General features: G+C 40.3%; 2 protein-coding genes across 2 annotated transcripts; one reads left to right on the top strand and one right to left on the bottom strand.

Moving 5' to 3' along the window:
- Nucleotides 1–44134: 44134 nt before the first annotated feature.
- On the bottom strand, nt 44135–120565 carry TRRAP (transformation/transcription domain associated protein). The gene is made up of 72 exons (XM_066560671.1): nt 120520–120565; nt 120255–120329; nt 119581–119731; nt 119168–119217; nt 118116–118226; nt 117457–117561; nt 116764–116847; nt 115959–116015; nt 114993–115118; nt 114589–114666; nt 114271–114359; nt 113298–113394; nt 112793–112931; nt 112218–112296; nt 111050–111284; nt 109949–110276; nt 109740–109837; nt 108875–109069; nt 108151–108342; nt 106586–106751; nt 105104–105360; nt 104264–104464; nt 102294–102445; nt 101034–101233; nt 99219–99436; nt 98901–99098; nt 98213–98473; nt 97101–97262; nt 96698–96794; nt 96127–96248; nt 94547–94717; nt 93739–93807; nt 89883–90002; nt 89445–89564; nt 88938–89102; nt 88353–88534; nt 87884–88082; nt 87339–87467; nt 86460–86726; nt 85701–85907; nt 84682–84840; nt 84459–84593; nt 84174–84284; nt 83186–83332; nt 82662–82875; nt 81851–81976; nt 80065–80211; nt 78713–78915; nt 77911–78032; nt 76849–77062; nt 75906–76085; nt 75423–75569; nt 74700–74819; nt 74122–74409; nt 73430–73567; nt 72933–73045; nt 72289–72424; nt 69780–69971; nt 67683–67878; nt 66762–67027; nt 65964–66064; nt 63609–63810; nt 62344–62508; nt 60313–60403; nt 58666–58865; nt 57638–57899; nt 50904–51129; nt 50322–50539; nt 49403–49587; nt 47351–47554; nt 46246–46440; nt 44135–45422 (listed from the first exon to the last, which is right to left on the bottom strand). The coding sequence occupies exons 3-72, from the start codon at nt 119678–119680 to the stop codon at nt 45138–45140; spliced, it is 11514 nt and encodes a 3837-aa protein (XP_066416768.1). The 5' UTR covers nt 119681–119731; nt 120255–120329; nt 120520–120565; the 3' UTR covers nt 44135–45137.
- A 995-nt stretch (nt 120566–121560) lies between these two features.
- TMEM130 (transmembrane protein 130) lies at nt 121561–131892 on the top strand. The gene is made up of 8 exons (XM_066560895.1): nt 121561–121661; nt 124157–124447; nt 126157–126325; nt 126734–126903; nt 127519–127603; nt 129225–129427; nt 130382–130494; nt 131233–131892. Exons 1-8 carry the CDS (start codon nt 121589–121591, stop codon nt 131407–131409), a joined length of 1281 nt encoding a protein of 426 aa, XP_066416992.1. The 5' UTR covers nt 121561–121588; the 3' UTR covers nt 131410–131892.
- The last annotated feature ends 12287 nt before the right edge of the window (nt 131893–144179 follow it).

Below are 144179 nucleotides of genomic sequence, written 5' to 3'. Positions count from 1 at the left end.
TGGAAACAACAAACTATTTCAGTTGGACAAAACTGTGTTTTCATCAAAGGGAATGCAAGCACAAAGCAAACACCTGAGAAAAGCAAATTCAACCCAAGAAAACGCTGAAGGAACAAGGACTGAAGCTTAAATCAGTGTTCCTCACCCAGTCACTGCAATACACTCTGTCATCCTTCACTCTACCATGATGATGCTGCCAAGATGAAGCTCCATCCCACCAGCTATCACCTCTTACAGGGTCAAACCACTTGGAACTTCCTACTGCTCCCAACTTTAAGGTACCACATTTTAAGACCAGGGTTTTGACATGAATAATAGACCTGCCCAGGCACTGAGAGGCTGAATTTCCTCCTTCACATCCTCTCCACGGGTCAGCAGCTGAGGAGGAGAGGTTGACAGGGGCAGAGGAAATGCAGACCCTGGATTATATATATATATAAATATCCTTTCACTGGATGTGAAGGAGCACATCCACACCTGGGGCTGTGACAGGACATTCATCATCCTACTCCTTCTCCTGGAGAGAAAGGAGAGCAAATAATTGCCAGTAAAAGGGACACCTTAGAGCCCAAGGAACTACTCCTCAAGGAGCAGATGATGTTTCCCCTTGCTCAAGGTATGATTTAACTCACACATTCACTCCAGCACTATTTACCTTCTGAATAACACAGATGATTCTTGCTCAGATCTGCAGAGAAGCACCCCCAGAGCTTCACAGCACCAGTGTCAGCAACAGCACCAGATGTGGGGTGCTTGTAAATGCAGTGCTGGTTATCAAATCAGAGTAAGCAAAAACAAATTCATCACATATCTAATACTCCCTCACAGAGCCCGGTGATAACAATGACATGTGCATTGGACAGATGTGTTTGTTTCCCCAAAGGACACAGTAACCCAGGACAGTTATTGAAAACACAGAAGAACCAATTACTTTTTTATTATTTTCTGTACCAAGGCCTTTCCCATTGTTCTACCAGGTCTGTTCCATCTGAATGCACATGGAAACAGAAAATACTCACCTGCTTCTTAATACCAAGGTGAATTTAATCAGAAAACTAATCGCTTTCATTTTTTCTGCCATAAACTCTTCAATTTGCTGTTGAAATTACCTAGGTGAAAATTTTCTGTGAGCAATGAAGTCCAAAAGGAAATGGTCTGTGCTGTTTCTTGGGAGAAAATTGCCTTTAGAAAAATCCTATTTCTTTACTAGAGTATCAAGGAGAGGTGTGGTGGAAGAAAGAGATGTATAGCTTTTCAGATTGATCATTAGGATGAATGAGAGAAAAACTAAAGGCTATAAAATACCTCCATAATCTATCACTGCTTCTTACCCAATAATTGCACCAGTAACTGCCATCTTCACTATTTTTATGCAGATTCTTTCCCTGCCAAACTTGGCCCCAAAAGAACTGATGTATAATATCTAGTTCTCTATACACAGATCTAAAACTGCTGGCAGCTGCAAGAAACATGAATTACAACCAAAATACAACATTAAATTATTTTCAAACACATTAGCAGCACATAGAACAGTCCTCATTTAACAAATGAGCAAGAATTGCTGAAAACAAGAATGTGGAGTGAAATACTTATCTTTTTCAACCCTAGAGTCAAGCACTTGATAGTCTGTGCTGTTTATGACTGGGTTCTATAAAGTCAAACATATGATTTTCACAGTTTATCATTTCCTTGAAGTATTTTTTCCCCTAGAACATTTTGTTAGACACCACGTGGAAGATGGTGATCGTTAAGCTGTGTGTTAAGGAAAACCAGGAAGCTCATGGAGCCTTGAAGATGCATCAGATACACGGCTCTGACAGAGTTAGGAGCCCCAGATTTTACACCATCCCTTCCACTGGACACAGAATAACACATCCCACAGTGCATCAAAGAGTCAGGATGGTCTTACAGTGATGATTCATGGAACAACCAACACTGGATTTCACCCAGAGAAGGCACTGTTAAACCCCCAGATTCTCTGGATTTCACCCAGAGAAGGCACTGTTAAACCCCCAGATCCACATTCACTCTCCAGGATGAGGATTCCCATCAGCAGCATGCTCTAATGATTAATCACTGGCTGCTAAATAAAACCTGCATCTTGTTTGTAATAAATCCAGACTCAACACCAGCTCAAAGAAAGGGACATGGGAGACAGTGCCAAGATACTTGTGAGGAAAGCAAACAAGCCAGAGGCAATCTGGCTGCTCTGGCAGAATCTCCTTTCCTTATAGAAAAGCAGGGAATTTGAGATAATCCAGCTGCTGAATTATCAAATTGCAACAGCAAGGTGAGGACAGTTTTCCAACTTATGTTATAGCAGATCTAAGTGGTCATGCTGTTCAAGGAGGAAGAAAAATGTGAATTGAGTAGGAATTCAAGAGCAGGAGTAAGAAGAACAGAGTGATAATTTAATGCAAGCCCCAGCCTAATGAAAAGACAGATAATTGGAGGTAATGAAAAGCCTAGCAATAAGAACAGAAGGTTACACAGGCACGTAAAAGCACTTCCTGTGTACTTAAATGTGGGCTTGAGAGCGCTCAAAAACACTCAAAGCAATGAGGTAAATCAGAATCCTGGTGCCCAAGGAGCTCCTGGATCTGTGAGTCAAACTCACTGACTGTCACACAAAGGTCTCCAGTGGCTCCAGCTTGCAGAAAAAGCAATGAAAGCAGCAACAGCAATTGCTAATAGACTGAAGGAGGACCATTTTTGATATCAGCAATCCCTGCTGACCACCTGCCTTCACTCTGGCAGCTGACAATGCTCCCTCACCTCTGCAGAAGCAGAGTATCCTGTAGGGAGAAGAGGAAAAACAATGGGAATGAATAAATTAATAGAAGGGAAAGCTGATAAAGCACAGGGGGAAAAATGTATGTAACAAACATGAAAGAGAAAACATGAATGGGGGAAGAACTAATGCAAAGGCATTCTGCAGCACAGAGAAAGCAAAATCTGCCAGAAAGATGCAAAGGTGCAAAAGAAAACCAGGAGTTACGAAGGATACTAACGTGGAGGAGCTGTTAAAGCCAAAGCAGAGCTGTTAAATGAACAATCTCCACCTACATCCTTGCACAGAGGATGCAGGATCCTTCCTGACCAGGCTGTGGGCAGCAAAGGGTTTTAGGACCCTTGAAATAGTTTCACAGGGATAAAACCTGCAATAGTCCTTAAAGAAGTGGAATTCCCCATGCAGGCTGTTGCCAGGAGGAATGGAGCTCTCTAACAGTGAGAAGGGCTTAGAAAGAACCATGGAACCACCAGGAAAATCAGAGAGCTGGTTTTGCTACCAAAATAGAGACCTGATTGCCATCTCATCTGAATAAATTACTGTGAATGCCAGGCTGGAAGCTCACATATAAAGATTTATTTTACAGTTACAAAGGGCTTACGCATATCCCAGATTCGAGCATCTCTCAGAAAGCTACTCCCAGAAATGGTCTCATTATGCCACTGGCAAACAGGAGCACAGCAGGAGAGAGACTACTCAGAACCTAAAACTGAAGTAGGTGCAAAAGATAGCAGGGATTCAGAGAATACATGGGGGGAAATGACAGGACTAGGAGCACAATTTACTGCTCGAGTCCCTGTGAAGCCAGCAGAAAGACTGTTCATTTATTTCAATGGACTTTGGATCAGACCCCTCACTTCTGAAGAGCTTTGAAGTTGAAAAATGTTAGATGAGCACTCAAAATTCTTATCAACAGAAAAATGTGGCTAAAGAGATGCCTATGTGTGCCTTTTTAACTTGCTTGAAAAGGTCAGAAAATTGAGAAGAATGTTGGCACATAGACTGTGATTTAATGGGATTTGAGGGGAACACTTCAGACACAAAGCATGGATAACACATGAAATAGGAGTTGAGCATCTCTTACAAGAGTTTGTGCACTATAGACTCATCAGAGCTGTCTAAGAACTGCTCAAAAAGCAGATGAATCTAAATCAGGGTGTTTTTCTAATTGATGAATGCCCAGAGCATTTTGCTACCTTATCATAAATCAGAGCCAAATATTTTGCACAATTTCTTTGGCAGCAGTGCTGGTTTAGCAAACTTTTGCTCCCAGCAGCTCCTTGTCACCCCAACATCAGCCCGATGCCATACAAGCAACTTTTCCCCATGTGGGGTGGAAGCTGCTGCCTGAGGTTCACAGAAATAAAGACAAGCAGGGCCCTCAAACACAGAACAATTCACCAGACCCATCTTCCAGACTTTATCATTCCTCTGAGGTGTGTTGGAGCTTGCAAGAAATCTGGGGTGTTTGCAAGAACTGGCGACAGGGGCGTGCCTCAGCCAAATCACAGCTCACGCTGCGAGCAGACAAAGTCAAAATTTAACCTGGGAGATGTGACATTAGAACAGACTCCAGTGGGGAAAGGCAGCTCAGCACAGAGATCACTTCATCCCCCCACTCCACAAAACTAAAACACTCAGCAAAGCGAATCGTGGAGGGCAGGAGGCTGAGTGGGCAAGGAGGGGTTTCAGGCTGAAGTTCAGCTCTGCAGGCAAATCCAAGCAGGGCTGCCTGTCAGACCTTGCTCCATGGCTGAGCTGCTGCAGAAAGATGATGTTTACCTCCCCACAAACCTCTGCTGAGTGCTCCCATATGGCACACACTGAGTGAGAAGTGACAAAAGCCATGGGTAACTTGCACAGCACCTTCTTCAAGGGTGTCCCTGCAGCCTGCAGCTAACTGCATACACTGAAAATGTGTTTCATGGGTTCAGAATTTTCTGTTTTCCCCTTTTTTAATAAAAATAAATCCATTAGGGCCACAGTCACGCTATGTTCTGATTTCAGCTCATTTATCTAAGTTAAATTAGCTGGTATGCAGTTGAGTAGGAAACAACACTGACACCATAAACCATGCAAAATAACTGCAGAATGTGGGATGCTAATGGTAGAAAGTTACTGTGGGTCTGGAATTTATAGTCACTGAAACAGCAACCACCAAACAAAATTCTGTCAGCAAATCACTACCTAGGTAATTTACTATTGTTTTATTTGCCATGTCTGAGTGAAATTTACTGTGGTGGCACTATACATTTATAATCAGCATGTCATATTTATTATACATAAAGCTTTGCAAAAGCAGAATGGTTGCTCTCTTTAGTCTGAAAAAGAAAAGATGAGGAAACCCAAACCCTTCCTAGAGATGAGATGTGGTTAGCTGTGAGCCTGATGTTACAGGAAGAAATTTTTGATACACAGGCACAATTTTAATTCATGTATTTTAATACACACTGACATAGAATCCAGAAGGAAAAAGAGTTTAAAAAAAAAAAACCTACTAAAAAACCCCATGAGCATCATCCTCTCTCATTAGGCCACAGAAATGGACTTCCACTCTTTACTTGACAGAGCTTGGATGAGTCTCAGTGGGCTCAGTGTTTACAGGGAAAATGGCAAAGTTCAGAAGGTTCTCATCCCCCACACACCTATAATTATCCTGTTTTCTGCAGCTTGGTCAGAAGAGGGATGAACATTCTTTCTTTCCAGCAGTTCTATTTTCATCCTTGCATCACTTTTTTGACAGTAAAATATGTCAGAATTGGAAGCCATCCTGTGTCAAATGACATCTAATTTGCCCTAAACTGAGGAGAGAACTCAATCACCTTTCCCACTTGCTTCTGCACATCTTGTCCTTACCAAGGGTCAAGAGCAGACAGTTGTGCTCACTTGTGTTAGCTGGGACTCAGCCCAAAATATGGATCTCATTACCTCTTTTCACCTGAGCACTGAGGCAAACCTGAGCTGTCATCCATATCCAAAAAAGAAACAAGTGATGGAGATAAGATGGAGATAAGACCTGGTTTTTTTTCCATGCAATCTTATTTTGCTTTTTATTCTTTTTTTTTTTTTTTTAATAAGGAAGCAATAACACCCTATTTCCTTGCAAGAAGAATATCTATCATCTTATTCCTCAATCGGATGCTCCCAGTGGTAGAAATGCTTATTCTCATCATCTCCTCAGTTTTTCTGGTCCTGCTTTCTTCCTTAAAAATATTCTCCTCATTTCCAGTACTTCAATCTCTCAGCATGCTCTACTAATCTGAGGAAGTGCTTGAATCTACTTCTCTGTGGTTCACCATTCTATGCTTCTGGAGGCAGCCTCTATTCTTTCACCCCTCACTAAATAAAGATGTTTCTCACTGCACCCTCATTTAGCTTGAATGAAATTTCAGTTTTTATGCCCACAGTTTGAAAGAGACTCACAGCAATATTCACATTTATTAGCTGGAACCAATAACAAACCAAACACTTGTCATTTTGCATTGCAGCTCTGACCCTATTTTCTTCCTTCTTCAAAGCTATTTAAAAATAAATAAATCAGATAGGAGAACAAAAAGTCCAGCAATGGCTCATGAATAATGATGTTTTTTATTTTAGAAGCAGTCTGAGGTTTGGTTGTTTTTTCCCCCCACACCTTTTCTGATTGTCACTGAAATGCTTGACTGGTTTTGTAATTGTATTAATTTAATTTTTAGTTAGTTCTCTGATGTCTATCAGAATATATCTGGGATGCTGCCAAACTGCCAAAGATAATTGGTCAAGAAAGAACAAGAAAAGAGGGGGGAGAAAAAGAAATTTAAAAAGGAATATCTTCAGAAAAGGCCACCAAATATTGGAACTCACAAGATCCAAAGCAATTCCCTGCTCTGCCACAAATGCCTTCAAAGACATTGGGAAAATCACATCAGTTTACCAACTTTGGCATTCTAGGGATGTCATTCATTCTTTTTGCCACACCACCTGTCTTCCACCAGAAAGAAACCAAAATTCTTGGGGCAGGAGGAGTAGAGAGGTTACCCATATCCAGGATTCAGTAGGAAATACCATCTGTCTTCCTGTGAGTCTACTCCAGAGATCACTCTATCAGAATGGGAAATTTTAGCATTTTTATCCTAATTCTGGTAAGCAATTTCCCCTTTCTATAAAAGCTGTGCTGCTGGAAAGCAGGGCCAGAGTTGGATGGAGGATTTATCTTCCTGAAACTGAAAAGTGGAACTGGAACTCAAGGCAAAGTAAAAAACTCATATAACTAATGTAAAAGTGGATTTTAAAAATTATTCATTGACCTCACAGATTTTAGCCACAATAATTTTTCTTTAATTGACAGAATTTCCTTTCTTTCTTTTTCTTTTCACTTATGAAGTTGGCAGAAGTGGGAATACTACTGACTGTCCAAATGCCTCCCAGAAGTATTCAGAGCAAGAAATACTATAAATTAATCTGTTCTGTTTACTTGGGCATGAGAAGAATATTAGTAGTTTGACAAATTATATTTGTTCTCAGTGGAAAAGAGGCTGCTCCAGGAAAAGATAAACAAAATGTTTATTTTCTAAGGAATTAAAGGCACATATACCCCTATTGATCTGTTGGGAGTACATATTGTGCCCCAGATGTTATCCCATGGCTCTTGAGGAAACCAGCAGCACACTAGGAAATTAAACAGTAGCCAAAATAAAAAATAAACCTTCTTCCTGACGTGTACATTGTATTTAGGTAACATGCAATTACATAAATGTGAAGATGAGGAAAGCCCAGGGATAAGAATAGGCTGAGCAGCGTGGGATAATTCATAGCCAGTGGCCTGAGGGATGTGTGGGACACGGACAAAGAGTTCAGGTTAAAAATGTGATTTACAGGGTTCATCTGTCCAATGCTAACACTCCCTTTTGGCCAGGAAAAGCTCTGCCCCACACAAAGAGCCTGTGCTTGCATGGTTCAGCATCTGTGCATCAACTGGAGCAAAACAGGATTAGACTTTGTAAATTCCATCAGAATTTGCAGGTGCCAACATGTTCCTTTGGTGCAAAACAGACTCACACACAACAGTCCTGGTTCCAGCAAAAAACAACAAAAACACCTGCTCCTCTCTGTGTGATCCTCTGTGCACTCTTACATAGAGCTTGAGAAGAGAGCTGGGTAACAGTTTACCAGCAGACACACAAATTTATAACTCCTTTAAACAGAAATAATTTCAGTCCAGGCTAAAAAATGCCAGTGGAAGTGCCAGTACCACCTTGTCTAAAGCCAAGTCTCACTGTCTTAGGTTTTTCTAAGGGACCTGTTACACTGGGATCTAAGTACAAGCAAGGAAAACACCACTCTCAAATAATTTGAACAATTTTAAAGCCAATTTTCCTGTCAGTTCTGTACAGAATGAACATTCTTCTACAGAAGCCACAGGTTTTTGAAATATATGAAGCTTTTACTGTGCCAAAGGGCTGTTGCCTCCTGCACACAAAAGGAGGCCAGCTCATATATCAATGGCCATTAAGCAAGTCAAAATCTTAAAAATTAAATAAAATTTAAAAGAACTGACTCAATTCATACAGGCTGCATTTCTGCAGAAGTTGAGGGATTTATAGCTGTGTAAATATACCAAGCTATAGATGATTCTCTCCACTGTCCTTGCCTGACTGACAAGAATAAACTCCCAAATAGAAACCAATATTAAGAGCACTTATCCCAGTCTAACTCCTCACTCCACTGCACATCAACAGAATACACTGCCACCAAAAAGCCAAACTAAACACATTTACTGCAGCCTCCCAAGGAAAACAAAGTTCTTCAAGCATGACTGTGGTCTCACCTTCAGATTACAGTACATAAACTGCTGCATTTATGAGATTGTGGTCATTCCAAATTTCAGCGCTGGACTGCCTTGCAAAGGACTGACCTCTGGCTGAAGAGGTTCTCACAGAAACATAGGGGCTCATGAAAAGTGATCAGAGTCACACTGAGATAGCTCTCATCTTAAAATTGGCAATTCTGCGACTTTCAAGCTGTATTTTGGGTCTCAAATGAAAATTGAACTGGACAGCTCATTCGGGAGGCAGGATTCACTGGGTGCCACCAGGATTTTTCAGTGGTCACTCCAGCTGTCACTCTCTCCTACCTGTCCTGGTTTTTAACTCAAAGGAACATGTTTTGAACTGATTGTGCCTGGAAACATCTGGCACAGATTAAGCCACAACACATCTGGCTGGAAATATCAAACCATGCTGCTGCCTCAGCCACTTCTCCCATGGGAGGCATCACCTGAGCTCTGTTACCTGGGGCTCCACCACACAAAAGGGATGAGGGAAATCCCTCAACTTCACACCCCTGAACCTGCACTAAGCACACCCTGGGAAGGGGATGTGTCCCCCTGCAGAGCCACAGGAGCCAGTGGGACACACAGAGCCCCCAGGTTGTGCCTTTGCAGGGGGACAGGCTCCATCTCCATCCTGCTGAGCCCAGTGACACCAGGGAGCTCCCAAGGAGCTGTGACAGCAGCAGGCTCTGGAACCATCAGCTCACCCCTTATTATGGCCTTTAGGCTGGAGACACCTGGCTGAGAGGCTGCAGGGGAAAGGAGAAAAACACAAGAAAAGCAGAAAAACACAAAAAGAGGGGGGAAACTGCATGGAGATTATCATTAGTGCATGGAGGAACCAATATTGGGAGGTGTTTTTTCGTGTGTCTGAGGTACAGAACAGCTGCTTGGCTAATAGCATTATACAGGATCATGACAGAAAAGAGCATTAGCTGTATTATAGAGCAGGAAAGAAAAGAATTATGTGCAGCATATTTTGTTCCCAAAGACTAATAAAATGAAAAGGGTTCTGCTGAAGCCACTAAGGCACCCTTCAAATCACACACATTATAAATCAGCAAAGCCCTGAGGCATCATGTTTATATAGACACTTAAATTTAAAACAAAAATACTCAATCTTCATTTCTGAATAGAGATTCAATTACTTTGAGCTTTAGAGTCTGAATAATATGAAGTAGAAAACTAAGTTTTTTCCCCAAGGTATCTCTCACTTGTGGACCATTTAAATCACCTAGTTGCATGAAGCAGACAAAACAAATTATGCCAAAAAAGCAACAAGATTAGTCTTTTATCTGTGAAATCCAATACAAACTGTGAAATAGAAAAACATGCAAAAAGCACTTGGGCTATGAAGCATCATGAAGCCCTTGTCAGCTGTACTTCTTCCTCTCCCCTAATTCTATAAAGCTCTTCACAGAAAGGCAGGAAATATTTTATTACTGCAACTATTTGATAAGCTGGTCTTAATACTCTCTCACTGTCTAGGTGAATCAGTGCCAGAGTAGAACCTAACAAAATTCCAAATATAATGCAATAGAAGTTATTATGATGACAGCTAGAAAGTTCATTGAGACTGTTCTGCGACAGCAAGTTCTTTTGTTTTCCTTTTCCCTTCTTTATTTTTTTTTCTTCTTTTCTGTTTTTTTTTATTAAATCAGAAATTGGCCTCTAAAGCTTTGGTTCTCTAGATGAGAATAGGAGCACACAGTGCTGCCTCAGATTAGCTCAGCTGAGTTCAGCAGAGTCCAGCAGAGAGAAGTGCACCTACAGCAAGTTAAAGGAAAGAAGTCAAAAGTTCTGAGCTTCTCTGAAAGTCCAGGTTTGCAAAGCTGGGGGCTCCTGCAGTCCCTGTCACATGCTGCAGTATCAGCATGGTGTAAATCCAATTGCTTCCTCACAGAACCCTGTTACAGCCAGTGTTCAGCTGCTGCAATGGCACCTAAGGTAGTTCTGCTCCTGCTCTGTAACTCTTGCAGGGGTTATTATGGGACAGGAAAATGTAGAATTTTTTTCATGATTAACAGCAAGGCTGGTAAAATCCAATTCCCAGGCTCCCATGAACATTACAGTAAAGCCAGATCCCCAGGGAAGCAGCCAAAGGTGTGGGTTTGAAAGGGTTCTCAGATCAACACAGGTCTGCCTGCAACCACGTGCAGATTCACTAACCGGAGTACAGCAGCAGCCAATGTCACTTTATGCATCTCTGCCAACTACATCTAGATCTCCCTTAGATTCCTGAAGGTTTGTTTTTCTTGCCAGCCAATTCTCTTTCATTCTGCAACCACTTCTTAAAGCTTTTCTACTCCTTCGTTACCAAAATAACTTCCTTATTGGAACTTACAGAAATGAAAATCCTGAAAGTCACTGCCTTTTCATCAAACCACAGGAGACTGTTAAAGTAATTGCAAAAGTTCAAAAAATAGACAGCAGCAGACAGACCCTGTGGGGCTGAGCAATGCAGCTCTTCTCACAAGCACTCTAGTTTTACAAGCATTTGGGCAAAGTTGGGTACAACACTCCTGCTGTAAAGTTCCACCAGAACCATGTTCTCCTCCCATAGACACTACAAAACCCATCTCTGTTTGGCATGTGCTGATGTGCAGAACCCTCAGCACCACCAGAGAATGCTGAACTGGGCCCAAGATGTATAAATAAATGTATTACCCTCTAAAAATGAGTTAGAGTAGGGCAAAGTAATAAAAGCCAAGGACAGTTCTGCCAGGGTGGACTTGCAGCCCTTGCCCAAGGCTGCAGGTGTGGTCACCCCTGGGGCTGAAAGGCAGCAGTGTAAGTTTGTGCCTAAGTTTGCTCTCAGAGCAAAGTGCAGCCTGGCCCTGTGACATGGCCAGACCCACCAGGCTCAGATAAATCCAAATTGATTGTCTGGGACCTGCAGCAGGAAATCAGCACAAGATGCTGCTCTTGAGCATAAGAGTTTTCCAGCCATCTTTCTGCACTGTAGGAGTACAATGCAGTGATTGGGAAGGAACTTTGCTGAGAGTCTCTGTGAAGGGCTCTCCAGCTATAAAGGATTCTGCTGACAGTCCTCTGAGGCTGCTGAATGTCACTTTATGGTGCTTCAGAGGTGCAAAGCAGCCTTATCTGGACCAAAAGCATGGCCTTCAGGTCTCCAGAGATAAAAGGCCAGAGCACTAAACCATTCTGTCTTGCCAGCCACAATAAAGAGCCATTTAATTTAGCCAAACTCATTTAAAATAGAGATTGATAAAGAACAGGACCAGATTATTTAATAACAAAAATGAAACTATTCCTCTGGGTTGGATGACACTCCAACATTCTTGCAAGAGAGAGAAATGGTAAAATGTTTAATAGAATTTATAGCATTTCATTCAGATAAAAGAGGATGCTCAATTTATGGGTGGTGTTTGGCTCAGAGCAGCAATAAAAGTCAGGTCAATAAGTGATTCTTTTTCCTGACTTGGAAAAAATATTCTGACTAAACAAAGAATCACCATAAACCACAAACAGGCAGAGAAAGGAGCCCTCTGATATCAAGGCCCCCACTGAAAAAATAGCAAAAGGTGGCTTTCTTTTAGCTAGCTGGGAAATGTCAAAGCAAGGCAAATCATTTATGTGGTGTCTGTAAATAAAATATTGTCTAGGAAAATAAGAACGCTCAGTTGGGAATAAGTCACAAAGTCCTTTCCCAGGGGGGAAAAAAAAAGAAAAGCTATTCTTTTTAATTAAAAATACTTAACAAGGTCATCTGTGAACACACAAGTTTTATTTGATTAAATGAAGGCTCCAAACTTAAGAAAACCCTAAAGAAGAAAATAACAGCAAAAAAAAGTACTGGCATTTTAGAGCAGTGTTGAGAGCTTGTTGCAGAGTAGCCATGGAAATTTCTCTGTCTAATGGGGGAAATGGAGGTGCAGAGGATTTTAAAAACCCAGCACTGGAGCATGCTCATCTTTTCTGCTTCTCAAACACATTCCAATAAGGCACTGAAAAAGCCTGAGCAAACTGCAGTGAATACTTCTGGAAATATGGAAGAAAACTTCTGCAAACTGAAACAGCAGCAAAGTGAGCCCCAAGTCCTTGAGATTCTGTGGAATGGTTTGCTCTTTATCCTGCTAGGAGCAGAATTTTATTGATGTCCCACACTCTTGGAGTGAACGTACCCAGAGTGAGAAATGCTGCTCTGGCTTGGAGAGGTCTGATGATCCCAACCAGAGCTAGAAGGGAAAGAGCTGTGTGAAATTAGGATTTTCCCTGCCTTACAACTGAAAGCCATGGCACAGACAGGTTAAATGAGCTGCCCAGGGTCACATGTACTCTGTGATAGAGTCAGAAGTGAAATCCAGGTCTCCTCAGTTTCATGTCAGTGCTTTTACCTCAGCCTATCATTTCATTGTTAAAAAACACAAACAAATCAAGCCCTGCCCTATCCCAGCAGTGAGCTAAATCATCCCATTCTTGTGACAGGCAAACTGAAAGGAGAATTATAGGCAATGAAATCTGTCAGAAGCTCATTTGTTTTGAAAGGCAGGTCACTAATTTAGGTGCTTAACTCAGGAACCCACTCAGAAACCCTTAATCCCAGAGCTCACTCTCAGCATTGTAGAGTTTTGCACTGCTGCTGTGCAACCCCACTGTATATCTTTTAATTACACCATCACTCTCGGCAGACATTCCCCTGGTTCCTAGGCTGGAACCTATTCCATTGGAGCTGGAAACAGCCAAATAAGAACATGACTCAAAGCTGCTCAGACTAAAGAGAAAGAGAACAAGGAGATGGAGGAAAACCACAAAGGGAAACTTTCTGTACCAAACTGTACCAAACTGTACCAAACAGCAACTTATTTATGAAACTGGTTGTTTGCAAAGATTTCATGCCAAGGGCTGGCAGGCAGCTACCATGGATTAGAGTCAGGCTGCAAGTGCAGCTGTAATGAAGATGGGGAATGGGCCAAACAAGCATTTAGCTGGCTGGGAAGTCACTGCTTCTCCTTCTGCCTGGAACACATATTTAGTTCTCCTGAAATGCACATGTGTGGAGGCACAAGTCCAAATTCATGTGTTCTTCCTCCTTGAGGTCATAACCACACCAGGCACCACATCCTTGAAATTACTGCATTTTTCAAAAACATTCTTACAGACAAAAAAATGTCAGTTAAGTTTTTGGGCTTGGAATTTTTTTAAGCACCACAATGAGAACAACAAGACTGAACACAGTGATGTGGCCAGACTATTGCCTGGCAGTAATCTCAGTGTCAGAGAAGCCTCCCTGGTTCTCTGGGAACCACCCTGAGGTTTGTTTGCAGCAGGCTTGTAATTTTGTACACATGCCCCAAACCCTGCACTTCTCAAGAAATTGCCACTGATAATTGCTGATTTATGCTCATGGGCTTGGAGGAGCAGATTCAGTAGGCAAAGATTCACTGTATGCTTCCTGTTTGCGGTATTATTATCTTTAAGAAACAAAAATAAAAGGAGGACATGATTGGATTACAATCAGCCACCATGCATATAATTTTCTCTTTTGCCTCATGCTGTTTTCTAGGACTTTGCAGGGTATGAACAGTCCCTCAAGGTCATTAGGGTAAGCTGTGGTAGAAAGGGGATGCATAAAGTGTTAGATTTCAACCTGAATTGCAGTTTGGCAGGTGGAATATGGAGATTCCTAAAGAAAATACACAGCAGAATTTGGGCTCTAAACACCATCCACAGTAAAAAAATGTAAAAATTTACAAGTGAGAGATAAGGTGTTTTATGAAGAGCCTGAATTCACTTTGTCTTAGGATGATGGTTTGGGAGGAAGAGAGATTTTACTAATGCCAATAAATGCAATCCCTAAAGCAATACATCAGCAGAGTAGCAATCTGTACACAGGTACCACCTCTTGATGTCCTAACACGACTGAGGTCAAAAAAGAAAATGAAATTTTGTTAAGTCAGGATCCTCGACATTACACAGTGAAGCTGTGGCTTGCAGGTATGTTTTCTGAAGAGAAACAGCAGAAAAACTTTAAATGTAATTACTCCGTTTACTCTTAATCCCCTTGGATTCACAAAACGAGTCTAAGTCTGCCAAAACCAGGAAGATGCTCCATGTAGGCTAAATTTGGACCTGAAGCAAGCAGGATGCTCCTGCTCATTACAGCCACCACCCCTGAAAACTTTCCAACTCACTGATTATATTTGTAGCTCTGGGAACAAGAAAGGGACAAATAACAATAGGCAGCTTGGCTGGAGAAAAATTACCAGTGATAAAAGGCCACAGGTGATCACTCTAATGGTCCAAGCTGTCTTGGCTACCCCTTCTATCCCATTGTTCAAAACCACAGGAAGATTTTTTAAGGAGGAAAGGAAGCTGCAGTACCAAGTCCTTGAAAGGTCAGGATGAGTCAGTGGAAGGTATTTGGTGAAACAATCAGAAAGAAAGAGAAATAAAAATATCAAGGTGTGGGAAAGTGAGAGCCATTTTCACTTTTCCACTCAACACCACTAGAATTTAACAATGTAAAATCACTGATTTCTTAAAAGCTGTCCACAGCTGGAGTGAGACATTAAATACAACAGTGGCTTCTTGCATTGCCAGTGATATCACAGCCACCAGAGCTGAGATGCCAGAGAGCTCAGGTGCTGCTTTTTTCCACTTACAGGCACAGGCACTGCCCACACTGGATCCAAAAGGGTCAGACCCGAGGCAGGAAAGAGACACTTCCCAAAAGCTGAAAAGAAAGAACCACTTCTACACACTTGACACCTAAATAACCTCAGGGTCGAGCAATCCATCTCATCTGGATTCAAGGACACTGCTTTAGAATGAAGCTTTCTGTGGTCCTCATATTTTATTTCTAAAGAAAGGAGCTTGTGAAGTTAGCTTTGTCTGAGATACAGGTTAAGAGTTGAATAAAAAAATCAAAACTATTCATTTTCTTACTTTCCTTTTGTTGTGCAAGGCTATCAGAACATCTCCAATGCTGAAAATGTGATTCATTTCAGTGTATGTCACTATAGACTCAGAAATTAACAATTAAGCATAAAAATTAAACACCACAACCTAAATCACAAGTTCAAAGTGAGTTTAAATTGGCATTTCAATTAAAACTATTCATTTGAATAATCATTCTGATATTGTCCTAATGAGAAGCAGTAGAACTGACCTGACACTTTTTTCATTTTCAGACTGCAGGAAGCATTGATATTTCTGCTTTTTATTTCAGATTGGAATTTTGTTCTGAAACAGAGGTTCCAGTAAAAGAGAAGCTCTTACTCCTGAATAGGCTGGCTTCATTTTTCCTTGGGTAAGGAAAATGATACAATTACTGTGTTTGTTCTCCTTTTCCAAAGAACATTCCTGACATCAGGGGTGCAGCATTTCACAGCCACCCTCAGGACTTCACCCTGACACAGGAGAACCCTGAGCTCACTCCGTTGGCACAGCCCTGTGAAAAAGCACTCATTAAACTTCACAAGACAAATATGGGCAGCAGAATTTTGCAGACCTCTCACTCATCCGCAGGTATGGAACAGACTAGAAATACCAATAATGTAAGGACAGACACTGAGAATAAGGCTTCACTTGTATATAAATATGCCAATCTTGCCTTTAAGATGCCCACTGTAAATATAAACTCAAAGCTATGCAGGTCTTTGGTGTTTTTCTGGGAAATTGAGTCACTCTGGTGTCAACATTTCCAGAAAAGACCCTGACTCTACCTCAATATATTACCACTGTGTGTGATACCTCCCATCAGTTCCACAAAAAGGAAATTTCATTAAAGAAAGAACGCACTGAAAGACCAATTTAAATGATTAAAAATTTCCTATTAGTTATAACCCATTGGAAACGTGTCTAAGGTTGGGTTTTTTCTGGAGATTATTTATTTAGTTAATCATTTGATGGCTGAATTTTCACTACCACCCATTATGTGGTATATTCCTTTGTGATAAGCCTGCAAAATAGGATATTTACAGTCAGAAAAGAACTCTCAGCCCTGAAATTTCAGAAAGCTATCTTGATCCTTTAATCCAGCTGACTTCTCAATGGTGTAAAGTTCTCCTTTGCAGATGGACTCTGATAAAACTCTCATAGATTTTATTTATCCTTTCCTGTAGGGGAAAAGGTCACCCAAGAAAGACCCTCCACCACTTCCTCCTGAAGACACACAGGGGAGAAAAGGAGGCTCTGTTATCCCAGGGAATGCAATGCCAAATCCCAGAGTGGGAGCTTTCCCTACATGACCAATCACTGTTCTTACCCTTCCACTGTCACACAAAACAAATAGTGAATTTTTGAGTAGTGCTATCTATTTCACATGTAAAATAAATCACTGTTCAGGACATAGAGCACAGAGCAACCTGACACATGAGGAGCCAGTTTCTAAAGAGAAACCAGAAATTCAGGCTCCAGAAGGAAGCATGCTTGTAAGACTGAAAACAAACCTTGGTCATCATTTGTGCCCATACTCCATCAACTATAAGAGCTGTGCCTGTGCAGAGAACTGCCTGCAAATGCTGCACTTTAATCATCTGATAAAAACCACAGGTCAAAACAGGCCTGGTTAAGTAAAGTGGGGCACAAGAGCCAATATCCTTCACCCATTTCCTTTGGTCAGTGCCAGCCACAAAGCAGCAGCAGGAGCTGTAACATCCACATGCCTCTTCCTTCCTCCCTCCCAGGTTTCACTGTCATCCCCCTGACCACACAAAAAGCCACCACATTATGCACATACATCATTTCAGACCTATCTTTGGAAACAAACTAGGACTCAGTTGATCAGTTTGTTCCTCACAAACACCATAATTAGGCCAGGACATATTTCCTGGCTCTGACAGATGAAGTGCATGGCATGTCTGAAAGCAAGAGCTGCGAAACAGTCATGGCCACGGTTTGCAAAAAGTACCTCAAAGGAAAATGACATTGACAGCTACCAAATAAAAATGATACAGGCCTGATTTGTCTCCCAGCTGGAAACATCTTGTGAGGAGTGGATTTTTAACTAGAATCTCCATTTTCGATGGACAGAAAGGGAGAAATGGGAATATAACACTAGTTCATGAGAACAACATACCAAAAGCTACTGGTGCAAAGGTGTCATGCAGGAAAAGAAACAAACAAACAAAATCAAGAGAAAGAAACAATCCCTTCCCCTAGGTGATGTACTAAGAGTATGATAGGTTTGAAGTTCCCTTATAGGATTTACAAAATAAAATATTTTCAATATAATTTGCCCACTGCATGCCATATCTCCATAAAGGAATAGTTTTTGCTCATATGGGTCTGGAATGCAGACAGAATTTCTTCAATACCTTGAGATTATGAAAACAAAAGGGTCAATGTGTAAGTGTTGTGGAATAATTAATAGATACTTCCTAAGTATGTTTGTCATATTGGAAATATGCACTGCCCAGCTGTCCCTACCTTTCAAGGCAGGGACATTTCTCTGGGTAAATGCTGATTACTCCACAGGAAAATGTACATACTAATGTGTGTTGAGACAAGAGCTTAAATGGATTATGGACTTCAGGACAACAGTCTCGTATTGACTTCCCTGTAACACAAATCCCTGCTCCTCTCCTGACAGATTTATCCTCTGGTGTTCACAGCACTGGTCCTGCTTTCTCCTGACTACAGCCTAGTCAGTCAATACACTGATCTGTTTGAAAAAAATTAAGTAGCATTAGCAGGAATAATTTGGAAAGGAAAAAATTCTTCATCTTCAAAAACAATGACAGTGCTCCAGTAACCATGTGAGTGACAAAGGGCAAAACCTTCCAAAGAAAAGCTGTGCCTGCATAAGATGTCACTCTGCAGAACACCCACTCACCCTTTTTATTTAAGAAGCTCAGGGAAGTTATTGGTTATTGATATACCAAGACCATTTCCATTATATTCAGAAATCAAACAAAAATCAGGCCTAAAACACCAATCCTTCCAGGCTGCAGGCTGCCATTCTCACCCTCTTGCTTCCAAAGACATTTACTCTCAGCTAAACATTAAATTATTGGTATTTCAGTACAAAGCCAAGCCACAACACATGATGCTAAAGCAGTGAGCTGAAAGCCTTTTCTCTGCTCTGGAAAGATTAGAAAATGCTGTTGCATGCCATTTCAAGCCATTTCCCAGAAAAAGGGTCGTGATGTTGTCCATCAGATCCATTCTCTTCCACACTTTTTTCCTTTCATACAACTGCTAAATCTCCTAGTGTGCTTTTTGGCAGTATTTTTGTTTTGTTTTGTTTTGAAAGACACATTCCATTTGTCATCTGTAGGTTACACTTAGTTGAGAGGGTGGACTTGTACAACTTCCACAGGCATCAGAGCATTGGCCTTAGCTCCCTTGAGAGCCTCAGCAAATGAGCTGAACCCCAGGGTCTTCCAAGGAGACATGGTCCTAAACAATTAAAACCTACATTAACAGAAGAATTTAATTATGTGCTAGAATTATTAATAGCACCTTGCCCCCTATTTGAAGTTCAGTGGCCACTTGGCCATTTCTTATTATTCAAACCAAGTCTGTAAATTAGCCAGGAACATCATTCTTGTCCTCTTGAGGCAGGGCCACAGAAGGACACCTTGACCCCAGCACACACTCATGGCTGCAGAGCTTCCAGCAGGGGCCAGCCTGACCAGGTGATCCTGCCAAGGGGGCCTGATCCTCCTGCCATGCCCATGTGCACCTCAAATCACATTGAACTGGCTTCGGGAGCAATGATTTGCACTTTCAGAGCCTGGAAAATTATACATACATTCTGAATTCCTAGAAATTCCCCCTTACAATCTGAAGGGACAATAGCCCATGCTTGTTCACATAAGAAAAGCCTCACTTGCACAGCTTCCCCAGGGGAATGAAGGGAGCTCTATGACAGAAGAAGGCAGGCACAAGACTCAGATCATGCACAGCCCCAGCTGAGACAGCTTTTAATTTCTCAATTGTCACAAGAGTGAAAAGAAACATCCCTTTCATACAGACAAGCAGCAGAAGGTTACAAACTGCTCTGTTCTCCAGCTACAATCAACACACATCACAAGTGTGAACAGAGTGGCACTGCTCATAACAATCAGCCCAATGATGATTGCAAATACTGAGATTGCCAGCAACAGCAACAGGAGTGAGTCAGAGCTGTGCATTGGCAGCTGGTGCTCCCAGTGCAAATCCAAAGACACAAAGACACTCTCTGAACTCTCAGCTGTGTGTGACAGTCACTCCTTCCTCCTTCATGGCTTTTACCTGCCCAGGGCTGTGCACTGCTGGCTTGGCACCTCCATGGAGCACCAGGCTCTGCTGGAACACTGGAAGGATACCCAGGTGCATGATGCTCCTGGATCCATCACCGTGCAAGCCTGAATCCCACCAGGGTGGATATAATACTGCAAGAACTGTTCATAAGTGGGATGGGACTGCCAGGGGACAAAGGAAACACACCATGAATTAAATCCTGCCCCTCTTCCCAGTGCCAGCACCAAACACATGATTCACTGGGGATAAGAATCACCTTCAGGCCTTTTTTAATCTCTCTACCAAGCTTCTGCCTGCTAAAGAGGGAAATTCTCCCTTGCTGGGAGGTTATATCAGGGGGAAGATCCCCTCTGCTCTCTTCCCTTGCCCCCTGAACACCAGCAGGACAGAAAGGGAGGCTGAGGCACAAATCAAGAAACTTTTGATCTGGTATTTCACTCCAATTTGTGTATTTCTTATTTTACAGTTACATCTGAGTTCTCTAAAGTGATGAATAGCCCCATACTAAAGCCTGGATTTGCAGAAACAGAGTGACCACAGCTTGGGTCAGTTACTTGAAAACAATAGTTTTGACAGCTTTGTCAAAACATTGCAGCCCACTTCCAAATTTCATTAATGAGCTAGGTCTGCAGCTTCTTTTGCCTTGCACTCTGCTTCAAACAAAATTCCTCTTTTTCTTCCTGCCCTCTCCACAGGAAGGTTCCTTACTGAAAAGAGGTTTGAAAATCAAGACTTCACACCAAGTCCTGAACTTGAATCTGTGAGTGAACCTGGAGACATCCAACCCCTGACACTTTGCAGAATGCCATAGAAGAGGTTACCTGGAAATGGGTGGTGCTGCCAGGAGTGCTGACCATTGCTACTTTTCATTCCTTCTATCCTCAGACTCAACATCCAATTTTTCATTTCTTTCCTGCCCTTCCACTTTGCCACATTGGCAGAGCCCTGGGGGCCCACTGAGGCCACCAGTGTGTGCAGTGTCACACCAAGGTCAGCGCTTCAAAACCAGACAGGCACTTAGTGCAAGCACAGCCTTCAGAGCAGCCAGGATGCCTTGCTAGCTGCCACAACATGTTTGACACCCTTTCTTTAAGCATCCAGACACCAGAGAGTGCTCAGTGCTGGGAATCTGATTCACTGCTGCTGATTTGAGAGAAAGGAACAATGACAACCTTGTGAGAAGATTTTGTTTCTTTGTCTTCTGTTTATGTGCTTTCCAGAGAGGGAAGAGCCTTGCATTCTCAGGCAGTACAAGGCTAATGACTGCTACTGCCTTGCATTATTCAACAGGAAGTACACAATTAGATTCTTATGTTCAATTTGGTGTTCACATTAGCATCAGGTTATCATAAAATATAATTATGTGAAGTTGTAAATATGTGCTCATCTTTTCTTCGCTGAAAACCAAGGGCAACGCTTGCATTTCCAAAGAAAGGTCACAACTCCCTAAGCAAGCACAGCAAAACTCCTGCTTGAACAAGTTCCCAGGGCATGTTCCCATGTGGGGGGAGCTGAAAAATTACCTGTAGCACCTGGAACAGGACTGCAACAGGCTTCCTTTGGGCATTGAGGAACAGAGAGCAGCACACAATGCAACAATGCTGTAACAATGCAGGTATTGTCCAGCAAGGGACAAGACGAGGAAGGAATCTTTGCTCCTTACAGACCATGCTGGGCCAGAAACAGGCACCCAGTGAGTGCCTCGTCCCCCCAGCTCCTCAGAGAGCCTTGCCAGCTCACAGTGCAGCTGTGGAGGGCAGGCTGTCCACCTGTGACACGGTGACACTATTGTGTAGTGGAAAACACCCACTGTGAGCGAGCCTGGCTTGCAGAGGAGAGCTCAGCACAGGGCTGGGTGTCACAGTCAGCCCAGCAGCCTCCCCACGCTCAGCTGTGCCTCGGGTGCATCCCTGCGTGCATCCTCGGGATGATGCAGCAGCATCTGCCTCCCCCTCGTGGCACACGCAAAGAGCATCCCGGGGCACAGCTCCTCCCTGGGCAGCCTGGTCCCCTGCCAAAGGCCACCTGAGCACACCAGCACGGCCAGAAACTCAGCAGACTGCAAAAACCTGTGCTGGCAAGGGGGCAATGCCACAGCCTGGGTGGTGTGGTGCCCTGGAGAAGTGCTGTGGAGTTGGCACACTTGGAATGACAATGCTTTAACACAGCACAGCCTCTGTCAATGGCTTCCCATGGGTCTAATTCATTACAATAATTTGACATGCAGGACCTTTATTATAAGGCTCCTATCCCAGAATAAATAAAAGATAACTTCAGGTCAAAAGAGTAGAGTTTCAGGGAGCAAGGCCCTGCACAGGGAAATCCCACCAGAAGTCCAACAAGAGACCTTGGGCAGTGACCTGGACCCAGCCATTGGTGCAGAGGGAATTTCTCATCATTCCAGGTATCACACAGAACACCCTGCAAAGCCTGCAGGAAGCTGCTGATTGCTATGAAACCATTGGGACTTCTGACAATTTGTTGGAAAGCTTTCTGCTCATCCAGCACAGAAACAAGACAGGGAAAGAGAAGACTGGAGATGTGTAAAGTCCTCCAATGCCATTGCTAGGAAATAACTCTACACAGGAATTGTTAGAAGGATCACTGCTGGATGGAGATGGCTGATTAACCAAAGGTCTGTGGGTTGGAGTCTCCTTTTTCTTCAGATCTACTTTCCAAGTAATTCTAGCTGCCCACTTGCTGAAAAGCAGCACAGTTGTCTCTGTCCCTTGCTAATGGTGGTGTCTGTGTTCTTCTTAGAGACTGCAGCCACTCAAAAGAGAAGGAACAGGAAAGAGCTTCTGGAATGTATTTGTATTCTAGTGCTGGCCTTACAGGATTTAAAGTGAAGGGGGCTTTTTAACCTGTAACTACCCTGTACTACCTGTAACTACCACTCTGCTCCTCCACATCCACAGAGCTGCTTTCATGGCAGCTTAGACAACATCTTCACTCCTGTAGCAGTGTTATCATAAGAAAGCATTTTTAAATTACCTCCACACTTTCTGACACCTAAGCAGTGATCTATAAGGAGATCCAGAAATTAAATCAGTCTAAGGACCTCCCAGTTAAGGGCTTCAGAAAAGAAAGTTTCAGAAACACATTTTCTCTTTCAGTGAGGAAATGACCATTGCTTCAGAGAAACCTGGGAGAATCCATTACCCCTGTCCTTGCATTCTTTCATTTACAGATTTCCTTGCAACATGAAGGCACACACATTCCCAAGGGTTTGGGATTTTCATGTAGGTCATGTCCCTCAAAGACACAAAGACACCATCTCCAAAAGACACCCAAAATAAAATCTGAAATATATATTTTATTGTAAATACACTTCCTTTTAGGCACACAATAACTAAAGGCCTCCCAGAAGTGATCTGCATTTCATCTAGTCTGTCAGACAGCTTTTCTAATGCAAGAACATGATTCCATATCTGGGAACAAACCACTTCCATTTTTTATTTGATAACTTCCTTCTGCCTTTAACCAGGATGAAAATTAAGCACAGGAGTAATTACAGTCACACACAATTACTCTCATAATTACTAACACATAGGCAGAGGAACCAATCCATTGTTTATTAAAACCAAGGCAAAGAAGCCTGTGCTCATTTCAGTGGAATCAGAACAGTAGAGGTGTCATATTTGGACAGCAAGCCTCAAAATTACAAAAAAAAAAAAAACCTTATTTTTGGTACTTATTTTTTATCAGTTTTGTTTTTTGGTACTTATTTTTGTCAGTTCCAAATGATCTCCAAAATTGATATATGGACAACAAATCAGAATGGATATTACACAAGGTTCTGCTTTAGCTGCTTTTACAGAAAAGGTTGAACTCTCCTCTCTTATACTTTCACCACAGACAGAAGATTCACTGGTGTTTGGGGTTGCATGGACCTCTGAGACCCAGAAAATCTTAGCCCAGGGATCCAATAGATCCTAGGGAGGGTCTTGAGCTTTATAAGAAGTTTGTCCAACTTGCTATCACGTGCCAGGAATAGAAAGGAAAAAAGTCTGGAATAGAAACTCTGTTCCTTGGGATTCAGAAAACCTCTGTCCACCTCCATGCCTGGGAGATGAGGGTGAGTGAGCACAGGCACAAAGAAAAGGTAAGCCAGGCACCTCCCTCTCCAAATCCACCATTTCCACAGCCTGGCCCCACCAAGGTGTCACCCTGCAGGCTCCACACAGTCACAGCCCCTGCTCACCAGAGGCTCCCCTCCCAAAAAAGGGCAATAAAGCCCCTGAAGAGCATCTCCCATCGCCAGCCAGGCTGATAAAGCCACACCCAGCCATGGCATGCGACTGCTTTCCACCTGCACAGCAACAGCAGGGACCCAAGGAGATGGCATCTCCTGCTTTCCTTCATTCTGAGGATGAAAGTTTGGTGGGAATGAAGCCTTAGCAAAACCTAGCACAAAATCCTGCCCCTAACGAGGCAATGGGAGTTTTGCCATCAGCCTGCACTGGAGAACTGCCAGGATCTCATTTTCACGGCCTCAACCCAAGCTCAGTGAAATCAGTGGGAGCCTCCTGCTTATTCCAATGTGTCCAACCCCGAGTCCCTAACAATTTGCTTTGTATTAAATGCCTGGTGGTGGCATGTTTGAGTTCACCTCTGAACAGCACACCACAAATTGCACAACTCCTGTTCCAAGGCTGTTTAAAGAATGTTCTCTGATTTTCTTTATTGTTGCAATTTTCAGAAGAGAGCCTAATAAACACTATATTTAAAATTCACATTTGCTTTTTGCAGTAGGAAAAACTGACAAACAATAACACTTCTTCAGCACCTTTGCTTAAGACAAATGAGACCAATTTTTGCTGTTTTCATCCAGGTTCACTACAATACATTAAACTTATTTTATTGGTTGAGTCATATTCTACAAAGTGTTTATAATTTTGAGTGTTTTCAAAATTTGTCACGATTTGAATATTTAATATAGTCCAAATATTCTTTTTTGTGACCTGTACTACTCTCTTGCTGCCTTCAGTGTAAATTTACTAACTATGTTATTATTCAGACATTGGGCATTTATAGATTCTGCAAGTCCTGATTCAGAACATCTCCAAGTAAACAGCTTCAATAATAAAACTCTTGTGTTTTAACTGTAGATTTGAAGAGTTCTTATAGATAACATTATTTTCTTACTTAGCCCTTTATGAGACAAAATCTTACTCCAGATATCAAAGAATATTCTGAGATAACCACAGAAAGTGTCTGTATTTCACCTCACAGTGTTGGTTTCTGAGTGAAAACTGAAAAAAATTGAGATAATAGTTAGGCAAAAGCCTGTTGACACCTGTGGTGATGCCTAGAGAAGCACTAACAGGAAAAAACCCCAGTCATATTTTAAGCAGTTCTATGATTAAATATGCAAAGCAGACATTCCCATCAATTCAGTAATGAGCAGCAAAATGGATGATAAGAGAGCATAGACACCAGCCTATTTTTCTATTACCCCAGCTTTTCTTTTTAAAACAGATAGAACAGACCAACTGATTAAAATCCCTTTAATTTCCTCTTCTTTTAATGTCAATTAAACTTCTCTAACATGAAGGGAACATAGGGAAAGGCACAAAGCAACAATGCAATACTAATTACCCAGCAAGGGAACAAGATGATAATGATTAACCATGAAATTTTTTATCTAGAATAAAAGGATTTTGAAGGCAGGAGAATTTTGATTGGCCTCTGTGTGTGTAGCTTATTGATACAGACTGAAGGAGCCCTGCCCCAGCCACCCTGGGTGCAGAGATGCTGTTGTGGCACTGCTGCACAATTCCAGCTTTTTACAAAACAGAATTCCTATTTTCTGGTTGGTTGTGCATTTGATCTGCATAATCACACCACAGCTATGCAAAGCTCCATGCTCTGAGCAGCTGACAGCAACATTTAATCCTAGGTCAGTGATTTCCTTTAATTATTTTAATTTTTTTTCCAATCAGCCATACACTCTGCATGGTTCTCTGCTCTCCCTGCTGGAACTGATACCTTTACCCAGCTCAATTCAAACAAAATCTAAATACCCCAATACAACCCTGGGTGAATTCTCCTCAGGAAACAACCCAAACTGTCCAAAAGGTCCCCAGAAGCAGATGTGCACAGAAAGGAAGATGATTCCACCCAAACTGTCTGCCCATGGTTATCCTTCCTGCCTTGGCTACCAGCACTCCCCATTTACAGCCTTTACAGCTGGTTCAGAGGAAGGAGGGCCAGGCTGCTTGAGGCTGTGGAGCTTAGAAAACGGGAGAGGAACCCTCCAAGTTTCCCTCTAAAATGCTTGAGGCTGTGGAGCTTAGAAAACGGGAGAGGAACCCTCCAAGTTTCCCTCTAAAATGCTTGAGGCTGTGGAGCTTAGAAAACGGGAGAGGAACCCTCCAAGTTTCCCTCTAAAATGCTCCTGATTGCAGAAAAGCATTGGAGTGGCTGCTGTTATGGAATTTCTGCTTCTCAAACTCACAGAGTTCTCCCTGGAGAGGGATTCCCTCCCACCCCAAAGAGCCATGCAGAGTCTATGGCTGATTGGGGGAAAAAAAAGCAAACTGAGAACATCTCCTTGCACCTAGAGATGTTCCCTGGCAGGGCTCCATCATAGGAGGTGACAGCAGATGGCACCTAGAGGGAGGTAAACGTATTTCCCAGCCCTGTTTTCTCCCCTTTGGGTTCCCATTTGGGTTCCCAAACACAGCCAGAGATGGGTGCTGGGGGAAGCAGCTTCTCCCTTGTGCTCCACATGGAAATCACCAGGCCCCTGTGGAGGGGCACCGTGCTGGGACAGGCAGAAGGACAGAGCTCTCTCTCTTGGAGTTCATTCAAACCAGGGTACACTTATTATTTCCTCAACAGGAAGCCCTTTCCAGTTATCATTACAATAATGAATGTCTCCAGGGATACATAGCTTCCTTTATAATAATTCACCCATGAAAAGGCAAGAAAAACACAGTAGAGAAGGCACTGAGCTCTTTTTTATTTTTGTTTCGGCCTCAGTGACTAGGAATTCATTTCATGTTTTAGGAGTCATTAGGAGCCTAAAGACTGTGGCAGCTTTTAAAAAATTGGCCAATTAAAACTGAGTTGCAGTGACGTTACTGGTGAGGCTGAGAAAAGGTGGCCCTGCATGAGAATGAGAGAGTTCCCTCCCAGCCTGAGCCGTGCAGGAAGCAGGAGGAGACAAACCAAGGTGCCCCTTGCAGTCCCAGCTCGTGGGGCAGCGTCCCCAGGCTGTCCCAGTGTCCCCACACCAGGATCCCAGCCCTGGGTGCTGTTTCAGCAGCCACAAGGCAGCAAAAGCACGTTCAGCTCAGACAGGGAGCTGAGGGGGCCTGACACCAGCTTCCCTCTTTCTCCCAAATCCGAGGCAGGGACAGAACAGCCATGGATATCACAAAACAACTCAAAATCTACCTAAGTTTCCAGTGCTGCTGCAGAGGCAGAGTGTTGACCAGCCAATAAACCTCCTGGGAGGAGCAGGCCAAGAGTCCAGGGAAACCCAGGGAAACCACGCTTCAGATGATGCATTTCTGAAATGCCTTCAGAGCTGTTTCCCCACTCTATCCCTGCAATAAACTCCAGAGTTCTCAACTTGTCAGAGAAGATCCAATTTTTCAAACTCTGATTAACTGAGCCCATCTTCAACACAAACCAAAACTAACCAAAAAAAAAACACAAAAAAAATCAACAGACTGCTTTTGTAGACACAAACCTGTCCTGGGGAAACAACAATTCTCATCCTTCTGAAGTTTGCACAGCTACAGATATTTTCACTGGTTTTCTCTATCTTATGGTTTATTTATGTTTTACATTTAAACATACTGGTCTTCCAACCCAAGAAACACAAGAATGGACACAGCTCTTGTTTCCAAAGAAAGGAGGTTTCCAAAATCAGCACCCCGGTTGTTATTTTGGGCGCTGTCTTTTTTATTTCATAATTACACTGTAAAGATACTTCTCTTGGACTTAAATTACCTGTTTTCAGGTTCTCCAGTATGTAGAGCTAAAGAACATAATCCCTTATTAGTATGCAGACATGTCCAATGCTTTTAAGAGAAAGATCCCTCTCATAAATTGAATTACAGCAAAATGTTTACCCAAAACAAACACACGGTGTGTTTTAGCTATCAACATCCTTGTACTTACCTAAGGAAAACAATCCTTTAAAACATCAGTAATAAGCTCAATGCCTCACTGTGCAGTGACCTTATTTCCTTCCAATCAATACAGTCAACATGGGAGTCTGTGTGCAAGAATAATGCAAGGTGGGGAAGCATTTGAGCTCCAAATTTGTATGTTGGGACAGCAATTCTCTGATTTGCTGGAGATAATTCTGTGTACAACTGTGTTTTGCTTCTCTGTATGGCAAAAATTTGTTATGGCACTTTCTTACACAATCAATCCATAGTCCTGGACATAAGACATGGATAGAGTCATTGCCTTCTCCACAGTGCAGATAAAGCTACAGGGAAGAAAAAATGCTGTGAAAAAAAGAAATTCTTTCCACAGCCTCAGTGCCAAAGCTGGCTAGTAACTATCATCTCCAGACTCTTCCAGAGGAGTGTGGTTTAAACTTTCCCTCATAAGTTGCCTTACAAAAGAAATATTTCTTACCTTCTGTCAGTGATAAGGAAATCCCAGCCTGATGGCACCCACTGGGTGAGAAGAGCCCCAGCCTTTGTGGACTGACACAACTTTGCTGAATGATTTTGGGCTACTTTTAAGAGGAGCCAGCTGGGGCTGAATTAAATGTGTGCAGAAAACAAAACAAAACTTAGCAGTTGAGGACTGGTGGCCTCTGTAGACCACTAAGGACTTCTAGATCTCTTTGGTTTATATACATCAACATTTTGTAAAATAATCTTTCATTTTCAGCAGCAAATGAGCCATTTACAACAGCCTGAAAAGCCTTTTTGCATTCTGGAGTCTGAATGCACAGTCAAGAGCAAGGAGCTAGATGGAAACAGCAAGGAGGTGGAGAAATTAAGGGTAAAATTAGGAGAAAGGGAGAAATAAAGGGAAAATTAAGAAAAATTAATTACTTTTTGCACTTTAGAAACAAGCTCTATCACACAAAACTCTTCCTAATCCCCTGCTGCTCTGTGTTTTGTCCTCCTCCAAGCTTGGGCAGACACATGGCTGGTCCAGAGATGTTTCCATCTCCACTCACAAGAATTCCCCCAGCACAAAGGGTCGTGTTGAACATTCATCCACATCAGTGAAACTCCACTGATTTCAGGTGATTGGAGGAATTTGCTCATGCAACAATTTCACACCCAAGATCTATAAAATGACTGCCTGGGTATCGTGATTAATGGCAGGCACCATCTGATCTTAATTAAGAGTGAATCTGTAGGTCTCTGTAAGGTTTATCTCCTTCCCTGGGTTTGACATATGCACCATATGGTTCATTTTCCAAATGGGAACCTGCTCTATAAACCCATAGCAGCTCTCCCAGGTGAAATCCTGTGCTCACAATTCTGTGATGTAACACAACTAAATTACTTACATGATCAAACACTGAATATGGAGGAAAGCTTTGCATTTATTTTCAGGTATGCATGACCTATTTTATCAATTTCACATTACCTTTTTCAGCAAGCATTTGAACCTGTTAACTTGCTCACCAATGTCCATAAACAGAAGAAATTTACCTACTCTCCTCTTTTTTAAATACTAAAACACAGGTAAACAAGCTCAGGATTGAATTTAGTCTTTATAGACTTTTGTACTGCAAAATTCTCATTGCTGATCAGATGGAAACAGGTTTAATAATCATCCCTGGCATTTTTCTTTCTGCATACAGGGACTAATCTCTATCCACTGACTTTACAGTATTAAAATCAAATTGCTAAAGTTGGATTTCTAGATTTCTAAAGCACTCCTCCTCTCACCTACCAAATAAATCACATCTTTGTGGTGTGAACACACTGTATGTTTCTTTAGTAACTGAAGAACTGTTACTTAAAAGAACAAATTAGTTTTAAAGGGATCCAAGTTGCTGAAGAAGCTGTCCAGCGATATAAAATGACACTACCATCCCAAACATGTGGCCAGCTTGACACTTGGTTAGTGCTGCTCAGTGTTTGAAATTTGAAATGTTAACACAATTTCTGAACTTGAAAAAGTTTACAAAATACCAAAACTCTCTTACCATCCCCCTGTTAAAATTGTGCATTTCTCTGTAGATACATATATGAAAGGATAAACCCTTCAACATATTTCAACATTGTGGATTCTACACATTGGAAGGAGAAATGGGAACATTGCTCCCATCCCATCTCATACAGTGAAATGCTGAACCTTGAGGTGAATTTGTCAAACAAGCTGGAAGGGGTTAGAACTTGACTAGAACCTTCTTGACTATTATATAGATATTTAGAACACTTAAGGACCTCCTATCTCAGATGACAGAGACAAATTATCAGCTCACCCTGTCTAGCATGGGAGCAGAATAACTGCAGCCAGCATTTGCCAGCTGAACCGTGTTATTTTGCATCACTGAGGGGTTTTGTGTTCAGATGATAAACTGTGCTCAGTGGCATTTTCTGTCACGGTCCTCTGCACTAAACTGAGCTCTGAAGGAATCAGCTCAGCAGCACCATTTGGAAGAGGAAAGTTGTACAGAGAACAAAGACACAAATTGCAGCTGAAAAGCCTTTATCTCTGAGTACCTGTCTGTGTCTGCAAAGCTGCAGAAAAGTTGACCAAGGGCTGCTGGAACTCTCTCAGCAGCTGCCTCAAAAGAGGAGGAGCCGGGGTGCCTCCCCTATAAACCACAGGGTGGGGTGGTGGTATAAACCACAGGGTTATGGGGTGTGGAAATGAGGGAGAGCTGAGAGAGAAGGAAAAATATTTATTTCTCCCTCTTGCACCAGCTCACTCACTACCTGTACCTTCGCCACGTGTGCTTTTCTAACCATCTTTCAGTGATATTCCTTAATTACACAGTAATGAAATACACTCAAAGTCAGTCAGAAATCTGCAAAGCAAATGGACTGTGTGCAGCACACGGGGTGAAGGGAACAGGCTCAGCTCACACTACTCAAACACAAAAACAGACCTTTCCAACAGCTCTGCCACTGCCAGGCTGCAGCACAGCAAGGGTTTTGAGTTAAATCATTGCATAATATGATGGTAATGAGTTTCTCAGCAATCATTATGTCTCTGTCAGATGGTAATAAAATGGAGTATTTGTCTCTGCTCTTGGTGCACTCAGAGAATATGCAGATATGCCAGTCCTCATTATATCTTGATAGAAACAAAATCCATTAGCCCAGGTGCTATACATTTTAATGAGGGAAACATGTAGAAACAAACCCAGGTCAATTATAGTTAAATGGTTACACATAGCTGAAACTGATAAAAATCTAAATAGGTCCATATCAATGCACTGCTTCAGAGATGCATGGTGTTGATCTACTCCTGGTAGGAGTGTACAGGAGCTTTCAACTCTCTGACTCCATGGAATTGGTAGGTAAGGAATGATGTTTTCATGATAGGTGCTGCTTTTAAATGTGTATGAATATATCATGAAAAATTATTCCTTTGGGAAAAATACTTTTAAACTCTTTTTTTTTTTCTCACAGGCAAAAAGGAGAAAGAATATGTGAATCATGTACTACAGAGAATTTCTTATGAGAAAAAGACAAATATTATTCTGTTGATAAGTCATAATGGAAACAGCTTGCAGTTTTATACACACCATTCACTGATCCTTAAAGGTAAGAGTTGTAGCTGAAATCACAGTAAACATTTTCAGGACTAGAGCAGTGATACCCAGACATTGATATCTTTGCTCTTTTCAGCTGTACTACAAATAATTTAGCAAGTGGCCATATTTGGCCCATTCTTTCAAACTACCTCACCACGCCAAGCTCACCCAGGGCTTGTCCTTCCCAAGCCAGATTTGGGAAAGAGTAGAGAGTGGTCAGTTTAAACACAGGAGTGCTCACCCCAGGCAGGGAGGGTACAGGACAAGAAGTTTCTAAACTGACATCAGCCCATTCATGGCACTCACCATGTGGTCAACAAGCCCAAATTTCAGCTCTGAAGAAGAGATTCAGCAGCTAGCAGTGTCTTTGGCATGAGGCTTGCCTGGCCATTCTCTCACAGCTCTGGCTCAACCCTGCAATCCAGAGAGCTGGGAGGGTAAATCCCTCCAGGGTAGGCCATGGTGTGCCCGAGGTCTCCCTCCTGAGCAGCAATCAGAATGTGTTTTTTCCCCAAAAAGACCACATGAAAGGCTGAAGTGATGCCTGATTTTTCTTTTTGTGTGAGTTACATCCTGAAAGGAAACACAAGCTCTGTTGTGAGACTGCTCCAAATGAGCTCCAGATGAAACCTCCAACTGGCCCAAATTCCCACTGACTTCACTGGGTGCTTTGAACAGGCACAAAGGAGAGTCTGATAGCTCTAAGCTGGAAAACACATTCACATGTGGCTGCCCCATTTGTTCCTGACCCACTGAGAGCAATGGAATTGCTTCCATGTCATACGTCTGTGAGCAATTTTCCAGACTGCAGCCATAAAGCACTGGATAAAAATGGTTGTAGAGCCTCATATCTTTGAAAGTTGTCTGTAGTACATGATTCACATATTCTTTCCTCCAGTTATCCATTTATGTACTTCCTTTACCTGCTTTAATCCTTCTTTGCTCCTTTTTGCCTGAAGAAAAGTTGCTTTAAATTTGTATTTTCAGCTCTTTTACCTATTATGCTTCAGAGTCACAGTGTTAAAAGAAATATTTGCTCTTTCCATTACACTACAAATCTGTGCCTGATACCAAATGGCACCAGAATTAATTCTGCCATTTTTAAAGCATCTGAATATACTCCCTTTCCTTGTAGACATGGTGAGGTTTACTAAGAGGGCCTCCAGGTTTCTCCAGGCACACTATGTACTATTCCCCTAAGGGATAATGATGGGAGAGAGAATTGCAGTCAGGTGTAGATATTCCTTTGGAAATGGATTATTTCAAATTCATATTAAGTAATAAAAATTGTTTAAATAAGAAAAATTCTCTTTTGCATAAGGGAATTTGCTGAACAGGGATTAAAAAGTTGTTTTTCAAAGTGCCTACAAACAACAGTTTCAAGGAAGTATGTTTGTTTCCTGACATACAGGGATTCTTGTTTTCTACAGAGGGACAACACAGCTATTAAATCTCAGTTGTGTCAAACATGGATATGTTGCCATTTGGGTGCCCATCAACCAACCCTCATATGCCAACAGAAAATTCTGAGAATCACAACATACACTGAACAAATTCCTGCTTGTCCTCTGAAATATTAACCTTCATTTGCTCAGCTGCAATTACAGCAGTGACAACACTCTGTGTCTCTGTCTTCAAACTTCCTAAAATTGCCAGGAAAAGACAAAAGGTGGCTTTGTGCACCTGTTGAACAGGTACCCACATTATTGTCCTAATATAACATGAAAAAGATTATTGTGAAAGACTTCATGCTCTCTGCAGCAGAGAGCTGTAGCTGAGAAAAAAGCAAAACCACGTTTGCTGCTTATTTATTCTGTCAAATTAACAAGAGATAAACTGTGGATGGGCTATTGCCTATTAATACTGGTTTGTATTATATTCAATTTAAAATGAAATCTGAGGCTTTGAACATCCCTGACATTAGATCATGTCATTAGATAACACCTGACAGCCTTGGTGGAGCTGGTCTATAGGGGCAACCTTAGTGCAGAACTGAAAAAATAATTTCTAGACTTCAACAATCACTAAACAGCCTTACAGATTTACTCAATGCTTTATTTTCTCCAGTCAACCTGTACATAAATTACAAGGGCCTCTTGTCTTTTTCACTATTATTATTTATTTTAAAAGAACTTATTTTGAAGTTATCAAGAATCCATACACACTTATTCACCAGTGTAATTGCCTGGAAACTTTTCAGCCTTTCTGGTGTGACATTTTTCACCTTGAAAGGGACATTTGCATTGAGAGTTGAAAACAATTTTAAAACTCAAGGCTGAGAACACCTAGGATTGCTATTACTCATCTTTACCAAGCACTGACAGTTTTAAACCTCCTGAGCACTGAGATAGCTCTGCAATTTCCTGGGGGAGTCAACTATTGTGCAACACCATTGTTTTCCTGTGATAGCACTTTCAAATCATTAGTCCACAGAATTCCAAACATATCTGTAAACAGGTATGATTTATAGCTCCTAGGATGGAAAATCAGACTTAAAATATATTACATTTTTAAAAAATGGTACTAAAAAGCCCCTCTGGATTTCTGAGGAAAGTGCCTCATCACTTCACTATTTACTTTGGGACAACTCAGATGAATAAAAACCCCATTGTAGTGGGCAGCATGTAGATAAAGAAAATGACAGTTCTTTCACAAAAAGTTTAAGCTCTACACTTAAAAATATCTATGTGAGACATCAAAAGGGATTGATAAATCAAAAATCAAAATACAATTAATTGTTATCTTAAAAATAAAATTGGATCCACAACATTTCCTTTTTTCTCTTTAAAGAAAAATAAATAGGAATAATATTCTCCATAGCACTTCAAGTAAAAGGATTTTACAAACAAATTATAATTTAAATAAACTTCCAAGAGCCACCAAGCTTGGATCCACATGTGATTTGGGATGATATTTTCTGAATTTTGGAAAAGGGCAACAGGTTTGGGATGCAAAACTGAGAAAGAGAGAAATCAGACATAGGCACTGGACAGTAAAGTTTGTTTTAATGGCCCCAGTGGCCCTTTAATGAAATGGACTAGAGCAAATCAAGAATAAACTTGAGATTTCTGAAGTGCACCACTGTCATTAATTAGAGGTAGCTAAAACCCAGAAGCTCTCAAGAGCCACACTGCAAACACAGAACAGAGATGCCAAGAGGTGTCTGTGAAGGACAAACTAAACTCAGCTCTCCCTAAATCCTGCCAATATTTACTCAGGAGATGTTCAAAGGCCTGCCCCATTCAGATCTCAATTCATTTCACAAGATTATTCTAATCCATCCTACTCAGGCTCTCCTTCACTTCCAGCCCCTCCCTCTGTCCCTGGGGCTCCATCCCTGCACGGAGGCAGCTCTGGCAGGGACCCTGGCAGGGCTCCACGGGAATCCACAGCCAGGGCTGGGGGGCTTGGGATGGAACATCTCAACCCCCCTCATTTCTTTCATTTTTATACATACCCCACAAATGTTCCATACAGCCTGGGAACAGAGAATGCTGCTTTATTTACTTAGTGCTGCACTCAGGATGTGCAAAGATTCATCATTTTCTGAATGAATTTTTCAAATTCTTTGTTAAATGCATCTCTGTCCAAAAATCTTTTGGTTTTTTTTTTTTTTTTACCTCATGTAAATTCATATCCTCAAAATAATTCACCACCTTTAATTACAGTGATCTGCTCCCCCATCACTGTGGAAGGGTCTCTGCTGTACCCAATTATTTTAATTGGGTGGCCCCAAAGCATAAGGCTCCTTTAAATACCAGCTGTAGGTCAGCTGAAAATATAAGTCAATATTAGTACACTGAGAAAGCCCAACTGTTGTATTTTTTTACCATTTAAAAATAAGCATAAGGTTTGCTATTAATTTGACATGAAAATGGAGTGCTTGGAAAATTGAGAGCACCCCAACAGCATCCCATTGAAAAAGTTGGGATTGACTGTGTGTCTGGTCAAACTGAAAAAAAATTAAAAATCGATTTTTACTATTTTCAGACTTTGAAAGTAAAATTTTCCATATAAAATTTGTTGGATTTTTTAAAAATCAAAATTATTTTCATTTTAAGATAGTTTTAAAAAGAACAATAATAATATTGTTTTCTGAAAGCAACATTTCTGAAAACAAAAGTCTTCAGGGGGGAATACTTATCATACTTGAGAGATGGGTGACAAGAATCTGAGCCTTGGTCTGTTCTGCTAATAACAATGCCCTTGCCCATAGATTAATTTATCTAAGTACCAGGAAGTGAGTGCATTTATAGGGCCTACCCTGTCAAATCTCCCCCATCAGGCTTTTTCCTATTTAGTCCACATAACACAGCAGAATAAAAAATATGCAGAATAAAAAATATGCCCCTCTGCTGCTGTAATCAAAGTGATTGTGTTTTAGATCAAAAACATTTATTTACTGCATGGATTAAAGGATTAAATTGCATAGGAATGCTCTGCCCAACATTTTGTGCTCGTGCTGGGATCCAGCTGCCCTTAATCTCCATATCATTGACACAGGATATTGATAAAATGGTTTTCCCATTATGGCTTGTTTGTTTGTGATGTACACAGAATTAAAGTAACCAAAATAAGGTTCCAGGGTCATTTTCTGGGGTGCAGTTGAGTCCTGAGCCAGCTGTGCTGGCATCCCCTGCCCCTCCTGCAGCCCTGGCTGTGCAGGGCACCCACGGGGCCACATCCCCCTGACAGCTCTGGGCACAAACTCCCCTCTTGTCCCACCACCCCGGTGAGTTCTGCCCTTCAGCAGGCTGAGTCAGGGTGGCAGCTCATGCAGTGACAGTGTGACATTGCCCTGCGTCTGGAGGTGGCTCAGGGACAAACTGCAGGCTCTGGTTCACAGACACCAGGATGGCTCAGCCCATGAAAATGAGCAAACAGCCAAAACCACTGCTGAAGGAGCAAAAAGCCAGTGGCAAGCACACTGTGCCATGATTAAATACCCAAAACATCTAAATCTAAAATATCCTCTTCCCTAGGCCAGTGTCTCTAGTCCAAGGTGCACTGCGTGTAACCTACTGCAAGACACATCTGGGGCCACACTCAAGCACTAAATGTTTGTTCTGCTTCTTGCACTTCCAAGACAAGCTAAGTATTTGAAATGTACCCAAAAAAGGGAAAAGACTGGAGATATAGATAGAAGAGATAAAGATTTGAGATATAGATAGAATCCAATCTTTTTTCATACCCATCCATGGGCAAGAAGAAATAATTTTATTTTAATTATTGACTGACTAAAAAAGAAATTGTGTTGCTTGGTGATGAGAATCCACTGCATGACTCTTGCTCTCCTTTCATAAACAGGAACAAGTTCACAACTAAAAAATCCACGGCTGACCTTGGTGTCAGCAACCAGTTCCAAAAGATGAAGCACTTTTCCCCTCAGGTCTATTGTTGCAGGCTCTCTGCAAGTTCAGGCAGACATCACTGCTTCGAGTTACATCTAACACACAGGGAGGGTTGCCCTAAGAGAATATAGATAAAATCCCCTCTTTTTTCTTCTCCTCTAGTAGGAGGAGGTACCATCCACACATCCCAGTAAGTTTCCAGTTCTCTGCAGCTTTGCTTCAAGAGCTGTTGACTTGGTAAGCAAATACAGTAAGTTAATTTAGTGTTATTGCCTAATGATCTCCAAAGAGGAAAATAAATTAAGAAGTGCCACTCTTTTACTAATCTTTTTCTGTTTTACAGGGCACATGTTGGTGTCTTGCTACTGTTGTTTAAGATTATGATGCCTTTAAGGTTTATTTTGTGTCTTCAGGCTTCTGCTGTTTTGTGATTAAATGCATGAAGCAAGAGGAATAATAATTATGTAATTTATGTTCATACACTTCCTCCCACTGGCAGGTTGCTTCTTGACTGAAATTGTATTATTTGATTCATGCACAGCTACCTATTAAAGATGGTGGGGACAGATACTGCAAATCCCTAAGAGCAATCATGAAAAAATATTTCAGCTACACCACTGATGTCAGGTCCATTTGCACATTTTTATCACTGATTCATGTTCTGTAATCTCCTGCTTCAACTGAGAGCATTTATCCCTGCTCCTTCTGAATAACAGTAAAAGCACACAGAGAGGTGAATCACACAACTCCAGGTGTGCAGTTCTTACCATTGATTCAGGCAAAAGAGGAATATAATTGTTAAGCAAATTTGCAAATACAGAGAGGAAAAAATTTGCAGCTAAGCCAATTAACCTGTGTGTTTGTGTTTTCTTCCACTCTAGGAAAAGTAAAATACCTCAAAAGTGCCAAACACAGACAAATTAAATGGGAACAATTCTCCTAAAGGTAAAAGGGGTAACATTTCTTTTCTGTGTATATGCAGCTCCTGAGTGATGAAACTAATCACAGCTGAAGAGCAATACATTATTTACACAGCAGGGACACCTAAAGACATGGTCCTGCATTGTGCCAAGCTCTGTTCAAGCTTTCCCTTTAAGAAAAATGTAAAAGAGTGGCAGGAAAACCAGAAGGAGGATGAAGTAACTCAACCAAGGTGACAAAATGAGTCAATGAGAAACACCAACCAGATCCTGGCTCTTGCCAGCCTGTGCCATGGCTGGCAGGTGTCAAGAGTTTCTCTCCCATCCTCACGTGGAGGAACTGTAAACTGAGTTTCCAACCATTCAGCTGCATTCCTCCAAGAATGAACTGCAGCCAGTGGATAATTCCAATTCTGCATCTACATTTAGGTCTGTGGAAATAACAGTGAGGTGTCTAAGATTGTGATCTGACAAAGCTACTCTGCTCTTTAGAAAACTCAAGGCCATTCTTTGACTGAACGACATTTGAAAGTCAGAGAAATAGTGAGAAGCTAAAGGCAGTGTTTTTCATTGCAAAGGAAATGCATCAGTGTTTTGTCTTGTTGAGGGATTGTGCCATTAATTCTGTGTATGTTGCTCTTAACAAAACCCCTGAAATCTATGGTTCTGATATTTTACAAAGACAGGACTAAGAACTGGTGAAAATCCTCTTCTCAAGCATTGCTTGTCATGCTGCAATAAATACCAAGAGCTACACAAGCACAGCCTAACCAAGTATCCAGTCTTATTCAGAAACAGCACAAAAAGTTACTAAATGTTTTCTAAAATAAAACCTCCTATTAAGAAGTAGGGGTTTAGACACAAAATTGAGTTACATTGACATTAAATCAGCCCCCCTAAAGAATAAGTTTTGTGTCAGTCTGTGAATTTATTTCACAAAAAAAAAAAAAAAATAAAAACATGTGTGGGGTAAAAAGGTAAAAACACAGTTACCAAAGCTGAGTTTTCCTTCTAGGTGGATTTACAGAAGAGTGCTCCAAAGGAAGCTGAGCACTCTTGGATGTAACTATTACTACAAATATAGCAAAATACCTTCATTCAGGTCATAGAAAATAACAGATGAATCCCATAGTGCACATAATGCCTGAAAAAAATACACATGAATGAAAGCTAAACTGAGCTAGGTATCTTCTCCTGCATGACTGACAGCCTGTTTGAGAGCTGCACACAGAATTCATTTCTGTACTGAACCATCCCACAGCTCTACAGCATCACATCTGTCACAGCAGGAATAAAACAAGCATTTTGGCACTTGCAATAGTTACCTCATTCACAACATACCACCTCAATGAAACAGCCAAGGCAGAGACAAGCAAGTCATCATTTCACCCCAGACTTCTGTTTAATTTTGCAAGACTGAAAAGCTCAGGAAGTTTGAATCTTTCCTTTCCCCAGATTACCAGATCAAAAACAGGTAGTAGGTGGTCAAAGGAAGGGTCCCCACTATTCCAGTTCCTCATTGTCTGTTTCATAAATCTTCCATTTTTGATCCATTTCCAGAATACAAAAGAATCCCAACACTTTCACCGAGAGCTCACAGGCCACAGTAAGAAATTACTCTTTTCTCTCCAGAAACTTCCAAAGGCTGAGGCAAGGGCAGCACATCTCACACAGGGTGCATCCAGCTCCACATCTGGAAACCAGACCCAGCCTGCAGGGCAAACTCATCTGACCTGCCTCAGTTTTAGTGTCATTGTGCCCCTCCTGTGGGTCTGTGCCTGCCCATGCATTTTGTGTCTGCCAGGCACAGAGTGGAAGGGGGAAGAGGGCAAAGAGGCTGTGGAAGATCACAGAATTTTGGACACTCTCCCAGAAAACTTTCTCTAAATTCATTTAATCCCAACAAAATTGAGTTTGGACCACCCAGACTGCAGTATCTAAACAAGAAAGGCAAGAAAATTGTTTTAACTTGGAGACAATTCTTTTCACTCACAAAGCCACTGTGTTTTACAGCACACACATCCTAAGTATCAAAAATATCAATTTTCCCCAACAGATTTACTTCATACCAGAGGGTTTGCACCACACACAGAGTTGGATAAGGAACCCTGAAGTCCCAGTCCCCACTCCTCCACAAAACCTCACAAAGATGGGGAGTAGTTCTTTCACATGCTCAAGCTAAAAAATAAATAATGTACTGCATGAGAGGTTAAAAAACAGACTTTTTAATAATGGATGCTTTTAATTTACAGAATATTAATAAGGCACCTTTCTCTACTCGATAATGGCTATTTTTTGGTATTACAGAGAGGAATAGGAACAGCTATTACACAAAGAAACAACATTTCAGTGACACCACCAGACCTCAATTAAAAGTTCTGTGCCACTTAGTATTGCTTCAAGGGATGGTAAAGCAACACTGACCCACTCCAAAGTGGTTTATGAATTGCTGCTGATGGGAACTCTTGCTGAATAAGCAGAATAGGTTCTTTAACGCCACTTTCTTACAAACAGCAGCAAGGAGTGGAGAGAGACAGTAATTAATGTGTTAGTATCAAGAGAAACAAAGAGCCAGCAAAGGTCTGTCCTTTCCCAGCTATCAGACTGAGCAAGCTGCTCTAATATAGCTTGAACTGTAACAGTTCTCAGGGGCTGCACTGAGGGTAAGCAATGCCTGATTGATTAAGGTACAATCCTGACAGTATTTTAGGGCCTGGATAAATATCCTTTCCAAAAAAATAAAATAAAATCATCAAATAAAATCAGGCTGCAGGAGCAAGTGAAGCCCAGTATTAGGGTGTGGAGCACATGAATTTAACAAGTCAAAGCTAATAGCACCTCCAAATATACCAAATGTCTACAGCATGCTCAGCACAAGAACCAGGTGGATTGGAAGTGGGCTTTTACCAGTGCTTTGTTATGACAGCTGGTTTCTGTGACAGTTCAGTGTTTTCTTCCAGGAAATCCAAGCATTGTGGATTAAATGGCAAGATAAGAGTTCATACAAAGCTCTAACGAGGTTTGTGCTGCTGAGCACAACGAGAAATGAATGAACTGCTTCTGCCCAGACCTCACTGCCAAACAGGGGGCAGGGAGAGGTGCCCACCCTGGTTAGTGCTTCTCCCTTGGAAGCACAGACACGGCCAACTGTGCCACCTCATTTCTCACAGGCAGCATGACACAACCCTCCAGGGCTGGATCCAGGGCTGGACAAGGTCAGCACAGGTTTTACAGCTCACTCAAGATGGATTCTCAAAGACTGTATTAACCACATGTAGTCCTCCAGTGGAGTCAGAGTGAAAAGCATCACCAAAGGACAAAAACACCTCAAACAAAACAAAAAAACAAATAAAATGCATTTTGTAACACCAAAAGGTCTCTTACCAGACTCCCAGACGAGTTCCTGAGCCCTGAGTGAGCCAGACCCAGCCATCAGAGCAAGGTAACCCAGCAGAAAACATTTACCAGGCTGCTCATTGTCCTCAGCCAATCAGTCTGGGCTGGGAGACTCCACTCCATTTGTTGGCAATTAACATGAAACTCCATTCTTAAGGGGAAACAAAGAAACAAATCTTAGGGCAGCCTCTTTCCTCCTGTTTCACCAGGCTCAGCTTTGCCACTTCTGCTTCCCTGCCTAAAATTCCCTGGTTTTGCAGTGGATTCCACTCAGTCCCTCCCCTTGGAGAAGGGCAGGGGCAGCACAGAATGGTGCCCATCAGCCATCCCTTCCCTCCTTCCCTTCTCCTCCCCAGGATTTGTCTCCCCAGGCTGACAGAGATCACCATGGGGTCCCCCAGGAACGGGGGAGATGCAGTCCCAGGAGCTCCCAAGCAGCTGAGGGGTCCCAGATGAAACCAGGATGCTCCAATCCTGGAGCAATGTGAGATTTTCTGGGAGGAATTGGAAGAAATAAAAAGATTTCTCAGAGTAAAGCACTGGATTATAACAGGGGAGGGAGAAGTTTCAAGGCAGAGAGGGAGCACAACCCATGCATGGAGCTCTCAGGGAAAGACAATGCTCATTTAAAGATGAAAAAGCCAAAGTGAAGAGATAAAAGTCTAAGTGAACAATTTCACAGACTTCCTCTTTTTCTTTTTTCTGCATTTCAGCACCTTGAGCCCTGGTTTAGGAGGTCCCAGGTGAGGTGACTCTGCCCTTTGGCTCACAGCTCATGCACACAGGGACAGTGAGGCCTGACACAGACAAGGGATGATGATGATAAACCACATACAAGTCACCAGTTGTTTCACATGTACTCTCTTGAACCTCTTAAATGTGAAATGCACCCAGACTGAGCTGATTAAAAGCTCCTGTGAGTGTGAAATCTTCTCTCTGAATAGGCTTCTACACCACAAAGGAACATTTCATACATCATATTTGAAACAGATCAGAGCCTTAAAAGCAACTTTATTCGACTGCCATTATGAAACAGAGCTTTCATTGTCTGCTCTGAAAGGCTTTGAGTCATCATCTTCCAGTAATAACTAATCCCTTGCTCCCTCTGTACCTGACAATTCTTGGACAGCCCAATTACAGGAGAGGAAAGTGGCACACACCACTTCCAGAGGGTGGACTCAAAGACTCAACTCCTGTTAAAGGCTTTTGTTTCAGAGTACAATTCACTTAAGCAAACAAGTTCTGATCATCTACTTGAGAGCAGAGTGTAATAATAAAAAGTTAAATTGCAGCAGCATCATCTAATAAAGACAGAGTCAAACACTATTACAAGAGTCAGGAGACAAAACTGTAATTTGAGAAACCTGACAACTATTTATTCTCCATATAATCTCCACAGCTTACATTTGTATCCAGGTTTTCATGCCAAACTTGCTTCTTAGTTATTTGTATTTCTGTGCCTTGAGTGACCTCCCAGAGTGCCCAATTCACACCAACACAGGTAAATGTGCCAAAGCCTAGCAACATGTATTTTATACAGAATTATTGCTGGCACAACTTTGGTGTCAAGGGCTTGTGACTAGTTACCCTCATGAAGATCTGGTGAAATCTGTCCAGAACTACAGATTAAAAACAAACACAACAGGAGGTTAAAAAACAAACACAACAGGAGGAATTTTCAGAATGGCATAATGCTCATACACACAAATTTCAGAGAGAATTTTAAATTTGACCTCTCTTGAGTGTTTTGATTTTACTGAGTAATGACACAGGCTTTTTTTTGTGTAGTATCTAATCTGAGGGAAGAAACCTTGAAGGGAATACTTAGAGTGAATTGACATTTAATGTAGTTCACTTTCAAGTATCTGCTCAGCAAGATGCATTCTGAGCATGGATCTCTAACAAGACAGAGGCAACCCTTATCTACAGTCATAAAAAATTAAATGCAGCTAAGATAGATGTCACATGTTGGTGAAGATAATCAGGAACTTCCTCCCCTGTACTTTGTCAAACCACTCTCCTGCTAATGGACAGCTGCTGCTGATACAAGAGATGTCAGATACTCCCCGGGCCCTGAAGAATGCTCATGTATAACTAAAAGCTTTCAGATTTATCTCCTGGAGCTGGTGGTGAAACTCTGGGTTAAGACTGTGTAAGCCTTCTCACAAATTGAGGTGCATCCACAGCAGATGATCATGAAAGAGAAGCAGGTATTAACATTTGCACACTAACACCATCAGGGAGCTCATTAAAGTAACTCTCTGCTAAATATAATAAATAAATCTCTCACACCCCAAGTCTTCTTTCAGGAGTATATCTGAGGTCATGCCAAGAACAAGAGAGATGTCACAAATCTAAAGATAACAAAGTTTGTCTCTTAAATCACATTCACATTTTCCCATTAAGATTTCTATCATGGAAAGAAAAGTGGCTGAATTATCTGATGACTTCCTGTCAGGGAATGCTGTCATCTCTCAGACATAGCCAAGATGTGCAAATTAGAAATGATCCTGCATCTCCTCTGTGCAGTATGTGCTGTATTTCACAGCTGCAAATATTACAATCTTCAATAAAGGGAAGACAACAATTCCCTTCAAGTCATGAAAGCACTGAGCTCAGTTGTGAATGACTGCAGACAGAGTGTGTTGTGACACATGCAGGAAGTGCTACGTTTTATAAGCAGATTATTCTTGCCTACATGATTTTGATAAGGAAGTAATTCTTTGCAAAAAAAAAAAAAGGAAGTTTGTTTTTCAAATCCTTATATAGTCCTTGGCACTCATTTATTTGAGCTTCCCCTTGTACATAGTGCCATTGAGCAAAATTCTCTTTGATACAAAAGGAGCACCAATCATGGGAATGAAGGGCCATGCTTGTTTCATCCATCATACAGTGAAGCAAAATCATACTCATAGGATATTAAAATATTATAAATGAAATTAATACCACAGAGAGTTTTATAAAATATTTATTTGGAAAAAAATCACTCTGTACAAATTTAACATTCTCAACACTGAAGTTTTATAAAAATGCTAACACAACAGAAAGACAAGTAAAACATTAAACTGCTCTTCTTAAATTACAAAGGAACAGGTTCATTCTAAAGAAGCTACTGTAATTCTAAACAGGAAAGAGAACTTGTAAGATTTCATTTTTTCTCTATTACAGACAAATACAGATATCAAAGGATGACTTTTTCCATCCTTTTATAAACTTCCCCCCAAACACTGTCCACAACTAAACCAAATACTCTAAATGGTTTACACTTTTACTGTACATAGCTTGTGCTCCAGGAAAAGTCAGCACAATTTGATCATCATTTTCTCAGTGCCTAACAAAATCTCACCTCTATAACATTTGGTATAAAATTGTCTGTACAAAGCAATTGCTCATGTAAATTTGAAGCAAACTTAAAAGTTAAGAGCATTTACCTGTGCCTTCAATTTGGCATTATGAAGAGAGTGATTAAGTAAAATTTCACAGAGGAAAACTCAGTAACTGGGATTACTGTATTTTTCTTTTTTTTTTTTAGTAATTACTATTGTATAAAAAATTCATATACTGCAAGTTATTAGGAATGGCAGAGCCTAAATCTAACAATGCTAATTTCATAGTCTTCATCATAAAATTAGATTTTTCTGTATATTATTTTTCTCTCTTCATTTTAATCTATTTGCAAAAGCTGCTGTTGCATATCAACTGCATGAACAGGAGGAAATGTCTCCTCATGAAATTAAAACCAGTAAAAAACACCATACTACTGTAAACACAGCTAGAATGAAAACCGACAAAACGCAGTGTGACAGGTAAGCTGTTGTCTGGAAAGCTTTTTTCACATTTTCTTAACACAAAATATGGCTCACACCACAAGCAACAGGAGGAAATAAAAACAACAAAAAAAACCAAAACCAACAAAAACAACAAAATCTCCCCTCAAACTATTGAAAGCTTCGAGTCACAGCCAGGGGTGCCAGGCAGGGTCCATCCTGCAGAGGTTGTCCAGGCTGTTTGCAGCTGCCACCAGGGTGTTGACTTTGCTTTCCCCTCCCTCAAACTGGGCCAGGTTGTGGAGGCGAGTCATGATGGCAGTGACAGCTTTCTGCACCAGAGAAACCAGCTGCTGGCTGTCCATGTTCTCGGGCTGCCCAGCTGCTGACAGTGGAGACGAGGTGTCCTCTTGGGTTTTCTTGTGCCACGCAATGATCTCATCCCTTAGCACAGTTTTTAGGATGCCATCAACCTATATGAAGAAGAAAAATCAGATTATTGCACTTAATCCACAGAATGCTCAGGTTCTATGAGATTACAGAATTGTAACTAGATTTTAGTCAACAGCATTTTGACACTTTTGGTGCCACATTGCAATTTCATACTTTTCAAGACGAGTCTGGCTTCCAGACATTTTATTATTTCCTCTCCAGGTATTCCTTTTTCATAAAAAGTTTCCATTACAAAAACACAACACAATGACTCCTACAGAAATTAATAACATATATTGAGATATTGATACACAGATACAGTTGTGTACATCCTATTTTTAAATTACTTCACTAAATTCATAGCTTCTACAACACACACACACACACAGAAGTCTTGGGCAAAGATTTGGAACACTTTGAAAAGCTGGAGGGTTTTTTTTTGCAGTCATTACACTCTCAGGGAATATTATTTTCTGGTACACAAGGAAAGAAAACTGACTACAACATCCATACATATGTATCTAATATATATACACATATATGTTATATTGGCCAGTTCTATCCTTGGATGAAAAAGAAATTCCTGCAACAAATACTTTCCTATTTTTTCTCATCACTGAGTTGAGTTACTGGTATTAATCTACCAACTCCAGAAGTCTCAAGCTTCAAAAGCCAACTTTTATGCTGAATCTGAGTCAAATTAAATGTTTACACATAACATAAAACATTTCCAAACATTTCCAACATTTTAGCTGGCCTTTGTGATGACCTCAGGGTAAAATTTTAAAACAAAACCGCACCATCATTCAGTTCCTACCTTCACCAAAAAAGCGCTGTTTTGTTTATAAATTGTCAAATACAAACCTTGAAGTTTGGCTGTGCAAAGCAGCGAGCTACTGCAATCATGGATGCAGTGAGGGGCCCTGACACCCCAATGGTGGTGAGGAATTCCGAGATGTTGGGGGTGAGGCGGAAGGGCACCGGGCGGTTGGCGTCCAGATCTCCCGTGGCATCGTTGATGTCAAAGCGAAAGTACGCCACGTTGAGCTTGCCAGTGTCCTGGGAGTAACACAAACATGCACAAAAGCAATTAAAGGAACTGATTTTCCTTCATGGAACCAAAAGTAGTTGGGTTTTTGTGTCTGTTAATGCTGAGTTTCAACAGTACTTCAAAAGCGTTTTATTTGTTTAGCCAAATAACTTTTGAGCGATAAAGTTATAAATAATGGCATGCACAAAGGTAAGTATTTCTCTCAACATGTTGGGTCCAAATCCCTTACTAAATACATGTAATACCAAACTTAAGGAGTAGATTCCTCTGGATCCTGATCTGTACGGAGTCACTGCCAATAGACACATCTGGGACAATATTCAATGTCCAAGGTTCACTGTGGGTAAACAACTGAAAATTAAGCTGAACACTTAATAGAGGGATCAATAATTTAATAAATAATTTAATAATATTTAATAAATACCACCTTTGTTCTTTTTTAGGTGGCAAACATCATTTTAAATATTGGGTTAAAACAGAAAAATCATGATTAATAGGAGTTGTAGCTTGATGGTTATGGTCAAAATAGAATGGTATTTGAAAAGGGATGTAGCCCTTTAAGAAAATGAAGCTCTGTACTTTATTTTTCTTACAGCTAATTGATTTAATACAAAGGTGTTTTGAAAGCAATATATTTGAAAGAAGACTAAAAAGAGAGACTTATCAGTCATTTACATGAAGAGTTCAAATATCTAAGAACAATTTCACAAAGTTCTAAACTCTCACCACAAAGGGCAGAGTTGATGTCCATGGGGACTGCAGGTTAAAGTGCTCCCTAAGGGATGTGCTATCACACAGAAATAAAAAGCCAACTGAAATGCACTGTTAGTTATCTGTGTTGAACTTCAGCTCATTTCAAAAGCACAGTGCAAATACCCATCTGATCCAGGCCTAGAGAATGAGCAAACTGAAGCACACCTGGGCAATCTGCAGCATCTCAGGGTTGAGCCTGTTCAAGTGGAAGATGAATTCTGCAAAGCCAATGAGGGCTAACTGGATGGTGAACATCTTCCTGAAGGTCCAGTAATCCGTGGCGTTGGGGAAGGTGTGCAGGGCCCACTCCTTGAGCATGCTGCGAGGCACCATGTTACTCTGCACCTCCTTCAGGATGTCTCTGAGAACCTGCACAGCAAAAGGGTTACTTGGAAAAGGCATTTTTAACGCTCTAAAGCAACTACCAATCTGCTCTTAATTGCTGTATCTCGTTTTAGGAAAAGCAAAAAAAAAAAAATCTACTAAAATATTTAATTACTATAGCATATTCTAGGCCTAATTAGTTAGAAAAAGAAGGATCTGTTCTGTTACACTAGGAAGCATGATAGTCATGTTGACTTCAATTAAAGGGCTGTTAAAGTTTCAAATGTAAGAATTCTGAAAATAGAAACAAATGTTACATAGCACTCCCATTTTTATTTTGTAACAAAGAAAGTCTGAGAATTGTTTAAACTATGTCTGTAATACATATTCACTGTGTATTTTCTAATAGCTGCATTTGGAATGGGACTGGCATTTTATCTATGAATTTGCACTAATCCTAACTAAAAAAAAAAACAACATAAAACCAGCTAATATATCACAACTGGTTGTTTGGTGGAGTTTACAGAAAGAGAAAGAGCTTTGTTCTTTCTGAGTACTTCATTTATTAGGTGAGATTGCCCAACTGCTTCTGTTTGGCTTAGATGAATGGATCCACTGGCAATTTTAAGAGAAATATTAGAAGAACATGGGAAGCCTGCCTCACATATCATGCTGTAGCTGCTTATGTACATTAGAAATGCTGCTTCCCATGCTGTCAATTAATTATTTTTAAAGCACTATACACGAGAGGAAAAAAAAAAATCAATCAGCACCCTGCCTGTTTTCAGTTCCATTTACCCAAAACAATTTCCAGTAATACGAATACAGCTTTTTTAAATAAAATCATTCCAAGATCACCTAAAACTCTGAAGAGATATAGAGTTCTCATAATGCAAAATCAAAATATATGCAAAAAATACAACCACCACCATGCAATGTATATCTGTCTGATATCTATGACATTTACCAACCACACACATCCCTGCTAAGCTGAACTGCCTTTAACACAGGCTCTGCTGAATAGTTCTATTTTCTGTTGAAAACCTTTTAGCAAAGTCCTAGCTTTATATATAACGATAACTTAAATCTGCTACCTCTTTTCTAAACCTCAAATATTCTGTTATTTAGTACATAATGAACTTCCTAAATTCTGAAGAAGTGCTGGGGAAAATTTGCCAAGGCACAGCAGAGTGCTGGGAAAAGCCCTGGATGAAATTTGGCAGGGCAGGGTGCTGGGGAAATCCCTGGATGAAATTGGGCAGCGTAGGGTACTGGGGGAAAGACTTGGATGAAATTGGGTAGGGCAGGGTGCTGGGGACAGCCTTGGATGAAATTGGGCAGGGCAGGGTGCTGGGGAAAGCTGTGGATGAAGTTGCCCAGGGATGGAATTGCCCAGGGCAGGGCAGGGCTCAGGGCACAGCCCTGGATGAAACTGGGCAGGGCAGGGTGCAGAGCTCAGGGCACAGCCCTGGATGGAATTGCCCTGGGCAGGGTGCAGTGCTCAGGGGACAGCCCTGGGTGGAATTGCCCAGGGCACAGCCCTGGATGGAATTGCCCTGGGCAGGGCAGGGTGCAGTGCTCAGGGCACAGCCCTGGATGGAATTGCCCTGGGCAGGGTGCAGTGCTCAGGGCACAGCCCTGGATGGAATTGCCCTGGGCAGGGTGCAGTGCTCAGGGCACAGCCCTGGATGGAATTGCCCTGGGCAGGGTGCAGTGCTCAGGGCACAGCCCTGGATGGAACTGCCCAGGGCAGGGTGCAGTGCTCAGGGCACAGCCCTGGATGGAACTGCCCTGGGCAGGGTGCAGTGCTCAGGGCACAGCCCTGGATGGAACTGCCCAGGGCAGGGTGCAGTGCTCAGGGCACAGCCCTGTGCTAACCCCGTGCTGCAGTACCTGGTGACTGGCCTGCGTGCCCCGAGCCTGCACCGTGGCCAGCCGGTCGTAGTAGCGGGAGATGGGGTTGTCGTGCTCAATGCCCTTCTTGGCGCAGCGCTGTTTGTAGATCTCCACCAGCGACAGCGAGGAGGGGTTGTCCTCCACCAGCCGCATCTGCGGGGACACCGCCACCACCCGCGGCACTGCGCAGGGGGCGGGGCACGGAGAGCAAAGCAAATCTGAGTGCATCAGACACACCGGCCCTTGAAACACAACCCTGATAATCAACTGGAGCCTATCAACAGAAAACTTTAATGCTGTGCTCATAACTAATTTACAAACTCAGGTAAAAAAGAATTACAGTAGGGTTTTTTTAATCTTAACAGAAATATCGATGGTATTTTCAAAAAAATATTGAGCACTCATCATTCTTCCTATTTTTCTTTACCTTCAGGAAAGAGGGTAATACTTTGTTTAGATGAAATTCAGCAGAAAAAAGAAAAATTATTTCTTCTGTGTTATGTGGAAGACGGAAAAAAAATTCAATATTTGTATATCACAACTTGGGGAGCAAAGGTTTTGGTCTGTCCCTCTTCAGTTGTCTCTAAATGTTGTATTTCCTGTTATATTTCCCATACTTCAATGTTGTTGAAGTATGTGTGCCCATTTCCACACCAACAGGCCCAGTGGGCATCTCTGCCTTAAATATTCACAGGTGCACTTGATATCATAAGCAATGCACATAAGCATTTCTAAAATCACCCCAGACCCCACACAATCAGCTGCACTCTTCCAGAGGGGTGCTACAGATCCAGACAAGTCTAATCACCCAGCCAGATGTGAATTTACCTTGTGAATATTCCAAAACCTCCAGCCATCATAACCTTTGAGCACAACTTACATTTAAAAACAATACAGATCTCTCTCCTTGCAGTACCTGTGAAGAACAAATGCCTCTTGGTGGTCTCCTTCCTCTTCTCCAGGCAGGGGTTGAGGAGGCGGAGCAGCTGCAGGACGCGCTCCTCGCGGCGCGACTCGGTCAGGCAGGCGTCGTTCATCACCAGGTAGGGGTAGATCTTCCCGTTGTGCCCGCGGATGTACAGCCTGCGAGCGGCTGTGTTGTGCTTCTGCACGATCTCCACCCTGGGCATGAACCTGCCAGGAGCATTTGGAGAGAGCTTTGTAACTCTTTTGAACAACAGCATCTCTAGTGGTGACAATAAAAGCACAGATCTCAACTTACAGCAAGGTAAAAGAAAACTAAATATGCTCTGAACAACGCAGGTGTTTAGTGATCAAATGTAAAATTATTGAAGGAGGATAAACTAAAAAGGTCTTACACCAAAGCTTGACTATATATCTAATACACATACATAAAATATTTATCTACTATAAAATATCTATCTACTTTTGCAGAGTGGATGGATGGATCCAGATGGATGGATGGATGGATGGAGAAGGCTTTAATTTTCTTCTCTGTTTTCTGAATTACAGCTACCAAAATGGACTTTTAGGTTACCTTGCTATCTTGATGTAGTAATGTGTTGGCTTTGGCATGAGGAATTCTCCAGGTATCTCTACTTCCGCAGTTTGAGCTGAGAAGTTACTTAGAAAGCGGCACTTCTCCTCTATGAGGAAGAACTTTGGAAGCTGCTTAGTTTTGGCCTCCAGAATTTTGATCCATTTCTTTAGTTTGGAGATAAGGTTGTGGAGTTTCATTGATCCTGGAACACTGAAGTCAAAATCTAAAAAAAGAAAGGCAAACAAAAACACATCACCCAATTCAATAGTGCAAACCAAACACACACACCCCCACTAAGCTGAACTGCCTTTAAAAGACAGGCTCTGTTGAATATTTCTGTTTTCTACAGAAAACCTTTTTGCAAAGTCCTAGCATTATACAAATTATTATTAGAACAATAACTTAAACCTGTCAGAATCTACAACCTCTTTTTTGTATACAGCTTCAAAACATTCTGTTATTTAGTATATAACAAACTTCCTAAGATTTTTCTGTTTTAGTCACACAAACATTGTAAAGCATATAGTGAAAAATTTAAATACTATTACTGTATTGAATTCTCTATATACTGCAGCCAGACATACTGCATAGAAAGAAAGCAGCAAAACCCCAAATTATTACATGAGACCACTCAGTGAAAGAGGAAAAGTAGGCTTACTTTATAGCACTATAATTTTCTACCTGTACCATTACAAGTCATTTATTTATTTATTTAAAATCAGCGGAGACTTTTTACTCCTAAAACAAATGAAACAGCCCCAGTTAAGGATACAACACAGAATCCATGAGGAACTGCAGGACAAATAAGAAAATTGTTATTATTACTACTCTCTTCTCAGGTGCAAGAAAATTCTTATTCTTTCCTGTCTTAGACAACAATTGAAAGACATTACAGGAAGAACAGCCACAGCAGCCCAAGAAAAATGACAATATTATGCCAACAGCCTGCTCTTTCCACTGCAATGTCAACAGTACCACAGAGTGAGAATATCTCCTTTAATCCACATGCAGGTGAAGAAGGAACTTTCTCAAGGTCAATATGGACTTCAGTACATTATGCAAGTAATTCTGTAACAGAAATCACTGCAATACTGAGCATTTTCTGGGCCACACCAACACCAGCTTCCCAACACTGCTCTCACTACAGTTTCAGACAAAGCAAATAATAAATAAATAAATGTCTTTGAATTTCCCAAAAGAGGGAAAATGAATAAACCACATACATGAAATGATGGCTCAGCACTTCAGTGCCACAACAATGAAAAATTAAACACACTTGGATAAGAAGACAAACTACTCTCTGTAAACCTCATTAGTTATGGCATCCCAAACTATTCAAGTTAACCAACAGACTTGAATTTTTAACTCATCCTAACTCCCTAGAAGATGCCATTTTAAGCTCAACATGTCTCAAGTGAAAAAGCAACTGAAAAAAAACAGAGAATGACAATTCAGTATTTCTGAGATTTGCAGCTAGAGCAGAACGGAATCTTCAGTATTATTCAACACAATAGAAAATTAAGTCTTAAAAATTAGTTCAAATTTTCTTGCAGAACCTCCATTTCAATATGTTATATATACACTCAATATTTTCCTAAGTTGAAAAGAATACCAAAAGCCAAATAAACATGAGCACTGCTCAGAAAACTTGACCACATAAATATGCTACAAGCATCTGCCTGCAAGTGTGCCAAGAGTGAATTAAGTATGTGCACACAGCAATTGCTGCATTATAAGTTTTTTCAACCACAATTAAACCACTCAAAACTCTGCTTGTCCAAAATACTTACTCCTATAAGCAACTTAAAATATTCATTTAGCCAGCAGAGTTTCTGTCATTCTACACATATACCTTCCTAAATTTTTTTCTTTAAGCCAGGATTCTAATGCCAAAGAAAACAATGTACCTTAGAATTGCTTTCATTTTGCTGTTCTGTTACTTAAATATCAGAGAACATATTACCCAACATATTTCACTGTGCATCCACAATAAACTGATATGCTAAAATCTTTCAGTGAAAGACCTAAGTTTAATAGCCTAAAAGAGAACAAAAAAACAGCACATACAAAACCCTTTCCACTTCTGTAAGAAAAAAGTTTATAATGAAAAATACAGTTTCATATTTATGGATGTAATATTCCCTTTTCTTTTTCTGCCTGCTGTGGGCAGTGCATCTACTGCAATATCACTGTAAAACACTCTTATTAAAATCCCAAGCCTACCCTCTAGTGAGCAGTGGGAGTAAATCATTTCATCAAAGTGACAAAATTATTGCATCATTTATCTCCTGAATCTCTGAAGTGCAGGAAAGTACCCTCAAACTGCAACTAGTTTTTGTACTAATGTGAATCAGCCAAGAGGTAAAAACACACATCAATTTATTTTCCTTACAAAAAAAAAGTCACTCAGTTCACCACAAGAGCAGCTCTAGTTTGCTGAATGCCTGTTTTAGGATTTTTGTTGTTCTTTTGTTTCCCAGTGGCAGATGGGAAACACAGAGAGTTCAATTAGTCTTTCAATTAGTCTCTCTCATGTCACAGAGAGCCATCTGAGAAGAAAAATCACTTCAGCTGGAAGAAAGGGAAATACAAGACCAAACACTATTTGTGAAAAAGTCTCTCTGCTTTGCAGACATCTTAATCTATATAAACAGTAGTTTTGTTTAAAAAAAAAATTCCATTTCTTCCATACTTAGTACTGGACAACACCTTTCTCAAGCTAACACACGCTGCTCTGAAGTACCTCACTACTTGCACCACCTATTTCTATAAAGGATGGGAAGTTTTCCCCCTGATCCTTATAGGGGTTTTCACAGAAGGCCATGGCACAGACTGCAGTGGAAGCAGTTTCCCCTCTCTTCTCAATGCTGCTGAAGTTTCTTGCCACTCTCAATGAAAGGAGAAATGGGGCACAATCTTCTCCCCAGTGAGACAGATCTAAAAAAATCCTGATGCCTCTTAACACACTTTGATTGAAGGCTGTACCATCACTCCTCAGGAAGAAACACCAAAAAATATACTCGAGGTAGCAAAATTAGAGTATCAAACCCTGTGTCTCCCCAGTTCCCTTGACCTACACAACATTGACATGGCATTAAGAAAACAAAGAATACCTCCAAACTAAGACTCCAGAACTATATAAAAAAACCCTTCTGCTACACTGGAAGAAAATAGTTCTGATCAAAGGCAACAGGCTATTAATGCTTTTAGAGCAAGAAACAGTTCATTTGAAGATTTTAAAGATTATTCTGACCATAGGAAAAGCCTGATTCCACTAGAGGTTCACATCCCAAGGGTCTCCAGCTGAAAAGCCAAGGCACTAAACATGTAAAGTGTCCCTGAGGACTGAGTTGTGAGCTTAGCTGCACAGAACAGGACAATTCTTTATGCCCATGACACTGAAGAAGATCCAAGCATTCTCCAAAATTGAAGAGCTGTCTTGTTTTTGAAGATAATATTCAAACATTTATATACTCTACTTCCCAAAACTTCTTTCCAATCTCACAAGAACTTTTGGAAAAAGCCAATAAAGATGAAAAATCTCAGTGAGAGGAAAGCAGAAATGTGAAGCAGAACTTCTGGTTTATCACTCAGCTCCAGAAAACCAAAACTACAGGATACCAAGGTCAAATATCATCCATCTCTTTATCTGGAATTCCTGGATAACATCCTGTTACCTAAAAATTACAATGGAAGCAAAGAAAGAGCTACCAAAGTACATTATGTTCACTCTTGAGCAAAAGGGGAAAAAAAATCCTTTAAAAGGCTGAAAATGCACAGAGCTCTTCCCCCTGCCCCCTCCTAACAGTTCAGAGCCACACTTGGGTTTCAAGAGCTTCCTCCTGACTACAGAGCCACCAGCACAGTGAAGGATTCATTGTGCTGGGGGACAAAGTCTCAAGGAAATTACCATGCCCTTCAAGGGGGTATTTTGGAGCTCTCCATTCATATTCAGCTTGAGAGGAGAGATGGTTGCAGAAAGAAGCTGATCCAAACTCTAAACTATCATCTGTCCACAAAAGGACAATTGAGGCAGCTTTTCTGCAGCTTTCACTGCTGAGAGAGATCTCAAAGGGAGCATTTTTCAGCATTTTCTTTTCTTTGATGTCAAAAGGTTTAGCAGAAAAGGAAAGAACAAAGAACAGATGGTCAAAGAACTATGCATTTGAAGTTCTAGAAAAAAAATTCAAAGTAAAATTTGTTTTTATAATACAACATTAGGATAGATAAACAATCCAGACTGCTACAGACAAAGAATTCAGAATGTATGAAATGGTGTGAGATCTCCAGTGGCTCCAAACAGGAATCAAAATACAACTCTGCTGTTGATGGAAATGATTATGCAACCAAACCCTGCTGAAAGTGTCTATAAACCATAGCTGTCAACATTAATCTGGGAATAATTGACAAAAAGTTTACTCCAAGACAGCTCCTTAGCTTGGACACTTTTGAAATGAAAGGCAACCACTGTAATTATTTGTCCATCATCCAAATGCAACTGATACTGAGAGCAGGAAAAACAAACATGGACATTGTGGTGTGACAGAAGGACAGATCAGACACATTCTACAATTGGTTTCTTGTAATGTTAAAAAACTCTTCAGTTTTCAGTACAGTAATTACAATCCTATTCAGTTATTTGCATATATTTTACTGTTATTGTAAAATCAATAAAACACTCATTTTCATTTTCTGCATAACAAATTAGATTACAGAAATTATTAACTATCCTGATTGGTTTAATTTCTTTTGTTTTCCCACGTTTAATTTGTAAATTTAAACACTGAATGTAATAGATTAAAATAAAATCTAATCCAGCAATGAGAAAAATAATTACATGCATCCTGCAGACATTCATTTTTCATTGTATTGAAAAATAAAACACAAAATCTTCAAAAAAAAGAAAGTAATTACTGTTACTTAACTGAAGTTTACTAAGAAACACTTTGCATTTGATGACTTTACATGATTTTTACGATCAGGCCTATGTCATACTTTGGTTTATATGTTGTTCCATATAATTCTTTAATTAAGAGAAAACATCTGAAAACCTTAACAGCCATTTATATATCACAAAGATATGCAAAAAATAAAAACAGCATAAAAAATACTGGAAATCCTCTCCACTTCTTAACTAAAAATTGTAACTGAATCATAATTAAACTTTCTTAAATGTTTCTCTAGAAATGTTTTAAAATATTACTTCAGATATTGGAGACTGTAGTCTGGCATTCTATTTACTTTTCCTTTACACCTTAGAAACCCCAGAGCTCTCTGATGCTCACAGGAAAGGAAGTAGGAGCTACTGTGACAGACCAAAAATAACTCAAATCCAACCAAGCATATCAACAACACAGCAATAAATAAGGCTATACCTCTGCTGCAATGGAAAGACTGTGAACCATTATTAAAAATCAAAATCAAGTCCAAACTTGTATTTCATGTGGAGCATTTCAGCTGGAAGGGATCTACAACAACCATCCCCAGATCACTGATCCAGGGCTGCTCTCCTCTCTCCATTTACACCTGTACCTGCCATTATTCCTCTGTTCCAGGTACAGAATCCAGCACTTGGACTGGTGAAATTTCACCCCATTAATCATTATCCAACGATTTTTCCCCCCTACTTGCTCCCATTAAAGACACACAAAGTGTTTCTACTTCCATTTCCCTTCCTAGTATACTTCATCCAGTAAAAATTTAATCATATGGTTCAGGACTTTCATTATCTGCTGTCATGCAACTGCTGTGCCTCAGAAAGGACATCGTGCAAAGCATGGCATGCACGAGAAACGTGGGTCACTTCTACAACTCACTCCCTTTCACAGCATTCCCACCAGTTCCCTTCCTTTCACAATATTATCAGCAAAATGCTTGAAAAAACACCTCAAGTCTGCTTGTCAAACACTCTCAGTTACATTTAAAGAAAAGCCAAGGAATTTATTCAAAACTCAAAATTCTGGCAACCCAAAGCACTGATGCCAATCAGTGTCACTTTGTCATGTATGAGCTGCACGGCCTTAACACATTTCACCAAACAAATCAAGCTTGTCAACAAGCTTTTCTTAGAATTTCAAATCAAGATCAGATACTCAAATATGTAACCACTGGTTAAGAGAAAATGAATGAAGGAAAAAAGCTACTTTCCTTAAGTATCTTTTTTTTATTAGGTCTGATTAAAGTTATTGATTCAATTTAACAATGATGTAAATTTGGGTAATAGAATTTTTATAATCTAGTTACCCAAAACACTAAAGTAATCTTACTCATCAGAAGTAGGCTGTTTTGAAAGACTTCACATAAAATCATCAGTTTGGAGTTCTGGGGTGAAAATTTCATTAAATTCTGGCATCATAGAGAGACAGAGATCATTACTGTCCCTCACATACAGCCAGCAGTTCTGTTCAAATTGCAAAAACATTACACTGAAGTAATCTAATTTATCTTTAAACACATATGTAATCAAACCACAGTTTTCAATAATAAAAATACAACAATATATTTATTCTCTAGATTGACGTCTGTTTTCCACTTGAATTACATTTATTGCTGCACAAAAGACAGGAACAAAATTATTTCAGGTTTGCTGAATGACAGAAAAGTGACATTTTCTAAAATTTATATCAGGAAAGATATTGGAATAAAAAAGTAGAATGCCCTCACAGCTGAACTGTGGGGGGAAATTTTCTTGAGATTAAAAGCAATATTTAAAAAAAGTTTCAAACATTTACCTGTTGTAAATTGGCCTTTTAACTTCTGGAACACGGGGTCTTGAGCTGTAGCCTGTGCTCTCCTAGCTAGTGACTCTGAGGCTGCACTAGAAAACATGGTGGACACATTAGAGACATTCTCAAGACCTACTCCAAAGGTGCTGACTAACTTCTTGACAAAATTCAGTGTATGAGGAGTGATTTTGGCATCTGAAACAGCTCCACTTTTCTCAAAGGCAACAGAGTAGCACTTTGCCAAGCCCTGCTGCAATTGTCTGAGCACCTAAGAATGAAAAACAGAAAAAACAAAATAGTCAGGAACATCAGGCCTTCTGATTTGACAACAAATATTCATTCCCACTGCATTTTATATAGTGGAATTATGCTTTCAGAAACATCTGCTTAAAACTCTACTCTTGAACTGCATCAGAGGGTCAATCAGAATGACAGCACTGAATTTCATTAGCATTGCAAACAAACAACAAACTGAGCAGGGGAAATGTTGCCTCACAAAGGACAATTTGCTCTTTCAACAGCAGGTAACTTTTAGATTTCATATTTTGAGATATAAGAAAAAAAGGTGATGTTAGGAAACCTTGAAATAAGCACTGTGCTAGGCAGACAGAACAGTAGTCCAACTCTTTGAGAGGCAAGGAACAGCAGAGTGGCAGGTCCATCTGCTCTCTGTTGCAATGCAAATTTCAGGTAATAATCACCACCTGTCACAGACCACCAGATCAAGAAGGAAACTGGTATCTCTGAGACTTAATGTGAAAATATACATTTCCAGTTAGTATGAGCAACAGCTCAAATCCTAGAGGCATTCATCACATTAACAGTTCTGCAAAACCCCTGTACTGCTTCCAGAAATAACCAAAATCCTGAAACTCCAATCAGAACAGTCAGTTCTACAAACATCAGTTTATTAATCAAAACAAACAGTTATGCTTTGATGTTTAAAATTAATTCTGGGTAAATATTTTGCAGTTAACTTTCCCTTACACTTTCCCAATCCATACATTCATTCAAGGTGCATTGAAGCCAAATACCTCCTCATGCCAATTCTCTCTGAACCAGACCATCTGATCCACAATGCCTTCCAGAGAGGACAGAAGGGTTGGATGCAATTCCCTCTGCATGTGCATGATCCTGCTGCATCTCCACATTGGGGCAGTGGCTCTGATGGGCCCGGGGTCTGAGGCAGAGTGGGACTGATTTCCAACTGAACTAGGCTGCTGCTGGCCTGAATCTGGAAAGTGAACATTAAAAAGGAAATAAGAATGACCTGTCATGAACTTGATATGTGTCTCTTTGAAATAAAATAAATTGTTCCAATATTTGGTTTGAGATTTACATTAAATATTAATTATGTATTCCTGAGTTTCAGAAAGAATTTTTTTAGAAAGAAAATTGGGGTTTTTTAGAGAAAACTCTGCACCAAATGCTATTTAGTGGTACGGACTTGCCAACATTTAAGCAAAATAAACACACTTCAAAAACACATAGGAGTGTAGCTTTTACATCACCAACCTAAACTCTTGAAGTAACAGACATTGTTTCATATTCAAATTATTTGAATTATGGGCCATTTTTTCCCTCCCGTTTTGGGGAGACCTTTCACACATAACTAAAGAATAAATGTGTTGATGCCAACAACAGAAACTGTCATAGTCTGTATCTTTTAGCACAAACCATCTCTAGCATGACAACTCCATCAGACAGTGATTAAGCAGTTGTGCTTTATCAGATGACCCCCAATAACTCACACAACCCACCCACCCAGCAGTGGTTTTTAGCAGAACCTACAGGGAAATATTTTAATATTGCTGAAAAAGAATAAATTATGAGGGTATGTGGGCATCTCTTTCTGCAAAAGAGTACACAAACAAAAATAAAACATTATTTAATTAGTGCCCTTTCAATTTTATACAGAAGTTTAGAGAACTAATTCCCAAATGGAAAGGGCAATTAAATAAACAATGTACTTTGTAATAAAGAACACAGAAACTGAAATGAGAGTTCTTCAAGTAGCTCTCCCAGGATTCCCAGGAAATTATGTGGGACAAAAGAACAACTAAATTCTGTGGAATCATTTGACATAACTATTCCAGATGTGATTTGTTCTTGGGAAAACAGTTGTTGTGCAAGTTGCTGAATGCTTTTCCCATTTCCCAAACATTTCTCAAAGCCAACATTGCTTTTATGAGCATTGAGATGCTCATTTTACTTGAAAATTCACCATAAGAAGTTATTATGGAGATACAATTTTTTAAGGTTAAGTGTGGCCCCTAAATGTTGCATGGTTCATGCTTCCAATGAAAATTAGTCTAGAGAATCTTAAAAACCTGTGACATTCTCCTGTATTTATAAACCACGAATTTTCTACTTCTCCACAAATTTATCAAGAAAAACATCCAGTAAAGAACATGTGATTCTCAAAAATTAGGGTGATATGAGAATGAAAGAGATGAAACTCCTCTTGGTGAGTATTTTATCCAAGAAAATTCAAGACATCTCAAGCCATCTGCACGTTTAACTCCACAGAAACAAATCAATGCAAGCAGAGCTTATCAAGAGTTTTCTTCCTTAGCCTTGTTAAGTTGGTATGTTTTCTGGAGAATCTGTTTTCTCTGTAATATCCAGTGAAACAATTAAGTTCCAAAGAGCCCAAACAATTCCGTGAGGACCAAACTCACCGCTCTTGTAGCGCTCTCGCTGTTCTATCTTCAAGGTCAAATAGAGGGTCCTGATAGGGAAATAAACAGCCTGGGGATAGACTCTTCCCACCTATTTGGAGATACACGTTTCTCAGTTAAGGAATACTGACTACAGATCACATCAACACACACAGATTCTCTTGTAAATGAGTCCAATTCAGGAATAATCAGCTCTTTGTGTTAAATAACAGCTTATGGAAATTAAAGATTCTTTCAGTAACAGGAACCTGAAGAGGATGAATTGGTAGCTCCCTGCACACACTGTTAAGACATTACCTAATTAGGGTTTCCAGATCATATTGCCTAATAAACCTGAAAGCAGCATAATGTCAGAGCTCCAGCTGGGCCAGCTCAAAGATCTTACTCATGTGCATAATGGAAGAAAAACAGACATGATGACAGCAGTTGGTCTTTAAATTAGGCCACAATTCCCAGCAAGCCCCACCATACTTGATAAGAAAGCCCATTAGAGAGTAACTTTACTCCACCTAATTGTGGCACTTAATGTAAGGGGATACCAACTGCACCCAAAAATAAAACCAGGATTTTATGGCTTCCATTAAAAAAAACAACCCTAAAGAGATGTTGACATTCAACATCCCATTTAAATCTGTAAATCTCAGTATCTATTAAAGGAAGGAAACCATGTGTCTACTACCTGCAGTAGAGCACATCTTAAGACATCATTTGAAGCCTCTTCAGCCACAATTTTACTAAATCATAGATCCTTCTCCACCTAAATGGATATATGGTAAGTGGTGGAAATGTAGCAATGGGATTGAAGCCTTCAGTAATCTGATACTTAACCTGACACACACATGCTACATGCTGTAACTCAAAAAGCTACTTGAAGAGAATTGTGGAGTTTTAAAACAGTAACACAGAAAATATGGTATTTTTTGATTTCATATTTTTTCTATGTACCTAAAGTTTAAAGGTAAGACAAACAGAAGTATCTGTGATATTTACAAGTCTAAGCTCCAACTAGTGTATGACTTCTGAGCAAACACTCACTTCTACAAATTTTATACAGATGCCAACAAACAATGTGTCTACAAAGTGATGAAATGAGCATTTTCTGCCAGAAGACAGTAGAGCACACTGGTGTTGCCAGACAATACCAAGCAACACCCATCAAAGTTTGCCTTACCTACTTTGGCATCTTAAGCTGCTTGGCAGCATGGTCTCCAAAGTTACATTTTAATTTTATGAAGAGGGAGGGAAGGGAACATGAGCACCTCTGCACATACAGATTGTGCATATCCAGAGCTGTGTACAGCCATGCCAACACAAATGGACATTCTCTAGCTACAAAAACTCACATTCTTAGAGGCCTGAAAGAGCAAAGACAGGGGACAGGATAAAAGGAGCTCAATCTCACAGGACAGAATACCCTGAACTGGAAGAGACCTGCCTGGTCAGTAAGTTCATAACTCAAAAACCAAGAGGGGAGGGAAAGAAAGGAGTTCTGTGAGGAATTCAGCACAATGGTTGTCCTGTGCCGGTTTCCAGGAAACAGTGGAGCAGTGCAGGCCTGGAATTCAGGTATTATGAGAACTTCCCATGGCCAGCTGTGCATTAATGGAACTTCACTGTTTTATATCAACCTGAATGAACAAACGCCAAAACACTTCCAGACAGAATTTGCCCTTAAGCTACTAAAGCTAACCAATCTTTACTCCTACATTACAAGCATTTTTAACTATGTATTTTATGTGTTCTATACCATTCACAAAAATACATTAAATAGAATTCCAGAGGGAGAGCTAAAATGCCTTATGCAAATAAGGATACAATTTCACTGGATTTAATCTCACTGAGTAAAACTCACTTTGAAATTTAAAATATCCTGCTTAAAGGCAGAAATTACCATTTTTTAACACATCAACAGTTGCAAACAATACCATTCGTAAAGCTTGGCATTTTTGTAATTTGGTTCAAATAATATTCATGTGTCACCTCACAAATGAAGATTACAGACAAAAAGGAATTAGAGATTATCTTCAGTACCTGACTGATGAGGTTGAGGAGGAGTTTGCCCTCTGAGCCAACCAGGCACGTCAGCAGCTGTGGGATCCAGGCCAGCCACTGGATGGGTGGGACACCAATACAATACTTGTCCACTGCATCTGCCAAGGTGTTCTTATCATCATCAAAACTCAGCAGCCAAAGAACCTAGGAGAGAATTTCAAGAGGATCTCTCAGTGCTTAAATTTAATACACATCAATCATTACGATGCACAAAAGCAGAAATATTTTATTAATATGACTGTGGAGTCCCTGAAAGTTTTAAAGCTGCCTCAGAGACAAGAACTTACAATCATTGTACCTGGCCAATGCTATTTTTTCTTCAGAAATAATATTTAAAGGATGTAAAAACTAAATGTAAGTGTACTCCTTACTATGAAGACAGAAAAGAGCAAATGAATATGACTGCATTCCAGAAATTCTTTGGGGTTTTGGCTGGGGGTGTGGATAAAAATTTAAGCAATTTTATAGAACCTAAAATATGCAACTCAGATAAATGAACCTTGATACAGGAAGTTGATTATTTCTTTGGGTGTTCTTAATTATTTTAACTGTCCACCCCTAGTTTAATTTAAATTAAATATATTAAACATTGACTAAAAATCATTAACTATTATGCAACCAGACGGGGAGAATAATAAACTTCAGAGTGCTGTTGAGGCCACCTTTTTAATCTCAGACAATATTTTCTGTGTTTGTTTCATGGTCAGAACAGATTGTCTTCCCTGGTCTGGTACAATTTTTCAATTTTCTTCATGAGAGAGATTAAATATCCCCAAAGTGAGAAACATACAACACAAATAGCTTTATTTGCCAAAATTTTGCTGAATTTCAGAGTAAAACTGTACAGAAAATGCTTTTCTAGAATAAAATGTAATACTTAGGTAAACATCAATATTATTTATCCATAGTAATGATAAACAGACCTCAAATTATGTTACTTTTTAAAAGACCAATGGATGCTTTTTTTCAAGTAAGGAAATTTTCTAAGTAGTAGAAATGCTGAATGTGGTTTGTCCTTTTCCTCCTACAGAAAGGTTCCACATCTAAAGGAAAATCCAGACATCCCACTGACATAAAAAACCCCGAAATGAGTTATGAGCAACCACACACAGCCCCTCCATCTAAATTAAGGCTTTCCCTCAGTAACCCTTCCTCTAATTGCAAAAACTTGAGCACTGAACATCCTCCCAGCCCTTCCTAAGGGGGCGAAGCTCTGGGTGTTGTTCTAACCCCCCAGCCCTCACCTTTGCTAAGTATTTCCTGGATTTGCTCTCGTTCTGGTGGCGGCAGGCGTGCAGGTAGCAGGTGATGGCAGACACCCCCAGGTGCAGCTGCCTCTCCTTCACAAAGATGTTCTCCAGGTAATCCCCCCACATGGCCCACGCCTTCACCAGCACATCGTGCATTTGCACAGCTGCAGAAAAAGCCTTGTTTGCTTCCTCAGACCTGCATGGTGACAAGTAGGAATATGAGTTTTATATGATTTAGTAGCTGTTTGCTGGTGTAAGTCAGATTTCTGATAGGGCAAGCAATTAGTTTCTTAATACTCAGTGATACCTTTTAATAATGTCCCTTACAACTGTTTTGTCATTGCTTTCCTTGCAGTTCAGCACCACAAATGCTTCATCATGAAAACAGTCTCATAAGTGTTAAAAATCTCACATACTCCCTTAAAAAAAATAAAAAAATCTCCCAGGGCACTGCAGTGGAAACCCAAGCAGTGAAACTGGGACAAAGAAGAGCAAATAATAACACAAGGGGAGTGAAGCAAAATCATTTAAACATGCTGCTCCACTGGGCAGAAAAGGAGTAAAGCAATGTTGGGAACATGTTATTTAAGTTATCTTTTAGAGGAAGGCATCTTACTTAACTCCTTTTCCAGAGAAGTCATGAAAAATTTAACACCCAACATTTTCTGGAAACAGTCAGGTCCTCATCCCAACAGCTGCAATAGTTTATTTTTTTCAACAGGAAAAGTGAAGGAATTTGAAGGTTAATCACACAGTTCTGGGTAACCAAAAGATTATTTGTTTGTTACTTCTGAGGTTTTCTCCATGTTTCCCCAAGTGTCACAAGTCCAAAATTTGGCATGATTGATCCCAATATATATACAGCCCTTGAATCTATGTTAGTTCTTAGGCATAAAAATAAAGGATGAAAAAACTCACATAAGCATTATCAAAATAAAGAAATTTAAAGTTTTTCAAGACTCTTTATGAACAGCAAGAGCTTCACTTCTCCCTTGCAGAATAAGCATTGAAATAACCAATATCAAAGTAACCTAATGCTTGTTTGACTCATTTTTTTAAATTACTTGTAATATATTTTTAACATAACAATATTAGCTTGGAGGATTATCATACTAAATTAAGTACCAGCTACTGAGGCATAGCTCTAAAAAGGAAAACAGCTTTGTCTGTCATGTGTTAGTTTTTTGCTACATTAATGTCCTTGCTTTCAGAAGCTCCCTGCACCCTGGATGAAGGTTTGAAGTGAGCCAGGCCAGCAGCAGCCTGATGGATGACTTTGTATCACTACTGCTCCTTTATAAAAAAGGAACTTCTCTGTCCGTTTTTCTTTCTCCCACTCTACAATCCATCACTCTTGACACCTGAGGTGTTTTTTTTAAAATGGTTTCTATCACCTTGCCCAGCCAATGAGCAGCACAGGAGGATGCAGGAGCAGAGGTGACCTTTAACTTCAGTTTCTTTGACACACAGGTAATCAATCAGCAGTCCCATTTTCAGTTCAACACTGCCACTGGTCCTGACTAAAACCTTCCTAAATTCCTGACCTCAACTGTAGTGCTAAAAAATGCTTGTGTGGTTTTTGGTAAGATTAAGAAATTGTAAGTACATCAGAACCACATTTTTAAACAGAAACCTTTATCCATTTAATCCTGAAGGAACAGAGACAATTTTCTGCAAGAATTTTTAAAAATTTAACAATATGGGGGAGGTACACTTTCTTCTCTTTACATCTCAACTACAATTAAGCCAGTGACCATATAAAAGCCCACTGTACTTTCCATTCAAGTAATTGCATTCTGCCTACATAAAATTCTCTCTTGTATCCACAGAAGAAGATATTCATAATTTCCTGACTTGAATTGCTATGTGAGGTTGCAGTGTACAGCTTGAGACCTGATGGATTTCATCCTATAAGTGGCCACAATGCAGTGGTAAAGGAATTACTCCACCCATATGTAACACATAACAAAATTGTCATTAAATCCCATGCCCACTAAGTGCTCTTGAAATCTGAAGGGGTTTTTTTGGCATTACCAAACAAAATTTGATTGATGAGCTATTTATTTATTGAATTAAAGAGAGATCTTCCTCAGAATAGTAAATGCCTGTCAGTGCAAAGCAAAACCATTACTACTTCTGTCCTACAAGGTTTCAATATAGGACCAATCATTAAATCTCCAAACTGCAAAGGAACTCTCACAGATACTTTTACTTTCTTACACAGCAGTGAGAAATTTTAGGCTGGTATAAAGATAGGGAATGGCTTTTCTGCTCAAATACGCTGTTGAATACTTCAACTGCATTTTTTTTCAGATGTGTGCTAGTACCTCTTGCAGCCAGCATACTCACTTGTTAATCTGTGCCAAGAACATTCCCTTTAAAGCATAAAACTCTGCAGTCATCTCCTTGGTGAAGTACTTCAGATTGGTTGATTCAATAACTTCAAGACCCTGTTAAAAAAGCCTTAGTGAGAAAAGTCTTTTAAAAGGGAAGTTAAGGGAAGTTTGTTAAATGAAAGTGCAATAAAACAACAGCCAAAATATTCTCTTGAAATTTAAATAGCATGACTTTCAAATATTTCATTCTCATTTTAAAAAATACAGACTGACAATTTTAAGTTTCCACTGGCCTATGCAAACCAAATACTACAGACAATATTTAGCAGGTTATCTTCCCACCTTGTTTATGTTATACTTATGTTATATTACAAGGTTCATTTGCTGGTCAACCACATGCCAGTGGGTTTTGCCTAAAATCACACTTTTTCCTTTTCAACACATACAATTTTACTTCAGTTTGACAACATCCATCTCTCACGAGTCAGACACAGTGTTGTTTTTCTCCATTACAAATAATGCCATTTTTAAAGTCCTTCCATTTATACATCTTGTACGATTTCAAAAAACCTTCTCCCACTTTACTTCTGGGTCAGATAATTTTTAATATATTCACAGTGCCCAGTTCACAGAGGACATTAACTGCTTTGGATTGCCAGCATGACTCAAAACAACACTGCCTGCAGGGTATAACATGGCCAAGGCAACCCAGCCCCTGCTCTGGATACTGGCAGCTTGTTTAGATCAATGCATCTGATGGCTCGTGGGGTTACAGGACCCGACAACAGCTTCAGGAGCAAAGCTGCCCTACCTGCATGCACTCGTTTTTGCCCATGACTCCAGCCAGCTGCAGGTAGCACTTGACCTGCTGCCGGATCTTCTGGAAGCAGTCCACGATGGGCACGGTGGGGATGGTGTGGATGCGGCTCAGGATGTCCAGGGCCACGTTGACCAGCCCCTGCTTGCGCGCGATCTTCCCGTACTGGATGATGGCCGAGGCCGAGGCGTGGACGCCCAGCATGGCGTTGTTGGAGCTGGGGTCGTGCTGGGAGCTGTTCTCATAGGCAGTCACAATGGCTGGGAAGGCAAGGTGAAACGTTTGCCATTGGAAATGGTGTTACACAGGGGGCAGCGCCTTACACAGCAACACACATGACTTAAGATGGGGATGACTTCAGATAATCAAACATTTCAATGAAAAATGAATAAAAGCTACAATTCACCAAAATCAAGCCACCAAGAACTTATGTGTTTGTTATGCATTCACATTCTCTGAAAAATCCCTTTGCCCAGGATTTTTCTCCTGGGAAGCTGAAAAAGCCTCAGAAAAAGGAAAACAATTCTTATCTCATTTGCTTCTCCTGTGTTGTGCTCATGTGGAATGTGTTTGGAGATTGTTTACCCACAGGTGATTGTTTCTTTGGATTCCAGTGTGAGTTATTTTGACTCATTGGCCAATCAGGGCCAAGCTGCGTCAGGACTCTGGAGAGAGCCACGAGTTTTCTTTATTATCTTTTCACCATTCTGTAAGTATCCTTTCTGTATTCTTTAGTATAGTATAGTATTCTTTAATATAATATAATATAATATAATATCATAAAATAATAAATTTGCTTTCTGAGAACATGGCGTCAGATTCATCATTCCTCCCTGCCATGGGGATCCCTGCAAATACAATATGTGTTGTCTGGAAAATTGTATGACAAATGCATGCTGGACCAGGCAGACTTACCCTGGTAATGATGCTGTCTCCACATGAAAATGCTGCTCCAGTGGGATAAATCATCTGACACAATAGGTAACCTGTTCCTCCAAGTCTTGACAACAGTCTTCATATCATGTAAGCTGTTGTTCCTCCCCAGATTAGTTGGTTGCAGTCCTGCGTTTATTTGGGCTGCTTCCTGAAGTTCAATTATTTGCTGTGCTGCCTAGAAAACATAATCAATATAAATAAGGAACAAACAGAAGATGGCAGCAGTCTCGAACCCCCTAAAGGAACTAGACAGTTTGTTAAAACTTCGACCACCTGAATAAAAGGCCCACAAACTTTAATGGAATTTAATTACCTGTAGTACAATAAAACCAGTGTATATTCTCTAAGCTACCACTTGGCAGATAACAGTTGTATTCACTGTTAATCAACCAAATGAGATAACTATGTGAGAAAAAAAAAAGGCAGTCCAAATTTATAGAGTGAAATCTCTTGAAACAAAATAAATTAAAGTAATATTTTCCTACAATCATCTCCGTATCAGCTCTCACAATAGCTTAACCTTCATCCCACACCCATTCATCACATAAATTTAATTTTCTCATGGGTATTTAATCACATACTATCTGATATTTAAAAAAAAAAAGTAATTACTGCAGTGCAAATTCGAGGCTGCATTTGTACCTCTGTCAGTCACTGACTAATTTATCATTTCTTCACGAGGGATATATACATATTAGATTGTTTTAAAAGCTTGTTTTAATTGATATCTGAAAGCACTTAAATACTTTATTTAGCAATATTAATCTTTTCCTGCTGCAGATGCTGCCATTCCTGAGTAGGGGAGGGGGGCAATTTGAAATATAGGTGAAATCTTAGCAGGAAGGAATTACATTCATTGAGAAGCCATCTAATGGTATTGTGTGAGCTCACAAATTGTACTTATTTACTTGATAACTTCTTCTGAATATGGAGAAAAATTCCATATTCATTCACTTTATCTGATGCATCAATTTATATTATAAAAATTCAAAGGTATGAGTTGCTGTGTGAGCTCTACCCACAGGACCAATTATTTTATAGAGGTCACTTCATATATGGTGTAGATTGGTTATGAATCACACACACAGAATGAAACCACTGATCTTCAACAGAATCACAGAGGCCTCTGTATCAAAGAGAACTCAAAGCAAAGTCCTCTGCACTTCCACAGACAGGGCTCACTCAGTGTCAGATCTCTGAGCAATGGCCCATCAAGAAATCATCCATTATGAAAACTAAGCTATTCCACAATTTCTCCCCTGGAGATGAAAGGTTCCCTCCACAGGAACAAGAGCTTTGTCAGGTATATATTTATAGGGTACCTAAACAGGGACAAAGCCTAAATGTCAAATGAATGGAATGTTTTGCCTAAATCCCACACTGCCAAGCCCAGCACGATCCTGCCTCAGCCCCACTTCCACACTGGTTCCACACACATCAGAGGAGACAAGGTTCATTTTTAAGAATCTTCTGAAAGTAACTCTAGGCCAAATCAGATTTTTAAAAGATGGATTTAGGTATCTACTTCTGTTTGATTATACTTGCAAATAAAACATCTACTCTCAAAAATTCTTCTCTTGCAGTTGAAAATTAGTTATTTACATGATTAAATCATGGAGAAAACAACAGGGCGCTGATATTTTATACATTTCAAAAGGAAACAGAAATCCATTTTTGTTATGGTAAAATGTGGGTGAAAGTTTCAAAGGACACCACCATTTGTTTCTCACCATGTAATACACATTATTTCATTTCACATAATAGTTAAACTACATATTCCATACAATCAGAATTGTACCAGGTGCTTCCCAAAAATATTTCTGGAGATCTGAAAAAAGGTGAGTTTAATCACTTACAAGCTCTTCCTGATTAGCAACAAGTACTTTGAAGAAACAGAAAGACACATTCTGCAACTTCAAAAAAAGAAATGCCATGATACAAAAACTATCAGCACTAAATACATATATATATATATATATATATATGATATACACTAAAATATTTCACACTTGCAGCTACCAACAGTTCTGAGACCTGCTGCTGAAGGACACCTGGAGCTAAGAGCTCTGCTGTTACCTGGAGCAGGGGGGTGTGGACGTGGGACACGACGTGGGGCAGGCGCCGCCACTCGCGGATAGCCAGGCTGCTCGCCATCTCCACCAGGCGCTCGATGAAGTTCAGCTGCTGCTCCTCGGGGTGGCAGATGGCCAGGTACCCCCTGTACATGTTCACCTTCCAGGCCATCTCCTTTGGACAACTCAGCTCCACCTGGTCATGGAATAGGAAAAACATCCAGTAAAGATCGTTCCTACTCAAACAGGTAATTTTTTTAAGCTTTCTTAAATAAACAACTTTGATGTTTTAAAAATAATCTCGTTTCTTAAAAACATCTGATTGAAGTACTAACATTTATGTCACTAGAGGAGTTTCAGCTCTCCTAAAGTTACTGGCAAGGGCAGGCTAGCACATGAATTGCAATTCAGCACAAGAGAAGAAGTGCCCATGCCCAATCTACTGCTGGGGTATTTTTATTCTGACAAGTGTAATGCATCTCAAAGAGCTGAGCCAGCCCAAAGCAGCCCTGCCACAGGAGCAGGATGCTCACAGCAAACAATTCACCCTGCACAAAGCCAGAAGATGCTTCTCAGCAGATAACACGCACCATATCTGAAATGCAGAACATGTAATGGCAACTTCTTACCTAAAAGGATCCTGTGCCTACCTGTCCCACATCATGCAGCATTGTACTCCCTGTCTGCTCTAGGGCATTGCTAAATTTATGAAAATAAACAGCTGATATTTTTTCAAGTAATCACAACCAGCTTCTCATATGGTAAAGTAATTCCTGAGCACAGGTGCAAAGTCAGGTCACAGTGCTAAAATAATTTATAAAATAATTTTAAACCATTTCCTCAGAATTCTGGAACAGTAGAAATATGGCATCTAAACCCAGCAAAGCACTTGAATTGTGCAGCACCTAAATTCTGTGAGCACTTTGCAGCAAACTTGCACTGAGCCAGTGCTCACCAGCTGACACTGCAGGCCTTTAATCTACAACTTTCTCACCTCTTTTTCCTCCACGTTACACCAAGCTCTTAATGGTTTGATGTGCAACACAGAAATCCCCCTACATTATGCTCCTGCTGATAAACTGTATGGTGACCATTACAATTGTTATTCCTGTTATCCTCAGCTGACTTTTACGCCTGAACCAGCAAAGAGAAAGTGCCAGGTAGCATCCTTACACTTACACAGTGAAAATCATCTCCTTCTTTATTATGTTATCTACTGGATCATTAAACACAATGGCAGTGTGAGCAAATGGAAATGAGTCTTGGGTCCTATCAAGGGCTACTTGCTGTTTTAATAGCTCAACTTTAATGGGTAGATTATTAAAAATCTTTCACAAAGATTTAAGAAAACTGATAGATATTTGCCATCATCCCTGGCGTCTCTTGTGAATCAACCATGGAACTTGACAAAAAACAGCCACATTAAAGAATATCAATATAATTGGAGTAGTGAGGTACAGCAGCATAGAATCAATTATTCTTTTAGATCCCAATATTTATGCAAACACGTGCTGACACTTTTACAAGAACCTGAGTAGAGTCACAAAGGCTCCATTTATGGCTTCAGCAGCATCTTCTCCTCAGTCATAAAATAAATGTCTCATTACTGAAAATACTTCATTTAATACAACTGCAGCTACAGCATATCAGCACTTACTCAGGGTTGTCACTTCCACTCAACTTGCAATTGTCCAAAACCAGAAGCTGTCAGATATGATCTATTTCACTTTCTTCAAGCCCAAGGCTTATAATATACTGTACAATATAGCTCTTATTTTAGGCTTTAAAGCTTTCTCAAATATTTCCATACTTAGCCTCTGAAGTTGCATACTTAAATAGGACACAGAATACAAGTGTTACAAGAACAAAAGAAATTAATTAAAATGTAAATAGTACCCATAAGACAGTTTTTGTTGCATTTGCAGTTTGCTGCTTAGACATTTGGCTTCACATTGTATTTTAAATATGTACTTCACCCTTTTATTGCAAATTCTGGCATCTTTAGCAGAGTAATTCCAGTATTGCCCCACTGTATACAACAGTGCAAGAAAGATCTGCAAGCTCCTTTCCACCTGTGATTTCATGCAGTATTCTCAACTTTTAGATTTCAATTTTACATCTGGTTAATGTTTCTATATTAACTCATCAGCTGAACAACTACCTACCATGAACAGAGAACATATTTCCTTAAAATTAAAACAAAACAGAAAAAACAAACCAAAGAAAAACCAAATCAAACACAACCCCCCACCATGTTTTCCATCTTGTTTAGATAAGTGACACCTTATACAACACTTAAAAAAAAATTCCAGACAATCTACTGGCAACTCCAACAGAAGTCTGCCATTGGCCCCAAGAAGTTCAAGATGTCCATGCAGCCTGGCTGTCCTAGCAGCCTCAAGAGCAATAACCACCAGCTTATTCTCATGGGATGGCTCTTAAACAGTCAGAATGAAGCTACCCAAGGCAGCATGAGGAGAAACTAAACATGAGCACAAAAACCCCTCACTCACCTGCACCAGAGCCTCCTTCATAGCAATCCAGTTTGAGACCCTCCATGCACACTTCAGCACCAGGTAAGGATTTATGTGACCTTTGGACTGGCCATATTCTGTCAAAGGCTCCCATTGGTTCAACTCTTTTGAGCAACTAAGAAAAACAAATGCAGTGTCAATTTTGTTACCAAAAAAACCCCAAAAACTTCAATAAAAGTGACAATAAATGTTTGTGTATCAGAATATTATCTGCGTATTTGTTTGTCTACAAACAGCTTTGCAAGCACTGCAGAAGTTTTATCCAGATGGGAAGACTTTTTTTTATTTATTTATTATCAGTTATAATACAGAAATCTGTGAACAGGGAAGAGCTGCATTTTGTGTCTCCCAGAACAACCATTTTAAATAGGAAAAACAAATTTTAACTCCAGTCTGTTTCCACCAATAGCAAATTACATTTTTACAGCAATTCAGCCATATCACTTCTGAGGCTCTGTTAAGGGAATACAAAATAGCTTTTTTTATTCCCTCAGGTTTTCTCTGTATCTGAGCTATCCTGAGGTAAGTTTATTCTCATAACTAATGCTTTAAACCAAGAGCAGGGTATTTTGCTTTTATTGCAGGGTAAAAATACTTGTTCCACATCAGCTTCCAAGTCTTACCGAATCCAGTGGTCTTCCCAAAGCTGGTACTCAGGGAAGATGGAAGGGGAAGCATTGCTCCTCTCGTGCTCTTTTTTAGCCTTCTCCATTGCTTTTTCATAAGTTTCTTGTGCCTAAAGAAAATTCAACCATTCCAGGTTTCCATCTGCTGTGTATACAATAACTCACTGCTCTTTTATTTTTAGGAACAAGTGATAAGAAAACCTTCATAGACTTGAAAAAAAAAAAGTCAAGTGTGTTAAATTCATTCCTGAATATAGCTATTATTTGACAGCTTGACAAATGTCATGAAAATCTGATGGGTGTGCACAAAAATTTCACCTTACCTCAGTATTAAAAGGCTTTAAACTACTACTGTAGACAGCAGAGAAGCCATGGCACTTTCCACTTTAGAAGACTGAACTTAATAATTAATATTCAGAGGTTTTTCCTGCTGACCAGAATATTTATCCTGACAGGTAGAACCACTCAGATAATTTCTAAAATCAAGACTGTACCTGTTCAAAAAAGCCATGCTGTTCATAGGCAATGGCTGTTGCTGTCTCTGGGAATTTGCAGCGTTTCTGCCACAGCCCAGCCCACATATCCTCCTCTTGCAACAAAGAGTAGAGCTCAGCAAGGGAATCCAGGATTTCCTGCAAGGTTAAGAACACAGATTTCTCCACAGTTAAGCTGTCTTTATAAAGCACAGTAGGTAGCAAACCCCACGTTCTACACTAAGACAAGCTGAGAGAAACATGGAAACAGAGAAAGGCCTATAAAACTTAATAAATTTTTTTTTAAACTCTAAAAGGCAAGAAATTAGTAAGAACCATGTACTGAAAACAACACTGCATGACAAAAACATCCTAAGGCTTGTACACTGACTCTTGCCTATCTTCCCTAACACAACAGATCAAATCATAAAAAAACAAAATTTTTAAACAAGTCAATAATACAGCAGGATGAGGAAACAGCTTCAAGTTGCACCAGGGGAGGTTTAGATTTGATATTATGAAAAATATCTTTACTGAAAAGGTTGTAAAGCAGTGGAACAGGCTGCCCAGGGTAGTGCTAGAGTCACTGTCCTTGGAGGTATTTAAAATACATGTAAAATGTGACACTTGGGGACATGGTTTAGTGGAGGACTTGTCACTGTTAGGTTTTTCTCTCCATATTTCATAAGGTATTTCAATAAATATAACACTACCTGTTGAGGAGGAGTTATGCTTTCCTGCTCATAAAATTCTGTTGTCTGTTTAGGCTTAATCTGCAGACTGAGTCCTTTTTCAAAGGCTTGATGTTCCAGCATGAGTGTAGAACGAAACCAGAGGTTGTGAGTCTTCCCCAGGTATTTCAGGACACAAGGTCTGATGGGAATGGGAGGAACACACTGTGACATTGCTTCCACAAAGCAGTTCAGGGCACTTGGCTGGCAATCCCTCTGCACCTGATGGCTTCCACTGCACAAGAAAGGGCTTATTTCCCCTGCTAGAGCCTAGAAGAAAAAACATCATACTATCTGTCTATTCAGATTCTTCAATTAGAGAAATCAGATTTAACATCTCTTTAGTACAGGGAACAAACACTTCAATAAGTACATTTCTCTCTGTAAAATGAAAGGCCCTATTTCTTTCAAAAGATGTATTGATACAGGTACACAGCATTCACCAGGCTGAGAATGGCAAATATCTCAAAGCTAGTAAACAAAGTCACCACATTTTCCTGTAACAGCAGTCATTTACAAAGAGGAATCTGCAAATGGGAGAGAGAGAGAGAGGTTCTCACATGTTGCTGTCTGTCAGACAAGATTTTCCAAAGTCGTGAAAATAGCTGTATCCAAGTCTTCTCTGCCAAAGGTGTAGAAATGTGGCATAACTGAACAAAGGCACTCAGCAACGCTCCCGTCTGGAAACAGACAGATGTACAGAAATAGGAACATACAATTAATCCTGTGGCAAAACAGTTCAGTTATACTGTTGTTTCAGTAGTAATACTAATGCCTTTTCAACAAAAATTTAATCCTATTTTCATGTTGATCAAGACTCTGATTCATTACTGCAACCATCAAAAAAAAAAGAAGGAAAAAAGGAAGATGTTCATCATCTTGGTAATAGGAATAATCAGGTTAATTGGATACAGCTGTTGCTAGTGTGGAGTTATTTCAACATAGCTTTCAGCTAAATTATTTTCTTAGAAATTATTTAATCATAAGGTGCTGATACAGATTTTTGATCCTATACCCTGTGTTTGCCATCACTAGTTTATGAACTGAATTGTTAAAATATACTTATGGTGAAGAAGGATGATATTTAATTTTGTAGGAAAGAGATACAGTAATAACTAGCAATGAAGTGAAGGCTAAAGAATTTTTTACCATAGGCAAATAAGAAACTGCAGATTGTAAGAGATGTCTACATAAGAAAACTCAGCTGAAAAATGAGAAGTGTGAGATAGATCAGTTTGAAGTTTTAGGATTAAAGTGGCTTGGCACCAACAACCTGCACCCACCTTCACTTCCCGAAGGGAGTCGAGGAATTTGTCGTGCCGGTTGGTCAGCATGTGCAGCTGGTTGCCAATGTCCTTCTCTGAAAGTTCCTTTGTTTTGGGAGTGCTGGTCTGATCTCCTGGAGCCAATTCAATGTCTATTTCAACATCCTACACAGAAATAAACAACACAGTATGTAAAAATAGGCATCTTCTGTGTACTTTTGCTTATTTTCCACACTAGAAAACACCTTCCTGATCAATTTATTTCAGACCTCACTGTTTCTGCTCCTTCTTCAAATCTGTAATTGCCGAGAGTGCTGAAGTAAAGGCTAAATGAATAAATGGGAGTTCTGAGAGACCCAAGCATGCTTAAACCACAGGAGACATCAACAATCTGCACACATCATCTTCATCACTCATTCTCCAAAGGTATCTGGTGAGAAACTAGGAAGAGCTGAATTCCATTAGAGAGACTGCTTTCTCCACAGTATTTCCATCAGTTACCTCCTCTTTGGATTCGCTGTTCTCCCTCTCCCGAGGCTCCTGCTTGACGTGAGTGACCATGGCAAAGGCTGCCCTGTCGTGGCTGTCAGCAAGGTTGATGACATTGGTGATGGAGGGCAGCATGGCCCCCTGGCAGCTGGTGCCAATCGTGGTGTTCCTCTCACACACTGCCAACAGCAGCTGCCACGTGGAGAAATAACAAGAGCATTTGAACATACATTTTACTGCAGAACTTCAAAGAAAGCATCACTACGGTTTAATATTTAAAAACAAGAAAAAGTTGCAATAGTAAGTTTAAGGCCTATTTATCACCTTTATTAATAGAAACTCCTAGGCCTAAAGGCTGTATTTTGTACTTCTTAAAACATGTATTAAGTGTCCTCAATCTGCTAATAAATACAGACTTTTTTACCCTAAAATAGATATTCACAGTCACCTTAAATTCATGCTTTAATATCCATATTGTTAAAATAAAAGGTTTGTCCCATTTTATTTTAAATAACACAGGCAAAGATGCGATGTCATTTCAATGCAATCCCACCTAACAGCTGTCATACTATTAGGAAACATTCCAGCTTTAACAGTTTTCTTGGAATCTTCTCCTATAACAATTCTTGGGGTTTTTTTTCCATAGTCATTATCAATTAAAAGAGGTTGTTTTCCTTAAGAAGTATTAACCTGGCCATTAGGCTTTTGGCAGAGAAAATAGATTTTAAACATTTCTATTAAAGCCACTTCCCAGGCATCAGCATTTCACTGTTTAGCCATTGTATATATTTTTAAGCACCACAGGAGCTGAGGCAGCAGACTTGGTATTTTCAGCTTTGATACAAAAAATACACTCTACAAAACACACACCACACAATGCTTTTGCACACAACAAGGCAAAATAAGGACTAAAACATGTATCTAACTGCATTTCTGATACAAGCAGTTTCCCTACCTCGATGCACTGCTTTATCCAGAAGTGATTTCCCATTGCTTCCCAGTTCTGGGAGCAGGTCACATAAAGCAAGCGCTCGTACACGCGGCGTTTCATGGAATTGTCAAAGACCTCAAAGAACTTGGCTCGGATGAGTGGCTGGGCACAGCGCAAACCAGAGAGAAATGCTGGCTCCAGTTTAGCTGTAAGTTCACTCCCAGAAAGATTCTCATCCCTAAAATGAATGAAGACGAAATAACAGAGCCATTAGAAAGAAGACTCCTAGGTTTTGTATAACAGACTAAAAACTCCAAGAGATAACATTCTGTAAAAGCCCACGCATGACAAACATCCAGTTTTTGAGAGAAACAGCAAAGAAAACATTGCTGCTTGTTGTAAAACTGCCCAGAACTATCAGAAATACTCTTGCAGGATAAAATCTTATCATAATTGTGAAACACCAAGCTACACCTGTATGGTGTTTGAAATGACAAATGGTATTGATTGATGAAGCTTTCTGAGCACTGTGTGCACACAAAAGTTTTGCACAGTGAACCAGCAGAGTACAGCAGCAAAGTGACTGCAAAATAATGTGAAGGAGTAGCACAACATTAAATACCTGGCATTTGTTGATAAGGTGACTATTTTAATTATTTCATTGTGAGTCAAATCTTCAAGTCTACCTAGCAAAGTAACTCTCCTGAAAGTGTAACTTACAATTAAGTTTCAAGGAAAAATAATCTTTGTATCCCATGAATGTGAAAAGACAGACCTTAGCTGTAATCACATTGTTGAGAATACAGTCAGCTACAAGGATGCCTTGGTATCTCGGGAAAGGAAGAAGTTGGGGTGGAGGTACTTTATCAGTGCCAAAAGTAAAAATCCTTACTAAGGAACTCCTGTTTTCAAATTGCATTCCATAAGTATGCACTGTGGTCTCAGTAAAGTGAATTGATTTTGCATTTTAGGGAAAAAAAATCCCTTAATTCAGACCTAAAAGGATTAATGACATGTTATAAAGTTCATATATGGTACAAATTATGAACCAATAAGCTGCAATAAGTGATTAATTGCTATAATTACCTATAGACGTAGTTAACAAGGTCTAAGAACTGAGCATTTAATTCAAGGTCTTCTGGAAAACGCTTTTCAATGTAAGTCATCATTTTCACCAGTAAAATGGACTTCTCCCGGAGAGTAGGTGTCTGTGGTAAAAGAACACAAGATTAATTTTGTCAATTCATCTTTAAACATACAGAGAACTAGCACATTCAAATTACAACTCAGCCATTCTTTACAGGACTCTGCTTCTAAAGTACTGAAAAAGAGCTTGGTAGGTCATAGTTCTGCAAAAGAAAAATAACTCAAGCACTTATCCTTCTAATATATGCTGGAGAATTTGAAAATTGTGACTAAAAATAAGTTTAAGTTGTTCAGGGATTAAAAAATTCTGATGTATATTATAAAAAGTGTAGGTCCTTTTGTACAGCACTAGGCTGTAAGAGCTCAACTCTTAACAAAAATATGGCAGATTGAGGAGGCCACAAAATGTTACAGAGTAACACAATTTATACCAGCATTAGTCATCTTCCCCCTGAAGAGTCTTTCTATCCAGGTTAATGTGAAGTATATTTTAAAACTTTAAAGGAAGTTCTCCACAAAGCAGCATTTGAGATCAAACACCAAATATAAGCCTATGAAATGCCAAGTATCTATAGCTGCAGCTATTTTCACAGGGAATTAAAATAGTCTAAATACCATCAAGGGTATCTAAACATATATAACAGATCATTACAAACCTCATTGTCAAAACTGATGAATTATATTGGCTAACCATAGTTATTTAGTATTTGAGAGCAATAATGACTTCATCTACTCAATTTACCTGATTAGCTGCCATTGGGGAATTGTTCTTCACCCACTCCTCCACTATTTTTACCACTGCACGAAGAATTTTGGCATCAGTGGATTTTTCAATGAGAGATGTTAGAATAGCTTGTATAAAATTTTTCCTCATTTCCATGCTCATCACAGCCAGGCGAGTTTTCACAAGATCCAGACTCAGCATTACCAGTTCACTTGTACCTGCTATGGATGCAAAAAAAGGTTTAGAGTTGTGTACACACCTATGAACCACCTAGGAAAAGATTTTCCAGATAAGATGCTGTAATTTTTAAAACATGCCTGGAAGTTTATCCCCAGAGATAATATGTTCAGAATTACTACTTTACATTCCTACACAACTAAGGCACAACCCAAGGCCAGCTTGAACAGGGTTTTAGCAACTGTCTAGTGGAAGGTGCCCCTGCCCATGGCAAGGGGTTGGAATTAGATGATCTTAAAGCTTCCTTCTAACACAAATCATTCTATGATTCTGTGACTTCTTTCAAAAACAAATCCATTCAAAATCCTAAAGGCAAGCCTGTTTTTTCCTTTCTGCAGATCTTTAGTAGAAGGTATTATAGACCCCTAATTCTGAAAAACTACAATTAACTTTGTGAAAGACACTGTCTGTGATGCAGCTAATTCTCTAATTCTGTTCAGCTAATTTCCTGACTTGCTTATCAATGAAGTTTAATAATTTTCCAATTGTTTCTCAGTGTTAATAAAATTTACAAGGTTCTCAAAAATTAAATTAGGTATGGGCTGGGAATCTAACAGCAACAATTCTTTCAAAGTGTTTACTTCAGTAGCTTATCCATTAGTAAATTACAGGGCCCTCTACCAGCACTTAATTTTCTTCTACAAGAACATCTGATTTTTTCTAATTCATTTGACAACAGACAGCATTATACTGACTGAAAGAGATGCTAAAGCATCCGCTTCAACAAGTTCATTCAAACACAGTTGTTTCAATATTGTAAAATAGGAAGGAGTAGAAAAAAAAGTGAAAGCACAAAGCAATCAAAAAATTCAGCCCCTCTCCCCTCAACCCTCTAAAGCTTTGAAGAATTTCAGAACTTCTATTTATGCTGCAGCTCAGCAAACGCTTCACTAACCCTTCACTGAAAAGGTTGGGCTAATACTGAAATTCATATATTAAGCAGGTAACTGGAACTCATAAGTGCATTTTTAGCTGTCAGTACTTTGGGGTAGCACTACTCACTAAGGCTGAAGTATTTTTCAACAAGTTACAATGCACACAAACCCTGCAGAGTCATTTGAATCCCTTTAGGGTGAAGATATTTTAATACTTTCCAATACTTCTAATCATTAACAGACTGTACAAGGTAATACCTGTGTTTGCTTCTGCTGCTCCTGCTGTTGCCTGTGGATTCAGGTGTTCCCTGACCATCTTCTGCAGGGACCTCATGAAAACTGAGATCAGCCTGTCAATGTAGCTGGGGTTGTTGCTGCATGCAGATTTCAGAATCATCAGAGTCCCTAGAGATAAAACCAAGGCTTCAGGAATTGAAACTTCTCTTGGGCATGACCTGAGTAAGGTACAGATGCCATGAAAGAAGGATGGGACTACCCAGGATACAAACATTAGAAATCTGGAGAGATTTGGAGAAAAATTTCAGTCTCAATTTCAGTGTCAACTTTAATTTTGCACTAATTAAAGTATTTCAAAGTTTTGCATACAAGTGTGTGATGAACAGCAAAGGGAAAAAGGGAGGACAGGAAGAAAGGGATTGAGAACAAATATTTCCAAGACCTTAAAAAATGCAACTACTCCTAATATTGCACATTAATTTTAGTAGCAAAAAGTAGAAAAACTTTTAAATTAGCAGGCCTGGGTTTAGTAATTAAGAAATCATAACTTGGGTTTTCTAATCTAGAAACTTTATAAAGTTTAATAAATCAGTTTCTGTAGACTGAAGAAGTTAATTCAAGTTGACCACTTCACCCTTAAAAAAAAAAGCACACACATCCTGTACAATTATCCCTACTAAAAATAAACAAACTACTGCAACTTTCTAATTCAATGGATCTACACAGCATATCTACAGAAGCATGCTCTGATCATTGAATGGCTCCTGCCAAAGTTTTGATTTCTTTTTCTGATCAGATGGGCACAAAATTTGTCCCACAAAGCTCAGCCTCTGAGCCACAGAATTACTACAAAATGCACCTCCTGACAGCTTGATTGTGGTGCTGCTTTTAAGGGAGCTCTGGACAAAATGTAAGAAACATCTTTCATGGTTAGTTTGATGTAAAGTACCTGCTGACATCTGACAAATAGGCAATTCCCAAGGTACAATTACAGACATCTACACAGCTCACAGAACAGAACAGTGAAGGACATTTGCCATTTAAATCAGCAGGTTTTCCAACATTGTACAATTTCAGGTCTGTATTACCAACACAACCAGTTGTGGGCCAAACTCTATTATTCCTATATATCTCTGTCATTCTATTATGTAGCTGAGTTGTCTAGCAGTTCAGTAAGTACAAAAAAAAAAAAAAAAACAAGAAAAGAAAACCATTTCAGCTCTTCAGAATGGTCTATGCTAAAAATTCAGATTTTGCCACCCAAAAAAAATAGTATTTTTGTAATTTCTTGATTACTGAGAGTTTAAGGTCTATAAATACATAAATCTTAATACACTACCTAAATCAGCTAATAAATGAGGCTTAAAAAAATTAAACAGGAATACATAAGACTCTATACAGATACCTTAAACTATTCTGTTGTATCTCAGAGGACCTGCAGGATTTGGTTTTTTCCATGTAAGAAGGTGCCAGTAACTTTTACTTTATTTTCTGCCTAATATCAATATTGCACCTTTTCCCTATGCACTTTGAATACAAAAGGCTTCCACCTAGCAGATCTACAGCTCCCCACCTCCAAAAATTGCTCCCAAGTCACTTCAGGGAGCAGACAGAACACGATGAACCCCCCTCCATTCCCTTTTTTCACAGACATGACATCCTAAGCTCATTTCTCAAGTTAGCGTCAAAAGCTTCCCACAGCTTTTCCTCTGCATTAGATCAGATTTATGGAAAAGGAAATTTGTGACAAAGACATGTCTCATTCAGGGGCATTCCCAAAGAGCTGCCAGGGGTGTGGGACACCTACCAAAGAGCTGGGAAGGGTTGGCATTGGTGGCTTTTTCATAATTAGTCAGTCCCTCATAAATAACCTTCCCAACTGCAGCATAAAGGCACTCCAGCTCTTCATACTTGGAAGCCACGCTTGAGGTACCTGCAGAGTTCAGAGATGTCTTTAGTTTTGGTAACACTACCCACAGAACAGGCAAAGAACAGTTCCACTGTGAATGTGCAGTCACTAAAACATCACTGGAGTCTTACACTGTCAACAATCTAAGATGACACAAGCAGATCCCTCACTTATATAAACCTCTTTATTATACCAGTATGTCTTTGAGAATTCACTTCTTCTGACTAACTCAATTTGATGAGCAGTCTTACATTACTGATTTACTTTTCTCCAAGAAAATATTATCTAAATTAGCTTCTATTAAGACACAGCATATTACTTATTGCCTTTCTTTTTTACACTTTATCTCCCTTCCTTGTTTCAGCAAAACAGCAAAACTTAATAACTAAAAAATTGCACTTCTGAAGCTGAAAAATTCTAATTGCAAAAATACATTAAATTTATAGCATGCATTTCTTGAACTAAAGTTATGACAGCCACAGGTTATTAAGTTTTTATGTCAATGGATAATGATGTATTCCACATGATTACTTCTTTCAGCTTTTCCTTTTTTAATCAGAGGTTGAAAGTGCAAGCTAAAATGGACCATTAAATGCAGGAATCATAAAACAGAGTATTAGCACATTCCAAAGAGTGCCTTCATCACACCCCTCAACCACTTAAGTTATGCAGCAATAAAGGATAAAAGGAGGAAGAAAACACCACTCACTTGGTTCTGTGGGGAAAATTCCCATCAAGCGAGACAGCAAACTGTGGACAGCCCTCAAAACCTTGGTGTTCCCACAGGTCATACAGGCTGCTACCCCTCTTTGGAGGGGCTTGAAGCTGCTCAGGATAGCAGGGGGCTGTAGCACAGTCAGCAGGAAGCTTAAGACCTCTAAGCCAGTGCAAATGTTGGCAAAGTTGGCCTGATTGGGCTGCTCCTAAAGAGAAAGCACACAAAAAGGCAGTGAGTAAGGGTAAACAGGAATTACACAGATTACTAAACTCAGATCAAATCTGTTAAAACCTACTAAGAAAAAATCCCCAAAAATAAATAAACCACACCAACCAGTCAGTACTGCAGCTCTACAAATTATAACCACTTCTGCAATTCACAAACTTAACAACTTATTTATTTCACTACAAAGAAAAGATTAGTACTGTAAAAATCTATATCCAGATATGACTGGTATTCAATCATCCCACATGCCAGGGAAGCCTAAAGACCTACAGGACCAGAATGTTACCTACCACAGTCATGAGCAGCTTATCAAACCACTGCAACTTCAGTTCTGACTTGGGCCACATGTCTGGCCTCAAAGCTGTTTTCAGAAGGTTGACACAGCGTCGAGACAGCAACTCCCCAGGGGATCCAGCAGTGTTGGAGTTGTCATTTACCTAGCAATTAATCAGAGTTAACAAAATGACACCCTTTTGGAACCAAGTCATTAATTTATTACTCATTCCATGCAAGCATGTAATTTCTTATTTCTGAAATGGATGAGCTTATGTAGTTTTATCAGTACAGTCACACAGCATTTAATGCATAAAAAGCTGACAACTAATAGTAAACACCAGAACTGGTGTCTAAATTGCTAGCTAATTAACCCAAATCACCCATCAAAGGTGTATTTAAACAAAAGTTTCATGCTATCCTATATTACTACAACTCTGAACATACTCAAGATGGTTTATCTTTACTGTTGCAAGGTATCCATAAACATGTGCAGCTCTTTACTCAATTCATCTTTATACTTAAGAGCACATCTATTTTGTGCAATGGACTGTGGGATATAAAATCCCATGCTACTTACCAGCTGAGTCTGCTGCAGGAGCAGAAGCCATAAAATTTGTCAGCCTGGAGGTACACCCAGATAATTTTTCCCATTCTAGAAAAGTTTATTCCCTCCAAATTTGGTGAAAAACTTTAGCTCTACATGCTGCAGGAAAGTAATTCCATGTATAGGATTTTGAAAATAAAACTACAATCATTACCCCTAGATACAGCCATTCCCTATAAAACTCTCTTAATATTTTGGGATAAAGTATTCTTGACATTTAACCTAGGCAATAGAACAAGCATACATTGCAGCATCACCCAAATATGTAAATTAATCATGAAAAAGCACAGAAACATTAGAATAATCCAAGCCTAAAAGGAGCTGTGTGAAAAGAGGGGGTTTTATGGGTTTGGCTGCTACTCCACACTGGTATCTGCATATCAGAATAACCACAGTACCTGGCAAGCAATTCTAATCAGGAAATTCACAACAGTGTCTGTGTGCTGCTTGTCAATGGGCTTGGCAAGGAGGGCATCAGCTCCTGGCAAGGACTGGCTCCGTCCAAACACCTGCATGCACACAAAACACAAAAGCCCTCAGCCAGACTGAAGGAGGAAAACAACAAGAACACATTTAAAGCACTTGCTAAAGCTAAAACCAATTCAAATTAGGGAGTTTCGAGTCATGTGGAAGAAACAATTACACTACTTAGAGTCTCTGAACAAATCCTGATTTTCTCTTACAGCACTTATTGCTCCTGTAGCTGTCCTGAATCGTTTTACTTCTTGGCCAGAATCCACAGACAATCCTCTTTTAACAGCAGATGAGGCAGAACTTGCTCCTTCTCCACTTGCACTTGAGTCCATATCTGAATCTGGCTGAAATATCAGCAATGTGCATGTTAAAAAAAAAGGACATTAAACTGTGGAACAGTTCAATCTTTACCCATTTATTTTGATTTCCTACCTGCTGGTCTTTGATTCTTTGCAATTCCCATTTAATAACAACTTCAGCAAGATCCACAGCTAATTTTCTTTGCTCTATTGTAACACTGGGAGTGAAGCCCAGTCTCTGCATGGCACTAACCATATGCTGAACCAAGTGATGTCTCACAGGATAATAAACCTGAAAAAATGGTTTCACAGAAATGTTCGTCATTAACTAGTAACATTCTACACAAAACCTATAAAGTTGAAATAAAGCAAAACTGTAAAACAGTCATCAATTCCAAAGTTTGCTAAACCTGTACCACTTCAAATTTTGCAATATGGAAAATTAACTGGTGCACTGAAAATAGTATTTTGGCTACAACTTTCAGTAGTGACTACTGATTTCATGCATTCAAATAAACATGTTCTTTTTAAGATTCATGTTTTTTTTCAAGGACCAATCATACCAATTTTTTTCCAAACATTTTAAAGAGCTTCAACTTACATTTGAGCATACTCAGATATTCTTTCAAAAATATCTGTTGAGGCATCAGTTCTTGAAAAATGTGTATTAGCTGTCCCTTTGGATTGCATTTTAATACATGTTTTCAAAAATGTTCCTATGTTGACATTCTGCACCATTCCCCCATTTGTTTAATGTTTCCCAACATACACTGGCTGCAGATAAAAGTGATCTAGTTAATCCCACAGAATATATAAAATCATACAAAAAAGGATTACTCAAGGGTGGCAAAGAATATGGCTGTGCACTTTGTTTAAAGAACTCTTAGACCTGTTAAAGAACACTGCTAATGCATGTGCAATGAATTCATCTTGCAGACTCTAAACTGACATTTGGAGTTCTAACTTCAGTCATGACAGAGCTTAATAAATTATTTGCTATTAAACAGTTGTATTCAGTTATAGATAAGTATCTTTACAGACAAATGATGCATTTTGAAACTAAACCATATAAGTTATGCTGTTTTTCTAATCAAACTGTTTAAGTCTTTGATACAGGAGATACAGTGAGTACCAGAGTAACAGTACAAGTACCTTGAAATGTTGTACTATCAAGTGCAAAATATGTACTAGCTGGGGCACTGTATGGCCCTCCTCCACAATGATTTTTCGTGTCCAGTGCGTGAGCATCTGGTGTCCATCCTCCATTCGAGCAGGCACAGCTGGAGTCAGGATAGCCATGGCCTGCCTGACAATAGCCCGGGCTTCCATTGCATGTGCTTTGAGAAGGCTGTGAAAAACCTGAACAGCAGAGCTTCTCATCAACATCAATACTGCATGCATTTACAAAAACAAAGCATTTATAAAGAAAGGGAAACAATACACATTTTCTAAAAAACCACAATTTTTCTCTAAAGGCACATAATTTGCTAGAAACACCATGATACATCAGCAGCAGAAGGATAGAGCATATACTTCCGTTTCCCTGTTTCCTTCACATTCCCTTTTCTTCCTCCCTCTTCACTGTCCAATTTGAAGTTTTCCCTTGGTCCCCACATTGTGTCTCAACTGAAGCATCTGCCTCTTAAGTGAAGAAACATTCCCAATTTTGCTAATTCAACCGAAATGTCTACTTGTCTTACTTACCCTTCCTGCTTTCATTTTTCTTCACACTTCTTTCTATACTCTCCTACTCCCAAGCAAATCTGTATTAAACCTTTGGCCTGCTGCTTCTTCATTTGTTTGTAGTGTTTGAATTATACTCAGCATTCAAAACCACTGTGCAGCTTCTACTCCAAATCTTACAATAAAAGAAAGCACTCCATGAACTTAACACAAGCCCGTGGTCAATACCTGCAGAACAATCTTCTTGTGAATGGCAAACTTGGCAATGATGTGTGCCAAGAGCAAGTGGCCACTGTACTTGCAGGCTGGGTCCACGCAGGCCTTGGACAGGAGGCAGGGCCAGGCAAAGGTCATCAGGCGCCGCAGTTTGCTGTTCCTGTTCTTGTTGTTGTCGTGGATGTGATGGGGGGCATGCTCCACCAGCAGCGTGGCAAACTGCAGCAGGTAGATCCTCAGAGAATCCAGCATATCAGCCTGCTTTTCTGGATCAAGTACCTAGTTTCAGGCAGGATCAAAGAGAGAATGAAGTTGACAAAAAAATGACTTTTATTATTATAAAGGCAAAGTCCCAAATTTTTGCTCTCTGAGTGGTTTTTAAGAAGACTAAGAACTAATTATAATTGCTTTCTTGACTCAGTTCAGTACCCAAAAACAACCTCCTGAAGTGTGAACCTTTAAATTATGAGCACATCTGGGAACTCCCAAACTGCTAACCTATAGAAAGATATAAATAAAATACCCCAACCCTCATCTACAACAACATTTGCTTTATAACCTCTGACTGGTTCCATGAAATAGCAGTGAATTAGAAAGACACTGATGCTGGGTCATGGAAAGCTTTCCTTACAAAAAACACTGGGATTATAGCCAAGTAAGGCCCATTTCTAAAGCCACATTCCAAATCTGAAAACAGCATAAACTGAAAATTGTAGACCCATCCTACTGACGACTAATGGACCTCACATTCAACATTATGAAGCAATTCAACATAACAGACCATAATATTCAGGACAGAACAACTAATTCAAAGCAGGATGAAAAGTCAAATGAGAGGAACATCTTTTTGTTTTAATTTTCAAATACTTCAATGTAAACAAAGACTGTTACCTTTGTTATAAAAACACTAGTGATGCTTTCTGGATTATCTCCTTCTGGGTTTGGGGGACCTAACAGCTGTTCACCTTCTCCTTTTTCAAAACTGTACAAGAAAGCAGGATTCAGGATATGTTGCAGCACCTACAGAATATAAACAAAGCAAGTTTTACTGTACTATTATATTCCTCTAATGGCAGCCAACACTCAAGTACTCCCACATGTAAACCTGCCTGTTGGACACATTCACTGAGTCACAAAAGGAAACTATACATAAAACCCCAAGAAAAAAGACACACACCAACTTTTTCCCCCCTCTTTCTTCCTTCCAAGGGCATAGATTCTTAGAAAGTGTAAACTAAAGCAGCAAGCACTGAGCACAAGATGAATTGCTGTCTCTGTTTATTATCGCTCTTCTTCAGGTATGATATTTTCACCTAAATGACTCTGCCAATTATCAAACTCGTTGACATTTAAGTAAGGAAGTTTTGTTGCCCTAGTTCCCAAGAAGAAAATTAAACCTAAATACCAGGCTTCTTTGATTTAATTGCTTTAGTTACCTTGGCTTTGAGCTCATCTCCAAAGTTTGGGTCATTCAAGTCTACAAACCGGAAGAACAAAGCTCGTTTTTGGGGGATACTGTAGTTTTTGGGGATCTCTTCTTCCATGTATTCCTTTAAGAAAGTCATATTGCAGAGAAATCGGCCCGTAAAAGCTCGAAGCAACTGGAAGAGTAACTCTATGTCACCATAATTCCTTCTGTGAAAACACATAAAATACAAAGCTTCTGTGAAAAAAATACACAAACTACTATGCTGATGGAATTCATCTTTTAAAGGAGCAGAGAAGCAAGAGCAGCCAGTACCACAGGCATGGTTTTAAAGCTAATAGCAGTATTATGAGATATATTACACTTTCTCTTCAATAACTGCAAACCATTTTTAGTAAGTCTATATACCTTTACAGTATTTTCAAAATTAAAATTAAAAAAATACATGCAGGGCCTAGGAACTAAAGATTTTTACGTACTTGCAGTAATTCAGTAAGCAATAGGCCAACAGCTTGGGCTCTTTCCAGTTTGTTGCAGCCATATTCTCCTTCCTATGTCTCTCCTGAAAAGCTTCACTCACCCAGACACGTTTCAGCTGATTCACCAAGGAGTGTTGATTTGCTAACCAACATTCATCATTCTTAACAATAATACTTATGATCTGTCCAAAGCAAAACAAGACAAATGCACAGTCAACACACAAGAGATCTGTCAGGAGAAACAATGATATATGAGCACTTGCTTAAGGTCAATTAAGGGTGCTAAAATATTCAACAGCAAAACAAAAGAGTGAAATACAAAATAGTTTAGATTTGAAAAAATAAATTTATGTTTTGTTGTCATGCTGTCCTCTTGTATCCTACTTGACAAAAAAAAGCAGAGATAATTTGAGTCTCTTTTCCTTTCTCAAAGCAGCTCTGGCTACAAACACTCCACATTTTTACAAGTGCTTTTCTATGAGCTGTAATACACACACAGTCACTGAAAGCCTGGCTGTAAGAGCCTTCTGGTAGATGAAGAGGTTTCAGCTATCCAGTGCAGAGACAAACAAGATAAATGAGTACCTTGATGGCCTGGAACTGCAGGTCGAGCCGCATGGTGGTGGTGCTGGGGGAGCCAGGTCTCACGGCTGCCTGGGCACCCACAGGCAGCAGCAGGGTGATAAATCGGTTGGGATTAGCTGCCAGTACATCCCGCAGAGGTTTGGCATCTTTATGTTTCAAGAAACTCTGCAAAAGGGGAAGAAATAATTTTAATAACCTTTAAAAGCCAAAATATCAGGCGACTATATCATCCTGTAGCTTTTATATGCCACACTAAAGTTGCAGAGGTTGTATTTCATGGATATAAAAATAACATCTACACTTCAGTAATAGCCTTACATGATCTGGAAAGGTATAAAATCAACACTTCAGGACAAACAAATACAAAACCAGAAACAGGAACCTTGCAGTCAAGAGTGAGACCATGATAAGGACTGCAAGGTCATACAAGCAAAAAACATACAAAAGATGTTCGTCAGATTTGTCAAGTTGAGGGTTTTTTCATGCTCCTCTCCCCACACAGCTTACCATAAACATTCTGCTCCACTGTGGATCATTTAAAGTGGCTTCCATCATGAACAGCTCCACAGTCTGGGACGGATGACGTGTCAAAAACTTGATCAGTGGTTCCCTGAATGGACTGCCAGCCTGAAAAATTCATAAACCTTAAATTAAAAATGGAGAGTATACAGTATTTCCCATTAATTTACTACCACTCAGAAAAATACATTTGACTTGGCATTTATACAGATACAAAATGTTCAGAACTTGCATGAGAATTTATTGATACTTTCAAAATTTCACTTCTAAGGGTGTAAAGCAAATGTTAATACCTCCTAAAGGCTTGAAGAGCATATTTCAGGATCAAATGTTCTCACACCATATTTAAAATATTGTAATTATCATACACTAATGTTCAAGACTATAAAGCAAAAAAATTTCAGCAATGTTAACTTCCACTTTTACCTCAATTAACATTGCTCGTTCTGTTTTCATAACAACTTCCAGAAGAGGTTTAACCAGAGTCTGTGGGGCAGCTGGGATCAGATGGAATAAATTTATGATTGCTGAACAAATCTTCATTTCCTACAGGTAAAAAGAAGGACAATTAAAAATAAATATTACTGGCTATAATGTATAAAAACAGTATCACACACCTTACTTCTTTTTTTTCTCCCCTCTGTATTAGCATAGCCAGCAGCCAAATGCAAAAGGTTAGCATAAACACAGCATCTACTTACCATAATGCATGAAAAAATTGCACCTGTGGAAGTCTGCCCTACCCCTTCTGGTAATATCATGGTTTAAATTTTATTTTCCTTTCCAGCAGAGTGGTGTTTTGCAGGTAAGAGCTAAACACTGTAATGATACTGCTGATGAGGGAGTTACAGAGTGCTCACTGCTCTGCACCAAGTGGGTCAAGTATCAAACAGCCAGACCTCCCCCCTAAAGAATTTCTGCCATACACCCCACACGCCCAGATTACACATGAAGAGAGATTCAGCTCTCTCACAGCACTGTTCAGCCTATCTCACAAACAGCTGGTTACTCTAAAGTCAGCTCTGTTCTCTCACTAGATATTAAATTCTCCAGAAGTCCAAAATCATTTTGCATTTTTTTCATTGTGTGATTTAAATAGAGACTATTTCAACTAGCTAGAGCGTAGATTTCCTGCAGTAAGAAAAGGGAAAGGAAAAAACAAAACAACAAAACCACCCTCACCATCTCTCTAAAACCAAGTTCCAGCATCCAAGATGATTTTATCAAGTGCATTACATTTTCTCAACTGAATTTAAACACAAAGCATTAGGCTCTACTCCTTTAACCTGATCTGCCCAGACAGACCCCACAAAGACCCCTCTCATGGACTGAAGTTCAGGGCTGAGAATACATAAAAACCTCTTGAAATCACTTATGCCTTCACAGAAACTAAAAATCCTGCTCTTTCTGGTACAAACATGCTCAACATCCTTAACTGCAACGTGATCAAAACAGCTCTGCACAGACAAACAAAAGACAATTCACAGCACTGCACTCAAAGGCACAATGCACTGTGTCCAAAACACAACGATAAAACTAACAAACCACAAGTTAAAAGAAAAAATAAAACCAAACAAAACAACAACAAAAGAAACCATGACAACAAAAAAAGTTCCTGGTGCCTGCACGGAGTTTCTCACCTCTACCCTTCCGTGGCAGGCTGAACCAAAGCAGATATCACAGCATGAAAGGAAAAAGCCCACAAAAATATCAAATAAATGTACAAATCAGCACATGCCATTCTTCAGGCTGCAGTCTAACTTCAGCTCAGTTACTTCCTCATCTCAAACAGAAGGAATAGAGACAATGAGTATCTCACATGTTCCAAATTGTCCTTCAAAGAACTGAATGAAATTCATCCTTTTTTCTACTTTTACATTGATCTGAAATAGCTTCTCAAATATTTAAAAGTGAATAAAAAGATAATAAAGACGATTAGGTCAGGGGAAACAGCATTTTAGCATCTTTGAAGACAAGTTTGGCCACCATCTATTACAAAATCACTTTCAGTACTCGAGCTACCAAGCTATGAAGTCCTCTAAACTCCTCCTAGGCTGTGATGCAGAATTTCCACCATGGAAATTTCCACTCTCTCACAAGAGGGACAGCTGGAGGCAACCATCTACTCAAAACTTATTCTTTCAATTACCAAACATGACCTGAAACCCCCTGCCTTTCCTTGGAAAGTAAGGGAAGAGAGGAAGGAAGAAAGATTTAAATATTTTATTCCCTGGACCAATGAATTAGATTTTAATCACTACTTAATATATCACATTTTATTTTGTTCATTTCTCTAAACAGCCAGCTCACAGCTCAGGATCACAGCAGGACTGCCATAAATGATTTAGGTGAACAAGGTTCAGTTATTCTGGCATCAGTGTGGATCTTTACAGCAGTCATCACTATGAAGCATTTCTAATTTTTCAGTTTGTCTGTAGTTACCATTTTCATGTGAAAACTCACTCCAAAACCTTTTAACTGTTCTGTAAGAGGCTTTTCTGACCAGCCCTTATCTGCACAATGCTGGAGAACTGCCTGACACCATCATCAGAGGGCACCTTCATCCCATGCTGCTGGAAAAGGATGGAATGCTTGGACCAGCACCAGCACAGGGAGGGCACATCAGGCTTTCCTGGTAACTTCTGTTCTCCACTGAGTGTTTAGCAGCTCCTCTACTCAAGCACACAGTCTGAATGATCCAGCCTACTTCCCAACACTGCTTTTAATGGGTGTCTCAGATGCTGGAATCTCACTAGGATCGTGAAGAAAGGAGAGAAGCGAAATGCCAGCTGCAATAACTGACCACCAGTTTCACTGTCCCTGTTTTTCAACAGCACAATGTACATACAGACACATAAACACAGCCTGCCACAGGAACTGTACAAAGACCAAGCTGGGTGCTCCTGCAGTTGCTTAGAGTTTTTATTTTTAAGGAAACTTTGGAGCAACAACTAGGAAGCAGAAAAGTAATATTCAATCAGCTTTGCATTGACACAATTCTACTTGAAATATTTCCAGACTTCTCCTGTCCCTCAAGATGTGACAGCAGATTCTTTCTCAAGTGTCTGGTGTGCACTCCCCACTCAACTTATCTATCTAAATACATAACTACGCAGAAAACATCAACAAAAAACATGAAAATCAGGGGAATTCACAAGTAAACATGACTTAGTGACAAAAACTGTACTGGAAGTGCCACATTGTGGTTTAAAAGATTATTGCTACAAAAAGATCTGTAAGATATCTGTAATCATCACATTTGAGGAAAAGTGAATCCCAAAAGTATATGAAGGCCTTAGAACTACTCTGGCATGAATAAAATGAGGTTAACTGAAAAATGCACAGTGTTAAGTTAAAATATAAGAAACCAACCTTACTCTACTTCATTAGAGAACATCTAGGTCTAATATAAAGCAATGACCAAATTCAGATTAAAAGCTCTCTTTGCAAAGACAGGAAAGAGAAATGAAAAGCCATTAAGCCATTTCCATGTTTTGAGGGAAATAAAAAGCCAATGTAATTTTCATTCTAATTTGAGAAACAAAGACATTAATAGAATTCCCCTCATTTTTTCTTAGGTGCAATCATAAATCTCAACACTTAATAAAAGCATTTAGTAAAATATTAATAGAATTGTGGGACCTCTGGTAATGTACAGGAAACTGCACTGAAGCAGGAATTCCCATCAGTATTGCTAAGAGCACACAGTATTGACATTACACTGCAGTTTTCCATTTATAAAGGGAAGTGATCAGCTTCCCATGCTTCTACACTGAGGTCATTAGTTTCACTGGGAGAGTGATTTTAATGTGATCCCAACTAGTAAATATTGAACTTGGTTTAGGTAAATTACATTTTAAATTAACTGGGATTATGTTATCATTACATATAATTTTCAAAAGGCCATATTATGAACATCAAACATATTAATGAAAAATGGGAGATTACGCTGCTGAGCTCATCAGCCATTCCAGTGAACAGATTTCTAAGCAGAAAATCCTGAGGGGGAAAAGAAATAAAAATGCTTGAGCTTGAGCTGCCCCCACACTAACCTAGAACACTCTCTAAAGTAACCACTGTCAGCAGATAAGAAGCTGCTCTTACTGAGACTTCTAACAGATATTCAATATTCTACATTCAATCCAACAAGTCTGTTAGCTTGTAACAAAGCATCAGTGTGTAATCAGTTATGGCAGCATTTACAACTGAATGAGTTCTTTAATTCCAAAACATTAATACTATTTATTCTTCTCTTCTCACACAAAAGCATTCATTAACTTACATTTCCATCACTCCGTTGTCCACCTTTGTGTGTAATAACTACAACCTCCATCCATTTACGCAGGTGTTGCTACAAAGAAAGGATAATTAGCATTATTCTTCTAATTAGACTGTTCCATTTTAGCATATGCTACAGGAGACAATAGAGAGGCAGAAATAATTCTTTGAAGGAAACAAAGGGAAAAATTATCAGTTATTTTCATTCCCTCAAGTTGAAAAGTTTGCTGTTGCTAGAAGTCCTCTCCATATTCAAGAAAGCAGGGATTATAAGTACACACACACACACACACACATATATATATACACACAAAAAAACTTAAATCTGATAGTCTTACACAGTGATGACTTGCTTGATGTGTATGTATTTAAATATTTAAATATTCATGCAAAGGGGATAAAGAATTCACACATTCAGTTTAAACACTGCAAATAAACAGAGCAATACCTCCTAAAATTTCATAAATCAAGAAAGCACCAAAACAGATTAAGTGCATTGAGAAGTAAAATTGTTAAAGGTGCAAGTGGCACCTTGCTTAAAGATAAATTTGTCCAAACAAACGTTAGCAAAACTAATTATGTCTTCACTAAAAAATAAAATCTCTTAACTTTTTGGTTTAGAAGCCCTTTAGAAATTTACTCAAAATGTTTAAAGAAATTGGAGCTTTTTATTAATTGTGAAACAAAAATATTTTACTTCCAACATATACACTGAGTCACTGCTGAACTTCTTTGATTTTTCACCAATAAGAATAGTAGCTAGAAGAAAATTTCTTCTGGAAGAGCTAAAATAAAAATGTGGATGGGCTTACCATCATCTGATCACAGAATTTATCATTGAAAGAGTTTGGGAAAAGCCGAGTGACTGAGGTCAGACGATTCACAACATTGAGGGTCAGGCTCCGATAGTCCCCCAGCATCATCAGCAAGGGCCTCATGTGGGTATGGATTTGATCAACTTCTATGGTAGCTCCTTCCAAGAACTGCAGGAGAGTGCACAATTAAGATACAGGTGGAGAGGGACGTGACTTTTGTGCAAGCATTTTTCTTAAAATAGATTCAGCTGACTTGATTTTTCCTTTTATTTTGTTCCTTCAATACAATAGTTCAAACATCTAGTGCTGGAAATTGACACAGTGACAAGATGGATTTGGGAAGCACTGAGGTATTTCTGACACACAGCAGGATATTCCATAAAATAATCAAGTAGGAGATCGTAATTACAGGCAGACTGAAAATCTGCTACAGCTATAAATTAAATACACAGCTATGAACAAATTACTTACACACTATATTAAGAACTGCCTGTGAATCTGGCTGAAGGCAGTAGAGCAAATTTCTGTGTTACAATCTGCATGCATCCTGAGCAACAGAAAACGTCAAAAGAGCCTGGCTGCAAGCAGCCAGAGAGAATATTTCCTGTCATAACAAAATATCCTGTGGGCATGAGTTTATCCCAGGAAAAAAAATAATCACACAAATCTGATGTATAGGTCAGAACAACCCTTATTTGCTACCTCTCAACCCAACTATGCTGTTAACAAGCCATAAATGATAAGTACATTCCCTCTCATGACCACAGTGACATGAAAAGTCACATAACCTCTGGCCAGTCAATGGCACAAACAAATGCAAACTACCAGTATTACTGCAGTTGCATTCTCTGCTCCATGTCAGCCCATCTACACAGCACTACAAAGAGGTTGTAATTAATTTCATTAGCTTCTTTCTTTTCATTTAAAAATATGGAATTAAAACCTTGCTGAATCAGAATTAGGCACAGCTATTGAACAACAAATCATGATGAAAGAATATCCTTTCCTGTTCTTTCAGCCTTTATAGAGGATAATGTAGCATCCGCAGGTCAGACAGGGCAGTGTCAGGGACTAATTCTGACCTCAAACAGGACAGCCAGGGTCCTGCTCCTTAAGGTAACCATCACACTGTGATGCAGGTCTAACTCTGCTGTCCAAAACCAACTATGGGATCTCCACCACTTCTTTTAGGAACACAGACAAAACATACAATTTTTACAATAAAGCCAAGCCTGCACATTTGCAAAACAGTTGAAAAGGACTGAAGCTATTTAGAAGACTCATTTACAAAGACCAGACCAACAGAAAGAGGGAAAGACTGCACAGAAAGACTGGAAGATTTACCATGGTCCTTATCCAAGAGCTTATAATTCTTAATTGCAACCTGGATAATTCTTTATGGCAAAGTTCAAATCCCAAACAAACACATCTGACACAAACTTTTATCAGCATCACTACCAGAAACTGAACAGAGCAACAATATTTCCTGTAGAGAACTTTCCCAAGAAGTCTTGTACCAAGGAAGTAAAGCAGAGAGAACAATGATCTCAAAAGGAATGTTGTTTTAATACAGTCACCTTTCTCATGCATGCTTCTCCTGCCTCCTGCAGCTCGTTATTTGTTGAATTCAGCGCCTTGAAAAGTGCAGCAATGATTTTCTCTCTTGACTGAGGCAAGTAATTGCAGGCAGCTAGAGCATCTGCAAATATCAAAGTAAATTTGTTCTCTTTGTTAACTCAATTTCAAAGGAAAGGAGAAAATAAACCCTAATTCTACACTGCTTCTCTTATAGTTTCTTTTTATGTCATCTCAAATTGCAGACAACTAAAGTACTGTAAGCATTGCCAAAATCAACAGGCATCATAAAATAGTAAAAGAATGAGAATTCCATTAACATTCTATAGTTTTCCTAATGCTTTATAACATAATTAATCTTAAAATATTTTGGGTTCCTTTCAGAAAACTGAATTCTAGTGATTAAGAAGGCAGCAATACTTTCCCATTATTCTCTCCATTAAACTGTAACCTCAGGAGAGCAGTCATCAGTCTTCCAGTGCCCAGGTTTTCTGCTGATCTCAGGAAGCAGACTGCCCATTGCTCACAAGGACATTTAACTGCATCAAGCCTTATTTAGGAGGTTTTACTTACTTAAGGCTGCAATTCGAAGAGGTACAAGTGATGGAAGACTTTTGTAGCAAGGTAGTTTCATTAGGGCAGCATCTTCAGCCTCACACAAATTCAGTAACTAGGAAAAAATAAACAATCATTTTAATATTGCTACTCACATTTAAAACACCACTATCCCACCCCCACCTTTACAGACAGCTTTTTATCTACACTTTTTTTTTGTCTTAACTCAAAAGCAGAGGATCTTCTGCATTGACTGCTGCAGGCAAAGCAGAATTCACCTGATGTTTCAAAAGGGAAATTCTTGCGTTTCAGTCAAAGTTTAAAATGCACAAAGAAAAATATGTATTTTTAACAATGAAAGTCCTCACACCATCACATAGAAGCATCTACATTCAAAGATGAGAACACAAAAACAAAGTACCTCTGTGTAGAAAACCTTGTGTTCCACAACATTCAGATCCATTGTAAACAATCTGGGCTGCAGGGTTGTGCAAAATGTATTTCCCTCCATCAGTCCAATCTGGGCGTTTGCAGGTTGGTGCCGCAGCAAATGCTTTTTAGGAGGAACCATGTCCTGGAGGACCTACATGATGGAATTTAGATTACTGAATTAGCGGCTATTGAAACGACCCCACAGACCCAGCCACTGAGAAAACACCATTAGTCATGGCTCTAGGTTTCTATCCATTTTCTACTGTGGCTCCAGATGTGTCTGGAGAAGAAATTAAGCTAGAGGTAAAGTAATTCTCTGAATTACTTTGATTCACAGTCAGTTCACAAAAGAGTGGAGTAGCTGTAATTAATACATATTCTCTGTGAACAGATCAATGATATTAAATAACTTCACACAACATCATGAACAACAAAGAAATTTATAGACTGAAGCATTTCAAACAGTCAAAAACCAAGAATATTTTAAGCTCCTAAAACATCAGAAAACCAAGAAAGTTTGTGTAGTTTTTTTCCATTACATCAACTTTTCACATTCCTCATTAAACAGCCTCAGCAAAGTAAGATATCAATTAGGGAATCTCAGCATAATCTGGAATATTGTCATGGCCTTTAAGACTTATGTGCATTCAATTATCTTCCAAAAGACTAAACAATGTCAGTTTTAAGGAGTATCCAGCCAAAAGTTATTTTAACCAGCTTTGAATTTTATAGTCTCTTTCTGGATAGGGAAAGGCATAGCAATAATGCCACATACTTAGAGAATAACAAAATTGAGTGTGAAAATGTAGTGTCTATATGGCTTAGCCTATGTCTGATTGGTGGCAGGCTAAGCAGCCCATAATTTAAGGAAGTAAATCAACCTGAAGACAGTATAACTACTGGCTAAGAGTCAGGCAGAGCCTGTATGAATCTCTGTATTGTGTATGTTTGAACAACAAAAGTTAGCAAATGACAAACATATGCCATCAAAGCACCATGAACTTAATTCATTAGTGTGCAAAAACATACCAAGGAAGCATTTCTGCAAATCCAAACTGGAAAACAACTTTAAGCTCTGGTTCAGTAAATATTTCTGCTTACCTCTTTGTGTGGCTCCATGATGACTGTGACACTTTTGCCAGTGACCTGTGCAAGCACCTGCAGGGAATGCATGGCTTGTTTTCTCACAGTGGAGTTTGGAGAGGTCACTTCTCGAACAAGGTCATGTGTGACATGATGGAAAGACTTTTCCTGTGCTGCAAGGATTTCTTCTGTTTTTTCTTCATCTTTTAAAGGAGTTGCACATCTAATCAAGAGCTGTTCTAATGTGGTCTTTGCCATAGCAACTGCTCCATTGGAAACCTGAGGCATCAGAGATCATTTTTATCAGCTAAATACAGAACAAAGATGACAAATCTACACATTACTCATCAACTTAGAATTTGATTTTGATGAATCCTGTGATTCTGATTTCCAACAAAGCTTAGTGATTCTGTGGTAAGTGACAGTGAATCTGTGTTCTTTTGTGATCTACATGTGGCCTGTACATTTCTAGTCTAAAAGCAGTAAGTGTAATCTCAAAAACTTCAGCAAAGTTATGTGGAAAAATCTGACCTCATTCCTAACTTCAGATCTTGGCTTAAGTTAAAATTACTAGAATTCACTAACTTTTGCAGGTGAAATGCATTCTGAAGTTCAGCAAAATCAGGATTACTAAGAGTTCAAGCTGTGTGAATTTAAGGCCACAAATTTTCCCCACACTATTTGATGAAATTCATTCATTACATACCTCTCCAGTTAGGTCCATCATAACGAAGAGAAGTGCCTTCAGGAAAGTCTGCTGGTTCTGGAGGACCCAGATCAGTGGCAGCCGTTCCATAAGAAATTTAATGGACACAACACCTCCTAGTTTAGCATACCAAGCTTGTTCATAGCAGCAAGCACATAAACGTTCCACAATGTATGAAAACAAGGGAAGCTGACAAGCCTGGAAACAAAGAAATTGATCAGTTTCCTTTTCTCAGCTAACTGGTAGCCTCCAGAATTTTAGAAGCAAAATGGCATTGGCTGAAACTCAATCATTTCAATACACTTTTAAAAATCTTACCCTTTCCTTTGAGCCCAAGATGATGCTTGCAACATCAAATATCACTGCTAGGGCCACCTCTCCTATTTTGCAGAGCTCCTTCTCCTCATATGCCATGCAGATGGCTATGGCATCAATGAGCACCAAGGGATCCATGCCTTTGGACCCATTTTCTTCACTGTGAAACATAGCTGTGCTAGGCTGGCTCCCAACCTGATAGCACTGCAGCAAGAAAGGACCTGGAATTTGTAACAGGGAATAGGGGGGAGGGGAAATAAAGATAAAACAATGGATATTTCAATATGAATAGTCTTTTAATTAGATTTTACGACTCCTTGGACTAGCTGATGGCAAAACCAGTAAGCCCTCTGCCTATTTGCATATAAATGGATTGTAAGGCATCCTTCACTCCTAGAAGAAAAAAAGATTACATCTACTATCTTCTTCTATGCACTAGAATATGCACTGCAAGAAGATTAATTAAAACTGAGGAGTCATAAAAATCCCAGTTACATTAATGTGACAATGAAGAGTGATATGCTCATAATATGCTTTTCCCAAATTACTTGTCATACAGCCCAAACAAAAAGTTTTCTTCTTGGATATAAGACACTGCAATGCTCCAACATTTACTTAGTTCCCCTCAAGGTCCTTCACAACCACAACTGGAAACAAACTAATTAAAGACCATCTGCAAATAGTACTGTATTAAGTTACACAAATGCTCTGGAACTGTATAAGCTGTTCCATGCTGCAGTTATTTCACTGCTGTAGCATTTACAGAGCATTATTAGGTGACTGATTGCTTTCTAAAATTTGTTTAATAATTCCCACTGCTCTAAAGAATTACAACATAATTCTACCGTCAAACAAAAATCCAGTGCAGCTACCCAGAAGCAAGTGCAATATTGTGATTTTAGTGTGTAAAAGCACTGAGCTGTGCCCAGCTGCCCTGGACTCCCAGAGCTGTGTGCCCTCACTCACTGCACTGTGTGTAACAGCACTGAGCTGTGCCCAGCTCCCCTGCACTCCCAGAGCTGTGTGCCCTCACTCACTGCACTGTGTGTAACAGCACTGAGCTGTGCCCAGCTCCCCTGCACTCCCAGAGCTGTGTGCCCTCACTCACTGCACTGTGTGTAAAAGCACTCAGCTGTGCCCAGCTGCCCTGGAGCCCCAGAGCTGTGTGCCCTCACTCACTGCACTGTGTGTAACAGCACTGAGCTGTGCCCAGCTGCCTTGCACTCCCAGAGCTGTGTGCCCTCACTCACTGCACTGTGTGTAACAGCACTGAGCTGTGCCCAGCTCCCCTGCACTCCCAGAGCTGTGTGCCCTCACTCACTGCACTGTGTGTAACAGCACTGAGCTGTGCCCAGCTGCCCTGGAGCCCCAGAGCTGTGTGCCCTCACTCACTGCACTGTGTGTAACAGCACTGAGCTGTGCCCAGCTCCCCTGCACTCCCAGAGCTGTGTGCCCTCACTCACTGCACTGTGTGTAAAAGTACTCAGCTGTGCCCAGCTGCCCTGGAGCCCCAGAGCTGTGTGCCCCCACTCACTGTGCTGTGTGTAACAGCACTGAGCTGTGCCCAGCTCCCCTGCACTCCCAGAGCTGTGTGCCCTCACTCACCGCACTGTGTGTACAAGCACTGAGCTGTGCCCAGCTCCCCTGCACTCCCAGAGCTGTGTGCCCTCACTCACTGCACTGTGTGTAACAGCACTGAGCTGTGCCCAGCTGCCCTGCACTCCCAGAGCTGTGTGCCCTCACTCACTGCACTGTGTGTACAAGCACTGAGCTGTGCCCAGCTGCCCTGGAGCCCCAGAGCTGTGTCCCCTCACTCACCGCACTGCTGAGCCACGGCCACCATGGTGTAGTGGCGGATGAGGCTGGCCACGAAGGGCAGGGCACTGGGCCGCAGGTCCTTGATGACGGCCGACATGAAGGCCCCGGTCAGGGCCTGCTCGAAGGTCTTGCGGGCCGGCGTGTCCTGGGCCTTGTAGCGGTGCGAGATAATCACGCTGGGGATGGACTTCTCTGTGAAACTGGAACACACGGTTGTGTTCAACAGAACCCTGAACTGCAGGACCCCCCAGCTCAAAGCTCATTCAAAGTTTGCTCTCCATATCCAACTCCTCCTCCACCTCCTGTTTTGCCCTCATTTTGATAGAGTTAGACCAGTCCGCTCAGCACGAACTAATTTTGTCAGCCACTGTTCTTCAGCATGATGGATAGCCCAATTTCATCAGGAACATTTAAAGCCAGTGGTAGCTCAATTTCATCAGGAACATTTAAAGCCAGTGGTTCAGAAGAAGCCACGTATATACAATAATAGGTATACAGGCATCACACTGCAACTCAATTACAGAATGTCATTTTCAATATTTTGACATTGTTGCCTTTTTTAAAATGACATTTGATTTTAATCTTGAATGATTGAAACATTTTTTATCAAATCGCTGCCCAACAAAACTTATTCATTGCAAAGCTATATTTATGTCAAGTCTAACAAGCCCAAACTGTGAAAGCTACTATGCTCTTTAGGTACACTTACTACATTGCAAGAGTCAAAGTCAGCCCACACTTCTTGGGCAAAGATGTTAAGGTTGTCTAAAAGCAATAAACTCGTGAAATATCAATTACTAAAATTGCAAAACATGTAAGAAAAGCTCTAATAAAAGGCTCCCACACCAAGATAAACAGAGGCTGCGCGTGACTAAGCTATAGCTTAGTCACTAAATGAAACTGAATTTTGTCTTTCACTTTAGTAAAAGCTTAGATGTACATACAAAATGTCACAATCTAAATTAATCTCTAAAATAAAATTAAACACCAGAATATTCCAATTATTTAAATAAATGAAAGTAAAATTAATCATATTGATCATATGTAATAGATTATACACAGGATTGTAATTAGGGGAAGAAAATTAAACTATGAAACATTAACATGTCACTGGCATTAAAAAACATGCTAACAAAACTCCTTTTCACCAGCAGCCAAAAACCCCATGAATTGCACAGACTAATCACTGTCTCTAAACTAGATTGCTCCAAAGACACCATAAATTTTACATACACATTTACGTTTAAAGAATTGTCATACTTGGGGTGTGCAAGGAGCTGGTACAATGCGTGTTTGTTATCATCCAGGCTCATCATGGCCACCAGGAAGCACTTGATGACCTCCCAGGCCTGCCTGCGGTAATAGGGCTCCGTGTTGGCGCTCTTCAGACAGTCCAGGGCCGTCTCGATTGCCTGCAATGGAACAAGAGAACCCCCACACTTCTTACTCTTGGCATTTACCATAAGGTCATTAATCAAGGGAATGGTATCATTAATATATATTAAAAGTAACTTTCAAAGTAGGCACAGTTTGGAGTGTGCAAGTTAGGAAATGCAGAGAGGGCCTGAGAGCGTGGCTTGAAAACACCATGCTATTTTCTGAGCTTTTGTACATATGAAACATATATACATTTTTCCATGGCAGATACATTTACCTCCATGGTCAGAAAGCATTTCAAGCTATGAGTGAAATAAACCTTCACTATGTCCCTCCCCTTTCCCAAAAATAAAATTTCCTTGCTTCCCTTCAGCAATAATCGTTGCATCAAATCCCTTTATACTGCAAGTATATAATGCATTTATATCCATATATGAAAGGTACCTTTCCATGCATGATGAAACGTCCCTGTAAGCAACTTCTGAACACCAGTTATTTAATGGAAATAGTACTCTTCCTTTGCAAGATTTAATACATTTGAGAATAATTCAAATCAATCTTTTAAGACATAAGGATGATTAAAAAGGGGGAGTACATCTCTTTGGGAAATTTCTATTTTGTGCTTATATGTAGAGATAATACATAAAAGCACAACTGCCTAATTTCTATCCTTCTCCCACAAAAGACAGGAAGATAAATGAGATGGGCATTAAGTAAAAAAAAAAAGTAAAAATTGTTCTGGAATGCATGAAAAAAGAAATTATCAATTGCAAGTAAAATCTAACCATCCATGTTTAATAAGTTTATGCAGAAAAAGCCCCTGCTACAAACTGGGCATTTCCTTCCTTGGTATTTCCACTTACTTAACTTATCATCCCAAGTTTTTATCACAGCATCTAAATGAAAAGAAAAATAAGTTTTGGACAGACCACAAAAGTCTACCAGGGCACTAAAAGAAAACAAGGATTTCTTGTTTTCAATTTATTCCACCTTTTTTTTCTTTGTACTTTGACATTTCCTTTTCATAGATACAAAGTCTTCAGCAGATAACACTTTCATGATCAACACTGAGCAACTGCAGACTGCTCCATATCAATGTTAGATGCTAAAATCCTTCGGAAAATTTAGTTTGAATTAAACCTAGCAGGACAGGTATATGTCAGCAACTACAGTATTTATATGTATTCAATTCATCAGCTTCAGTACAGTGGAGAAATCAGTAAATCTGCATTTTAAGAATCACTTTTCCAAGCTATTTTTAAGCTTGTTGGCTGGATGGAGCCAGAGAGCCAGCTGCCTGTGAAGAAAATTGCTTACTACATTCAGATGGTATCTACTTATGAAAGTCTAATTGAAAAGGTAAGTATTAAAACTCTACAGACCAAATTATCTCAGAATCCAGCTTCACTCTCAGATATTAGATTGCTGTAATTAGTGAGAACCAAGCACTTGTGATACAACATGACTGCCAGATGAAAGCCAGTACAGTACAAAGTGCTTCTAGAGACAGCAAACAAAACCAAATCACTGGAGTCATGAGAACAATCACCACTGAAGAATTTCTACAGTGAAGTTTTGATACATTTCAAAAAGCAAACAGGGACTTTTCCATGAGGATCCTGCTCCTAACCTAAGCAATATACCAGAAGTTCCAACCTTACCCATTCTGTGAAAACATTTATTTGGGGCAGTTTAACCCATACTGCAATCACTTTGCAAGAGCAGTACAGCATACCTACATCTGTTATTTTGGGGATGAAATCTTACAGTTTATAGAAGAAATCAAGAAAGAACTTCCAGACAGATAGTTTTTAAGTCAGTTTCTCAGCACTGAAAGTAACTTAAGCCCTTACCTTTTCCATTGGGAGCTGAATGGATGCTTTACAGTCAGAAAATTCAATTGTGATACTGGGTCCCTGGATTTCTGTGACCACATACTGTAGTTTCTGTGATTCCTTCAACATCTTCCTGTTACTTCCACCAAATTTCCCAAGCACACGATAAGCCACGTGGGAGATGCTGTCAGCAGGATTGCGCAGGGTTCTCCACAAAGCCTGGGGGTTTAAGGTACATGGGCAGGCCAGGCTTACTTCAACATTGTTCATGTCAAAAAAAAAAATCTTACTCCCAACATTTTTCAAGTAGTAATGTAAAAAAAAAGTCACAGAAAACACTTTATTCTTGTATTTGGGTCACTGACCCTGCATAAGTTTCTTATCAAAGCTGAATATCAGCAGTCTCAGATCACAACAGCTCAAGTGCTTTGTAACAAGGTTGTCCTAAATGCAGTTTTAGTTTAGACTACTGTCATCAGCTAGAACATCTTTGCTATCTTGGAGTGTAGTTTCATGTTTATGATGAATATTAAACAACATTGTTAATTAAAAAAGCAGGCCAATTAAGGCTAAACTGAGTTAAGCTCAGAGCTGGTTTTGAAATACAGAAGCAAAAAAAAGTAAATAGAATGCAACCATTTAACAAAGTATATAGGAGAAACAATTCATTCCCTTTTAAGTTTTCAGAGTTTTCAGCTTAACAGCAAAACATCAACTATCCTTCTACACTCACATCAGACTGGTACGGGTCTCATGACAGATTTTTCAAGTTTTTGTAACCAAAGCTTCACACAAATTTCTGATGTTATTCAGCAAATCAGTGACCTCTTGTGGTCTAACGGGAAACAACACATTTACCTGCATGAGCTCAGCTCGAACTGGCTGAATGTGGTCATACAGAAAGTCAGGCTGCAAGTTATCCACACACAATTCCAGAGTTCTTAAGCCCTGGCTAACCAGGGTCTGGGATCCATTGAGGGCTGACACCAAGGGGTCCATGAGCATTGGCAGATAAGGCAGCAGCGAGCTCAGACGAACGGGCACAGTGAGGCAGAGCTCCACAAACAAGTCTTTCATGTGCTGTTTGTGAAGGCCACTTTGCAACATATTAAGTCCTGAAAGTTATGGATAAGTTATACACTCACAGGAAAAAAGTCCACAGTTTGCTGCTCAAAATTGCTATGTCCTCAATTCAAGAGAATCTGATGTTTCTAAACACTGTAGAGCTTACAGCTCTGTAAATAATGGATTTACAAAATATTATTACCATTCATTATTCTAACTTACATCTAAGGATGTCAAGCAGTGAATGGTTTTTTATGTACACACATATAGAAGAAAAGGCATCTATACATACTTTAAAGTTTAGTATTAGAATCAACAAGGCAGCATTTGAATACAGCAAATAGAAAAGAAAAAAAGATAATTTGACTCAAACCTCAGCCTTGTAACAATAAAAAATAAACCCATACAGAACTTTTTAAAAAATATTTTGAATCCTGAAAAGAAACATTCAGCGAGTTCAAGTGCATTAATTGCCCCATACAGACTAAGCACACTCCGCAAGTGATTTTTCTCCCCATAAATATTTCACATATTCCAAAAATCTACTGGCATAAGTTTTACATAATGATTTATTGATAACATATATATTTGCTAACTACAATAAAAACTGTCCCTACTGCTGTAGCTCTGAACCAGTCTACAGTCCTGGAACAGCTCTGATTACCTTGTCCTTAGGTTTAAGTAGCTCTCCAAATTTCCTTGCTCACCCTCAGTACTTCTGAACACAGTTCTTGCAAGCATAAATGCTCAACTAACCAAACTGATTGTTATTTACATTTCTTTTTGCAGTCTGGCACTACTTGAATTTCTATTTATCATGCCCTTGCAGGTGCACACACATGCCCTCAACTGCAGAACAGCCCGAGCTTCACTGCCATGTTCTCCCCACAAAACCAGCGGTGGCCTGGCAGCATTGCCTCACCTACTCACTTATCCCCCAAATGCTTTATGCCAGCAAAGTTACCCATTGCAAAAAAACCCAAAAAAGTAAAAGAAACAAACAAGAAAACCCCAACAGCCCCACAATGAAAAGAAGAAAAACAAGCAGCAGAAATTGTGAAGCAGCCAAAACTATGGAGCCTGAAGCAGCTGATAGTAAATGAAAATAAGCACATTCAATGTATTTTAATCAATCACTAAACTCAAAATCAGAAGCTACTTATCAGGGGTAGGGCTTTAGTTTTGAGAGGTTTTCAACTACATAACATAACTTTATTACTACTATTCACATAAAAAAATCAGAAGCTGGGGCAGGGAAAGAAGGTGTTGTTCTACCTTGCAGTAAGTTTGGTAACAGCGGCAAGAATTCTTGGTATAACAGATCATGACTGCCTCCTCCAATAGATCTGAACAGTGCTCTGAGCAGCAGGAAATAGTTATAGGGCTCTTTGGCAGTCTGTGCAAGTTCCATAGAGCTGTTCACAATCTTGTGCAAATGTGGCTATAAAGAAAATAAAGCTTGAAGATTAATAAAATACCAATTTTGTCATCATCGTACTGTACAAGAGTTCAGCGTGAGATTCTGCAAATCTGACACAATGAAAAATATTTCCTCTCAAGCACTTGAGAATGGGGAGCAGAAATCAGAGGTGTCAGAATGAAAAGAGAGGACACTTAACAATATTAATTTACCCCTGATCTAATTTCATCATTAGTTGTTAATGTTAAAATTTAATTTTGAAAGCAAACTCTCTCAAGTAAAAGAGGCTATGGTGGCCTTTCTAGAGCAGAGGACATGAACACCTAACAAGATTTATTAAAAATAGTTGATGAATATCAGTAACCTCATGGACTAGAGACAAACAGCAACGTGTCTGGATATTATTAACATCTAAAAAGCTTTCTACATTGCTATGCAAATGCTGCAAACAGCCTTCATCATTCAATTACATTGTCTGCCCAAGGCCCCTACCATTCATCCTACAGAAACAAAAAAAAGTAACAGAAGCATGAAACTGTGAAGGTAGTAAATTACACTCTTTAAACTTCATCACCATCTTATAAAATCCAAATGACCTTGATTCTGATGACAAACTGCAAGAATTATAGCAAGATTATATGAATATTGCTTTCTATTACTATTAGTTTTCAAAGATTCTGGGAAATTGGTAATCCCCACTCTGTTCTACAGTTACCTGTATCAGAAATTTTGTTTGGTATAAAGTACAAGGAAGAAAAACAAAGAGAAAGTATGAGAGAACAATCAGTGTTCCATTAAATTCTTAATGTCTTTTCTAGATACAGGCAGCTGCTGCTTTTATGAGGAAAGTGCACTCTTGCTACAAGCTCAGCATTTCTAAATTCACTGAATAATGAGATGATTTCATCAACATAAATAGATCCCTGGAATACATAATATGTTGTCAGTAGAAAGAATAGCATTCCTTAAGCCCAGACTTCCCAAGAGCATAGAAAAATCTAACTCAAGAAGTACACGTCACTGAATATGACATGAGTGAACAAGATTCACCAACACTCAAAAAAGTGATTTCAATCCAAGCAAAATTCTTAAGTTAATACAGAAACAAAGAGAAAATGTGCAAGAATTTATGCATGTCCTGACCATGAAGTTACATGGGCTTATGGCAATCACAGACCATAGTCATGAATCAGCCATTTATACTCAGAATTAGTACATCATTCCATAGTTTCATATATAAAGAAAATATTCACAGAAAGCATCTCTTATAAACAAGACAATGTACTTGGAATTAGGAAAAAAATGGAAATGTGTCACAAATAGTGCTTCAAACATTAAATGACTCTCAAATGTTACTGTGCAAAACTCCTAAGAGTGCTGTTTTTAAAGCAGACTTATTTCTAAAAGAAATGACCTTTACCTTCAGCATTTGTTCATTTTCAGCTGCAAATAGTGAAACTGAGCCAAAGACTAACTTGAACAGCTTGAGATACAGATTGGAGAGTTCCACATTAGAGCCCATTTCTGGCAGACGATCCAGAAGATACTCCACCAAAATGGTTGCAAAGAGAGCAGAGGTAGTAGGGTTTGCCAAGAAAGAATTGGCAACAATCTATAAAAGGAAACCACAAAGAACTTATTACAGCTGTAATAAAAAGAACAAAAGGATAAATGCACTATCCGTTAAAAAAAACCCTAAAATAAATTTCTCTCCGGATCTCCACTGCTACCCAAGTGATTCTGTTTGTCCTCAGTGGAAAACAACAATGTATGTAGCTTAATATTGAAGGGTCAGGTTAAATTTTAAACGGATGTTATAGGATTTGCATTCTGTAAAACAGCAGAACATTAGCACAACAAGCTGAACAAAACAAGTCCATAAAGTTCAGTACTTTTCAAGAATGAAGTCCATTCGTATCTTCTACACTGAATTGTTTGTGTTTGTATTGAATCACTTAGGTAAGGTTTTTTGAAAATCCATTTTTAAATTATTTTCATAGACTATTCTTTATAGAGACTGCTTCAAATCTCACGTGCTAATTTCAATATTATTTATAATTCTACATCAGTCATATGTACCTCAAGACATAAGCTCTTTCCTACATGCTGTTCATTATCAATTTAAAAAGTAAACAGCAACATACCTGAAGAGCATAGTTTTTAGAGATCCTCTCCACCATGTAAGGAACAGTAGTTTGAAAGATTTCTTTAAAAGTTAAAGGGTTCATCATCGTGAACACACCAGCAAAATGCTCCAGAACTTCCTTTTCCTCTTTCATCCTGACTGTCTGACAGTTTGCTACTCGAACATATGTCTGTCCATTTCCTGCTATTTGCACCTACAGCAATTGAGAAAACACATACACTGCTTACAGAATTTGAGTAGCTTATTCCCCATCATTCTTAAAACAGCTTTTGAAAGTAACCAAGACTTTATGGGTTTTACATGTATGCCCCACACAAGCAGAAGTTGGGCACAAGAGCCAACCATGACAAAAATACTAAAAATACTAAAACTGAGCATTTTCAGAACATATTTTAAAACTAGGAAGTTAAAAATAGAGAAAAACAACAGTAGGAAATATCAGTGTACTTACAAATTACTTAATACCCAACCAAACACATTTACATTTCATTAATACTTTGTGTAACTACAGAAGACAAACAAAGACATGTGAATGCTTCAACTGTTAGCTAAACTATCTCTTTCATGGACTTACTTCACTACATGAAAGACTATTACTTCCAGTCTGACCTGCCTGCATGAACAGACAAAACTGGCTGTTGAGAAAAAAACCTGTTGCTTGCAAATACTAAGTAGGTTGAAATTCACTTTTGAAATTAATTCTTCATAATGAGCATTTCTCAACAGTTGTGGTCCCAATTAAAGACTTAGTGAAAATATACTATATGTATAATCTGTGGTTTAGCTGACAAATAAATCTTTATTAAAGGATCTAACATACAGTAACTGTACAAATAGAAGTGCTATGTGGGCAGGTTACATACCTGATAAATATCTAATGCTTGCATTGCATATTTTACCAGTTTTATATAGATTTGAGTCTCCTTAGGTTGCAACTGCTTATTAGGAATGAATTGTGCTTCTGAAAGAAGAAGAAGATAGTTCAGCATTAAAAATACTATTTGCTTTCATTCTAGAGAGGCTTTTTCTGTAGAATTATGAGAGATAAATGCAATTAAATATGCAGTTTTACCACCAGGAGCTTTGCACGAGGTGATGCCCCACGTGATCGTCTTGACCCCACAGACCAAAGTTTTCACTAAGCTCCGGCAATCCGTGACCTGAAATGTCTGCTTGTCTTCTTTTTCTTTCTCCCCTTGTTTTTCAAACACAGGTACAGGTGCAGGGGCCACAGGAGTGGCTGGGGCAGGAGATGGGACAGGAACAGGGGCTGCATTTGCTGCTGTGGGCACTCCAGGTAAGGCGGCTTCAGCTGCCCCGAGCTCAGACTGGGGCTTGCACTTCTTAAAAATGACAGAGAGCTGGTAGCGTGCTATGGTGTGGAACTTCAGAACAAACACCTAAGGCAAAGGAGGAGAGGCAGATCAAACAGCAGAGAGGAGGGGGAAAGAAAAAGAAATAAGTTGCTTCTTCAAAAACCATCCTAAATTTAATAGTACAGATATTTCAAGTCAGCATAGTGAGATCAATAAAACTTTCAGCTATTTTTGAAGTTATTCAAATGACAGCAAACATTTTTAAGTGTATCAATAAACTAGTTTGCCTTCTTCAAACAAGTAGTGCACCCTTGATTCTCAAAAATATAAAAAAAAACTCCAAATAAAGATTCTTAAAAAGGATCATTAGGTCTTCAAAGAGCAGATATTTCTAATTGTACAGATTGTATTGTGCCACGCCAAGGACCTATGTGAAGATCCTCTTTCAGGGCTTAAAAAAGAAACCACACCAAAAAGCACACCCATAACCATAAGGCATTAAAAAATACAATTCTTGCATACTCCTACACAACAAAAAAAAAATTATAACTAAAATTAGAAATAAAATTATTTTTTAAAAAAACCCAAGCTACTTAAAACAGGCATTCAATTTCCTGCTTTGAAACTACCCACTGAATGAAGCTGAGTTGACAAAGCATCTCCACTACACTTGAGATATTATCCCAGCTGCAGAGCATTTAAAGAGCCCTCCTCTGAAGCACTGAAGTGAAATACAGTACACAGGCTGCTCCTACATATTCTCATTTCTGAAGAAAGGAGAAAGTAAAATGTGATTGACAACATACTACAAAACAGGATATCCAAGCAATTATCAAATGCTTTAAACAAATCAATACCTCCAGCATTCTCATAAGGATGTCTCTACCATTTCCATTTTCCTGTTCACTTTTAGACCGGATACAGTCTACCAAATTTAGCAGGAGCTTGCAAGACATGGTCTGGATACTGCTTGGCAAGGATTCATCATCAATGTTCTTGGCAAACAGCTGGACAGCCAGGGAGAGGTCATTGAGAGGCAAATGCTGCCGGACGTGATGGACCAGGTCTGCCAGGGTGCTGTATGCAAGGGGTCTACAGCCAAAACAAGGAATGAGGAAAACACACTGAGCACAACTAAAAAGTTTCCTAATTTCACTAAACAAATAAATACTGCCTGAAGGTACTTACAAGTTTCTCAATGTAAGTTTTCTATTTCCATATGCAAACCCAGAGCTCACAAGGCTTTTTCAGTCACATGAGGAAATTTTAAGCCGTGCAATTTAACCCATGATGCATCAATCTATCCCACAACTCTGGTATTGCCTCTCTGATCTTTCTTCCTTCACTGCAGAACACCCCACCACATATTTTCATCTACATGCAGTTAACATGCATGTTAGCCACATTTTGAGCAGTGCTGGTAATCTGTTTCATAATTAATCATAAATTATTCTAGCAGAGAAAATACTTCTAAATCTAATACATGCTGTCAGTAAGGTACACTTGATACTTAAAGAAAAAGAAGTAATTCTCCTAGTTCAGATACTAATTTGGTCAGCAAGCTCACCTAAAATTTAGACTATTGAAGACACAGAAAGTTAGGTATTCTCTCCATTTACTTCTTCAATTGCAAACAAGTAAGTTTTAAAGCATTCATTGACAAAACAGTTTAAATCTCATTCAGATTTTACACTGGATATAAGACTTAGGGTGTTTCATGAAATATTGGGCAGATACAGAGTTGGTTTCCCTGTTTTTGTTGTCCTCCACAATTCAAAAAACTGAAATCATCTTCATTCACCCATTTTTCTTATTTTGTCCTGACACTCACATTACTATGCTGTGCCATCACTGGTAAACAAAAGCCACCATTACAGCAGCAGAAGCTCTGCCAATAAAACAATCTAGTAAAATTGGTTATTTGAAGCAAAGATTTAGGACCCTATACAGAAGCTGCTGTAAATATTAATGATTTTCAAGCAGCCCTGGCAGGCACTCAGATCATTACTCTCAACTTTCTCATACCTCAGCGTCTCCCGGGCAGTGTATCCAGAGCCAATCAGTATAGATTCATCAAACAGCTTGTCCATGCATGGAATAAACTCTAGAATTTAAAAAACAGAAAAATTAAAAAGCCATACACAACAACTGGCAAAGGAAATAATCAAAATAAGATAGTTAAGCATGAGACCACTTAACTTCGGTATTTAAATCTGAAGTTAGAAAGTGATTTTATCCACAAATTAATTCCTGAAGCTTCTAAAAGGCAGTGCCATTTACAAGGAAGTTTTTAAAACAATCTCTTGTGACTGTCTACTCCACTGACACTTGCCCCTTGAGTAACACTGCAGTACCCAGTCAAAGCCAATTGTATTTGCAAAGAGAAAAAAAGTGCTCAGGTTATTTACAACTTTGAAAAACGTTTCGTATACAACTAATGAGTTGCTGGAAATGACAAATGGGGCAACCCTGCACAACAATTCTGTTTGGCCTGGCACCTTGTGATAGTCCAATACAAATAAGTAATATGCTTCTAGAATTGACAGCAATAGCAGAAATCTTCCCCGTTTACAGGTACACTTGTAGAGAGTGCTACATACGGCTCCTCAGGTCTGTTGTCAGGATGTGCTTAGCAGCAATCAGGAGCTCCTTCCTGAGGTGTGCTGTTTCAGCTGGACAATTGGAAAGTAGCTGCAACATTCCTTTTACCATTTGCTGAGAATATTTAGCCACTAATTCCTTCAATAAAAAAAGAGTAACGTGAGTACAACTACTACAACGTTCTATTCTTAGGGTTTATGTTACATTTGCAAAATAGCACTCCACTAAAATTCACTAGTTTCTCTTGCAAAATCTAATCCTAAAACTGAACTACAATAGTCATTCCATAAATGCCCAGGGAGGGGGAATGGCATATTTTTACTTTGTATTCACATGAGGATACTTTTGAAAGGATAACCAAGTACAGCTCCACCTCCAGATATTCCACACAAATGCACCCATCTCCAGCCCCTGATGCATTGCAGTCACGCAGGTCACTTGCCTGCCATAAAGCAACTCAAAACCTGATGCATTAAGTACCAAAGTTTTAAAAATTCATCCTACCTGGTAAATTCTGATAATGTAAGCCAAAAAAGACAATGTTTTAATCTGAGCAGCGATGAAATCAGCATACAACTCCTTGTTATAAAGTTTATGTTGTCTGAAATTAAAGGGAACAGTGGTTACAATTTTGCTCCTCCCCTTCAGTGCCTTCACTCAGAAAATTCAGTGAAGCTTCAAATTACATCAACTTGTAGTGAATTTCTTGCTCCTTAAAAGAATACAATCTCTCTGAAAGAGCCCATTTTCAACAAGCCCTCTGCCATTCAAATTCCCAGCAGCACCTTCCTACAGAAAGCCAAGCCAATACAAGGCAGCACACATTTGGCTCAGCTCCCCTAACTGGGGCCAATTTTTCTCCAGGCAATATTCCCTCCCACAGACTTGTCTGTCTCTCTCAAGCTCCAACCACGTAACCAGGTCATCCAGGCAGACAGGGAGAGGCAGAGATCTTGCTCCCACTGCCCTGACCAGAACCCCTTGCTGCTCTTCAGAAACATCCCTCTCTGAGGCAGGAGAAGCAGCGCCTCTCCCTGCAACATCACAAGGCTTCATGTAAGCTACACCTTGAAGAGCACAGATCCATCATTGATGGCATGGAAGAAGATTAAACAATGACAAATGTCCACACTCTAAGGGTCTTCATCACTGTCTGTGACAATGTGGATTTTTGTCAGAAGCTCTATTTTAAAAAAATGATCAAATCATAATTTTTTATTATACTTACTCATTATCAAATAAACTGGCACATACTGCACAACTATGGACTTTACCAATGAGATATAATGACAATTACTTCACCTACAGAAACTTGGTAATTTTTAGTCAAATAATCATTGCTACTTTTAAGATTAAAAGCATAAGACTAGAATCAAAAAATCACAAGATAGAAGACAAAAATATTTTGAGCAATACTGAGTGACAGGTTTAAGTAGTTTATTTCAAATATCATCAAAATACTGTTAAATGCTCTTACCTTGCTTGAGCTGAAACTTGTATTATAATAGTGTTCATAATCAAGGGCACAAATTCAGCTACTACATTATGAATGTTCAGTTTGTAGAGCTTAAAAAAAGAAAGTATTATTAGAGAAGTTCACAAGTCACACTTGCAGTCAAATTACTGGAGAGATAATCACAAAAAAAATTAAGGCATCTCACCAGCTTTATTTTTAGATGATATTTTAATTTCAAAAGTATATCACATTCATTTTTACTAATATGATAGCCAACAGAAGTTACATGAGCCATTCAGTAATGAAGTATTTACATGCAAAATACTGAAGTGTACTAACCTGATACATGAGAACAACAATAATAGGTAGCTCAGCCAAGACTTTTAGTGATAAAGATCCTCTGGGAATTATTGAATGCTGAAAGAAAGAATACATGCTTTATAAACAGTCTAATTATTAATTCAAAAGAGTATGTAAAACACATTTTTACAGAAACTACCCATTTTAGTAGCAATATATTTAACAATAACATTTTTAAAACAAAAAAGCATTGGGTATTACATTAAAAAAAAAACCTGTAATTACAGCTGCATAGAAAATACCTGGAAAGTTTCAACCAGCTTCTATAGAAAAGTTTTGATAGGAAAAACAAGCAAAAAGAGAGTCTGTTATTTTTGCCTGGCATTACGATCTGTGGTCCTGTGCTACAGAGTCCCCCAGCTAAGAGCAGTCAGAACACTCACTGTCCTCGTTTCACTGTCCTCTCGCTCAGGGTTCACCTTCACCACAATGGTTGTAATCATGCCAACCATCTCAGGAGTGGGAACAGTGTTCTCTGGAATCACCTGAGGGTTCTCAAAGTACCGATTCTACACGCAAAGAGCAGAAGAAAAATATCACAATGCCAGTAACAGTCAAAAGGCCATCCATCTCCTCAGAACTCTCCATATAACCCTCCCCTGGAGCCGTTTTCTCCTCTCTGCAGTGATGTTTGCACTGCAGCATCTTCCCCAGGGCAGACACACACCCTGCAACCTCCCGCCCTGCACAGAGCAGAAAAGGTCCCCCAGCCGAGGCAGAGCTAAAGGAAAACATCCCAGGAGTTACTCTGTATCAGGGAGGGAGGATCAGACTGGAGCCTCCCTTCATGACCTCACCCTTCTCTCAAAAACAGGCACATTTGGGTACCTGGAGACCACTGCAGCCAGCCTCACCCTGCTGCAGAACTCCAGCTCACCCTTCCCTCAAAAACAGGCACATTTGGGCACCTGGAGACCACTGCAGCCAGCCTCACCCTGCTGCAGAACTCCAGCTCACCCTTCCCTCAAGAACAGACACATTTGGGCACCTGGAGACCACTGCAGCCAGCCTCACCCTGCTGCAGAACTCCAGCTCACCCTTCCCTCAAGAACAGACACATTTGGGCACCTGGAGACCACTGCAGCCAACCTCACCCTGCTGCAGAACTCCAGCTCACCTCCATCTTCTCCTACCACTAACAGTGTGCCAGAAACACAAGGTGTTTCCAAAGCAAAATCTAAACGTCTCCATTTTTAGACATAGTATTGATAAATGGATTCACTAAAACTATATTTACTTTGCATCACTAGATGCAAAATAATTATGTCAGTATCTTTTAGAGATAAAATTGAGAAATAAAAGCTAGTTTTCTGACTATAGCAAGGGTGATTAAGAAATAAAAAGCTTACCACTACTTTTGGAAGTTCCTTGTAAATCTGTTTCACAAAGTCCAAAAAATGATGAATCTAGGAAGGAAGAAGTCAGTTACCATAAAGAAACTTTTTAAATGAATTTTAAAACCACAATTTTAGAATCTCTGTATTAACAGTACAAATATATAAAACTCCACTCAGTACAGCGCATTTTTCATGATAACTGAAAATAATCCGAAAGTGTTCTCCTACCTCCTTCTGCTTTGTTAGTATTAATTCAAATTTCACTTGGAAAGAATCTGATCTACTTATCATCTTTACTTAGTTCCAATAAAGTATTGTTAGGTATAATAACTATGAAACAACTTAGTCTTCCCAAGAGAAAATCAAGGCAAAAAGCAAGAGAATAACAACGCAAACTTCCAAATTCCCCTTGATGAGTTACAGGAGAGAAGAGGGGAGGCAGGGGGAAGTCAGTCAGAGTAAATTCCTTTCTCAGGATTTTCCTTTACAAACTAAAAGGGCATCAATTCTCTTCCTTTGTGTGGGAATTTTTTTCCTTAGACTGCTCATATTGTCCACAAACATTTAAACCAAGTACAACTAAAGTTTAACAGTTTGGTTTTTTCCCCAGGAGAGCTAGCATTATGCAATTCTCTTTTTAAAAAAATCACTTTAATATTAAAAAAAGGGAAAAATATTAAACACATGGTTACAACAACAGGTCAGACAACATAAAAGGACAACAGCAAAACAAACCAATCAACCCACTTGAACAAAACAGCAATTCTGAAGAGCATGGCAGCAAGTTTTATACCATGTAACAAGAGTTATGACTTACTTCTTGAGTGATTGCTGGTCGGAACTGTTTGTGCAATTCAATAATTATTCTTAAGCAGATCAGTACATTTTCTTCATTCTCTGTCTGAAAAAAAAAAAAAGAAACTTTTTAGTGAGCTCACTGCTGAATTCTCCTACTACTCAGTGGGTACTTCAAAATCCTGTAAAATTATAAAAATTATGCTCTTCTCAACAGTCTGAAGTGCCCCATTAATATGGGTTTGTGTGAGCAAGATGCCTTTCCTTGGATACCCTGCAGTCCCAGAGTATGGCTGAAATTAAATCCACCCCTAGGGGAGTAAAACCCAGACATTTCAACCACTCTGTACCATCAGGTCTGCTCCCATTGCCCCTCAAACAGAGACCCCCAGGTGAGCTTCAAATGAGAGTGCTGTGAATTCCTAGACAGAAAACAAACTCCCAAGAATCAGCTATCTGCCAGAAAATCCTGCCCAGCGTGAGAACAGCTCCCTGCATTTGTAAAATCCAAGTTTGTAAAGGGCAGAAGAGAACATGCAGAAAACCTGTAGATGGCAAGAGAAGGCATGGGTGAAGCCTAAATAGAATGTCTTTCCATTCCTGCTCCAGCAGCACAGCTATTGAAAATCCTACTCCAGCAAAGCTTGGAGATGAAGAAAGTAGAGGAAAATATTTCAGAAAATTTCAAGCAGTTTTAAGAGGAAGTAAAAAATACCTCTAGAAATCTGAACATCACAGACAGGATATTTTTGGTATGAAGACGAAGATGTTCATTTGTTGGTATTCTGTGAATTATTTCAAGCACAAGCTTCCGGAGTTGCTGTAGAAAAAGAGAAAAAAAAAAAGGAAAAATAATGATATGACAGAACTTTTTGAAAAGCCCACAAAACCCAACAATTAGTTGCAGTATTTTTTTCAGCTTAATAATTCTGCATGTTGAAATGAAAAAAAAAGCCATTTTATTTCATCTAGACATAAGCTTGTATACAAAGACATAACTCTTCCTGCTACCCATCTATGTGAATGAGGCAAATTCAACTAATCTACAGTTGGAAAATCAGACTTTTTTTAAGGAATGCAATTTTAAGTATTTAACGACAAAGATTCAACCCTTGCCTTTCTTTCCTAACCTTCAGTAAAATCAGTAATTTGTAACAATGTGCAGTACTTCAGTAAGAAAGCAAATTCTGTTGCACCTACTTTTCCTCCTTTTTCACAGAAGCCCAGATTAGCAAAGTTTATAAGTAACTTATTTAGAAACAGGACTTTTTCAGTTCCACTCCAAATGACAGATCTATTTTTAGCAAGTCTTAAATCATTTCATTAGGTTAATCAAGGACAGCAAAAAGGCAGGAAATGCTCCACACACTTTACCTGTGCTGGCTTCTCCTGCAGAAACTGAACTTCCCCATCCTGTAGAAAGGTGAGAAACCGAGGGATGATGTGTTCCAGGAACGTAGAATATTGAGGGGATGATGTCACATTCTAATTAAGAACAAAAAATGGGGAGTTACAGACATCACACAGATTACATTCAGTTACAATCAAAGCCACTACTAAACATTTTCAGTGAATTTTGGATAGATTCAGTGACTAAGTATCTGCTGACACTACAGAACCACGTGAGTTCCAAGAGAACATTAGCAAAATAAATACAAATCTTTCCCTACTGAGGGAAAGAGCAAAGAGAATCAACTAAGTCTTCAGATTCTAACAGGTCACCAGACTAAGCAGTTAAAACTATTATTTTAGTCAGATAAATTGTTTCAGAAATAGCTTAAGCAAATAAAAAACTCCACAAGAATTATTTTAGTTTGCTATAACTTCAGAACAGGCACATGACAACTAAGTATTCAACTAAAGTAAAATATTTCTGCTAACACAAGGTTGAGTTAACTTGTGTTTCACATTTTCTCTGCTGCTCATCTAAAAAGATGGTCCATCACCATGCAAAAGATGTCACTGGAGACATCTCCACTCTTGATGTCAGATTCTGCATCTGACAACTCCTCTCTTACTTCCACACCATGGAATACTCAGAGGAATCAGAAGGGCCTCTGTTTCACAAGAGCACAATACTCATTTGAACTAAATAAAAGAAAGCTTTAAATACGGGCATTTCATAGCATTCAAAAAACAGAAGAAAAATTTCTTACTTCACTTTTATTTAAATGCTTAATGAATAAAGATTTGGCAATGAAAGCTCACTAAGTCCAAATGTAATTCTTCAACAACCTGGTTAATTCCTAAATACAAACCTAGAATCAATGACTTGTAACCATATAAATCATTAGTCACAGGATACTACTATGAATATTTTAACTGCATAACATCAGAAATTCAGATAATATACATTAAGCACATGAAAGGCTGCCATTGCAGAAAGTCAGGGGAGTTTTGTTGCTTGGGGTTATCTTTTTATTTACCTCAAAATTCTCACTGACTTCTTGCATCATTTTCAATTTGGTTTCATCAGCTGAAAATGGAAATTTAAGCAGAAAAATTTGAGTGCAAAACTAGGTCATGAAGGAAAACAACAAACTCATTGATCAAAGAAGCAATCAGATCTTATCAGTTTAGCTATCACTGCCCAATTATAATACACACAGTTCTCTCATACAACCACCACACAACTGCACACACATACACACACATCTCACTCACTTTGGCTCATGTAAGTGCTTCTCATCATTTTGCTTCTTCAAAAATCAAAACTCAAACAGATTTCAAAGTGAATTTGACAGATTTCACTGTCTCTTCCACCAACTGTCCAAACAAGTCTGCAACACTTGTGAAACTAATGAAGAGCTGCAATTTACAAGAAAAAAAAGTCTCTTACGTGTATTGACATCTGTAAGAGCAGCCACAAACTGAAGGTATTTTTTCATCAAAGTGGTTTGGTCCACCACCGTAGGCCCTTGTGCTGAAACAAATGCCATCTTGGAGGAGTAAAGATCAGCTTTCAGTACATAAAATCAAAATCAACAAACCTACAAAAGAATACAGAAGTATTTGTTAGTTTACACTACTTGGAAACAGCAGCTATCCCATCACCTACATCCATTCTTCTAACATATTGAAGAGGACGACCTTTTCCAAAAACTACTAACATTTACTTAGGCTTACAAATACAACACCAAGCATGCAGAGCTCTCATTGTGACAGATAAGAGGAGTTATTGAGCTCTTCACAGCACAACCATTCCCGTGTTCTGCGCGGTTTCCTCTCTGCAGCAGCAGGCTCCAGGCTCAGGGATGCTCCCAACACCGCACACCTGTCATCACCTGCCCTCTGCCCCACACCTACAGCTCCCCTCGGACACACCCCTGCGGGACTCGCTGCCAGGGGCGCCTGCAGCTGTCCTGCCGCCACAGGCTGCCTGTCTCGCTCCTAAAGAAGCCTAAAATCACATCTGGCTTGAGAGACCGGCGATCTCCCTCCTCCCCTGGGGTCCCCGTCAGTTTCGCTCCCGGCCAGGTCCGGCCGAGCCAGCCCGGGACCCCGCGCCCTCACCTTCCCCGCCGCAGCGCTGCTCGCCCGGGTCGCTCCCCGCTGCCAGGGCGCCGTCACGCCGAGCCCATCTCCGCCCTGCGAACACGGGCACCGTGAGCGGCCGCAGCGGCGTCTCCCCCGTCCCTCAGCCCTCCCGGTGCCGCGCTCGGCCCCAGGCCTCCGGCGGGGCCCCTCCTGCCCGCAGCGCGCCGCTCCCGCCTCCCCCGTCCCGCTCCACCGCGCCCAGGCCCGGGCCCCACCGGGGCGCCACCGCTCCGCTCCTCACCCCGCGGCTCCCCGGGGCCGCCCGGCCGCGGCCCCCCGGCTCCCTCCTTTGTTGCTCCCGGAGGCCGCCGGCAGCGCATGGGCGCGACGGAAGCGCCCGAGCTCAGTTCCGGCCGCCTCCTCCCGGTGCCGCCTCCCGCGCCTCTCCCCGGGCGGAGACGGGCGCGGCACCGCCCGCTCCCTTCGCTGGCCCCGCGAGCCTCGCACGGCCCTGCCTCGACCCGCCCCGGCTGGGCGCTGCCAGGGGCCGCCGCCTGAGGCCCGCCCCGCCCGTCCCCGCGGCCCCGGAGGCTCCGCTGGCACCGCGGCCGCCGCAAACAGCGGGCGAGGGGTTACCGGGGCAGAGGCGGCCGCGGCCGGTGCCTCCGGCCAGGGCACGGCCCACCCCGCCCCGCCGGTGTCCCGGGGGGAGCGGCGGCACCACCGGAAGCGAAGCGCGCAGAGAAACTGATCTGCCTGCAGAAACAGAACGGCGGCCCGGAGCGAGAAAGGGCTTCGAATGTTGAGTTTAAGAAAATAAAAAGAATACAAGTGAACGAATTAAAACCAAAAGGTACAAAACAAAACAGGAAAAAACAAAATAAAACGACAAAAAAAGAACACTAGAAAACCACATTCCGGCGCTTTTGCTGTCGCTTCTCTCCAGCAGCGCACCCGTTACAGACCGTTCCGAGCGCTGCGGGACCGGTAACAGCAGCCGAAGCGCCCCCGGCAGAGCCATCCCCGCGCCACCGCAGGAATACTTCATTTATATGTGCTTGCCTCAACCAAAGCGCAGTACAAACCCCTTCCCGAACGCTCCGGGATGTCCCCACGCTCTCGGCATATGGGAGGCATTTGTAGTTTTTATTGACTATTTGTTTAAACCGCCGGCGGCTTTGCATCCCGGCGGCGCTGGCGATCCCGCAGGAGCTTCCCCCGGGAGAGGCGGGCTGGGCGCTGCCGCGGGGGAGCGCACCGGGGGCGCGGACACGGGAGCCGCAGCGCCGCGGGGGCAGCGCGGCCCCAGCGCGCCCAGAGCCGCTCCCGCTCCCAGAGCCGGCCCAGAGCCCGTCCCCGCGGCCCCCAGCATGCGGTGGCTGCTCTGCGCGCTGCTGCTGCTGCTGCGGCTGCAGCTCGGCCACGGCCGCTCCCCGGCCGCAGGTAAGGGAGCGCCGCTCTGCGCTGGCATCGCCGCCGGGGAGAGGGCGAGGGGTGCGGGGTGCTGGGGGCGAGGGCTCACACCTCAATATTGAGCTGCATCACGGGTGGGGGTGGTTCCCTGCCCGAGCCTGATAGATGTGACAAGGGATGGAAGCGGCTCTGGGCACGCTCCCTCCATCCCAGACTTTATTCTCAGGCGCTGCGATCTTGGTGCCTGCAGTGGAGGTGGGGCATCCCGGGAAGCCGGGGCTCTGATTTGCACTTCTGACCCAAAAGCTGGACTTCTGCTTCCCCCGCTGACCCCACGCCACAGGTCACAGGGCACCTGGGCAGGTGCTGTCCCTCGCTGTGGCTCTCACAGAGCTCCATTCTGCAGAGAGAGGTCGGAAAGGCAGGAGAAGTCCCTGAATTGGATGGAGTGTTTTGCTGTGCCGGTCACTCCCTGGGTGACCTTGGCGTAGCCACTGAACCTCCAGCTGCTGCAGCTGTTGGGCTGGTATGGCCCTGATTTGTAAAGCACAGTGATAACCTCCAAGAAGTGCTAGATAAGCATGAGGCAGTCGGCTATTTTTTTCCATGAATTCTGCGGAAAATAAGTGGAACATAGCCTGAATCTTCTAGAGACATGAAACATCCCTCTGTCAGATTTAATCAAATCACAAGCATTTCTCTTTTAACTCAGAAAACTGAACTCAGGGCCATTTCTTGTGCTGTGAAATGGGAACAGTGGAGTTCTTTCTCAGGCAGCAGTGTTACAGTTCATTTCTCACAGTTCTTCTGCCTCCAGAATTGTTCAGCACCTGTGATCTGTAAAATAAAATGCAGGCACAAATGCCATCTCTTTCATTTCATCCCAAGCTGATGGGTGCAGAAAAACCAGCACAGGAGTTAGCTAGCCCCAGTGCTCCCCTCACATTAGAGGCCACGAATGAGTGAGAAATGCAGTTTCTAAAGGAGAAATTCAGAGATTCAGGTCCCTGGTAGTAGTCTGGTGGCTGCTGAAAGAGAGGATAAGGAAAGGCACCTGCCCTAGAGCCCCCTAGCTCTGCTGCTCTGCCCAGCACTGCTGATGAGACAGAACCAGGCAGAGCTCTGACAGGGAAGGGAACATGCTCCATGTTGGAGGCAAGCATCCAGACCCTGCTCCCAGCTCTGTCCCAGTTTACAGCTATTTTGCATTTCCCTTTGTTTTGAGGCTTGGGGGTTGATTTTGTTGTTTAACACATGCACATTCTTTATTGCTTCTGCACTGCTATTTTTGGGGGGAAAAGTCTGATGTATTCTTTCCACAAAACTCAACGCTGTCCATTGCAGTAGTTGCAAGATCTGAAGTAAGTAATTTGAGTAAACATGGCAGAGAAGATAATGGTGAGTCATTCAGAGCAGCAGAGCTGGCTCAGTATCACAGGTCCTGCACCTCTCATGCCTTCATGTCTCATAGAATCATAGCACAGTTTGGGTTGGAAGGGACCTTTAAAGGTCATCAAGTTTAACCCCCTGCTATGAGCAGAGACATCTTCAGCTAGATCAGGTAGCTCAGAGCCCAGTCCAATCTGACCTTGAATGTTTATACTGGGCAACCCATGCCAGTGTTTCACCACCCTCAGTGTGAAACATCACCTCCCTCAACCTGCTGGCTGATTTTTATGCAGCCTCATATCTTTCTTGGGTGCACATTGTTGGCTCAAGTCCACATTTTCATCCGCCAGTACCCCCAAGTCCTCCTCTATCCCTTTATCACCCAGCCTGTACTGAATACCAGGGGTTACCCCCATCCAGAGGCAGCACCTTGCACTCAGCCTTGTTCAGCCCCATGAGGTTCCCATGGGCCCACTTTTTCAGCTTGTCCAGGTCCCTCTGGACAGCAACTGATCTGCCACTACAGCATGGTACATCTTTTATTTGCCTTAGGACTTCTGGTCCTTCCTTATAAAAGGAAATTTAAGGTGAACCATAGCACAGAAGATGCTTTTTACTGAGGTTTTTTTTTTTATGTTTACTTATCAGGAAAGTTAGATAAACTTTTCAACAGAGCTGGCAAAGGAATCTAGTGAATGAAATCTCACCTGAGTTTGAAAGTTTACATCTTTAGGACAGAGATTAGAGCTGAGCTTCTTCCAGTAGCTGCAAGTCCAGTGATCATGTTAGATCATTAGTGACAATGAACCTATAGCCAGCACCCAGCACTGGGTGTAAAACCTCATCAAAGCTTTTGTGATGTTCTAGACTGAAGCTGTCTTCTACTATGAACATTTCTAGAACCCAGTCTGAGATATTGTTTACTGTTATTTATTTGAACTCATATACATATGCAACAGTTTCTGTTCCAGATATTTAAACAGTAAAAAATGATGGTGGTAAATTCTTTGCTGGGATAGGTGTCATTGTGAGTTATATAACTAGAGCTGACTAGTTCAAATGTATAAATAAATAAATTAAATTTTAAATGCCATACAAGAAGGTTTGGTTTACTCATTTTCTTCTGCTTTCCACAGAGTTGTATAGCCTGGAAATTACCAACAATGGTCCCATCACAACGGGAGCTCAAGCTACTGTTCAAGCCAGGCTAAGAATGAAGAATGAAAATGCCACATCAAACTGGTATCACTTTAACTGGGTCTATGCTCCTCTGATTCTGATAGAGAAATCTGAGCAGCAGTTTAATTCCATAATTAATGTGACTGGTGAATTCCCTGGCACTTTCCCTGTGTCTGTCTGGGTGACTCACAAAAACTGTTGGTTGTGTCGGCCGATTGCAAGAAACGTCACCGTGCTCCAGATTACAGGTAAAATGGGTAAATGGTTTTACAACCTGTACCTCTCCAGGAGCTCAGTATATATGCCCTTGCAGCATCAGGGAGAAAGCCAGTGTAAATATGGCTTCTGACAACAGATTTGATTTGTAGCCCTGGGCTGAAGGTGGGTTGAGGAGCATGGTGCAATCAGTACCATTACAGCCATGCTCTAGTCTCTCTACACCCAGGAGGAAAGTGTCACCCCGGTTTTTTAAGATTTTTTAAGCTTTCTGATGTTGACATTCTTGTAGTGAACTTTCTCACACACTTTTTGTAAATAATTCACTGTTTTGCATTTTTTTATGGAGGAAGAGAAAGTTGATGGACTGTTAGTCTGTTTAGTGTTATTGGAGAGGTGGCACTGTCACCCTCCAATCTACCGTCACTCTTGGAAAACTATAAATGTTAGAGTTAGAAAATAAACTTCTTTTTTTCTTCACCTTGAGAACAGCAGTGTGAGCTTGTGTTCTTTCGTGTCCTATAGCAACAGGAAAGTGTGGTGCTGCCCATGTTTTCCTACCTCTGTCACTTAGAGAAACTGAACTGGAAATCAGATGCTTCAGCAGCTGCAGTTCACACATCAGCATGGCTCAGAAATGTCCAAACTCCAAGAACAATGCTTCTTCTACTGCCTTCCAGCGTTTCTAGGCCTAAAGTTAGGATGACCATCAGCAGTGCCAATCTGCTGCTTTTCCCTGTTGCATGACACAGCAAATCTTAGCAAATCAGCACAGCAGAGCATTATATTTTCTTTTAAAGCTCTGTCCAAGCGTATTGAAATTGGATCTGAAATCATGGCTGCATTTCTAAATGTTGCTAACTGCAACTTCATTTTTTTGGGAATATTCATAGCTATAAAGTTATAGTAACTATAATATGCTATAAATAACTATTACTATAAATATGCTTTTTTATTTACAAATTAACTACTGGCGTGCTGTGGTTAACCAAATCTCTGATACAGGGATTTACAGCCCCATTCCAACAGTAATTGCAATTATTATTTGTGCATCACCAAAAAGCCTGTTAACCAGATTTAATGAATTGTTAACAGGATAGGAGTCTGTTACTGGTAATCAATAGCCCATTAATTTTATAATGAGGTGGTGTCTCATCATATCTCTTTGTAGGTTAGGGAGGATTTTTTAGATCAGTCCTTGCCACTCATTGTCCAACAAAGAACCTCTCATAGATAAAAACATTCCCCCCTTTCTGTATTCATAATATGTAGCACATCTGTTATTCACAATAGTCAAATCTTAATTTCTGTAGAAATAGCTGAAACTAAGGGGGAAAAGAAGCTATATTAAAAACCCTCACAAAACAAACAAAGACCACCATCCCAGACATGATGAGTTTGTGTACTGGCCTGACTCTGAATCTAGATGCTTGCTATTAATACCAGTTTTTTAAAATATATAGTAAAAGTTTATATTGAGCTCAATCAGTCTAGGATTATTTCTCTTCGTTCTATTGGATGTTTTATCATAACCCATTGTATAACCCTCAATGAATATTTTCATTTCACTGCCTCGTTCACACGCATGACAACACTGAGTAATAGATGTAAAATACACTTAACCACTTGGACTGGGACACAGCAAGACTTACCCAGTACATCTGAAAGAATGTTTTGATACACACACAGAGCATACTGTGGAAGGATGCTGTCATTCTTCTTTCCCCTTTTTATTCTGCAGAATTTATCACAGGGAACCTCACTATAGCCCAGATAGAAGACAGCAGAGTTGCCACACATGGTTCTAGCTCCTCCACAGACACAGTGACCCGGATTTCTTTCTCTCTTCATGACCCAAGTCATTACTTCAAGTCAGCATCATTTGTCTACAACTGGGATTTTGGAGATGGGTAGGTGTGGTTACTTTTTTGCTTTAATGAATATTCAAGGTGGCTCTGATTCAGATGTTCATCTAGAGAAAAATCCCAATAAGATCAGTTAGCTAATAGTCCGCCTGCTATAAATGTTGTTTTCATAACCTACTGACTATTCCTATTCAATTTTGTGATTTCTTTTAGCATTATCTTTAGTTTCTTTAATTAAAAATGCAGAGATTTACTCTGCATCTTGTAGTTCTATAGGAAATACCACAAATATATATCCTTGTTTACATGGACATAAAGTAGAATTAGAATCACAGCCACTAGAACGTTGTCTGCAAAGAAAATATATTAGAACCTGTCCCTTTTTAAACCAGAAATATGCAAGCACTTGGTAAAAGGCAGTTTTGATTCTAAATCTTTTCCTGTTGCACACAGAGTTTACCAGATTACCAAGGAACCCTTTGTCTACTGCAACTGCTCCTCCATGGGGAACCGCACGGTGCACCTGAAGGTCGTGGCTGAATGGGAGCAGATTGGGAGCATCATACACGAAAGAGAAGTGATGCAGAAAACTGGTGATTTTACCACAGCTCTGGAGCTCTTGGGTAATCATGAAACGAGCTGTGTATGTACAGATACAATCTAGTATGCACAGATACAATCTAGCTTTGGCATGGTAACACAACTTCAACATTGTTTCATGTGCAAGGACTGGTCAACATCATTCGGTGAAGTTTCCACTGCAGAACTGACTGCTTGCTCTTCTAGGGCAGAAAAACGGGCGGAAACTGATAAAATCTTCAGTTTCAATTTTACTGTCTTTTGTAAAAGTCTTACATACCATTCAAACAACAAAGTATTTATGGTAACTTATGGTGGATTTGTTTGTTTAATTTACACCAGCTATCCCTAAACAATAGATCAGTTAAATCAAGCAAATCATTGATTTGATCAGCCTCGGGAGTAAAGAAACACAGAACTAAAAATGAAAAGAATTAATAAAGTTGATTATACATATAAAAAGGAAACAGACAAAAAGTCAGGAAACTTACAACATCTCTAGTGTAGGTTTCCTTTAGGGGTGTGAGACAAACAGTATTATTTGTGTCACTGATGAGGCTCCAATCTGCAAGTCTGTGGAAATAAACCTTCACTGGGAAACCAGCGAGACTCCAGTTTACATGTGGAGTGTGACATGCTGGCTTTTCATTTCTTCTCAGATGCTGTTAAAAGTATTGACATAGTGGGCTCCAGAGAAACTCACGTAATGGAAAACTTGAATTTATCTCTTCATATCAATGGCACGTAAGTCGCAAACACAACTTCTTTCCTCCTTAAAATTGTCTCTTTAAGTGTTTTTCCCCAGTGTTTCCTAAAAATAGTCAGTTGAACCCCACAGAACAATTATTAAAAAACAAAACCACCTCCTTCCCCCCAAAAATACTGTTGAATATTGCATTTCCTGACTTGAAATGCCAAGAGCTCTAAGAGCCTGAAAGACCCTGCATCTTTACAGAAGAAAAGAATCCTCTTATGTAAAGCAAATGCTATTTTTTTTAATCTTTGTAAAGGGAATGTTAAAAGACAAGTAGCCAGAGAAATAGTGGGAGGAAAATACATCTGAAAACTTCTTTCTGAACTTTTCTCCTTCACTAATTTCCCTATTATTAAATTGAAATATATTCCAGGTCCTGTTGCATAGCAGCAAAGCTTGACCGGCATAGGGGATTAATGGGTTTGGGGAATGATTCTGGCAAAGTTCAGATTGCCACAAGATGAATAAGACACAGAAGCCTCATGCAGCAAGGATCATAGAAAAATAGGAGAGTTATGAGCACCTCAGTCCTAGCACAAGTTCTCTCAAGTTGCAGCATTAGAGCACATTGGAGTTTTGCAGTGAGCAGCAAACAGAGTCATTTACCAAAGGAATAAACAGTCCCAACAGACAAAGCAGCACAGTTTGCATTCAGAAAGGCATATTGGCAGGAATGGGAACTGGAGATGGCATCCCAGTAAAGATGAACAGCCAAAAACTATGACAGGTAAACCTGAGATCACTAGGAACAGACTTGGTGACCTCCTAGTCACAGGACTGGGGCTGATGCAAGAGGAGTTTAAGATAGAGATGCAGTGACAAAGAGATGGGTTATCAAAAACAAAGCTAGAAAATTAGCTAAACACATAAACCTGATGCTTTCTTTAGCAAAGAATGTAATAATGAGATAAGAAACAAAAAAGTAATAAAATAGGGTAAAGAAAATCTCTGTTTGCCAGAATCAGTCTATAGCGCATAAGGTGAGTTCAAGCAGAATCAGTTGAAACAGGGATCTGGAAAGGTAAAAAAAGGCTTCAGTTAAATGAGAAGCCACATGGCCATGAAGTGCACTAAATTGCTTGAGAGCAAATAAAAACCCTTTTGTTATTGTTAGGGAATGCTGTGATCCTTGAAATTTACTTACATTTTCCAGCTATTAGTCCTTTGTTCAGAGCTCATCTTCTTTCCAGTTTCATGTGCAGGGTGTTTTAATTAAAACAGTCTTGGGTGTGCTTCAGTGGTACAGACAGTGATCTCTGTGTGAGAAGGACAAAGAAAAAGCTACCTTCCCTTGGAAGTGCAGGAAAAAAGATTCCTTTTATCTTTATTGAAGAAGGACTATGGAGTTTTCTACACACAGTGGCCCACTGATGACCCTTGCAGGTATTCAGCTCTCAGCTGAAAGACCTGCCTTTATAGAAGCATCACAAAGAACTTTTCCATTTGGCATATGCTATAAACCAAACAGTGCGGTTGATTATTTCTTTATCTGTATTTAAATTAGCTTCATTAGTTTCAAAATTATTCTGCTATTTTAACCAAGCACTTTGCTGAATTTTTTTTGCAGAGTTTTCACCCTTTTTTTATTTTGCCTTTTTGCTCTTGTTTCAGCCCACCATTGGCATTATGCTGGCTTATAAAATCTGAGTGCATTCCACTTGAAGGTGACAAATGCCATCTGGTGGAGATCAGTGGCTCCTGCTACAACCTCAGCCACACCTTCAGGGACGCGGGGCAGTATTGCCTCAGTGTCAGGGTGGAGAACGGCGTGACAATGCTGCAGACGTACCACGGGATCAAAGTGCGGCCAGCAGGTGAGGGACAGGGAGTCTGAGCAGCACGGAGAGTCCCAAACAGCTTAGGGACAAGCGTGGATTAACCAGCCTGCAGATGAGGTTTCAGGAATGTGGTGTGGATCCCTAAAACAAGAGGAATAAAAAGGGAAATGAGAATTTATAATGCGCCTGCTGTAATTGCTCTGAGCTTCTTGTGTTCTGCTGAACTCTTAGTCCCAAGAGTGTCTTGAAGCTACTAAGTACTCTGGGAAGGCTGTATTACTTAAATGAAATATTTTTCAGTTTAAATAGTCCGGCTTTTGTAGTTAGAGAGAATAACTAGGAAAATGTGTCTGTAACACCATCTTAATTAAACAGTCCCAATTCTTATTGCTTAGTTTAGTTATGGAATTTTGAGGGTAGATTTTTCTAGGCCTCCATTTCATTACAAGTCTCTGTCCCTCCTGCCAGTGACCCCCATGCATGGTCACACATGGCCCTCCTGGGGTCCCTAAACCACCTGGGAGAGGGGATAGGTGGCCAGGTGAAGAGGATGGGGCACAGCCCGGCTGTGACACAGAGTGGTCACACCATGGCACTGTGAGCCAGCTGTGCTCAGACAGGGCAGCTCACTGCAGAAGGCACTGGTGAGCATGCAGGGCTGAATCCTCTGTGGAGGTGAGAGTCCTTCCCATCCTCTCGGAGCCCTCTTGGGGTAGCACAAACACCCTGGGGAGTCAGGGGCTAACATGTAACAGGATGGAGAAGTGCAAAAGAGGGCATAAAGGGACAGATCCTCACAAACCCCTCTCCCACTGTTGAGATTTCAGAAAAATCTGGAGTGATCAGGGCTGAAAAGTTTATTCCTTCTTACACACATTCCTTCTTTTCTCTAAAACTTCTCCTAAAATTTCTTCATCATTTCCTTCTCACTGTTGCCTTTTTCTGGGATATTTTGTCATTTCAGAAATGTGTCCTTGTGCTTTTTCCTAGGAATCCACCCAGCTTTCTTTGTCCTGCTCTGCACTGCTCTGGTTTCAGTGATGCTGGTACTGGTGCTGTACACAACTTTTCGAAGTCACACACAACAAAAAGATCTTGTGGAGGTATTCAGTTACTCTTACTTTGAGCTGGGATAGTAATTAGGCAGCTCTCAGCCATGACAGGTATCTGATATGAAAGGTTCTTTAATCCCCAGACAAACAGAGTGGGAGGGAGAATTTCCTAGGTAATTGTGATCTGTTCCACAAAAAAAAAAAAATCCAAGCAGTGTAGGCAAATGAAGAAACAGCCATGCAGACAACTCTAAACTGCCAGAATAATAATGGGCAGGTTTTTAATATTCCCAAGCAGAGGCTTGCATTGAAGTATTCATTCCAGAGGATCTTCCTCAGAGTAGTTACATGAAAGAAAGCAAGAAGACAGTGCAGGAGGATACAGGACAATAAAAAAGGAGGGGTATGTTACCTAAAGCAGCCCTAAATTGTTACCTACCCCTTGTATGTAGCCTTCATCTCCCCAGCTCCCTGCCATCTCTAATATACTTTCACTTGCTACAAAAGGTGTTTGCAATAAGCATAAGTTCTTAAATCAAAAGCAGCTTTCATGTACTTTGGAAAGTACCTAATACCCTTTACACTGTGCCACAATATAAATGATACACCTCTAGAGACACTGTCTATAAGCCATGTGCACAGCAGGTATAAATCAGAAGTCTATTTGAAGTTAGTGACTGAGTGAAAATGATTGAGGACCAAGTGCCATTTGCAGCCCAATGTGCTCTTGCTGGACTTGAGCCAGTGGGAACTGAACTAAAAATTATCTTTTTGATGTTCCTTTCCCAGGTAGCTGACTTTGACTTTTCTCCACTGTCTGATGAACACCGGTCTAATCATCCCAAGTCAGGCTGTGGCCCAGTATGTTGCAGATCATGTTTTCTTCAACCATCAAAAGAAGCTGCCTGGGAGAGTCATGAACTTCTACATTCACTTTACAAGCCAGTCAAAATGTACACACTGTGAAGAACACAATTGCACTTTGGTTACACTAACTGTCTAACTTTCTCACTTAACCTAAGTCAAAAGCCTGGTGCTGCATGAATGGTTTGGTTTTACCAATGCAATGAGGTTCACCACTTTAAGTCCAGCACTTGAGTACTTCATTTTCTGAACTTAAAAAGAACAAGGAACACAGTAAAAGTAGCTTTGTATTTTTAACATATACGGGTGTGTACATTTACAGCTGTAAATGCAGCATTTTATTCTTATGAAAGATTGTTTTATGTGCAGGTTTGCTAAATCCACTACCTCTTGTAATTTCTCTGCTCCTTCTGTTCTCTGTTCCAAAGAAGAAAATGCCTAAGACAAACATACCTCCTTTCCTATGTACAACAACATTACTGGAAATGGAAGTCACCCAAAATATTGTTGAATGTGTATTTCTTCTATCAAGGAACTGATGTGTCCATGTTGAAAACAGAGGAGGTGTTTCCAATGACTACCTAATTATGTTGTCCTTTTTTCTTCCTGTCTTAAAAGACCCCTTTTTAAGCTAATGGACTTCTGTCAGACTGCAGTGGTAGTGACATACTCACCTGCTAGCAGTATTTTGGTCCTGCATAACCCTCTACATGTCCACCACTTTCTAAAACAGAATACCACTCTAATCTGTATAAGTAGTTTTTGGGGGGTTTTTGGCTATTCATGCTTCTTTTCTACCTCATATTGCTCCCTAATTAGCCATCAAAGGTCCTCTTCCAAAAAAATGCAACAACTAGTAGCTCAAAGCTGTTCAGCAAAACATATTTAATTGAAATTCTTAATGAATGTTCAAGGCTGTATAAACTCCATGCCTGCTGCAGACTATCATCTACTATCAGCTTCCTGCTCAGCCAGGCTTTACCACTGACATTTCAGAGTATCCTGGAGGCTTTTAAACAGCAGTGCCTTTGTGTCCACTTCTTTTTTTAAATGTGACACACCCTCCTCACCTCTGTTTAAAGCATATGGGTATTATGGGCTTAAGGTTTTTCGTAGCATCTCATATGATGAGAAGATAATTGTCTGAATGTGAGGGAATTTACCATGAGGTTTCTGGGGTAGTCATCTCACATGTTCAACTTCTATGCTTCCTCAGAGGAGCCCAGAGCTTCAGTTCTTCTGTGAAAGAAATTACATGACCCTTAATTGACTTGATACATTTAAAATAAAATAGGATCATGTAAGATAACAAATCCTATAAACCCAAGTTTTTGTCAAAAGATCCCTTCCAAAGCAGAACTTCTTTCAGCTTTTCTTCCTGAGAAATGGTATTTCTAAGCAAGCTTGATTGAGAGTGGTGTTCTTTGTATTCTTTCTCAGTGCTCTGGTATCCAACTCTTATCTTCAGCCATATTCAGTTACTGCTAAGAATGTGCCTCTCTTTAGCAAAGAAGCTACTGTGCCTGAAAGCTTCAGATTAATTGTTTATTGCTGAGATCCCAGCCCTCTGAGCCACTGCCAAAGGCAGTGACTTGTTCTGGGATGTCAGTGCAGTTTGTAAATGGCTACATGGTCCTTGGGCAGTGGAAAGAAGAGATTTCTGATATGCAAAGTGCAGCTCGGAGTGACAGAGTCCTGAGACTGCACAGGGGCTTCTGCAACCAGAATTTAGTTTGGGCTTCTTTTATTACATTTGTGAAAGACATGTGGCCCTTGCTGTTGTAACAGACTTAAAGACAACCCATTGACACATTAATGGATGTGTAAAAAGCCCTTTCTTCTCCATATTGTACTGCTAGCAAAGACAATATCTGTGAGAGCAGACTCTATCTGTATCTCTGTTATACATGCATGAAACTGGAATCCTTTGGGTTTGAAACAGGTCATTTGAAAGGAATAAGACTTATGCTTGTCTCCCTTTTGAATTAATACCAAGGTGATCCAAAGGGTGTCGTGGGGACTTAGGCCATGAACTTTTTGCATTTGTGTTCTCCTCCATATGTCCAAGCCAAGATACCACTGATCATGCCAAACCTGGCAAAGTAGGCATCAAACCCCCATCAAAAAAGTGGGACATGGAGTTAGAGATACAGAAGACAGGCCGAAGAAAATCCCAGATTTCCTATTGAGAAAAACAGAGCAAATGTCCTTCAGAAGAACATTGGCTCTTACTCTCTGCCTAGAGTGAAGAAAGGATGGCAAATGAACCAAATTATTCAGGAGGATAGAAAAGATAAAGTGCTGCAAAGTAGAAAGTCAACACTATCAAATACTGGAAGACACTTCTTCAAGAGCAGAAAAGAATAGAGGTTAGAAAGAAAGACATCTCTGGCAAAAAATAAGCAGTGGAGAAAGTAGACTTAAAAGGGTATGTCAAGAAGCAAATTAACCAAGAAAATTTAAACAGCCTTAGCAAATTGAAATATAAGTATGAGAAATATTCACACAAATGTGTTCTTGAATCCAATATGAAACTGCTTCCTGCACAAAAGACTGATCTGTGAGTTTGATAAATGCATCTGAAATTGAAGACAAAAGGTAATTGAGCAGTTCAGGATATAGCATTGAGATTAGTGGGACGTAGCAAGGATCAGAAGGAGGATTCATTTTGTTAACCTTAGAAATCAATGACCTGAAAAAGGAATGTTCAGCACAAGGATCAAACTCACTGACTCAAAACAAGAGTCCAGTGAGTGCAAAGCCAAAGAGCCATTAAATTCAGGTGATAAGCAAGAGTGTGGGCAGATAAAAAATGTATGCAATGAGAACTTTTTACAAGGAAATGCATTTAAGCACAGAAAGGTTCTGGAAATGCACAGTAGAAAAACATACAGCAAAAGAACTTCTGTTACTCTGTAATTTGTCGTGTAAACAATGGTGTTGGTTTGTGCAGTAATTGTGAGGACAAATCAGCCTTTTATCTTAAAAGCAGAGCATAAGGCTCCACAGCTGAATAGGTCAAGGCTGAATTTTGTCTTTCCTCTCTGGAAAGGAGATTACACAGCCCAAGCTGTGTCCACAGTTTGAAGACACGAGGCCTCTATAGTGTTTGCTGGGTGCTGTAGGAACAGAAGTTTTCTCAGCAAAAGGAAGGTGAAGAACTTCATATTTAAATGCTCAGCTTTATTATTAGATAATCAGCCAACACTTCACCTTGATTTTTGTGCCAGTTTCCATGGAAACTGAAATGCCATCCTGCAGCTGTCACAAAATTGCTCAGATCCTGCAGATCTCAGTTTTGACAACACACCGTGCACTACAAATGTGGATTTTTAAATTGCAGCCACAAAAGTGGGGAACACAGAAGTTTCAGAAACTTCTTTCAGAGCTGGGTATACTCATCACCAGCATGTGTAATTCCTACAGCAGCGTGCACAAGGAGAGTAGTCACAGCAGATCATGGAATCATGAAATCATAGAATGGCCTGGGTTGGAAGGGACCTTAAAGATCATTTTATTCCACACCCCTGCCATGGTTGCACTAGACCAGGTTGCCACAAGTCCCATCCAACCTGGCCTTGAGCATTTCCAGGGATGGGGCATCCACAACTCTGGGCCTGTGTCAGGGCCTCAACATCCTCACAGTAAACAGTGGTGTCTAAATTAAACCTCCTCTCTGTCAGTTTGAAGCCATTCTGCCTTGTCCTGTCACTACACGTTCTTGTAAAAAGTCTCTCCACTGTTCTTGTCATCTCCCTTCAGGTAGGGGAATCAGGTCAGCCCAAAGCCTTCCCTTTTCCAGGCTGAACAATCCCAGTTCTCTCAGCCTTCCCTCACAGCAGGGTTGCTCCATTCCTCTGATCACCGCGGTGATCTCCTCTGGACTCATCCAACAGCTCCAGGTCCTTCCTGTGCTGTGCTGGGGGCAGCTCTGTGCTGGGGTCTCACCTGAGGGGTGCAGAACACCCTGCCTCTGTCTGGTGTTTCATAAAATACTGCAGTTGTACAACTGTCCCAGCTACAGGAACAAACCGTACTAGAGCACTAGAGAAAAGACCAGCCCAGCCAAATAATTTTCTAATGCATTTACTCACAGCAGTCTTGGGAGGCAGAGAAGTGATATTATCACAGCTCACAGGAGGCAGAAGGGAGCCGTGCAGAGATATGGAGCTTGCTCGAGCACAGGCAGCTCCAAATACCTGCATAAAATTCGAGATTAAAAAGATTACAGCCATCTACCAAATCCTTGTCCTTCTGTTGGAAATTATATAACTTTTCTAATTTTTAATTAATGACTTTAATTAATTTAAAATAATTGGTTTTATTTAATCATAACCAGTGTATTAATTATAAGCAATGTGTTAAATCACTTTTAGCCAGAACTTAGCATGAGCAGGTATTGGGGGAATACAGCTTGGGAAAATTACAGAAACTTAAAGTTTTGGTAAGCTAACTTTGATATGCTTCAATGAGCAAGGCCTGGGAGAGAGTGACATATTGCTGAAATTGGATACAAGAAGGGAAGAATTTATGGACTACAAAGATGTTTTTAAGAACCAGAAGGTAAAGAAGAAGATAAGAAAGACTCAGTATATTTGTGTTGGAAAATCCCTGCTGGAGGAAAAAAGAAGCTAAAAAAACTAAAAATATGAATTAGCGGGAACAGTGAGAAATCTATAACCAAGAGAGAACAGAATGCTAATTAAAGAACTAATTATGTGATTTGGAATCAGTGAACATTAATCTCTTTATTTGCTAAAAATATACAAACAGGTGAAGAAGTTTTGTATCAGCATCTTGTGCAGAGGCCAGAAAATTTTGTCGGCCGCACACACACCCCCCTCTTGAGCAAAAACAAAGCAACACCTTCCTCGCTGGCACTAAAAGGTGTCAGAGGGTTTATCTACCCCGGAGGGTTTAAAAAGGCGCTGTTAGAGTTTATTTCCCCGGCGGGCTCGGGGGTTTGGGCGGCCCACGGTGTGAGGGCGGCTCCGGGCCCAGGCCGGGCCCCGCGGCGCATGCGCCGACCGGCAGGGGGCGCCCGCCGCGCGGGGATCGCCCTCGGCCGCCTCAGCGTCATGGCCGCCACACGGGACAGGACAGGGACACAGGACAAGGGACGGGCTGAGGGGCGGCCGCCGTCCTGAAAAATAGCGGCGACCCGTGCAGCCCTGAGACCACACTCGGGGTCATCACCGCCCCGAAGGCCGAGGTCACCACTGTGCCAAAATGCTGTCCTGTCCAGCCCCTCACTAAATGGATGGATTGGATGGATGGACTGAGCATGCTATGCGCTCCTCAGAAAGAATTTTCTCTACTTCGCTCAGTGCACTTGAGTGCCCCGTCCCACCATCCCTCAGTGGGACACGCTGTGTGATTAGGAACTGAGGGACAAGGTCCATCCTGTGAGCAGCAGCAGCGTCACTCCCCATGAATTATAGAATCACCGATGTTGGAAACAAGATCATCAAGTCCAACCACTCCCCCAGCACTTTCAAGGGCACCGATGAAGCACATCCCCGGGTGCCACATCCATACATCCTTTAAAGCCCTCCAGGGATGGGGACTCCACTGCCTTCCTGTTCCAGTGCTTGATAACCTTTTGGTGAAGAAATTATTCCTAATATCCAATTAAAACTTTTTTTGGTGCAACTTGAGGCCATTCCTCTTGTCCCATCATTTTTCATTTGGTGAAGTAGTGATGTTAGGGGCATTTCAATCTACAATGACCTAAATTAAGGACAACAATGAAAGCAGCCCACAGAATAAAACACAGCTGAGTGTAAACATTTATAGAAATCACCTGAGGGTGCCCATGACTTCAGTGGAAGGTCTCAGAAACAGGGAAACAGAAGGAGGAACAAACAGGCACGTTCTGGTTTAATAACTATGTAAGATTGGTCCTTTGTGGTAATATAAATTAGGACTTTGTCATTTAAGGAATCTTTTCAGGCATAATTAAGATACAAAATGAGAATAGACCACAGCAATAAAAGTTCTCTTATCTGATCAAAAGCACGCACTTAATAGCAAAAAAAATGAATATTATGCCATAGGTTTTTAATGTCTTTTCAGTCGCCTGTCCTTAATCTATTCTTCTTTCATTATATGCAAAGCACTTACAATATTTTTAATAAAATCAAAAAGGAAAAATAATCTAAAAATCCAAATGCACTTGCTAATTAAATAGCAATGCCCTTACTTCCATTCAGGCAATCTCGATAAATTACAGTCTTCCCATACTAATTAACTTCAAGTTTAATGGATTTCTCTCACCACCGCAAGCTATGTAACAAAACACAACATGCTCAACTTTACAAAAACAAGTCAATATTGAAACTGGTCGCTTGATTCTGCTCCAGCAGAGCACTCAAGCACGTGTGTCAGTGCAAACACAGGAGGGGCAGCTCCCTGTGGTGGTGGAAAGTGCCCGATGGAAAGGTGAGCAGCACAAGAGCAGGTGCTCAGGACTGTGCTGTACATGTGCAATGAGCTCCTGCGCCTGCAGAACTCATGTCTAACGCCAAAAAGCACTTTTTAGCCACTATCAGGTTTTTCCCACCCTCAGTGAACTCACTTGCAATGAATCCAGGGTATTTTCATGGGTCATAGGGGACTGGTTTATGACAGACAGCATGGCCTGTTCTCTGCCATCCCAGACAAGTGTCCCATGCAGGAACTGCAGCCACAAACAGGGATTGAGCTGCACTTCTGAACTGAACCCCATCAACACAGAAACACAGGCTCTCTATGCTCTCTATTTGCATGTTAGACTGGTTTTTTTGTATTTAGTCAGACCATTAAAATAAGATATTTCTGTTACTAAATTATCTGCTTATTGGGGAGTTCCTAAAGGTTACCAGAAAGTAAGTTTGAGTTAAAACATTGTGAAAATGTGACAGCAGTCACCCAAGATGGTATCAGAAAATGAATGCCAGACCCCGATCCTGGGGAAGGGAGATGGGTCAGTGTAGTCTCCCTGAGCCACCAGGGAAACACTTAGAGGGAAACAGCTCGAATTTTGAATCTGAAATTATTCCAGGCAGCTCTACTTGTGGAATTTTGAGTGATTTTTTTCCCTTTTAATGGCAGTAGGATATCAGTGCTCTACCCTGTCAAACAACTGCAAGATTCCACTTATGGATAAAATTATTCATACTTGGTAAATGAGTGTTTCATATCACAGGTCCACCTCCACAGCAGAAGTGAGGCATCCATTTCCCAGAGATACCTCAGACAGGCCCTGCATTCTGAACAATCCCCAAGACCAATCTAGACCACACAGCTTGGATGGGGAGGGGGGAAAACTTTCACAGCAAGCTGATTTGCAAATAACCATTATTTTATTCAGGCACTGTTATCTTTTCTGTTCTGTTCTTTCCTTCTCTTTGGCTTGTTAATAAGTAGTGGGGAAAACCTGCTTGCAGACAGGAAGACACCATATAATTAAAGGTAAAGTATTCTATTTAATTCTGTAAGAAAAACATCAATTTTCCTAATACACCGTGTGAAATGTGAAAAATCAGGTAAGCAGTGCATACATTTTTTATTAACATGAGGACCCTGAACTATTACTAATGAACTACAGAAAGAAAAGACAGGACTCAGTAGGAAAATACCATCCATTAAATGTCTCCCTGGGGATCAAATGACACTTACAATTGAAAGACATTAACTACCTCCTACATTTCAATTGGTCACCAGCAGGATGCCTATTTGTAGAGATTTGTGCTGCCTGTACTCTGTTAGTGTTAGATGCCACATTAATATTTTCTAACCTTTGCAGTAGATATTGCCCCGTTTTTTCACAAACCAGCAGCCTGATTTTACCTTTTAAAACTGTTGATCCTGTTAAAGAATGAGCATAAGAGCAACTCTGTGAGTGTGCAGGGGTCTGATGAAGCCAATAGACCTGCTGAACATGTTCTGAATGTTTTCTGATACACGTTACCCTTTACAACAAGACTTCCCAGGTTCCTTTTGTAAAAGCATAACTGTCTTTTACTAAATGCCTATCACCAAAGATCAAAGGGCTTTTGAAATATTTCCCCTAAGAAAAGCAAAAAATAAGAACTTCGAAATTCATTTATTTCAAAACTGATTAATCAAAGGCAGCTCTTTGATCAGTAAAGGAAGTCCTTGGTTCCAAAACAATGAGCACTTTAATAGGGAGCGATTGCACCTCGCTGGGTGCGTTGTCCTTGAGGCAGGTGTTGGGCTCTCATGGGTGTCACCACCAGGACAACAAGGCACATCAACTTTTCATTATTGTACCACCTGAAAACTCAACACCTCCTTCCCATGCCTCTGTATCTGTTACCTCCATTTAGCTTCACAGTATGTGGTCATGTTTGCATTAGAGCTCCCTGTGGTTTTATTTACATATGTATATGTCTGTATGTGTGTATAGATACACACATCCAGGCATATACATGTATTCCTGCAATATCTACTGCCATTCAAATGAGAAACGTGCAGTGATTTCTTCCTGCCGTGGATTTTATGTGACTTCTATAAAAAATAAAATAAAAACAAAAGTGTAGTTGCAAATACGAGAGATTAAGCAGCAATGTCAGGGTCTGAGAGGAGAGATTACAGATCCCACATCCGCAGATGTTTGCAGCTGCTGGCAGTCCTGTGATTTAAGGAGCTGTTCTCCCATGTCACTGCAGGACAGGCAAACTTCTGCCACAAATAATCATCAAGAGATGATTAGAGACTCTTAAGAGACTATTTTGGATCAAATGGAGCCTGTTCAATACTTGCCATGCCCATTGCAGAGGTGGTCCCAGTTGGGTGACAGGTGAACTGAAACTGTCCTTGGAGTACAGAACCCTTCAGGACAGAAGGGACAATGAGGACACTCAACAGCCGCACTAAACCAGCAGGAATTCATCCCTTACATGCTGCTCATTAGGAGTTACTACAAGATGATGAATTGTCCATGACTTTGGGGAGGGTCATAGGGGCAATAGGAAAGCAGTGAATATATGTTATTAACATATATATTGTATGATATTGTTATTAACAGCCAACATTCTATTGGTTTTCACACCACAGACAGAACACATTATGTAAAAGTGAAATAATTCCTGGGGACTGACTGTCATGTAAGGTGAAACAACTCCCAAAGAAAGCTTTTAAATTAAAAAAAAAAAGAAAAAAAAAGAAGAAAAAGAAGAAACAAAGTGCTGCAGTATAAGGACATTAAAAAGGGACTTTCTGTCCAGAAAGAGATGTAAGAAGGCATTACATCCTTCAGGGAAATATCAAAGTGAAGCTAAAAGCATTATAAGTATGAGGGAATTCTACAACTTTGGAATTTTCTGGGTAACATCTGTGCTTCTGTAAAACAGTCATACTCTTGAGAGTCAATGAGGAAGACAATGATAATCAAGGCCTGTGTACAACATTTCAGGAAATGTGGGTGGGTGCCATCGTTCACTGGCAGTGACACAGCAATTTAATCACCCTCTGGAAGTGACAAAGCCAATGTGCAGTGAGAGGGGTGTGAACTCACCGCTCATCTGCTCCTCTCCTTTTTCAGGTAGATGCTCCTCCATGCGAGGTGCTGCTGGCACCTGCCCCTGCCCTGGCTCTGCCCCCCTGAGCAGCCCACAGGAGCATTCCCTCGGTCACACTGGGAGTCCCCTGGGAGCAGCTCACACCCACCACATGGCTACTTTGTGCCACCTGTGCTGATGCTGCCTGACCAAAGGTGTCTGTGCTCGGGCAAACCCCTTCTGCCAGCAAGGAGGAAGGGGCAGCAGCCTTGGGCACAGCAGCACTGGGGAACACACCTGAATCTGTAGCATATTCTGTGTGCTCAGCTGAACCTGCAGAGGGCCATCTGCCCAGGGCCCCTGCTGCCCCTTGTGAGTGCAATCAGCTGCTTCACACAGAGGAATTCAGGGCCTTAGCTGATGTGCTCTCAGCTCACACCCTGCTCTACTCACTACTAATTGTTTACAGGAGCTTTGAGTCAACTTTTCTGTTTTCTTCCCTCTCTTGCTAGAATAGCAAATCTACTATCAGTAATTCAAGCAGTAGTGTCTCCTGGATAAAATGAACATACAGATGCCCTCCTGCAAACCCCAGATGAGTGGCCACCTGTTTATTACAGTAACACATTCCAGTGTTTGAGCCAGCAGAGATACTTGAAAGAAAACAGAGCTGAGCAAGCCTGTTAGACTCCATCAATAAATGTACAGCAGGTTTGTCATTTTACAGAACTGCATCTCCTGTTATGTCCCAGACTCTTTGGGAGACTTGAAATACCAAATCCCAGGCTCATATATGAAGGTCTGACTCCCCCGTGGTCAGTTCTTGTTAACATCAGCTAAAAAGCCTAAAAAATATTCAATCCCAAATGTTCAGCTCTTAGAGGATCACAGAGGGTAATTCAGGTTGGAGGGCAGCCCAGGAAATCTCCATGTGGTGCAACCTGCTGCTCAAGGCAGTGCCAGCCTGAGGTCAGACCAGGTGGCTCAGGGCTTTGTCCAGTCAGATTCTGAAAGCTTCCAAGAATGGAAACTTCACAGCCCTGCTAGCAGCCTGCTCTGCTGATTGAGCGTCATCTTGGGAAAACAGTTTTCCTTGCACTCAGTGTGAATCTCTCTTGTACAATTTATGCCTGCTGTCTCTGATCCTTCCACCAATTTCAGTGGAGAGTCTGGCTCTGCCTTTTGGAGACTTTACCATTACAGGGCTTTTTATTCCCACATGAAGAGTTTGTATTGATCCTTCTTGAATTTCGTATGGCTCCTGCTGGCCTTTCAGCCTATCAAGGTCCCTCTGAGTCTGCCCTCAAGCTACAGACAGATAGCACCTGGAAATTGGTGTCACCTGAAAACTTGACAAAAGCATGCTCCACCCCCTCCTCCAGGTCACTGGTAAAGGTCACAAACAGGACAGGTCCCAGGACAGATACCAGAGTACCACACTTGGTATATGCCTATGGGTGTGCCTGGGATCAACATGCTAAGTTATCTGGTTCTTTGAGTTCTCTGTCCATCCAGAGTGTAATGTCCCACACTAGCCAGACTGTCTAGGAGACTGATGAAAGCCTTGCTGAAGTCAAGGTATATGACAGGCAGGCTCCTCAGCCACACACAAATGCTGTTGGTTCATCACTGAAGGCAATCAGGTCAGGCAGGCCTGCTTCCTCAATCTGTGCCGGCTGCTCCTGAGCCCCTTCTCCTCCTTGTGTCCCAGGAATCCCAGTTATGTGATGCACAGACAGTGGAAAATACACATTCCACTGGAAATTCCCATTCAACACTAACCATGGCTTGGCTGGTGCCACAGAGAGCCCTCTCCTAGCTGAGCAGGACCTACCAGCTAATACAGCTCAGCCATAAGGTGTGAGGGAACACTTCCATCAGAGAGTCAGACTTGGAAATAGTTCACAATTAACATGAAAAACTTAGCATACTGTTTAAGGCAATGAGTGCATTTAATCAACTACTTCTAGAAGAGACATACAAAATAATTTTTTGGAAAATCTTTCTACTCTAGAAATTGCTGTTTCTTACACAACAATCCAAATTTTGATGTATATTGTGGCTGTTTCATAGTGCTGTATAATTTTTAAAACAGATGGGGCTTGTTTAGTTCCAAAGCTCTTGAGTACGCTGGTTTTAAATACAAATCTGGAAAATTTCCACCTAATTTGTGCTTCAAATTTTGCCTGATTTCACAGCAGCTGGATACGTCTCCCTAACTCATGTACTCTCTGAACACGGCCTGTACCTGCATATGCACATTGATCTTCAAGACAGATACAGAGCCATGGAATGCAAATGTTTTCTCAGTGTACATGTGGGACAACGTTACTACTTTCATGAGATTTTACTTGAGTTTCTAAGGCAGGCATGGCATTAAGGATTCACATTCACTCCTTTATCTATGCAGCACATAGCACACTTGTGAAACTGTTGTAGAATTTTCTGAGAATTTACTTTCTTATTTTAAACAAGACAATTTTTTACATTCCTTTAACATTATAACCAAGTGCCTTTGTACCATCTGTCGACTTACTCACATGGAGCCATAAAAGCATTCTAAGATAATCTAATATACTTTTTATATGCTGGTGAGTGCCACAATTTAAAATATTTCTAATTCAGATATGACATGGCTACCAATCAGTGCGCAGTATCAGAGGACAAATAAGTATTTTCTCTTTCTAATGATATACAACACTGCAACATTTCAAAAAATACAACATATAAGTTACCAACCCAGCACTGAATCTTACAAGTCATGAAGTTTTGGAGCATGACACTGCATTGTTCAGATGTGGGAAAGCCTGCAGAGCCAAAGCCACAACAGTTTAAATGTGATATATTTTTTAGCCTAGAAATGCTGGGGATATATGTGGCAATATATTTTTTAAAATTGCTTCCTTTCTCTTGAAAGGGAAGAAAGATTGTTAAGTTTTATTGTGGCGCAGAGAGAATCACATCAGCTCTGAGAGGAAATAACACTGCAATCAAAGAGTCTTCAAGAGTGCATCAAAGATCCAGGAGGGTGCACTGAAACAACTCCTCACCTTCTCTCCATGGATTCAAGGAGGATGAGCTCTGGTGCTCTGCAAGAGTCAGAGACGCCATGAGGGGAGGGAGGAAAACAAGGGTCCTTACATTCCAACACCTTGAATGCAGTTCACCTGAGAACCCTCAACCCATTCTGCTGTTGACATTCTCCTCCTCTCTCTAATACCTGAATATAGCATTTAATGTCACAGCCTGGAAGATGAATGTCACATAGACCATCTGAAAAGAAAACAAAACAAAAAAGGGGCTTTGTTTTAGTGGATTGAGAGGAAATTGCACACAATAAAGTATTTTTATCTTTTATCACAAAATTGT

The sequence above is a fragment of the Molothrus aeneus genome, chromosome 16 (assembly GCF_037042795.1).
Source record: "Molothrus aeneus isolate 106 chromosome 16, BPBGC_Maene_1.0, whole genome shotgun sequence".
Classification (NCBI taxonomy): Eukaryota; Metazoa; Chordata; class Aves; order Passeriformes; family Icteridae; genus Molothrus; species Molothrus aeneus.
The sequence above is the reverse complement of the archived record's forward strand: the minus strand, read 5'-3'. Positions and strand labels throughout refer to the sequence as shown.

Bases quoted from the DNA above. Each gene is read 5' to 3' on its own strand.
- TRRAP (XM_066560671.1), bottom strand. From the start codon at position 119,680: ATGGCATTTGTTTCAGCACAAGGGCCTACGGTGGTGGACCAAACCACT. The intron at 113,395-114,270 runs GTAAGAGCATTT...CTTTAATTTCAG, and splicing joins CAAGTTTCAGCTCAAGCAAG to ACAACATAAACTTTATAACA. The intron at 66,065-66,761 runs GTAGGGCAGCTT...CTTTTTTAACAG, and splicing joins GCAAAAACGAGTGCATGCAG to GGTCTTGAAGTTATTGAATC.
- TMEM130 (XM_066560895.1), top strand. From the start codon at position 121,589: ATGCGGTGGCTGCTCTGCGCGCTGCTGCTGCTGCTGCGGCTGCAGCTC. The intron at 124,448-126,156 runs GTAAAATGGGTA...TTTATTCTGCAG, and splicing joins CACCGTGCTCCAGATTACAG to AATTTATCACAGGGAACCTC. The intron at 129,428-130,381 runs GTGAGGGACAGG...GCTTTTTCCTAG, and splicing joins GATCAAAGTGCGGCCAGCAG to GAATCCACCCAGCTTTCTTT.